The sequence below is a fragment of the Anabas testudineus genome, chromosome 1 (genome assembly GCF_900324465.2).
Source record: "Anabas testudineus chromosome 1, fAnaTes1.2, whole genome shotgun sequence".
Taxonomy (NCBI): domain Eukaryota; kingdom Metazoa; phylum Chordata; class Actinopteri; order Anabantiformes; family Anabantidae; genus Anabas; species Anabas testudineus.
The window spans coordinates 8,878,120-9,022,298 of NC_046610.1; the positions used below are offsets into that span (position 1 = coordinate 8,878,120).

At 40.9% G+C, this 144,179-nt stretch overlaps 4 protein-coding genes across 11 annotated transcripts; 1 reads left to right on the plus strand and 3 right to left on the minus strand.

Moving 5' to 3' along the window:
• Positions 1–182: 182 nt before the first annotated feature.
• Positions 183–2,330, minus strand: lsm6 (LSM6 homolog, U6 small nuclear RNA and mRNA degradation associated). Its single transcript, XM_026358985.1, has 4 exons — positions 2,209–2,330; positions 1,669–1,774; positions 1,434–1,547; positions 183–379 (listed from the first exon to the last, which is right to left on the minus strand). Exons 2-4 carry the CDS (start codon positions 1,760–1,762, stop codon positions 345–347), a joined length of 243 nt encoding a protein of 80 aa, XP_026214770.1. The 5' UTR covers positions 1,763–1,774; positions 2,209–2,330; the 3' UTR covers positions 183–344.
• A 12,681-nt stretch (positions 2,331–15,011) lies between these two features.
• On the plus strand, positions 15,012–81,351 carry znf827 (zinc finger protein 827). Of its 6 annotated transcripts, none has more exons than XM_033326171.1 (15): positions 15,012–15,326; positions 38,729–39,988; positions 42,126–42,298; positions 42,591–43,086; positions 51,404–51,679; positions 60,752–60,994; positions 63,599–63,653; positions 63,829–63,929; positions 68,566–68,703; positions 69,955–70,126; positions 70,940–71,106; positions 73,958–74,167; positions 74,442–74,619; positions 76,808–76,858; positions 77,200–77,331. In XM_033326171.1, exons 1-14 carry the CDS (start codon positions 15,284–15,286, stop codon positions 76,854–76,856), a joined length of 3,561 nt encoding a protein of 1,186 aa, XP_033182062.1. In that variant the 5' UTR covers positions 15,012–15,283; the 3' UTR covers positions 76,857–76,858; positions 77,200–77,331. The 6 variants fall into 6 exon arrangements, 5 of the variants coding, with proteins under 5 accessions (XP_033182062.1, XP_033182060.1, XP_033182067.1 ...); XR_004463395.1 differs by having other exon boundaries at positions 15,013–15,326; positions 51,401–51,679; positions 74,442–74,628; positions 77,200–77,234; XM_033326169.1 differs by having other exon boundaries at positions 15,013–15,326; positions 51,401–51,679.
• Positions 81,352–94,136: 12,785 nt separating this feature from the next.
• On the minus strand, positions 94,137–100,905 carry mmaa (metabolism of cobalamin associated A). Of its 2 annotated transcripts, none has more exons than XM_026358798.1 (7): positions 100,867–100,905; positions 100,011–100,419; positions 99,782–99,904; positions 99,384–99,554; positions 98,923–99,008; positions 97,588–97,737; positions 94,137–95,080 (listed from the first exon to the last, which is right to left on the minus strand). In XM_026358798.1, exons 2-7 carry the CDS (start codon positions 100,417–100,419, stop codon positions 94,784–94,786), a joined length of 1,236 nt encoding a protein of 411 aa, XP_026214583.1. In that variant the 5' UTR covers positions 100,867–100,905; the 3' UTR covers positions 94,137–94,783. The 2 variants fall into 2 exon arrangements, with proteins under 2 accessions (XP_026214583.1, XP_026214584.1); XM_026358799.1 differs by lacking the exon at positions 100,867–100,905 and adding an exon at positions 100,718–100,855.
• Positions 100,906–102,672: 1,767 nt separating this feature from the next.
• smad1 (SMAD family member 1) lies at positions 102,673–117,682 on the minus strand. Of its 2 annotated transcripts, none has more exons than XM_026360043.1 (7): positions 117,583–117,682; positions 110,324–110,890; positions 107,062–107,301; positions 106,850–106,966; positions 105,017–105,238; positions 104,524–104,780; positions 102,673–104,282 (listed from the first exon to the last, which is right to left on the minus strand). In XM_026360043.1, the coding sequence occupies exons 2-7, from the start codon at positions 110,721–110,723 to the stop codon at positions 104,139–104,141; spliced, it is 1,380 nt and encodes a 459-aa protein (XP_026215828.1). In that variant the 5' UTR covers positions 110,724–110,890; positions 117,583–117,682; the 3' UTR covers positions 102,673–104,138. The 2 variants fall into 2 exon arrangements, with proteins under 2 accessions (XP_026215828.1, XP_026215827.1); XM_026360042.1 differs by having other exon boundaries at positions 110,306–110,890.
• Between the last annotated feature and the right edge of the window lie 26,497 nt (positions 117,683–144,179).

A 144,179-nucleotide genomic window follows, 5' to 3' on the forward strand; every position in this document is an offset into this window, starting at 1 on the left:
AGATATTCCAATATGAACCGCAACTCCTTATAGGAATGAAAATCATTTAAATATTTAAGTGATAGCAACTGTGAAAAACTTTTACAGTTTTCCAAAATAATTGAGATTACAAAAATGGGCTTTTACAGTTTCTTGTTGATATTAACACAAAGATGTGCAAATACTATTCACCAAATCACACATAAGTCAAAACCTTCAATTTATTAACTTATTCCACTTTTACAAAAACAAACATTCTTCAGGACTTCAGATTTAACAAAACCAAAAATACATGACAGTTGTCCACTGGCACATCTATACTTGAAAATAAAAATGAAAAAACAAAAATAAAAGAAGGATCTTCACTACACTTTCCTCTTCTGGGTGCTGATGTAAAGGACTGAGGAGAGAAGAAGAAGAAACATTACATTTTACTGAACAACAGAATGGCACCTCAGACCAATTTAAATTATTTTAGGTCACTGGATATGATCACGTGTGAAAAGATTCCCAGAGGTAAAGAAATACATCTATGTGGTAGATAATCCCACTAATACAGTTCTGTCAATATTAAAAAATGTAAGTTATGAAATACTGAGGGAGGACTCCAAAATAGTTGACCCCAGCAAACAACTAGTAGTTATATATAGGTTGCTTAAAAAAAGCACAGATTTACTGAAAAATATTGTGTAATGGTGCGTTCATATGGAACTGATAGTTCACCTATGAGCACAATGTTCTTTACAATTGACTTGTGATGCTCTATATTCAAGAAATTGTTAACCATAAGTAAATTCCCTGTGAGAAAGAGACACTGAAACTGATCTCATTATACAAAAAACACCTGACATTTCAGGCATGTTTTTTGTATTGCTTAGTCTTTTTAGGTTAGATTATATTAACCTGTAGTCAGTTGCATTACTTTCAAGAAAGCTATATCCTTTTTTTCCAGCACATTTTAACATGGCAAAAATTGAATTATGTTGTATTTTAGTGTCAGAGTCCTGGTACTCTGTGTGCTAGCTCACTGTCAGTGTCTTGGCTTACTTGGACTAAAAATCCTTCCCTTCTGTTTAATGAGTGAATACATTCCTAGAAATGCCTTTTTTCAGTAAGCTATAATTGGTCGATGCTGTACTTGGACCTAAATGCATTTTTCTAGTACAAACAGGTTTTTGTTACCGACTATATTAGTGATAATTAAGAAATGTGTAAAGACAAAATAAATGAAAACAATTACAAATGTTATAGCCCTGGTAAAGTCATTTTAGCACACTATTAAATAATAATGGGGTGTGTTTTTGTGAGAGGGTACAGTACTGTTTACTTATGAAGAGGAGTAAAAATATATATAGGACTATGGGCATAATACAGTAATTGTGCATATATGTAAATGTAAACGTATACAGATGTATTTCTGCTCAGGATGACCACCTCTTTGCCTCTAGTCTTACCATTATTTCCTCTTAGAAAAGCATCTCCATACTTGTTCTTGAGCTGCCCGTTGACATACTCCTCTGTCTGCTCTATGGCAATGTTCATATATCCATCCAGACAGGCCAGGACACCTGCAGATATGCCAGATATGGTGGGGGGGGGTTGGGCATTTTGGTTAACATAAACTTCACCACTTTTACCATTAGGGAAACTTTTAAAGTTACATAGGCTGTGACATGCCAGCTGAATTACCTCTGTAATCCACACCAGAGTTCAGTTTCACCACCACAGGTCTTCCAATGATCTGCTTTAGGAAGTCACTCGGGGTCTGCTTTCTTAGACTCATTTTGAATGTGATCTGAAAGTGCACAAGATAAACAACATGTTATGGTCGCAGTTTGCTAATGTCACAACAATGTTAGCATTACACCAGCTAGCTAGCATCATATACGGTAAACCTCAACTGATCGATGGCGCTCGTTCTTTCAGCCAAACACCAGTGTTTTCTTTACGATAAATATGTCTGTGTAGTTTTGTTTCTACTTGAAAACACAGTAACTATTTCCGAACCTCAGTTAACAAATCTGTACGGACAGTTAGCATTAGCTGTAAGCTAATTATTGTTGCTAACCTACTAACTAGCAACTCTTTAATTAATATGCTTGCAGAGAATGAATTATTATAAGTAAGCCGATAGGAGTTTGTAAAATAGAGGCAGACTGACTTCTACATGTGAAATATTTGCTGTTAATGGCAGCTAAGTTGCTACAAATGTGTTAGCATTTGTCTTACCCGACGGACGTTCTCAAAACGACTGAGTCTGGCATGGGTCGTCTATTGACCAATCAGGAACGTGTATGCTACGGCGGCTGAGTGAGGTCAAAAATCCAAAAGGCGCGGTGGTGAAGACTGAGCAAGTACAGCAACAGCAGCAGAGATTGACACTGAAGGTTTGTTGTAGTGACATGTTGTATAAGTGACATTAGTATAAGACATATTTTTCAGTCAATAATAGATTAGAAACATAATGACACTGTATTACTGCAGATTTCCCCTTAACTTTTGCAAACACAGGCTGATGGTTAAGACAATAAGATTATTTGATTCCTAAATGATAAATATGGTGGCATTGTCTGTGTTTTTTGTTGTAATTTATTCTTCTTTGTCATAGAGCTTACTTTTGCACTGGGTGGTAGTTTAACAAACCTTGTCCTGTCAAGTTACTGTAAATACTCACTTGTGCGCCAAATTTGTGCTCTAGGAAAGAAATATAAAATTTTGTCATGATCTTTGGCTTATAAGATCAACGTGTGATAGTGTTATATTTTTCAACAGTTAAATTTGTATCTGCTTAATACATTTATGCAGTATCATAACAATAGACTTTGTTTCTTTTTGTTTTTTACTTAACTCTCAAGGTAATGTAAATGTCAGTCAATTCATTCAAAATGATAAAATTAATAATATCTGATCATGAGGGAACGCCATTAACAGCATCAAATGGACAAATCTGTTGGGTAGCTACATCTACCACAGATTTTAACAGATTTTTTATTTGTTTCTTGTAGTTCATATTTTATATTCACAACTCTTGATCTTGTCACCACAGCAAGATATTTTCAGAAGCCTATTTTTAAGGAATTACTCCAAAACTACCTGAGAAATATGTAATGGTAGTTAAGACAGTGTTTAGCTTAAAATAGCCAATAAAATATGATAACCAAAATAAAATACAAGGCTACAAATGAACATGGATACAGAATGTCTTGGTATGAATAACATATACCTAAACACAAATGTTTTATCTTTAATCTTTTAAAGTCCTATAAACAAATAACTTAAGGTATAATGTGACAGAGTTCTGGTAAATTTAACTTGTAGTTTACCATTGATATTATACAAATGAACCATGTATAATCTGAATATGATTAAAGTCATCATTGGAATGTAGATCTACACACGAGCCACAGGATCTGAGAAAGTGTTTTGTCTGACTTCCACTATTATGCAGAGTTTTTACAGTACAGTTAAGACCAAAATCTTACACAATCGTAATGGAAATTGGCTGCTGGACAGTAGCTGGTCACCAGATGTACAGTACTGGGTTGAGTTATGATTTGCCTTCAGGAAGAAAAGCAATGTTGAGATCTTAACACACACTTTAAGTTCAGTAAAGCTGCAACTGTTAGTTTGTTGATTAGTTGATTGATAGAAAATTAATCTGCAACTTATCAAATGGGACAATCTGACACTTTCTCATATGCATAAACTTGTTATTTTCAGGCTTTGAGTTGTTTGTTGAATAAAAAAAATAAATGAATGGGTTTGAGGAATGATGACAAGGATTTTCACTCTATTTAGTACAATAAAACTATGCGCAAAACCTCAATATTTGTCTTCTTGATTGATCTGCTGTGACATGAGAAGGACATTGTATTTTAATTTCTTTAATAGGTCCCATTTTATTTGACAAAGGTATATGTCATGTGTAAATTTGTCTGCTAATTTGTAAAGCATGAACCATTAGAGTAATAGTATAACAACATACGTATGCAGTATGTATTTGACCAAAGCATTAGTGCAGTGACCTTGTTGCACTTCAGATTACTTTTATTCATCATCTAAAATTCCTATGATCTTATAAAATTCTTAAAGGGACATCTGCTTGAAATGTGTATTGTATATTTTTTGATGCATTACAGATTTGCTGTGGTTATTATTTTTTGTAAGTGCAACAGAAATGACACATCCTAGAGGTTTTAGATCTGTTCTTTATTTTGCTATGGCGATGCTGTGTTGTGAAGGATAAGAAAAAGTCTAGCATCTGATAAAACTCTGGTGGTTGGGTGCATGACCCAAACACTGCACGGCTTGGGAAGTACATGAAAAATATTGTTGGGGGGAAATAGGGATGAAATGGTGAGGTGAAAGATAGAGGAGGATCGAAGGAGGGAGAATGGCCAGTATGTGTTAACAGGGACAGAGAGGTTGAGAAAAGAGAGAGAGGGGGATTGTGAGAGGTGGAATCATAAAGTACTTCTTGGGTGTCTAGACAGGTTGCTTGTTAGCAGGGCATGGCTAGCCCTGTGGAGGCTAGAGGTTAATTTGGTATCTGCTGCTGTGTTAAACTAAGGTCAGTACTACAAGTCCTTAAGTCATAAACAAGAGTGGTTAAGAGCCATGTATACACCTAGGCACCGGTTAATGAATATTCAATGAAGGTTTTTTTTTTCCCTTTGTCCCCTGTTCCCTTCGTTGTTGCTTTCTTTGAAGGAAATTTTTTGAAATAATAAATAAAAAAAACAGTTTGGATGTGGCTTTCAAAAATGACCTCTGTGCACTTACGTTTGCTTGTCCTTTGTTATCATAATACGTGGCCTTAGTTGTAATAGAAAGTGGCTTTTTGCTTTTTTAAATGTGGCTCAGTCATTATGCAGCTCTGTCCCTGAGTGCACCAAATGTAACTACCCATAATCTAATTGCTTAATACCATAAAAAAACAATAGTGTACTAATAATGTGGTCATTTTCCACACATCATAAAATTGGTGGTTAAAATTGAACTTAAGCTTAACGATCAAGGCTATGTCCTCGCTGGCATTTGATGTGGATGCTTTAATATTCAGCTTGGTAACCAGGCATGCAACAAGAAAATATGCTTGAATTCAGCTCTCACAGACGTGGTATTATGGTATCCAGGGGCCCTGAGATAAGTGTGTTTTGCTTGTAACCTGTAGAAAATTCACTACTGGCAGATAATAATTCAGCTGAAATGGGGTTAATTGTGAACATTGACACTGTGCTCGGAAATCATTGTCAACAGAACATCTCATTTTATGATTTTACTGGATTATATGTCAATGATGGAAACAGTCTTCTGCCTATTTATTATCTAGTACTAAAGTGCGTATAGGTGTACATCTCTAAAATGCCAAGCCAATTTTTTTTATAGTCCCTGTAATAACAGTTAAATACTTAAACATTACTTCAACTTATTTTTGCTATTAGTTTATCAATCTGTCAGTCCACTTCTGTGAATGAATATTACTATTATTAAATTATCTCTGGTAATCAAGCTGATTTTCTTATTTTAACTAAAAGTTTAAAAGTTCATTCAGTTTGAATTAAGTGACCGATTAATGAACCAATCACTGCAGTTGTAATTTTGGTAAGTATTTATCTACATGTGATTTTCTTTATTGGACATTTGTAGTATCTATAGTGAGTTAGCTGGTAACTCTTCATCTTCAGTCTGACACAGCTATGTAAAGGCCAAATTTCTTAAACTCACAAAAAAAAACATCTAAAACATCACATGTTTGGGCAGTGTGTGATTTTTCCTCAGAAATGCTCTGACCATCGAATGTAACAATGGTCAGCCAGAATGCACAACTGCAGTGCTGTCAATTGAGAGACAAATCCTGTCTCCATCTCCAGACCCTTTAACCCCGAGGGGCGGGCTAGTGAAATAGAAGATTATGGTGACAGGGGATGCTATTGTAGGTGGGAAATGGGGGACTGGACCAAAGGAGACAGGGGCTTGAGGTGAGAGGGAATAAAAAGGAGGGGGAGCATCCCTCTTGTATCCTAAAGCAATATGCAGGATGGGGCTGGAGGTGGGTGCAATGGTGCAGGATGGGGAGAAAGTCTAGACTGCACTGACCCTTCTGAAGCCAGGTTTTCTCTTCAGGTCAAGCTTGATATGGAGAAGATAATGGAAAAGCTTGAAGGGGGAAGGGGTATTGGTAGGCAGAGAGTCCATGTACTTGAGTCTATGTAATCCCTAACTATATGGAGGTAATAACTTGGAAGTGATGGGAATCCTTTCTTCTATCTAAAAGGGGCCAGGAAACTCAGCTGCAAGGCTTGATGCCTGGGTTTGTTTCCTTTGTAGCATCAAAGGTTGTTTTAAATGACTGCCTTGTTCAAAGCTCTTGTGACTCTTTCCATGTCTGCCCTCTGTTCATTTAACTGTACAGAGCCGCAAAACCACTCACCAAAACGGGTGGTCAGACCTTCATATTCAACACATCCACTGTTAGAGCTCTGCATGCCTTTGCCATAGCCTGAACAGTAAAGAATGAAAATGTATAACCTGTGGTGAATTACCCACAATGTGCGGTTGTCTCTGAGCTTTGGGTTTTGCTCCTTATTATTTCTGTGCCAATGACACATCGCTCAACTTCCACTTAATGACTCAGCTGTGAGCACTGACAGTTGACAGTGGTTGCCTGGCCTGGGGGCTCCATGCTGAGAAAAGGGGGTGGCACAAGGCAGGTGAGGTGGGATGTAATCACTCCCAGTAATTTGGAGGAAATCCACTGAGCTACTGACAGTCAAGATGAAAGCCTTCTGCTTGTTTCCTCTCTCCACAGTCACCAAGCTCCACTGCTTGCAAAAGCCTGAAAAGAGAGGTTCAGAGAACCAATTCTGCCTGGCTGGTGTCCCCCAGGGGTTAGTCCTGGGACCATCTCAAATCAGCTACAGCCCTGGAGCCATGTTCTTTTCCCCAAGGAGTGGTACTGCAGACAGACAGTCAGACTGTCCATCCTGTGCTGCATGGCCCGAGCACAGCCAGACAGCATACAACTCTCCTGAGATCCTTAGTAGAAAGAGAGCTCAGCGGAGCTTAAGCTGAAGACTCTGCTTGTATGTGGCTGTCTAGCTGTCTGTCTTTCTGTCTGACACTCTCCCATGCCACCTTATCCAACTTCCCTTTTATATCTCAATCTGAGGCAAGGAGGTAATGTATTACAAAGCTCCACAACCAGATTCCACATCTTTTATAGCATTAGGGAAGAAAAATAGGCTTTATAAAATATGTTAAATAAACTATCATGAACAATATGGTAAATAGAATTATGTTTACAGCAGCTAATAATTACACTTTCTTAACCTCAGCATGTTTCTAAATGACAGTTTCACAAAAAAATTTGGCTCAGGCCTGGAACAGATCGCCCAGTTTGATCACTTTGTCACTTAACTGCATCCTACCAAGTTGTCAAAGAGACACTGTAGTGGCTTTGCTTGATAGATGGCGAATGGTGCTTATACAAGGAGCCACTCCAGTGCGCCCATAAATATGCATCGTGACATTTGGAACAAAGCCGCTCGTCCTCTCTTTCCTGATGAGCTCTGCCTGCATACTATAACATATTGCCATACTGTCACACCTTGTGTTTCATAGCCAATCTCTCTGTTCATCAACTTGGCAGATAACCTCTAGACGCTGACAGATGATATGGGGGCAAGCATTAGGACTCTATTGTATGCAAAACCAGGGAGCAGTTTTCCAGCAGGGATGCCTATACACGTAATTAATAATGAATCCCTATAATTTTATGATGCATGTGATGTATAGTTGAAGGAATATTTAAAAAGATGCTTTTTTTTGTTGTTTCCCAGACAGTTTGGAAAAAGTCTATCATATTTTTCTATTGATCAACAACAGGTCATGGGTGAGGACATGTTCTCACATCCGCAGACCATAGTAAGGCAAGTGCAGAAGAATGCTCCCTGTTCTCACTGTAGCATTAAGAACATAGCTGGCCTCTTTCTCCAAACACCTCATTGCTTTAGAAAGGAATAAATATCCAAGACAGCCAGGAGCAGTTCCTTTCAAATCCCACACACACGCATATCTCTCTCTCTCTCTCTCTGTCTTCCATGTATCTCTCTCGCTCTCTCTCTCTGTCATTTGACCAGCAGTGCTTCCTGCCACTGAGGACCTGTGACTCAACAGCCAGAATACAGCAACAATCTCTTGCCCACCCTCTTGAATATTCATAGAAATAAGAGGAGTGAAGCTCAGACCCATCCATCTTGTATCCATCCACATTTATATGAAAAACAAGCGCGTGTTGGGCAGGGGGGGGGGGGGCTAGTACTCTAAACGAGTGCTCTGGGAGAGGGGGACGTGTGGGGCTGTTTTACACTAATTTCTTTATCCCTTTCACAGGAGTGCCATGTTACAAGAGAATTCCTGAGGCGAGCCAATGGCCCGATAAATCTGCCGGAGCCTCTCTCTCAATTTGTCTCCGTGGAATGTCAGCTGGCAAGCGCCCAGACACTGAGAACCTCTTTTCACAATGCGCCAATCTAACAGACGAGATCCCATGTTGGAGCTACAGTACAAGGACTGGCATGGATAAATTGCCACGTGCGTTATCTAGGTCTCTTTATGTCTAGCTGTCTAAGGTCCTGCTCCTCACACGGCCTCTGAAGGCCACTTCCTTCCAGATGTGGAGGTTAACCTAAATGGCTGAGTGGGTGACATTGACAAAATGCAGGTGTCACCGAGGAGGAACCTGTGATATGACACAGATGCTGTGTCAACCCATCTTACTCCATATGACCCGCAGTGTGAACAGAAATCGTCCTGTTTGGTGTCGTTCATCACTGTGTGGCGCAGTCTCCCACATAGCTCGGTCCAGGTGGTGGAATGGCAGAGTGGGAGAACAGACCATGTTTGTGTGAAGATGCAACAACTATCTCTCTCTTTTTCTTTCGCTCTCATTCCCTCCCTCCCTCCCTCCCTCCACCCTTCCCTCCCCCTTCAAACAGACTGCTGTAGCACTCTTTATACTCTATTTAAAGCTTGTAGGTTAGCAAACAACAAGATGCCTTCCCACCTGTACCCCTAAATGAGTCATGAGACATGAATGAATTCATCCATTTATTTATACACGATATTTCCAGAAAACTACATATACATCTACAAAGATGAATATTTTCAGTAAATATGCTATTATTATAATCTTATTAGCCTACAGAACAGCAGCACATTCTTGCAAAATAAAACAAATTAAGTTTGAGTTATTTATAATATAGTAATGACTCAGAAAAAGGCATACAGATACAAATAATATTATCCTCAAGTTACATTGCTGTACCATTAAATAATGATAATGTCTATTGAATCACAATATGGTAATCTGGGCTTCTTAAAAGAATTTTTATTTTATAAAACAGAAAAATTATGCAGGAATAAATAAAGAAAGAATGCCACTTTATCCTCTACAACTGAAATTTCAACACAGCCAACCACACAAGCGTATTTAAGGGGGTTCATGTTACTGCATGACAGTTGGCATGACTGCAAAAAAAAGACATGTGCCAAGTGAAGCTGCCAATGCTCAGCATGGCTGGTTTTAATATTTTAATGTGTTTCATTACAACAGTATGGGCCAGATAGCCTTTCTGACGTCCAGACAATTGTCTGCAAATGAACAAGATTACATGACAAGCCCTGAATGACAGAGCTACCCACTGCTGCCTACCCCAGCCACTTATCTGATGGTAGCCTAGCAACAGATCCCTGACCTGGCTTTGACCTCCACCTGATAAGGTCAACACCTGAAGGCTCTCCCATTGGAGGGAGAGCTGAGAGAGAGGAGGAGCTTGGGGGATATTGTGAGACAAAAGACTCACGGAGCAAGGGCAGCCTCCTCTGCATATAGTTCCCTGCTCCCTGCTGACGAAAAATGTTCATACAAAAGCCTGCCAGACCTGTTTACATGCATCTGTTTTACCTGTGTGTGTGTTTTAGCTGTGTATGCTTGTGTTTTGTGTGTCAGTGGCAAGCCAGTCGTATAAGACTGGTCAGAAAATGAAAGCACTTGCTGGGACAGTATCCCCCTTAGCAAAAACAGACAGCAGTGCAGGGTCAAAAATGTTTTCGCCCCACAACATGGCATCAGTGAGAGGAAAAGCAGCAGCCGTAACTGTTCATAATGAAAACTATTGTGGTGACAAATAGAAGAGACAGATTTTGAAGGAGGTGAAATTAATCGACCAGAGCAGCCCACCCTGATAGACATCCCCACTTCTCTGTCATTTGCCTGCGCACACACACACACACACACACACACACACACACACACACACACACAAACCTCACTTGGTTTAACAGCAGTAATATGGAAGTTAATCCAAATTGTGATAGTTGCAATATCCTATTAGACCATGGCAATAAAATCAAGCTGAGACTGGCAACACATTACAGATATCAGAACATGTTCAGCACGCTCCATTACAATATGAAGTGACATTAATCAGCAGGGGTCCTCTTACACACACATAGAGGCATAAAACAAACATGTAAATCATACACACAGACATGTGCAAGCCTAAAGTACAGCTCAAAAGAACACATATTGGAGCACTGAAGTGCTCTCTCAATTGATATCATTTTAAATGACAAAAATAATTTATCTCATGCCTTTTGCTAGAGAAATTCAGACATATTGTAAAGATAAAAGATAGTTAAGCAGCCAAGGGCAGTGAGGTGGACACATGAATAGCTGTTCATAACACTTTTTGTAATTATTTTTGCTCACCCAGCTTCTGAAATAAAAAAGTGATTTAGAGGCAGGTGGCAGACACAGTGTTACTGTCCTAGTGCTTGTGGCGTTCTGTGAAAAATGTTCTGTAATTCGGTATGCAAACTGCTAGAAATGATAAAAGAACACATTGTTTTTAGAACTGTGTTTTCGATTGGTGTGTCACTGCTCACTTATTCCTTTCAGTTTTTAGTACGCTTTTAGTTAGACAGGGCCGTGGTTTATATCGTACATCTCCAGTTTTTTTCTGATATGCATATTCACTGAGCTCTTGGCACCACTGGGATGATCATTCAGCCTGTCAGGTTTGGCAGTACAAGCTAAAATAACTCTTGTCCCTGAGTCGAAGGACCTTCACTTCCCTCAAGGGCCTTTTGCAAGACCTCTGCCCCAGTTCACCCAGGGCAACCTAGGCTCCTCCTCTGTGTGTGTGTGTGTGTGTGTGTGTGCATGTTTGCTCTGTCTCGTTACTGCGGGCAAACTGTTGAAGGTCAAAGGGCAGGAAGTTGGCCACCTGCCTCTGTCACACCAGTGAAAGTAGTAGAGCACAGAGAGGAAGTGGTAGCAGGGGAGTAAGACATGACAGAAAGTACTCAGTAAATATGTGACAGTTGCCTTTAGAAGAGGTTCAGATAATTACTTACAGTAAAAGTAAAGTAAAAATCATTGTCATTTAGGGCACATCCACTAAAATCTACTGCTCTTTCTGATGTTTTTTCATTTTGTTGACCTTTGTAAAACTTAGTTTATCTGATCTCCAGACTTAATGCCTGATTAAAGGAAATGACTGCTATAAGCTTTTGAGTTCCCTAGGACCTGGTACAGGGATATCTCCATTGGTATTTGCTAGAGGCGACAACCCTACTCGCTCCTTGCATAAATGTGCCAACTGAGGACGAGAGCATAGAAGGCCAGAGGGCAAAAAGGGAGTGAACCACCTGCTTCTGTCACACTGTCAGGATGAAGGCAGACGAGTGCAAATAGGGTGAAGTACGTGTAGGGGATGGGTTGGGTATATTGTGTAGGAGGGGGACAGGTGGCACGCTGGACAGCGCTGGCACTAGCCACCCCAGGATTTATCACTCAGCGACAGTCACGGCTGGGCAGGGGACAGATGTTTCTGTTTACCCCAGGGCAACATCTGACTGGCCGAGCCCAACGTTAGCCCAACCAGCCTAGCCCACACAGGACGGGGCCTGAGAGGAGAGAGGAAGAAGGAGAAAAGGAGACAGAGAAAAGCCAAAGAAACTGGAGGATACCGAGTTCGCCCCCAAGGCATATAAGAAAGTTAGCTCATTTCTCTCCAGTCTGCTCTATCCTCCACTGAAGCACCTGAAACTAATTTAGCCCCCACTAACTGTTGTGCCGCTATAGGGAACCATTTTAATAAGTAGTAATAATGCCAACTGACAATATGAGCTGTTTTCAAAGCAGAGAAGCTGCTCCATTTATTGTAAAGTGAAACAAAACAATTCTAATTGATCGAGCATATATTGTACATCTTCACTATAGTTAGGAAAGCAGACAGAACTGATTCGCACTTATTGTGGTGGTATTTAAGAGCTATTCAGAGAGGCTTTTTTGCCTAAGTGTATGTATATATAAGGCTAAAGTGTGTCTTCTAGCTGGGAAATCTGAGAGCTGTCACTGGTAATAAAGCTGAAGCACTCATCCCTGGAGCAATGAGGAATGACCTTTAGGTTCAACCCTGAGTGAGGTCATGTCAGTGTTGCCATGGCTACTATCTGCAGACTGTGCTGTTGCCAGCATTACCTCAGCTGCCTGGCATTGTCGGGGTCAGAGAACAGGCTTTGACCTCCCCATGGTGACCAAACTCAGCGGGGATCATAAACAGCACTGACAAACACTAGTATTCTATTATTGCTTATTTACTGGATTTTTAGTGGAAATGACGGCACTGGATGCTTTAAATTCCTAGTGATTTATGTCTGAATAAGTTGGTCTGTTAGTCTGTTAAATTGAATTGGAAATTACATGGAGTTTGCTGTCATTAATTACTGCTAATGTGGTGTAATAAGCAAAGGGTGGATACGCTGAGCAAGATTTAGCACTGATTAAGCCATCCACCATAAAAAAAAAGCTCAAAGGAGAATTTCAGCTGCACAGGGGGTTGCTGATTCAAAATTTGAAAGCCTAAACATCTGTCTACAAATCTAGAAGGAACAAAAAACACGCGCATGATCATTTGATCAAGATGTTCAAACAGTTTTCACTGTGCCGCATGTTACGGACATGGTGACTGACCAGAACGAGACAATGCCCATGTATGCTCTTTAAGTTACCGTTTCCATTTATTCTCAACACATTTCTGTGTATGTGCATGAAATCTCAAACTTACAGTGTGTAAGATAAAATCCTTAATTTATAACTCTGCCAGAGTCGAATGTTCTGCAAGCAGAACTTCTGTATATTCCGAGGAACATATGAGTGCTTGGTATATTGAGAACTTCTTTCCCTGAGGTAGTTCGAGAAACCATCTAGAGGTCTTGCCATATATATATATATATAGTCTCTTTTGTACTGTAAAAAACATACACAATCTGCAAGAAACAAATAAACCTAAAGGAGTTTAACCTTTATTCTTGCCACAGCTCTTCTACTCTCTGGTCAGAGCACCTGTCAGACTGTCCACCTGCAGGTGAGAAACACAGCCTTCTGCACACAAAGAATCACACAAGTCTATTAAAACTGTGATGTAAACCACAGCAATATTCACAAGACAACATTATCCTCTCCTCAAATGAGAAACCTAATGGGATGTCTTAATCATTTCATGCAGGAGATGCAATAATATATAACTCTTTTCTATTTGTAGAACATGTTAGTCCACTCTCCTCCTGATAGGCCCCATTTAATCATGTTGTTCTGTTTCCTAATTAGCAGAAATGCAAAGTGTCTTTGTCACCTGTGGACAGCCAAGAGGGCTAATTTGGGCTTTTCACTAATTGCCACGGTAACGAGCCTCCTGCGCCTCCACTGGGGGTGGGTGGAAGGCATGGCAGGAGGAGGACTGGAGGATGGAAGGATGAAGACACAGCTCTCCTCACACACGGCCGAGGTGTGAAAGAACGCGGCAGGCCAACAGAACGCAGCCTGGAGGAGTCCAACAGCAGGGAGTGGGGGACAGCCTGCGCTGTGAAAAAGCCCCAACACCCAGCTGAGAGGGAGGAGGATTCAGCTCTGGCCAGTTTTGGTCTCTCAACTTTGATGAGGAGATGACTACATTGGGTTGGATAATTGTTGGACATTTTTCTGACACCTGTTATTACCCCCACCTGATTCAATACCGGTTCCCACACAGTGTACCTTTTTTTTTTTTTTTTTTTTTTTTAAACTGTTCTTTTAATAGAAAAATTCTAGTTATAACTCAGCAGGCAGTTTTTCAATTAGTGGCTTGACATGTATGAAGCCTGTGTGTGAGACAAGGGATAGGAGGAGGTGATGACAAAAATAAACCAAAATGAAATGTCGGCCTATAATGTTTGATAATGTGATTATGATTATGATGATGATTATAATTATGAATTCCTTTGGACTAGTTAAACTAAACTAGTTTTTTACTTGGTGGAACTTTCAGACAAAACCATGATGAATCTAAATTGGTACTAATACTTGAATGTCTGTTCCATACAGTAGATTTTAATATGATTATTAGAATTAACCTAAATAGTCCAAAGTGCTAGCAGCATTAAAATTAATCCAAGTGCATAAAACCATATATTGAATGTAAAAAATGGCTAAATCTAGTCAATATTAACCGATTAATATGGATTTTTTAGCATTTTCATTCTACAGTGCTGTTGCGAGGGACACTTTACTGTCATTATAATAAAGATGTGGTTAGTGTGGATACTAAAGAAGCTAAAATAATGTGTAACAGTCGTGTGCTTTATGGATTTCGCCTCGATTAAAACTGAGATGTACATATAATGTTCGCATCATTCGCATAAATTCCTATCGTCACCCACTATTGCATTTATTTATTATTTTCTGAACGCAATTCGACTGCATCACTTTGGTCTCTCCGCCTAATCATCCCTCCTTTGCTTCTTTCAATTCATTTGCTTTTATCAACAATACACCCCGAAAGCTTTGGGGGGCACCTTGTCCGTACGCTGCTCTCGGGGGCGAGCTCCTCGAGTGTGTGTGTGTGTGTGTGTGTGTGTGTGCGCGCGCGCGCAGGAGCGTGTCCGAGTATGTGTGTGCGTGCGTGCGCGCGCGTGCCTGCCTGCTCTGCTGTTGCTGCCCTTTGATCCCTGCATTAGTGTTAGTTAGGGGCTCGGAGACACACTTGCACCGAGAGCAGCCATAGTCAAGACACGGCAACAACAACAGCGGCACCTCCTCCGCCTGTGCTCCCACTGCCCAACAATACACTTTAAACCGAGCAAAGCCAGGTGCACGACCAAGTCCCTGCCATCACTGGCGCCTCCAGTCTCAATGGGAAAAACCTTTTTTCTTCTTATCCCTAAACAAGGACGAGAATGTGATTAAAAACGGGGGAAAATGCCAAGGAGGAAGCAGGAGCAACCCAAGCGCCTGCCTTCACGTAAGTCTGTCGCTCGATTTGTGCATTTCTAACGGCTCTCGGTGCCTTTTGCGCAGTAGTTTAGGGTTAAAGAGGTGAAACAGACAAAAGACTCGGCGTAGGTTATTTCTCCCTTTTTAGGTCCGAGCGAGGCAGCCATGTTGTTGGCGATGGGTAACGTTAGCTAGGCGCAGAGTGGATGAACGATACGTGGCTTTATTAAGAGAGTACAATCGATAAAGGTCCGGTTCCGCTAAAGGTTGCGGTCAGTTGGCATATGTGTCGGTTATGTATGTGTGTGTGTGTCTGTGTCTGTGTAAGTGTGTGTGTGTGTGTGTGTGTGTGTGAGGAATAACGGCCGAGCGTTTTCGGTTCTGTGTTCGCCTCCGCTAGGTCGCTTTTCGGGGTAGAAAGGGGAGGATCTGGGAGTCTGGCCGCAATAAAATGAAGGGTCAGTCGGATCAGACAAGCCAGAGTCTGGCTCCACATACCCGAGCGTTCCTAGTTAGCAGTGGCGCTATCTAGCAACGCTCGCTAAACTTCATTTCCTCGGCTATAAACGCCTAACTTTCGCCTGGTAGTTTGGCTGCTCCAAAATCGCGGAACCGAATTTGTTCGCGCTTGTTCGTCGTCGACTTTAAAAAGTGTGGAGATTTATTTATTTTATTTTTTTTTTCCTCTTTTCTCTAAAGCCACTGTGCTTTTTCTTTCTACCCCTCCCAGTCTGCATGCAGGCTATGTCAGAGCCATGGTCGGTCACCTGAAGTTCAGGGTTTTTCCCCCCCCCATCCCTTTGCAGCCATTCATTGCAGACAGACTACGATCAATAACGCGGTTAGAAAGGGGAAACGACAGTTTTGCTTTGCTGCGTTGCTTAAAATAACACAGTGCCGCATCAGAAACCTAACATGATTCCCATAGAGCTGATTTTGGAAGCAGGTTGGTTTACTTTTGTGTATTTGACCCTCCGTATCTTGGATGTTCGTATTGTACCTTTATCAGTCTTGATAATAAAAAAAAGCTGCAGTAACACTCTCCAGCCACTAGAGGATTGTTAAGACGTAGTGGGCACTGACCAGGATTATTATAAGAATTAACGGAGAGAGGCATGTTATGCTGTTGATCATTAATGTTCAATACATGCGTAAGCAAACAGCTCAGTTACTCATACTGGTATGCAAATGCAATGAATAATTGAGTGATTCATCTTTAAATCAACGATGGCTCGATACAGTTGTCTTATGACACTGTCTTCATTTCTTAAATGTCAGACCATGCCAGCTGTTGAGAGACAGCAGCCATGATCAAAACATACTTTAAAGTGGTTTCTTTTACTCAGTTTACTGACGTGTAGTTTTCTTTTTTAACGGGCTGCAGGAGTGAAGGAGCTCCAGGATCTGCCACATTTCCGAGTCTGATGCATTAAATCAAATCAAAGAGTGTTTTTACCCCTCATCTTCACATAATATGCACAAACTGTGTTTTATTTTTTAACTTCAATATTCACTAATCGACTGCCTAGGTGTTTGACCTAGGGTTGAACTTGGGAAATTGCAGCAGTTGGCTGGGAGGCATAGAGGTGGAGGCTAGATGACAGTGGGTGCAGCGAGCAACTGTGAGTGTATCTCTGTGTGTGTGTGTTTGTGTGTGTGTGTGACTGAGTGACAAGGGGATATTTGGACAGTGAGCCCCTCACTGATGTGCTGCCTAAGGAATATGTAAGCCACATGGTTAGACTGCACAGAGCAGGGTCATGATAGTACCTGAAACAAAGTGCCTTCCTTAGTGACGTTTATGTACTGTATTTTAGATCCACTCTTTAGACTGTTCGTGGCATTTATACAATTAGATTAGGATGCAGTATGCTTTATTGCTACTTAATTTGTCCTTGAAATGAGAGAAAACATTTTATTTTGGTCACTTGCAGTGATTCATAGTGTAGGATTTTATGACAGATCACCTCGTTCAATGAGACACATGTATAATAATAGTTTTTGAATATTCCTGTTATGAGGTAGTGAACTCAAAATGTAGTAAAATTGAACTAAATTGTATGTATTTGTGTGGCAGACACAAAATATGTTTTAGCACCTAGTTGCCCAACTACAACAGTAGTTGATTGCCTGTTACAATATCCAGATGTTCCAAAGTGTTCCCTATTTTTTTTAATGACTAAAAGGGCAGATGTTTGACAGTTGTGAGACAGGATGGTTTTACTCTGCTGATGATGTGTTGTTGCAATAGTAATGACAGTACAAATGAAGTTGTGTTTGTTAAAGCTTCCTGTTTTTGAACAACTTGGGTTTCAAAAGCTGCACACTTTAGGAGTGAAAACTGTATTTGGCACAGCATCATTATTGTACAGTCTCAAACAGTAAAACACGAAGTTCAGTATTTTCTTTGTTTTAGACATGAAAATCAAAGTAAGCCCATGTCAACCTTTCAATTAAGCTGCTTTGTAATTGGTCTGCAACAAAAATACTCTTCACCCACGTATCTGAAATCATGTTCTCCTGTGTAGGCACTGTACTGGAGCACTGCTGTGCCTGTGTTCTTGGGTTTAAATGAAAGCCTTTCTGATTTAGGAGTTGTTTCCCTCCTCAGTCAACAAACTGTCACCGAAAAGTATGAATTTGTCAGAAGCTTTTTGCGCTTTGTTTTGGATCTTCCCACTCCAGAATGGAAGTGTCACCTCATGCCATTCGCTGTCAGTCTGTGTGTTTTCATTATTCAGCCAACAACACCCTGGTAGTGTGCCAGCCAACAAGCACAATATCGAGCTTCAAATCTCTTCATCTGTGGTGAAAAAGGGCAAGCTAATACACTGGCTTTAATGCTGGAGGTGCTTTATCTTAGCACAGGCCCAGATATATGGGTTGTGTAGCCCGGCGTTCACTGTCCTATTGTTTGTGGCACAGCTTGTGAGGGGAGACTATTCTTTAAGTGTGTGTGCACAGCACGCACATGAAAAAGTGAACAAGCAACTCTTATGTGTGTGTGTTTGTGTGCGTCTGTGGGTACATAAGCCAGCTATGGAGGTCACAGTACAGTATGGCGCCTTCACTCTGACAAGTAAACATGACCTTTGGTGCCACAATGAAAACTGCCATTCTTTATGACCTTGCAGTGTGTTATTGTTTGTGTAATTTTGCTCCCTTATTAGTCACTCAAGTTTACGGTATAATATCTCACATATGTGGCTTTTTGATTTCAGAAAAAGCACATTGAGTTAATGACAAAATGTTTATAGTGTAGTATGTGCTGTGCTTCAGTCAATTCAAACAAATCCCCTTAACATTTGGAAATGAGTCGTCATCCTTGTCTCAGACACTTTTTATTTGAGTAGGTGAGCATGTTAAACAAAGGCTGAATGAGAGTCCATATCATGAAGAGCACAAACCTAAGTGTATTGGGAGGGACACTTGTATGCTGCTCCCTCCTCCTTTGATTATCTACATTTGAAACAGAGAGATTTTAAACATTTCTAGATACAGTTTTGCTCTTCTTTAAAAGCCAATAGCCGACTGACTGGGTGGCTCTCTACCTTACTGTAATGGCGGGTCACTGGCTCCCTTCCACTTGCTATGATTATAATGACCTTGGTGGGGCTGGGGCTTGAAAACATTGGATTAAGGGGAAAGGAAAATTAGAGGAGGTTTCCTTTTCACTCTTGGCATAAAATTTTGAGGGGAATTTCGGCCAACAATCCCCCACATCACCACCACCGCCACGTCCTCCCTACACCCCCACCCACCCGCCTCAAGTTGCTGGGGCTTGGGTGCTCTGGCAGTGCTGAGTGTATGAAGCTCAAGCGAATAATGATACACAGGTTTTGGCTAAGAAACAAATTAAAGGGCAGGGAAAGGTGGTGGATGCCTCACTCACCATGCAGTGTCAAACAGAAACCTGCTTTGAGTGAACATTCGTATTTGCTGGGAAAACCAGGGAAACATTTGTGTTTTACTTAAAAGAAAACACTGAGACTGATAAACAGTAGTTGAGTATGATTTAATGGGCCTGGTTTCAAAGAAGTAGCTGAGCCTTGGGGTGTGGATCAATACTTATACACAAATGTTAACCTTATTTGCTGCTTTAGACAGCTGGCAAGACACATAGACAGCAGAGTGGTTTATTATCATGTAAGCGATAAATTTCAGGGTTTATACAACTTAAGAATAAATCTTTCTTAAGAATCAAAGCCCTATGTGGGTCTGTAAGTTACTTAAGAATAGCATGTGACATAAAGAAAACATCTTTAACCTTGGCATTGAATTATTCATTTAAGCTTGTGTGTCCATGTTTCACACAGCACATTATAGTGTCTTTGCAGATCTAGGCTAAAAACTGATATTAACGGTCTAGTGACAAGTTTCACTGGGTGTCACATGTGCTTCTAGGAGGAATGTTTAAATTTATCACCCTGCACCTGGTGAATATACACCACGAGGCACAGTATTGTTAAATTGTAAAAGTTCCTAGTTCAGCTACACAGTTGCTGGTGGAAATTACTTTACTCAAATTCTTTCACTCTGCCCAGATTCACCGCCAATCCAGAAATTAATTTTATGCTCACAGGATTACTTCAATACTGCTTAAAGTGGCCCCTAGAATATGGCACTGACGTAGGAAATTCTGTTCACTGTCAAACTTTGTGTGTTATACTGTAGTTTTCATATGCTTCATACAATTGTCTAACCTTTACAAACTCTGAACTCAGATTTTCACACAAGCCACAGACTCAGTAAAATAAGATTCTCACAAGGCCTTCTCTTCATGGTGTTCAGGCAAGATGTAGCTGCAAACAGGCAGCACCGAAACTATAGTAAATTTCACAGGAGTTTTTATTGATGTCAATATGGCAACAGAACATAGGACTCAGGTATATAATCAATTATCCTATTGTATAATGGTTTGGAGTAATACTGCCTCATTGTCTTCTAAGTACATATTGACCATCATGTAAATGTTTGTGTGACTTATTTCTGACAGAATAGATGTTATTTCTTTTTTAATATACTTCACTGACACATGCCTAAACCTTTAGCCATTTCTCAGTTCTACATATACATACATAAAAGAAACCCATAAATATATGAATGAATTCCACTTTGTGAAGACGTTTTTGTTTTCCTTCTGTACAGAAAACATGCATAACCTTGACTGTGGTATACTGTTGAGTTTCGCACACTGTTGCACCCCTAAATTGTTGCTGTTATCTTGTCTTTATTAGAAAATGTTTGAGATCACTGAAAGGGGACCTGAGTGTTTAATAATTTAGCAGCACAAATACTGTGTTCTGCAGAAGAGCTGATAATGTGTTTATGTGTGCATGTAGGAGCCTAGTTGTCAAGTTTGAAAAACCACTCACCCATTTAATGGCAAATTATCAACAAAAAGTGATAAACTTACTTATTAAGGGGAAAAAAAGGTTTAAGCCACAACAGTTTTTAATGTTTTTTTATTATTGTTAAATATAAACATATAACGTTGGAGTTTGACATTCGGATACTGTCATTTACTTGTGTATTGAACCTGAACACTTTGAATCAAATGTTGCTTCTTTTTTTTTTTTTGTACACTAATCTTATAAATTTATAGTGTTTTTACTTGGACTAACAACTGGCAACACTAAACCAGGGAGGCCCAAATAGTTTTCCAAGCAGGCCATATTCTGTGCCTGTTTGTACACAGCAGACACTTTACTTTATTTCCTGTATTATTCATTACTTTAATGAATAATAAAGAAACAAGTGGATTTCTGCTTTACCTCAGGTATAGTCAGTGCCAGCAGCTAAACCTTCTGATTTACCAGTGATAGTAAAAACATCCAGGTTGTGGTTTGTCAGTTGTCTGCTGGGATCTTTAGAAATAAATTCTAGTGCTCTACACCTCAGTTAAACTCAAAATTGTAACACAAATACAAATGTGAAATGGCCTACTTTAACAATGTTGACTCACAGATGAAAACATGATTCATCTTGTTGAACATCTAATTTACAAATTGGTTAATTAAATATCAATAACTTCAGTTGAAATTCCCTGAGGGAATTCATTTTTTGAGGCAGTTATCTAATCATTTCAAAGGGCCTTCTGCAAGCAGAGAATCCTCTGCAGCACAAAATCAGGTAGAAGTAGTCACCCTAAAGCCTCCAGTACAGTACCTGCCTGTCTGCCTGGTCTCAATCAGAGCCCCCTCTGTGTGGAATGGAAGTGCCTCAGCCTCGGTAACGATTTTTCCCGTGTTGACAAGTCACAACATGGAGATCTACAGCTCGGAGAGCAGCCCTTTGGCTACACAGAGCCCTGCTTGCACTGAGTAATAGCAATCTCACAGGAGTAGCAGGCTTTCGGCTGGCAGCAGTTCATACGGAACAGCTCGCCGGTGCAGCTGGGAAAGACAGAGCAGAGTGGAGAGGGAGAGAGGAGCTGGTGTTGGTGGTAGCATGGAGATGGAGGGAGGGACGAAGTGGAGAGGAAGAGCTGTTAAGAGCTTTGGGCGGTTTCTCTGTTGTTGTACCACACAAGTGCATCCAGGCCCTGCAGGACAAGCCTTTAACAGGCATGAGGGATGGAGAGCATGAGAGGAGAGGAGGAGGAGGAGGAGGCGGCAGCAGTGGTGGAGGTGGTGGTCTGGGGAGCTGAAGCCGGCCAGTCGTGCCAGACGCCTGCTCTAAACAGGGATGTGATTTATTGTTGGACTCAGTCTCACGTTTCACTCCTAGAAAGACACTAAAATTACATTGTAGAGAGATAAAGAAGTTTCTCAATTGTCTTAGAATGAAGACAGTTGCCTGCAGGCTGTAAGAAATCTTGCAGTATGTGGTACATCTTTAACTAGTGCAGGAAATTGGGAAGATTTTGGCATAATGTGACATCAGATTTTTCTGTTTGACTATGGATTCTGCTTTGGTTATTTTAGACTGTCCCTACAAACCTACTGCTTTACTGTGTTATACAGTGACTTCTTTTTGAAGCATGGTAATTAGGTGTAGGCCATAAGTTTATTTCTATTTTGCTAGGGGGGGTTTGAAATGGCCCCTGGCCAACATGTTGATCTTTGTCGCCCTCGCTCAATGCACTCTGCACGGCGCAATGCTTTGAGATGACCTCACTTCCTGTGTGGGTAGAGGAGGGCAGGAGGCCTCTTACACACATATGCACACAGCCATTCTCTCTCAAGCACAGCCTGGCTCTAGTTAGCCTTTAGTGCACTAGCCAGGCTAACCCCTCTATCCTCTTGGTGTGGAAGTGTTTCCACAACGCACATTTAGGCAGTCAAGAGCAAGACACAGGCGAATGTATTTAACTAGCCAGACTAACAGCTGTGTGTCTGCAGCTTTTTGAGACCTGGATCAGTTTTATAGGGAGATTAAAAGTACAGAGAAGGAGGGGGGCTGTTACAGACACAGGATAGTAGGACCATAAGGCAGTGACAGCTATCTTGGGAAACAATATATCACCTTTAAAAGGAGAGTGGAAGTAATTGGCTCTGGGACAAAAAATCCTGAGAAGTTAAAATCATTGATGTGATGTCATCTCAGAGAAAGCCATTGTCAGTACACTGTGAGGTTATTTATGATGCTGAAAATGCAGGTGAGCATCTTGACTAATTCTGTGTTGTAGAGGAGTCTTCCCTATTTGTACTGTGTAGTCGTAGAATCTCCTAGTGCATTAATAAAACAATGTGAGTCAGGTCTCCTCCTTTCATCGTTTACCAAGAGCATTTGGTCACTTGATGTTGTCCTTGAGCTGCTAATGAGATAAGCTAATCACTGGATATTTCATTCTGAATGAGGATCCCGTATCGTATGGTACCTGTAACAACCACAGGCAGCAAGAAATTAAGCTGTACAAATTCTCTGGGTAGAATAATGAATGAATGGTAGTGGCGAGATATTATTAAATGAACCGAATCAGGCTTAGCTCATGATTGCCTATATGTTCCCACTCTCTGCAAGTGTTTTGAATGGGGGCCATGTTGGTTCAGATTGCCCTGTCATTAATCCCTCGTACTCTACAGGGGAGTGGTCAAAGGCAGATGTATTTGCACTTCCTCCAGAAGGTTTTCTAGATTAGCACAAATCCTCCCAGAAAAACCGTTTAAAAACCTCATTTGGCACGCACAGCCAGACTTTGTGCTCATAGCTGGCCAAAGACAGTCATCCCTCCCTCTACGTGTCATTCTTTCTGACTCCCCTGATGTTTTTTTTTTTTTTTTATCCCCCACCTTGTGGTTCTCAGAGCTTAGCCCTATGTCGATTTGGACAGGATGCTGTAATTGTTAGGAAACTCGATTCTGTCATTTGCATGTTGCAAGCAGCCACTTTTCCAGTTTCAGTGGTTTGACCTTCTTGTACCGGCCAGCCAGAAATGAGATCATCAGAAGAGTAGACGAGAAGCTGACATCTCTCCTCCACCTACCCGTGGCTTTAAGTGATGGTTGTCATAGCAATCATTATGCCACAGAACAGACTCAGTGGGTGAAGGATGGCTTTGAATGCGGCAGCCTCAGGTCACAACCTGGTTATGACAGAACAGATAGACCTATGAGGATTGGTTGTAGTACACAGTTAGCTCAAAGTAAACAACTACATACATTAAATGTCTGGTTCATATAGATTTCATCCTGAAATTGAAATTACTGAGACACTGACTCTTTATTTTTTTTTTTAAACCTTGAATAGAGCTAGGCAGGTATTGGTGTAACAGAGAGGAATAGACCAGCACAGGGCGAACAATGCCTCTCATTCCCATCAGCTGCCCTGGCCAGCATTTAACATGGAGATTGGAAACGGAATAAGCTCCCCCCCATTCTCCCTGGACCTGCATGTAAATGAGGTTAGCGGTTAGTATTTCCTGCTGTGCCACAGCAATTCTTCTCCTTCTTTTTCCTTTTTTTTTAAATAATGGCCTGAAAGTGCTCCCCCTTTCCTGGGGTAGGGACCGGGACCAATCCTGATTAGTGTCCCTGTCCTAAGTGACAGGCTAAAATCCAAGCAGCCACTGCCTTGGGAGCTTCTGCCAAACAGCCGTCATACCAATACCACCATAAAAAAGCCATCCCCCCAGTTCTTAAGATTCCCTCCCTCTTTCGTCTTCCTCGCTCTTCTGCTAATTCTCCCCTGCTGTCCTTTCTGTCTCTAATAGACTCCATGGCTGTAACACACTGTCCCCTTACATACATACATGCACATATAAAATCTCTCACTCTATCCCCACCTCCAACCAGACCTTGTTTTCAATCCCTTGGTGGACTGGCTGCTATCGAGCCGAGTGTCCCTTTTGCCAGTAGAGTGATTTACAAACAATACATGGACGCTGTACACACTCCCACCTTCCACCCTCCTACTCTCTCTCACTTTTCTTCCACAGATACACAGTCACCTCTGTGAGTAGCTTCAGTATGCCAGAAAAACTACGCAGCAGGGTGATGGCCTGTTCTTTTCGCACTTGTTCCAAAGAATGCACCCTGTCTTCTAGAGAATGCTAGCGCGACATCCACATCTTGGTTCAATGACGCTATTTTGTCGATAAGAAGAAAAATTTAAGCAATTTAACTGGTTTATAATTAGTAGTTTTCTACTAATTATGCTATTAGTACTAATTGTACTAAAGTTGGCAGTTTTCAGATCCTCTTGTAATATTATTAGTTTTTACATGTAACCACATAAAACTATAGTGGGAGTGGGAGCAATTTTGCCTGATTTGAAGCAGATACACATGAAAGTTATATTAGATGAAGACTTGAGGGCATGTGCTAATTACTGAATATAATGTGAAAAGTTAAAAAGAGCCAATAAGTGTTACTGTTATGTCTCCTTAATAACTAAAATAAACTACTGAAGATTGTGCTGTGTTTTGGATTTGATACTATGTCAGTGTGTAAGAATCCCTGTGTAGGTGATTCTTTGTAACACAAGTATTTCAACACATATTGATCTAGTTATATTAATAAAGATGTATTACTATCAAGTACATGTTGAGCAAGCAAAGTAACAAACTCAAAAACATGCTGTGTGACCAAAAATCTTTCATAAGCACAATGTCTTCTGTTTTTTCGCACATGTGCAAGAACATGTTTGATGGATGGATGCATACAAGCTTTTTTTCTACCACATGTGGTCTTTAAAGGTTGCTGCATGTGTTTGTCTGATTTCAGTACAACAAAGAAAGATGCCACCCACGTATGCCTAATCATATGAGACAAAAAGGCTGAAGTCTTATGAATATGGACAGCTCTTTCTCTCTGAATCAAGAGATTTGTCTATGACATACAGTTTTAATAACACTGTATTGGCAATGAGCTCCATTTATCAAGAAAAAGTGTGAATGAGTTTTTCCGCTAATCTTTTAATACATTTACTCTGAATTGACAAAAGTGAATTATGTTTTTAACTTCACAGTTCTTTTTTTAAAGAGGAACTTTTCACATTTACTCATTAAATAGTTTGCTCTATGCATAAATATTGATAGTGGCAGTTAAACATGGATTTACAAGTCTGCGGTGTAAATCCAAAGTACCACTGGAAAGCAATATTGTATAGTATAGCTGTCCAGTACTACATACTTGAAATACTGAAAACAGTGCACTTAGGTGAGTTAGTCTTAATTTGTTTGAGGGTTACATGCCATCTTAACAGCATCCTTCTGAATAGCCTACTGCTTCTTGAAAAATGAGAGGATTGTGTTTTGGCTGGTCGCAGACTGACTTGGCATCTGGCTCCACAATAAATGGAGTGTTATGCTATGATTCATGACTACAATGAAATTTTGGATAGACTGTGTTTTCACTAAAATTAAAGCAAGACTGTGTTGTGTCTTTAGTCTGCAGGATATTGTACTAATAAAATAAAATAAACTAATAAAAACCTAAAACGCCCAACTCTGAGGAGAACTTTAAGTACATCAAAGCAGTGGGAATTACAATAGATAAAATGGCATAATGATACATGAAAATATTTAAATAAATGTGGCTCTTTTCATTATGTGACAAAGTGACCATTCTTTTGGCTGGTCAGCTATTTTAAATGCTGGGATTATATTTTTTGCAGCTGGAATAATGCCCCTTGCTAACACCTTGCTAAAAAGGCTCCTAGTTTTCAGTTTGAGGGCTTTTTCCTTAAACTGGATAACTGGATGGAAACCTGTTTCCTCCAATCATTTTTTAATACACTAGCATTTGTCATTTCATAACACTATACCAAGGAATATAACCACACAACAACAAACCATTATTTCAAATAAGAGATAGTCTAACCTTGTAAGGGAACTACCTTGACATTTAATATTTTTTAAAATATCTTATTTTAATTTGAATTTGGTAGTAGTACGATTTACTACAGTACTGTAGTCTGATGGTTTACAGACAGTTATTTCAGCTTCCAAATTAACTTGGTTTTTGTTATTCATTCAATAGAGAGCTTAAAATTGAATTGCTTTCAAAGATGAGAGCAGGTGTGTACAACCTTGTTGGACCTTATTCTAATGGATGCTTAGATTATTTACCAGAGCTTATAAAACATATTTAATAAAAAAAAAATGACTCATCATTAGCAAAATTACTGCAAGCAGTGGATAAGTCATTCATAATAGTAAAAAACAGAGTTTGACAGTACAAATTATTCAGTGGTCCAGGGCCTGAATGAAGTTGACTCAGGCCAGTTTTTTGGCCTTAGGAATACCAGTGTGCTGGATTTAGTATTTCTGGTATTTTTGTAATTAGCCACCTAATTCTTGCCTCTTTGCTGTGGCACTGTCCCATTGTCTTCTATGTTGTGTTTTTGATTATTTGTTATATTTAAGAATCTGTGGCACCAGTTTGTCAGGAATCGTTAGATTTAAAAGCTGTTTAGAGTGGTTAATGTCTTGAAAACATCAACATGCTTGGGATGTTTATCATACATATCATATGTTTGTCAGTGATGTAAGTGGATTTAAACTTATTGATTGTAAAAAGCATCTCTACTTCTGGCCAAGGCTCAAAAGACGAGGAGAGTGTTTTAAAGAAGAGTCAGAGAAATGCTGTATTATGGAGTTACTTTGGCTTTTCAAAGTCTGAAAGATGCAGAGTAGCATGCACAGTAAATTGCGTAAAGACATAGTGTGTGTTAGAGCATACACAACACAACACAAGACTTTACAGTTGCAGACCTGAGCCAGTATTGGTGGTGCCCCTGAGGGAGAGAAAAAAAAAAAAAAGCGACAAAGTGACATCACAAATAGTCGAAATTATCAGCTTCAAGTGGCTGAATTAATCTTACGACATCTTTACATCTCACCAAGGAGTAAAAAGGAATCTTTAAGCTGGACTATCGAAATTGACTGATGTGAAAAAATTATTTAAATATAATTTTATTTCCATTTTCTTTCCATATTGCCCCAATCCAACAATACGGTACAATCAATGTAAACCAAAGAGGATTACTATATAATGTAAAATAATATAATATTAAATATAAAACACAAAGTAATAAAATATTAAAATATATTTTAATTTTGTATCATTGTGATGAAATACTTCTGGCTGGGCCAAAAACAAACATAAGTGTCTGTGGTGGTGATTTTATGCATGAATAATGTTGCTCAACTGACACTGCCATTGACCATTTTGATAACAGTTGACTAGGTTTGTGTCTAATTATTATGAAGAGGACGTTCTTGATGTCACTGTAGAGAGATTGCCCCAGTCATCCCATGTGATTGGAAGCCAGAAAAGAAGAAGAAGAGATGCAAGGTGTAGTGTTGCTTTTGTTTAATTTAGCTAAGCAGTTATGTTTCTGAATCAAACATGTAGCAACAGAAAATATTTTTCACAGAGCTGACACAGACAACCAGAACATCTGTTGAATTCCTTTTAAATTTGATCAGCCAACATGTCTTAAGACATGTGAGTGTCTTCTGACCCATGACTGCATTGTGCATTGTACAGATCATTGCCTTCAGTTTTTTTATATCTTGTTTTTCTTTGGTGTTGCAGTTTTCCCCAGGTTTGCTGCGATAGGTGGTTTTGGTTACACTTGGGAAGCATGTGACAAATTTCTGTTTACACATACACCGATCAGCCACAACACCACAACATAACAATAACATGGTTTATTGTTGTTTCTGGTAAGTACTACTGTTGCCTAACAGCAAAAAGGACCCAGTTTCAAATCCACTGGTGCCTGTCTGTTTAGAGTCTGCATGCTCTCTCCGCACCTGCTTGGTTTTTCTTCAGCTACTCAGACTTTCTCCTGCCATCCAAAGACATGTGGTTAGGTTAGGATTAACTGGTGACTCTAAATTGCCCGTAATTGCCCCTGTGAACATGTGGTTTATGGTTGTCTGTCTCTATATCTTGCCCGTGTGATACACTGATGACCTGTCCAGGGTGTGCCCCGCCTCTGGTCCAATGACAGCTGCGATTGGCTCTAGCGCTCCTGGGCCCCTTAAGAGGAAAATCCGAAACATAATAGAGGGATGGTTTTAATGTTATGGTGAACAGCGGTTGGCATAGAGACTCTGTCTGGTCTGTGGTTACACAACAAGTTGTGCAACATTAAAACCCTCAGGGTGTTTTAATGTTGTCGTTGGTTGGTGTATCGTCTATATATTGTTTAGGAAAACTCAGTAAACAGTTTGCCACAAGCTGAATTTGTAAAAGCAGCATTATCCATTGAGTACATTTTTTTTTATTCATAAACTAATTGGTGAGTCACTTTATTTACTCTGTATGCATATTGTGGTGAACTTCATCATTATGCATTTTTTGTTGCGTTGTAGACAAAGATAGATAAAAAAAAAAAATGTACAAATAGAACACTGAAAGTTCCTGATAGTATAGTGCATTGGTTAGAAATGCTCTATTTTAACCATTTCATTGCAATTTATTTTAACGGACCACTCAGTTGAAAAGGAATTTGGTAGATAGTAGTAGAGATGGGATTTGACAGTCTCATGTAATAGATGTTTCAAACATTCTGATGTGGTTTTTGGGACAGTGATGGTGAACATTGGCCTGTTTTCACTCAGGAATTAGTGTCATTACCTGGGTAATGCAGTTTGCTTTCAAGCCTGGACTGCAAACGATTGCTGGAATGATAACCCCAAACGTTTAGTGAGAGGTCCTTTATGCAGATGGTATTGTTAAGTGAGTTGCCATATGGACGCTAATTTTAAGTGGCATAATATGTAACATATTTTACATGATACAAATATTACTGTCATACATGTAAAGCCTAATGTGGTCTGTCCAACGCATGTAGCAAAGTTCAAGTCCAGGTTGTTTGACTTCACTGAACGGCTAGAAAGTGACTACCATTTAGCTATTTTCTCAAAGTTTATTCTGCAAAGATGCAATAGACACAACACTTCTCTCCATCCAGCAGTTTAGATCCATAGCTTTGATGACACATCTGAGGTTATGAGCAAGAATCTTTTTTAACATGAGATGCTAAAAATGGAAGGGAAAAATAAACTAGGGGGTAAAGTGCACTTCATCTGCAATAAGGAATTTCAGAGGTCTGGGGCTCTCAGTTGTCTCATTCTCTTCCAAGAACACTTCTCCTTCCTGTTTCACCTCTGGCATGCCGCCCAAAGTACCCACAAACCACGGAGGCCAAGGCCAAAAATACACAGATGGTAATTTGCACTACATTTCAATACGACAACCACCATTATATATAGCTGTGCTGCCTGAACCCTGATCCTCACTGAGAGTATTGCCTCACCTCAGGTTGCAACAAAAAGATGGGCACTTTATGTCTTTGTCATAGAATATGTGTTTGACAGTATAACAAAGATAACTGGCACTGAAATTGAGCATTTGAGTTTTCATAATGTTTGATTGTTTCAAATGAACCTTGATCTATGCAGATTTATTTCTTCAAGACATCGTATCAACATGATTAATTGCTAGAGGAATGTTTAATCATTTAGCTTACTCTTCCATGTAAGAAAAATATGTGTCAGTTTTTCAAATAACTGAAAGTAAAGGGCTTGTCCACTGTAGACCCTGGCAAGAATTCGATTGTGAGCCCCTTGGAATTACTTGGTAATCTGCATTAATTTGTCATTAACACTGATCTGATTATAGCTACTGTATAGACAGACACAATGCACTCAAGCTAATGACAAAAAAACATCACAATCTCTAGTGTCTTTTTTGAACACACTCATGAAACATTCACAGTTCTGGTGGGAAAAGTAGGTGGACTGAATAACTGGTTGAACATCCTTTGGCAAAATAAACTCAAACAAGAGCTTTTGGTAGCTGCACAATGTGGAGGAATCAGTCAGGAAACAGTCTTCCTCAGAGAATTACTTTGTTTTGTGTGAACTCATCTTTTCATGTCATTCTACAGCATCTGTAGTGGCTTAAGGGACGGACTCTCCAAAAGGTGGATTTTTTTTTTTCATTTTGTAGTTAGTTTACCTCTATTTTTAGGGTTATTATCCTGATACATCATCCAATTTTTACTAAATGTCAGCTGGTGGACAGCCATTGTGACAATATCATGTAAGGTGCCTTAATAATTTTCATATTCATTATCCCCTTTGATGATGGCAAGGTATTTAGCCTAGAGACAGCAATGCAACCCAAATTTGTGTTCACACAGTTGTTTCATTCTGTGTGAAAAATGCAGCCTGGGGAAATGCGTTTTTGCCACCAGAATCAGCACCATAGGGTTGGGATTTTTACATGAAATCATTCAGCAAGATGCTGTTGATCAATCACGGGCATGGATCTGTGCATTCCTTGTGTATTTTATTATAAAGTGAACATTGTTATTCTTCTGTTTGCCTAAGGTTGTCACGACAAAAGATATAGCAGTTGCTGCCAGGATAAATTTCCATAGTTGAAAAATCCCGTCTGTGGGTATTAGATGCTATGCTCTGTTTTGGTGTCTAATAAGCTTTAAATGCATAATAAACACACAAAATTCATCCCTCCAGTTGCACCTGTCAGATCATACATGTATCTCATTGTCTCAAAGGTACATGAAACAACATAACCCCACCAGTGCTTGCAGCATATTTGTTTGTCTGTCTTCACACCTCTTTCAGCAGCCATCAGCAGATGTTTCTTGTGAATAGCAAGCTCAAAATGTTTGTTTTTTTATATGTCAAACCACACCTTTAATATGGTTTCATTGGTTGGACTTCTACTTTACTAACTCCCTCCCTAATAACCCTGTTTGTTGTCATGTTTCATCAACTTTCTAATGGGAAAAACATGATGGGAAAACTTTTATCATGTTGGAGAAGAACAACAGCATTTAACAGACTGATTCTGCATAAGTTAATGTTTCGGGATAGAGCCAATGTACAAGAGTAAGTATGTTAACCTTTTGGAATTTCATGGTTTTCTGCATTAATTTGTCATAAAATGTGATCTGATCTTCATATAGGTCAAGAGTATTAACAAATATAATGTGCCTAAAATAATAGCACAAAAGAAATTCTGATCTTTCATGTCTTAATTGAGAACAACCATAAAAACCTCATAGTGCTAGTGGGAAAAAAGTGTGTGAACCAGTTGTATAATAATCTTGAAAAAGCTAATTGGAGTAAGGAGTTAGCATACCTGGAAGAAAATAATTTTGAGGGTGTGAACTAGAGCTACTATGACTGACAAGAACCGTACAAGAACAATACACTTATGTCAGCCATGCCTTGCGAAAAAGAGCTTTCAGAGGATCTACTACTGCTTGTTGAAAAGAACATTGCTGCACGCCTGAAGTTTGCCCAAGAGCACCCTGACACTCCATAGCAGTATTAGCAAAATGATTTGTGGACTTAAGAAAAACTAAGAACTATTTGGAAAGAACACACAACTACACAGCTGGTTTCTAAAATGGCACTGCATATCATCATGAAAACATCATCCCTATTATAAAGTATGGTAGAGGAAATTTCATGTTATGGGCCTGCATCAGGGTCTGGCCAGCTTGCAGTTGTTGAGGGAAAGATAAATTCCCAAGTGTATCAAAAAATTCTTCTGTCAGCTGAAACTGGAACTGGTGATGCAACAAGACAATAAACAAAAAGTCCACAACAGAATGGCTGCAGAAAAACAAAATCCACCTTTTGGAGTGGCCAAGTCGGAGCCCAGACCTAAAGCCAATGGAGATGCTATGGAACGACTTGAAAAGAGCCACACACATGAGACGTCCAAAGAATATGACAGAGCTAAAGCAGTTCTGCATGAAGAATGGGCTAAAAATTCTCCTGAACAATGTGCAGGTCGGATCCACAGCTACAGGAAGCGCCTGGTTGAAGTTATTGCTGCCATGGGGGGGTCAACCAGTGATTAATTCCAAGGGTTCACATAGTTTTTACACTAGCACTAACTAAGATGTTTTTATGGTTGTTCTCAATTAAGAAATATTAGATTTTTTTGTGTTATTATTTTATGCACATTATATTTGTTAGTACTTCTTAACTTGGATGAAGATCAGGTCACATTTTATGACAAATTAATGCAGAAAACCATGAAATTCCAAAGGGTTCACATACTTTTTTTTGCCACTGTATGTCTCCTAGCTCCCACATGTCCAGCTGGATTTATTTATAGAGCATCTGTGTTTTATTTATTTATTTTAAAAGACTGTGTAAAGTAAAATCAGTGATTTGGTTATAAACAAATAGTACATGTAAAAAAAAGTTATTGCTGAAAATGTGTGAACATGTTTTTGGGTGAGTCAGAAAAGAAGGTTCATAATATCCTGGAGCCACTGAGCTGAAGTGAACCTGCAACTACCAAAAATATCATTTAAAATATCACTGGAATTTCAACATTGGTAATAACTAAAACTTGAGATTTTAAAAATAGCTTCTTTTTTTTTTAAGTACGTTGTATAACTTTCCTGGTTTTTAAAAAACAATCCCATATGGTTATTTATACAAAATTTAGTTTTATCGTGGCCTTTTCCCATGAGCCCTAGCCCAAAGTGTTTACTTTGGGGCTTGATAGAAGAGGCGAGCCCATGTGTGAGTAGACAGGTGGCAGAGAGTTCAGACATGTCTGGAATAACAGCAGGGCAGAGAGGACTGCAGATGTTTTTAGACAGCAGAGATTACAGTTAGAAAGTTAGAAATAATGACTTAACAAGAGAAGAAACTATGTTATGAAGTCACTATAATATCCTTAATTTAGCGTTTATATTTTTATTCTGCAGCTCAATTGATACAAAATTATATGATTTTCAAGTTTTTAAAGTACCAGTACCTGTTACAGTGCCTCTTTATGAAACAGAACCTCTGGCCTAGAACTTCTGACCTTCAGACTAAAAATAGCTCGTTTGACCTCTTGTGTCTTTAATACTCCCTGTTCTGATTGGCCAGCTAGTGAAAATCTTCGGCTTCTTTGTCGGCACCACCCATCCAGCTCTAGATGCTGTCTCTATAAACTGTGGCTGTACAACACAAATATATTGGTTTTCATTTGAAGTACCTCTTTTCTGAAATCCAGCTGTACATTTGCGCCAGAATCTGAATCAGAGTATGACAGTAGAGAAGATGGACAATGTCAGCATTAGTTCAAATAATACCTACCTAATTCCTTTAATTTACTGGTCCCACTGCTGATTTCTCCACCTGCCCATGTACATTTGGAGCAACACTGTCCTTCAGAAACAACCTAGGTGAAAATAAGCTTGTGAAAACTGTTGTCTGGGAAGTGCTGTGAACAGACCAAACCATTGCTTCCAATCTGATGCTGGCCCGTTGTTTTATCATTTTGTCTTTGGGAAAAGTAAGCAAAGTTATTTTAGCATTTAGAAAAAACACTTGAGAACAAAGTGAATTTGCCAGACTGGGTGTTTAACTACCAGGCGGCTTCAAACACACATTCACCTCAAGCTTTAAGTCTCTGACTGTGCCAAATATGGGCACCAACTAAAGTGTATGTGTAACATCAGAACACATACATCATAATGTGACCCATTTAAAGACCCAGTCTTCTGCTCTCAGCAGCGTCACCGGACACGCCTTCAGCATTTCAGAGCAGAGAACACTGCTTATTTTATCATGAGTTTTATTTAATCATTCAAATTTGGCTGAATGGTTAATTTCTGTAACAAACTCAGAACATATATTTATAACTGCTTTACCTGGACTTTCTTATTTATAGTCCTGATTAAAGAAAGAGGGGATGAGTTGGAAAGAAACATGTACAATAATAAAAGACAGCATGTATATATGAAAGAGATCAAGCAAGTGAGAGATTATGGAAAAAGGAGCTGAAGTGATCCTGATACAGTCCGTCCCAATTAATGGAATTACCTTCCTCCTTGGGAGAAGTGTTAGTCATTTGCAGAGACCTGAGCCTGCCAGTAGAGCATCTCTCTCACCATATTGTCCAGCAAGCACTAATAAGGCAGCCCTGACCGCCGGGCGTGCTCATTAGCATAGCCCGCGGCCGTGGCAACCCCCGCCAGGGCACAGCCGGACACTTAATTACTGCTGCGGCTCCTTCTTCACTACATCCATACTCACCGCCTTCCTTCCTATGTCCTCACCTCCTGCCCTACCTCCTTAACCCACCCTAAACACACTACCCCTCTCAGAGATAGGAAAGCTGCGAGGCTAATCATTTTGGTGATGTAAATGTGATGACTGTAGTCTTGGTATGTTGAGGCAGGCTTTTTTATGGTATTTAGTTTTTTATGGCTTTGCGGTCAACATCCTTTCGATTTAGTGACTTCCAGAATTGCACTACCTCTCTCTCTGTCTGCTGCTTCCTCTCTCTCATTGCTGTATTAGCTCCTGGGCATGACTCTCCTTCTGACATCGGCACAGTATTAATGCACCTCAGTCCAGCCTTAATCGGCTAATGGCCTCCTCTTCATTCCTTCCTAGCCAAATCAACCCCTCCTTTAACCACCCTTCTATCTGTCCCTTCCTTCCCGACTCCTCTTCCTCTACCCTGTTCAGGCCTGAGGTCAGTGAGGCCAATTTCCATGCCTGGCTAAGTCACAGAGTAGCTTTGTGTGTGTGTGTGTGTGTGTGTGTGTGTGTGTGTGTGAGAAGGAAAGAGGGAGAATATGTTAGTCAGCAGCCTTACACAAGTCATGTGGTGTGCGACCTCCTGACCTACCTTTACTCCAGTCCCTTGCTCTTCTCTCCCTTCTCTAAATCACACTCTTCCCTTTACCAGCAATCTTTGTGTGACAAGGTTAGCTGATGACTGGCTGGCTCCTATACTGAACTTGCACATACTTGGACATACATTCACACACACATATACATGCACCCTTTTCTGGCCTAGAAAAGCTGTGGCCAAAGTAATTCTGCCAAGTTCACAAATGGAGATTGCTGACGGCACCACGTGGTGAAACAACGAGAGACAAGTCCACTAACTGAGCTCTCCAAATGTTTTTCGCTGCAGTTACAACCTGGGAGCTCTGCAGCTCTTTTTGTGACAGGTTACCACAACAAACAGATTGCCCAACACACAAACAACTGAAGTTCTAAATAGCTGCTTACTGTACGTATGTGTTCCAGCTAAAGACAGTTCATTGTGGACAGTCTTCATCCTTTTGGCCTTTTTCTTTTTGAAGCCTTTGTCCGAACTTTGAGTTGTTATAGCTCCCTCTTTGTCTATAATGTGGTGGTGCTATACATCTGTGTGGCCCAGAGAGAAAATCCCCCGTCGCTACACCACTGATTCAGCCGTGTGTGAGTGATAACAGATCCAGACTGCTGAGCACCCCGCAGCTGTTTGTCTCAACATGCAAGTCATCCCCGCCATTACACCACTAAATGGTTCCCTTTCAGTGGCAGACGCTTGCCGCCTCGGCCCGTATCTCCATGCCTCCATCACTGGGGGGTGGGGGTTGCAGTTACTGTCACTGAGCCAGCCACCGGACCGGAGGCCAAGCAGTTGAATGTGTGTCAGAAAAAAAAATGCAGTGGGGGAGGACATCAGCATTAAACCATGTTCATGGCTATGTTTCATAGTTTAAATGTGTATGCATGTGCATATGGTTGTGCCTGTGCATGTGGTCAGCATACAGCAGCAGTCACAATTACAGAAGCAAGACGAAGCCCCCTTAGAGCATGGGCCAGAGACCGTGACCTTGGGAAATGTCATTCCGCCCACGGGGGTGGCTCAGCTCGACACAAAACCATGATATTGGAGTGCATCAGAGCACTGTAACACTCTGGCAAAAAGCGTAGTGGTGTAGTATTTCGTTCAGATGCGCCTAACCCTGAGGTTTAAGAATGAACCTTGGAAGCAAGAGAGTTGAGCATCAAAACTGAGACCCTGGGTCAGCAATCAAGCGATTTCCCTGTAACCACATTACAGCCATTAGTGGCTCTTGCTGCTTTTTGCATGTCACATGGAAATGGGTCAAGCCCTGCCCTGCATGACTCACTGGTGCTTTCTCCCTTTTTCTCTCCCCATTCCTGTTAACACTACCCAGGTGGCAAAATGTCTTCAAGAAGCATGGAAAATTGGGTTCACAATCTTCACATTTTCATTCACCTTTAGAACAGTGTGAAGAAATGAGATGGCTCATCAGGCTCTGGCATCTTTTATTCTTTGTTTAGTGATTTTATTGGCCTATTGTTTATTAAGGGTCAAACATGCTTCATGCAGTAGACCACACACCAACTTCTCTGCAGATGTGTGTGTATTATGTGTGTGAGTGTGTTCAAATTCACCAACTATACTCTCACCTTCATTGTTGCCATTTTGCATGGAGCGTGCACTGTGGCCCAGTGTACAGCATCACACAGGAAGGCTGCTAAAGTGTTAGTGTGTTAGAACTGTCACATATATAAATACGTATATATAAATCATACATAAAACCTTGAAGCTTGGTTCTGTTATCTTTTATGTCCTTTTCTTGTCTTCAAATATTTGTTATCCTAATATGAGGTGTTTGGGACGTAGGAGGAAAAGGAAGTGGGTGGGTCAGGGTTTCTCACCAATGAGCTAGTCATTAACAAGGAGCTGTGCAGGGCTGGCGTGTCTGTGAACTGTAAAGTTAAAAATTGGGGGGGCACACACCAGGTCCATGGACCAGCATCAGTTACATCACTGTGGAGATTTGTGGTGCACTTGAAGGTTTAGGCCATTTGGAAAGCCGAAATATAAACATAATCTATTGCATTGTATTATTGTGACTTCCATTTTCTGAGTGTGTTTGGTTTTGTGTTTCTGTAAAATATAATCTGTGTTTAAGATGAGATAACATTGGGAAGTGTGTCTTTGATATCTGTTGCAGCAGGAGAGTATTGGTCATAGTGGGTTGTGATTGTGGACACCTTTGTGGACCAGGGTGATCCACACTGGCCAGATGTCAGCAAACTAATGATCCCAACAGGTTGCTGGGTTGGGTTGCCTGGCAACTGTTTTGCCTTTGCCTATAAACAGAGAGGAGACCCATCAGGTCTCTGTTGGGGTCACAAGGGTGAAGAAAGCTTTGGTGTATGTGTATATATGTATATTGGAGTGTGAATAATTCTTTTGTAGACTCATGTTTTTGCAACTGTATGAGAGCCCAGTTTTCTCAGAAATCCCAGCCAGCTCCTTTTTATCAGATGTTTTGTGAGGTTGTGTACAGTAACCCAAGGAGGAGGGAAAAAAAGTCAGTTTTGACATTTTGTTTTGCCCAGGCTTGGTGCTTTTGACATATTCTTATGGAGGTTTGTTAATATGTATCAGGAATATTCACTTTTCTTTGTTCGCCCTTGTCTGGCAAGCTGTAATGTTTTGCTTATGAATATTGATACATGAAGTGTATATTAATGACCCTTGGTGACCTTAACCCTATCCTTATTGGCTCCCTGGTGGTATCTGCAGGCTCATGAATATTAATCTAGTTCTGTAACCTCCATTACCCTAATCTTTGCTGTCTAGCCTCCCAGAAGGACCCGTTGTCATGGTAACCCCTTTACTAGGCTCTTCCAGACCAAGGGTGGGAAAAATATGGTTAAAAAAACGACAGAAAAATCTAAATTACTTAAACGTTTTGAATGCACCTTATGGAAAGCTGCTATTATATAAGAAAGGGGTTGAATTTGTGCTGGAAGTCATATTAGTTGTCTCCTTGCTAAGCCCTTAAGTGTATTATTGCAGTTTTTAATATAAAATTCACTTGGATCTAGGCAGGTAACTGCATTACTAATATTCGACCATATCTAACTATCTGCTATAAAATATTAGACAAGGAAATATGGGAAATAATACATGTGAATAGTAAATACTTCTGAAAATACGAATTTCCAGTATTAAAAGTGTTCTGCAATCAGCAAATTACTATGCCCTCTACTTAACTCTGAGTAGTGTTTGATGTGTTCAATTCTTGCTCAGGAAACTTACTTTTGTAGCTGAAATATAATTCATACTCTTAACTGCTCACTATAGCAACATGATGATATCTTACAATATCTGCATAGCATTTATATTGTGTGTTTTTTTCTTACTCTTCCAGATGTGGACAGCAATGAGGAAGGAGGGCCTGATGGCAGTCCTGTGGAAGAGGAAGGCTGGTTTGGGAATGCTTCTGACACACGTTCAGAATCCTCATCCTATGGAGACACCCAGGATGAGCTCCTCCTGGGAAGGGGCTCCTCTCCTGATGACCAGCCTGGAGCTGGCAGTGGGTCAGGGGACCACGATACCTGTGGAGGTGAGAGTTCGTTTGTCCATCGTGCCTCTTTGGAACTTCTTGGACTGGATGGAGGTTCATTCTCGGCCCAGGACACCCTCTCTTCTGTGGTGACGTCACTGTATGGTGAGGCAGCATCTCGTGCGCTGGGAAAACCCCTTAGCAGTAACCTACGACGCCTCCTTGAGGCAGGCTCATTGAAACTTGACACTGGGGACCTCCTGGGTCGGTCATCCAGGGGAGGTGCTGGAGGGGAGTCTCCTCCAATCGGCCTAGCCCCACCTTTGACCCTCTCACCTTCTTCCCACCATGCCCAGCAGTTAAGTGCTCTTGCCCGAAAACTGGCCAATAACAATAACAGTGGCTCAGCCTCACCTGCCTCCTTGGCACCCTCAGTCACTAACATTAAACAAGAGCCCCTTGACCCCTTTAACTCTGTCACTCCTAGCAATGGCAGTGGCTTTGTATGGGCAGGTGTTGCAGATAAATGGCCACCGGCCAGCTGCTCCACGCCCTGTGGCTCTAGCCTCTCCCCGGACTCTGCAATCCAGAAGTTAAAAGCAGCAGCAAATGCTGTACTTCAAGACAAGAATGCTGTGGCCTCGTCTTCAACGACATCTTCCTCCTCCTCCACCTCTGCCTCCTCTGCAGTGCCCACCTTGGGAGGGGGTGGTCGAGGAGATGACATGGTGCGCTTTGATGCCTTTAACTCTCCGTTTAGCCCACAGTCAGCTAGCTCCACCCTTGCTGCGCTTTCCAAGAAAGTCAGTGAGCGAACCCAAGCCTCATCAACGGCCAGTGCTGCTACTGACCACCAAGCCCCAGCAAGTTCCTTTCTCTCACTTGTGTCAATGACTTCCTCTGCTGCTTTGCTCAAAGAGGTGGCAGCCAGGGCAGCAGGAAACCTGCTGGCAGAGAAGAAGGAGGGTTCCCCCTTGGCAACTACTGGGGTCCTCCAAGAGGATGTGAAGCCGCTGTTGGACAAGAACCAGAAGGCCCCCACACCCTCTACACCCACTCAGAGCCTAGACTTGTTGTTGCCCTCTACTCCAAAGGCAAGAGGCAAACCTAACAGCCAAGCAGGTAATCTAAATAGATAATAAAGTAATACAATATGTGGGTTACTACAATGCATTGATTGTGTGTGTATTTGTGTGTATATATATTGAGTAGAGCTCAAACAAGGTTAGGAACATTTTTTGATATTTTCCAGTGAAAAGATGTTTTTGCAAATACTAAATATTTTGTTACTGAAACACTAAGTTGGCTACTTTAACTCAAATAAGGTTGTTACGGTGATAAAAATGACCTTTTGTTGGCTTAGAAGAAAAACAACAAAGTTTTAAGCCGTACTTCATCCCCTATTCAGTATGCCCTTTTCTTTTGAAGAATAATTGTACAAATTTACCTGAAGTTCAAGAGAAATATTTCCCCTATCATCATACTTCTAGCCATGAATTATACACCAAGAAAGGAACACTACTGACACCGTAGAATATAAATTAAAACGGAACTGTCTTAAAATTAATGTTGCAACAGGAGTGCAGCTGCGAACACATAAAATGTTATATCTGTCGCTGTATCTGAGAATTACAGATTCAGTCGTCAAAATAATGTCAGAAAAATCACCAATCTGAACTTTCATGACATGTTTTCTCTAGTTTTTTAATGGTTTTGTTCTCACCTCACTGGCGCTGAAGTAGCGAGTAGTGTAGCCTCAGCTTAACTGTCAGCCGAGCAGAAAGCATAGCCAAGAGAAAACGGCCCTGGCTGGCCTTGTAGTCTGGGAAATGGTACAAGTCTGTGGGCTCGACGGGGGGTTCCGACTGAGACCTCACTGCCTTCCCAGACCAACTCGTTTGTGCTAGGATGTGTGTGCTGCCAAAAGGGGGCTGTCAGTGTGTGCTCCGCACAGTGGGGAGCCCTGGAGTCCATATCCATCTCGGCAGCCTCCTCCTGGCTTCAAACCCCACTAACCAGAGCCCTCTGCACTGATCAGCACAGCAGACTTAAGGCCAAACACATCATACTTTCCACTGACTGGATACAGATGTGTGCACACACTCTCTGTCTTTCCCTCTTCCATTTCTGCTCTCTCTTTTATTCACAAATGGTCATGCAACATGTTCTGTGTACTCCTATGTAGACGTATAACCCAAACAAGGGTGCTCACAAAGATCTCACTCTTACACGGGGAGAAAGAAAGCTTCTAAGTGCAGGCTATAGCTAAGTAGCCTTTAGGGAGAACAGAATGTTTTCAGGGAGATGGATGGGCACTTTTGAGGGATTGTGTCGCAACCCCGCCAAATCTAAAATGGCTGGATCAAATTGACTTCAGACAGATGAGGCAGTTGATGTAATATTCTGTGATCTGCATGCTAAAAAGGAGGTCTGCTCTAACCCATGAGCCGTCAAGGTCGAGCGGCGCTGTAAAAATGCAGGTAGTTGTTTGGTCGCCAGACTGAAATATGTGACCTTGATTATTGACTGTCATGTCTTGTTTTATTGTCGTCCCTTTCCAGTTCTACTATAAAATGTATAGCACTGGTATATTCTGCACTTTGTATATATACCCTATATATTGTTGTGATTACATATGAAGCAGACATGTTAAGTTAGAAAAAGCCACAAACACACACAGATTTCCTCTCTCCTGTTTTATTTCTGCTTCACTCGCCTCAACTTAGAGTAAGCAGAAGTCATTTCTGCGTTGTGATCTCTGCTGTGCTTGGAGAGGCTGGGCCGCAGATGGCAGTTTATTGTTGCAAATAGGCAGTCTCGAGGTTTTACACCTCAGGTCAATGAATGGCTGAGCACAGTAATTTCACCAAACACTGATTACCAGATGTTTTTCAAGGAACGGCACTGGAATACTTATGAAGCCATCCTGACAGGCCCTTGTAGAATTTGTAATGCAATCATGCCTCTTTCTAATAAGACCAATTAAACAGTAATGGATGCCAGATATGAAGCCAACAACAATAATCGAGATACTAAAACATGCTTGAGTTTTTACTTCCATTGTTCCATTGCTTTCAGCTAGCATTTCCCTTGATAGTTTTCACAATTAGGTGTGAAGACGCTGTCTGTTGCAGACCTGTAGATGCGTCTGTCTGCATTTGGATAGGCATGATTTTTATTTCCTAAGTAATAATACTTAGCTTCTGAAACTCCTTGAATGTTCTGTGTACTGTAAAAACAATAACGTGTTCCCCTCAAGGCTCTCCTGAGGATGGTGGGAAACCATTCCAATGTCCTGTGTGTGGACTGGTCATCAAACGCAAGAGCTACTGGAAGAGACACATGGTCATCCACACAGGCTTGAAAAGCCACCAGTGTCCCCTGTGTCCCTTCCGCTGTGCTCGCAAAGACAATCTCAAGTCCCACATGAAGGTGAGATCATATGGATTCATCCTGTGACCCTGAACTCCCTGTCGGCCCCACCATATCATCTTTAATCAGCATTTATTATGACTCGTGTAATGTAATTAACATGAAAGAACGTGCATGTTTTTGTTAAACTTCAAATGTACCCTCTACATATAATGAATCACTAGTGTTTGTAGAAGAACTTTGTTGGTGAATATAATGTAACTGAAACAAAGAGTTTGGTTTATCCTCTTGGCATCTTGTAGTGCTACAGAGAAGAGGTGGTTTGGCACGTAAACCTGTCCTCTTTTCCCAGGTACATCAGCACCAGGACCGGGGTGAGACGTTTCAGTGTGAACTTTGCCCCTTCACCTCCTCCCGTCACTTCAGCCTGAAGCTTCACATGCGCTGCCACCAGCACTTCCCTCGCACAGACGTTAAGGTGAAAGAGGAGCTCACCACCGACACGGAGGGCGAGGGCTCCCTGATGGGTGATAGTGGCTCCACAGACATGAGAGGGACGGAGGTGTCTCCACTGCACTCAGACACTCAGCAGCAGACTTCCCCTCCAGTCGAAGCTTCCTCCAATCATGTCCACATCAAGGAAGAGCCGCAGGAGAGAGACCTGTCCGTGCTTTCCCCCTTTAGCATCTGCAGGGACCGTCCCAGCAGCAGTGCCAACTCTCTGGACCTACCTGGACTTGGGATAGGAGTTGGGGTCAGATCCAGTCCTAGTGGTCCAACCACAGCCTCCCTCTTTAGCCCCGACATCACAACCAAGACGGCTACTGACCTGCTTATGAAGCTATCAGGTTAGCATCATTTTATATAACTGTTACCATTTCTAATAACTATAAAGTACAGGAACAGGGATTTTTATGATTGAGTAGTCTGTATTTTTAAATAGTAATTTAATCACTGCTCTATAGAATGCAAACAAAATAGAACCATCATAGTGTCTGAAAATGATCTTTTTTGTCAAATCAGCAGTTTAAAATAAAGAATACAGTGGAAAGAAAAAGTATGTGAACCTTTTGGAATTTCTTGGTTATCTGCATTAATTCATCATAAAACATGATCTGATCTTCATCTAAGTAAAGAATATTAACAAATACAATGTGCCTAAAATAATAACACAAAGAAATTCAGGTCTTTCATGTTTTTATTGAGATCAACCATAAAAACCTCACAATGCAAATGGAAAAAGTATGTGAATCCTTTGAATAATGACCTCAAACAAGCTTAAAGTCTGGTGTTCGCATAAGTTAAGAAAATTAGTTTCGAGGTGTGGACTAGAGCAACTTCGACTGACAAAAAGCACTCTAACTTTTTGAGTTTGCTCCGCTCAAGAATAACACACTTATGTGAGCCATGCCTCACCAAAAGGAGCTTTCAGAGGATATAATCAAGAATCGTTGATTTACAAAAAGCTGGAAAGGGTTACACAGTAATGTCAAAGAGGTCAACCAGTAATTAAATCCAAGGGTTCACATACTTTTTCCATTACTACTATGATGTTTTTGTTCTCAAAAAAGACATGAAAGATCAGATTTTATTTTATTTTTTTATTTTAGGCACGTCATTTTTGTTAATACTCTTGACTTTTTTCACATACCTATTCAAGGACCAAAAAAAACAGAAAATACTCACATTTGGAAAAACTAGAAATGGTAGATATATTACATTTTTGCAGCATTTACAGGCGGACTACTAGCTTGATTAATTTAATCCATAATTGTTTTGTTTATTGTACTGTTTTCCAACTTGACTTTATAATTTTAGTCACTGTTGTTGCACTTTTATCCAAAGCATTTTACTTCTTCCAGATTGAACATGAAGGCATCCTTTCTGATCTCCACTTAGATGTTATCTCCCATTTGCTTTAAGTTCTTGTTTTGATCCTTCACTGTCACCAGAAATAACATTTATAAGAAGTGTAAACAGTTTTATGTTTATAATTTTAGGTCAAGGCCACAGTTTGTCTCTGTGAGCTGTTTTTAATGGATTTTAAAAACAATGGGAGCATAAAATGTTAGAAGTTAGATCAACCCTGGAGTGTTTTAGCTCTTGACAGCTGCAAAGACATTCATGTGTTTAGACTTTTCATAGGTATTAACGTAGGAGAAGGGTAAAATCTCACTGGTGTTATTCCTAAAACTTTAAATGGTGAGTTGAATAGGTTTTGTTTTGTATTACTGTGCATGTTGGCGATATCGGGCATGCCTTCACTTGTGCACAGGTTTATTCACAACCCATATTTCCCATGAGAATGATAGAAAAGTAGGCCAGGGACTTTTAGCCTTTTCACAACTTTCTGTACCTCACAGAGTAGTAACAGTGGTTAGGACAGCACCCAAAGAATTCAAAACGTAATCTCAGGAATCTGGTTTGAGAAAATCAAAATATTGTACGACTAAATAGATGTAGGTTATTTTCTTTTTACCTGCAAATAGTTTGACATGTTTTTTAACAGCACTGAAAAGTTGCACATGGGGATGTTGCATTTTTATATATACAGACATTGAGTATTACTTTTTATTTTTGAAATATTTTATTAACATCTCTGAAAATCTGCCTAGTTGATGTAGCACCGGATAAAGATGTCATCCATTAGATCAACATGACACAATCTGTGTACAAATTTGTAGAGACTGATTTATTTGCACCCTTCTTGTTTCAGTGTGTGTTGAAATAAGCAAAAGAGAGTAGACATTCTTAGCATAACAACAGATTACAATCATATTGTGAAGGAGAAAGAAGACTGAGACTATTGAGGGTTTTTCCCCTGTGTTTTAGGTGTCAGTGCCTTTGTGTGTCTAAAAAAAAATGTTGTTTGTGTGTATTCGTCAAAGTGCATCTCAGGCAGAAATAGTGTATCATTGTATGCATCACCGGGATTTGGAGAATTAGACCAGAACATGCACATAAAAAAACAACTTAAGTACCACTGCGCAGCGCTAAAGTCATGACCTAAATCAGAGCATGTACAGTGTGTTGGTCTCTAATCTTGTGAATAAACGGTCTGTTTTGAATTATATTTTATATGCTAGGCTTCACAATACCCAACTGATATTATATTTTCTAGTTGTTTTAAATCCAGGGTGTTAGGTTATAAAATTACTCTTGATGGCAGCCCAGGAGTGTACCCTCAGTTCTCTCCTGTTGGCCACCGATTAGCTCCACTGGAGCAATTTGCTCAAGGGCACCTCGACAATGGTTGTTCAGGGATTAATTTTCTTTACCCAAATTTTGTTTGAGGCTCTGCAATCTTTAGGCATCTTCTTCCTGCTAGCATTTCTCTTCTTAAGTGTTTGAGCATGATGTCTTACACAATGGTGATAAATATTGTTCTAAAGGTGTTGGGAACATGAAAGTAGAAGTAAGCATTGATAATCACCGAGCTACTTCACTCCATGTGCCTCTACATATGAAAACAGTTTGCCCATGCCTTTTGCTGTGCTGTGTCCGCTTGTCTGTGTCCGCATCTCAAAATATGTCTTGATAATCTGTCATTTCTAACTTTGGTGAATTTGCAGTGTGACATGGAATTGCCACACTTGCAATTGCAAAATAATGATAAAGCATTATTTTAAACAAACTTGACAAACATGCTGCTCTAAGGTATAATAGGTCCAGGCTGTGTTTAGATGCATTTCACCATGTTGCAAAATATCAAAAGATGAGCTTTGAGACTGTGGCAAGATTGATGGAAAAAGGTTGACCGAGGTTCAGCTCTGGGGTCGAGGCTACGGCTGCCACTCTTCTACTTAATGCTGTGTAATTAGATTGAGATCTTGAGTGAGGATGGGAGGAAAAAACCCTGGGAACATTAGATTAATTAAAAATTTATGCATAATTCATAATTAAAAAGGAATTCATAATTTGAAATGATTAGCGCCCTCAGCACCATCCTGTGACCCTGCCAAGATGCACAGGGACTGGGCCGGCTTAGTTAACTCCCTCTCGATCTTGCGCGGCCCAGCTCCACATGGATGCCCCCTGGGTGCCAGTTGCACGCCACTCCCAGACTGCACAATCAAGCCCAGGCAACTCCCAGAGGAGCCAAGATGGCTCCTTGCAATGTCAGTCCAGTGTCAAGTGACGGACATCTTAGTCAGGGCATCATTCAGGAGCATGAGAGAGGATATAAAAAGGCAGGAAGAGAGGATGTTGAACTTGAATGCATGATGATGGGTTTTAATGAATACTGCTTCTTTGATCACAAAATTCTCCCTTTGTTGGGGGGCGGAGTTAAAGATAGAGGGTTATGAAAGCGAGAAGAACCGGTCTCAGATCTTTGTGAGACTTACCCATGCCATGGAGCAGCCAGGGAGGAAGAGGTGAGGAAGTTCCTCCTGGGACCTCTAGACTCTATTTCTTTTGACCTCTCTGCCAACCCAGATTGAGTGTGTACATGAGCAGCTCATCCCTCCTGCTTTTACACTGCTGTCTCAGTGCCTCAATCCCACAAGGCCTATGGGGGGTGGTGTATAAAAAGCTGGAGAGGGAAAGTAAAAAAAAAAAAAGACAGATAAAGTGACAGCAAGTGAGGGAGAAGCAGAAAAGGGAAAAGAGGGAGTTGCATTCAGTTCCCTAGGCATGAAAAGCCAGTGAACTCATCCTGACCTCTGACATAATAAGCATATCATTTTTGGGCTGCCCTGCTTTCCATTGAGTGTTAGACTGATAGCCTTTGATTTTTATCCTCGCACGCTGACACTACCGTTAGCTATCCAGTGTGATCCACATTTTGATTCAAAGATGAAAGCCACCAAGGCACTTTGAAATGCACAGCCCCTACCCTGTGCCCAGTGGACCCCGAGTTAATAATGACAGTAGGCACTGCACACCCTCCAAACACCACCCCCACCTCCCGCTGTGGTGACACAGGCACAACGAGCTTGACCCTGGCTGGGTGTGAATAATTGGCATGCAGGGGGTTGTGGGAGGTGTTGCATCTGTCATGATGCTTCTGCAGTTGTCTTATTTATCTTTGTCCTGGGAGAGTAACTTGCATGCAGTGCTTTGCTAGAGTGTGATGGAGGACAGGCAGAATTTTAACACTGTACATGGAAGACCTGGAGTCCTTTTTAAGGGTTTTTAGAGAACATAGATTTTTTCCCCCTGCATTATAATGTACGTATTTTAGTCATGAGGTGCTTTCAGACATACACTGCATGTCTGAAATTATCTATACATCACCTGGAGGAGCTGTATATGAGAATGCAAATATCCAAATGAATTGGACTGAACATTAAAGGGACTTTACCATGTGAGCTACCTAGTGCAAAGTCGGTGTAATGTTCAATTGAATCCATATGTTAATAGAGCAGGTAAGGGCTGAGTTTGTATCTTGTGAATGGTGCTTCCACAATTGAGTTTTTGTGTCCAGTTGTGCCTCCTGCATGCTCCGCGTGCATCACCACAGGTACTGTGTTTGGACACACCATAGATCTGTGTTCAAGTGTAGACATACTTGGGCTGTGCTGCATCATTTCTTAGTTGACACAGAATGTTTTAAATTCTGAAATGTCTTGTTTTTACTTTTGTCCCTCTGAACATCTCCATGTCACTTGCTTTGCAGCTCTGCATGAACAGATACAGGCAGGCCTTTTGTGTGTGACCTCTGGTCCATACATCCCCACTGCAGCCATCAGTATCACTGTCCAGTGTCTAGCACACTGTCAGCTATTGTTGGGTTCTCAACCTGCCCCACGTAGCCCTGTGCTTTTTTTTTCTCTGGGAGAAAACAGCAGCCAATTGTCAGAGGGGGAGCAGGCCGGCGTGACAGAGGTGGAAAGCTAATGAAGTTATTTGACGGCAGCTCTGGCCACGGAGCGAGAGGTGAGGCCAGAGTGGACAAGCACCTGGCAGCGAGACGGATGAGGCGCGAGAGAGAAGCGTGGCGAAGGGGAGAGAAACAGGGAAGACAACAGCGATGGAAGTAGCGTTGGTGGCAGGTGTCAGAAGGGTGTGATAACATGGAGACAAACTGATAGTATCGTCAACCCTGAGCTACAAGTAGCCTTACAGTATCATGCACAGGGACTGACACTGGCCTGAGTATGTACTCTCACAGGCAGGAAGCTCACAGACGAGAAGACCAGTCACCCACAGATGCCCATCTTATCCTCAGATCTGTGCTCACTTCACAAGATGATCTGCCAGAGCCTGAATGTTCATGATGCCATTGTGATTGTGAAATTTTGACAGACAAAAGGCTGAAGTGTAAGCTTGGCACTGTAAGCTGAATTGTTCCTGTTGGTACTGTGTTCTGGCTTTTTGTTATTGAGCCATCAGCTTGGAAGAATAAAAAAGTTGCCATTGGATTGGGCTACTAAATAATTCATTGGGCTCTGTAACATAGATTCTGAGTGAAAATACACTCTATTTATAGCGACAATCCAAAAAGATACTGGCATGGTATGACTTTGTGTGTGAGTGCACGTCCTGGGGTTGTTTTTTATTCTTGTAAGGCCACAATGGAGAGGAATTTGAGAATCCGAGTTTTTATTGAGTCTGTATTTATCAGTGGCTTCTTATGTGATCTGAATGTAGCATGACAATACTTGCATACCGCTGTATGTGTGAACAAAATGTAAGGACTTCCGCTAAAATATCGATAACTATGTGTCTGCGTAGGTAAATGTGATAGTGTATTTTTATGTGTATTTGTAAGGCGGTGACCAACTGTTCTGTCCCTGTCTGATCCGACATGGCCCAACACGCTTCTAATTAGAGGACGTCCTTCCAGGTGCTGACCAGGTTATACTTAGCTTGCCCGCTGACATCTGACGATGTGACATTTCCAGCTGGTGCTGTGTGTGACTGTGCGCCACTGCCCCTGAACTTTAAGGTCACTGCCCCCACCTCTTCTCCCCACCCCTCAAACTCTTCCTTCTCCCCCTCTTGAACTGCAGCCCTGGTCCTCTTTGGTTTGGCACTGTAGCACCACATGGGTGGTCAAAACACCACAACCTGTCCCCTTTTCCTGCCCTGTATCCTGTGTCCCTGAGCCCTCCATCCCTCTGGCAGAGATCATCATTAATCAGAAGGGCTGGAGTCGGCACAGATTGATGATGCAGGCAGGGGGCGGCAGGTCTGTGGCGTTAGAGATGTTAGGTGAGATGGTAGGGTGAGGAGCAGAGCAGATCTCTGCTGGGGCCAGAGGAGACTGGACAGCAGTCTGGACAAGAGTGATAGCCCCAGTTATATCCATGGCCTGTGTGTGTCTGTGTGTCTCTGTGTGTCTGTGTTAGACAGCCAGACTGTACAGATTGTCTGTCTGTAACTGTGCAAAAGTGTCAAAGGTTGCATCAAACGGTATAAAAATGGTGGCACACCTTGTCACAGTCAACATTCTTCTTATATTATTTGGGGATTTTAAATATAGAGATGAAACAAGCTGACATCCTTAACTGCTCCTCAGCTGTGGTGCCTGTTGGAACGTGAGGAAATTAATTAGCTTATTTTACATTCATTGTCAATGCTTTAGGTGTAAATGTTACACACATATTCTGCTGTGATACCAAATGTCCGAGGTGCAGATATTTTACATTCAACAAAGATAATTATAAAAATATAGATAGCAACCTCTGTTGCATTTTGTTATTATTATCATATTGTCTCTTTAAAGCTTCAACAAAGCAACAAGGTTCTGATTCTTGACTCTCATGTGAAACATTACAAATCACAATACCAAAGTTGCTGATACTTTTTATTCTAGTTGGCTTCACAAAAAAGGCTTTTTAGTATTTTGTGAATATACAGTATATGTTGTGTGAGAAACACAAAAACATCTTTAATGGCACACCTTGTACATGCATTCATGTGACATTTTCAAGTTTCATGTATTCAAACTGTTCTGCCAACAGGCAGTCCATTTAGTAAAGTGCTTAGTATTGTAATTGGTTTTGAAAATGGCATGAAACTCCTGACAAAACAGTGGACAATATTATCCTTTAACTTCACCCATAGTTCCCCTGAATAAAATCAGGATATCAATTGACAGTGCACAGACAACTAGATTATATTTAAAAGATATTTCTACACCTTCTTCCTACGTTTTATAGTCCTTTCAAATTTCAACAGTGTGGAAAGCTAAGGCCTGGGTAAAGCATCATTTTTGCAGGGTGTAGTGGAACGTGCTAAAAGACACAAAGAGACACGCTTGCCCTGCTGTTCTTTTCTTGGCGGCTATCGGAAGTTGCTCCATGTCTAATTATTAATTATTCATCTAAGGCGGATTAGATGTGGCCCAGTTTCTCTTGAAGATGACTTTAGAGCAGAAGGATCCATGTGACAGTTCACTCCCTAACCTAGGCTACACACTGCAGTGATGGCAGATAAGGCTCCAGCCGATTGCTATCGCCCTACACAGAAGTACAGGAATTAATTCATGTCGTTATGTCTGAAGAGGATTCAGACGATGTCGGAGGGATGTAGGGATGAGAAAACCGGACTTAAAAGTAGAATGGTGCTAAGAATAAAGTGCACAAAAATTAATGGGATAGGGAGGGGGGGCAGCGTGAAGGAGAAAAGAAGGAGAAGAACTGGGAATTTGTTGCAGATGCCCTAAAGGCTTAGAGGAAAGGACAGTTATGAGGTTGCACCCTCTGTGTTGGCCCGCAGCATGCCAACTGTGGTGTCTGTTGCAGCAGTAGGGCTGTGAAAATCCACTATGGAGCATTTTATTGTTCCCATTAATTTGGATTTTCATGTATCATACATTATGTTGTGCGCTTTGACTACTGGTCATTCATATCAAGCTTGAAAGAAAAATTTACTTATAGCTTATTAGTAAACATCAGGTGTTTTCTCTGCTTTTTGACTTCGCACCATAATAATTTTAAGATGGATGCTCTCAAAATTTGAAGGAACAGTATTATAAGTTTTAAATATGCCTCACACTACCTTTGGCCTAAGGCAGAGGCTGTGATACGATGCAAAGCTTCCATATGGACTTCAGTACAGGGTTACACTCAATATACACCATTCAGCATAACATACAGCGTTCAAAATTCTGGCCAAAACTAATATTTGGCCTCCTGCTCTCCTTCCTCACACCTTTTATTTTGTGTCAATTTCTTCTGAGTCCTTCTATCTTTTCTGTCTTTCTGCCTGCAGCAGCCAACCAGAGAGAAAATCTCAAGTCTCCATTCCATCTGAAGGAAGAACCCAAAGTGGAGGAAGCACTGAGCCCCAGACCATCCTCCCAGTCCCAGAGCCAAGTCCAGACAAGCTTCCCTGCAACTTTCTGCCAGGACGGTCCAACTAAGATCACAGCAGCCACGGAGCGCCCAGGGCCACTGAAACCACGGGAAGGGAGCCCCATGGCTAAGAACAACTTGCTGAGCCAGGACATCAATGTAAAAGTGGCCTCTGAGCTGTTAATGAAGCTTTCAGGTAGGGTGTGTATTTAATTATGGATGTGTGCTTTAACGTTTATTGAAATAACAATATAATAATCCTCACAATGTGTGTGTGTGTGTGTGTGTATATATATATATATATATATATATATATGTGTGTGTGTGTGTGTGTGTTGTGCTGCCAATTTGAATCTATTAGATACATATCATAGTGTATTTTCTAAGTTTGTTTTAGCAGTTTATGCAAAATGTGCAAAAAAAAGTCACCATATACAGAAATCTTTCTAGTAAAGAAGAAGCCATGCTTGCACTTTGTGTTATTGATATTTGTTGTGCTGGTCAGCTGCTTGAGTTTCACATCAGCCAATAGCAGCTCAAGAGGTTAGCCGTAGGCCAAAGGTTATGACACTGACTGCCATAAAAGGCTTCTGTTGTCTTCTAGCATGGCACACCAAACCAAGCTAAAATTGGGGGCTTCTCAAAGGTGAGCAAAGTGTACCTGTGGGGAAAACTATGTATGGTGAAATAGACTTTGTTTCTCTGAGGCCTCTGCTCTATTTTATATCCTATGTGATCCTAAGGTCTCTTGTCTTGACCCTTTATCTTGTTTCTACTCTTCTCTGCATCAGGTTTTTCCAGTTTTTGTTATTTTGTGTAGCTGTAGTTTTCTCTTATTTAGTGCGACTATAAAACAAGGCCAACAAATGACAGATGATATACAGTATCTGCTTACATTATTGAACTTAAACCTCATTCCTGACTTGCCCTTTGTTCCATTACAGACAGTAGAACAGTATGAGATTTGACACCCACCATGTCTCAACCTGTGTGAACCACTCTGACATCATCCAGTGCAGCATGATTTAGCCTTTACAACTTTTTTTTTTTTCAAGTTTTAGCTCTGCGAGAGCCCTCTGTCAGGGACTGCAGTACATGAATGCCAGCTTTAGTACAAATCTGTTATGGACAGGTGTTTGTCTGTTGTGGGCTGCGTGTTTCAGGCTATCAGATTGATGCTGAAGTAGATAACAGCATGTCCCATCAGACCTGTTTTTTCTAGCTATATCACATGCAGAAAAAATGGTTTGTCCCGATTAAACAATTAATTGAAAAACAGGCATATTGTGTGCATTCTTTAAATTAGTAAAGGCATCATGAACTATCCCATGAACCACCCGATTACACACTGGAGTGATTAGTACACTAGAATAGTGCATCCATTAAAATTACTATGTGACACACTTGTGAAAATATGCATCCATACTGCTAAAAATCACAAAACAAATGGCAGTGTGCTGGTGGTGCAGTGGGGTGTTACTTCATCCGTGCTCTTCATCCTGTGCCAGTGTGTGTGCTTGACAGACACCTCACACACCGGTTGCCATTGTTCTCTTTGGACTGACTGGTGTTCAGTGTGACTCATGCTGGCTGGGAGCTTGGTGGTACTACATGTGTGCTGCTCCACTGTCTGCCCCTGGGTCACGTTTCCCTGTGTGTGCGCATGTGCTTTTATGTGTGCGTTTTGAGGAGGACAAACATGACATGATTACTAATTTAAAATAACAGAAAATACAGATGTAATACATTGGCTTTTGTGTGTAAATGATGTGGGCCGTTTACAATTCCTCTACTGTACTGCCTCAACCTATGTTCTTTGTTTCATCACTTCTGTTTCCTATCTTTTTTGCCATTTCCGATCCCTGCACTGATGTTATTCTGCCAGTTTATTTGGTCCTTAAGCAGCAGGGCCAGCATTTATCCCCTCCCATCACTTACACTAGCTCTGCAAGGTTGACCTAGGTTAGGGAAAGATGCTGCAGCGTTCATCCGTCCGCTGGCTCCCTCTGCCCCCTCACACAGTCCTTGGAGCGCAGTGCCGTCCATTGCCATGGCAACAGCGGGGGCGGTAGATGGAGAGGGCTGTCTAGAGTGACAGCCTTGACAAGAGTCTGGACCCTCAAATGACCCTGGGGGGAAGGGAACGAGAAAAGGATGGTGAGGAGGAAAGGAGAAAGCCAGAGAAAGGTCAATGCCGTTACAGTCACGTGTGATTACGGTCGCAAGGTTCAAGGGCAATCTACACTGTAACCTCTCTCTGTCCCCTGTTAAAGGCCAGCTCCAGAACACAGTAACGCAGTAAGGATACTTAAATAGCGACATTACAATGGAGTGTGTAGGCTAAGCATTTTCTTTGTTCAGAACATCACTATTTGTCTGTTGAAAAGTGCTTATTTCCTCATTCTTGCTTGTCAGAACAGCAAGTGGACACAGCCTAATTAAATTCTGCTGCTCTTCCTTCCTCGACCGTGGCATCGGACAGTCAGAGCAAGTGGGGTTGTCATCATTACTGCCCATTGTGCTGTAACATGAGTTGCATCATCCCTTTAACTAGGTCACTTCTACTTCTCTCCCTCCTTCCCCCCCTCTCCTTTCTTTCTTATCAAACACTGCTTGGTCGTGTTGAGTCGCCTTGCTAACGCTACCTCCCCCACATCTGTTTAAAACCAGGCTGCTGGTGTCTGGGGGCTAATTACGCCAGGCTAAATAGTCCCTGGCGCCAGCGGCTAACGTGTCCTACCAGATGGGCACTGGTGTTGCAGGGCAAGGCGAACATGGCGTCACAGGAAGAGAGGGGGAAGGGGGGGATGCAGGGCCCTAGGTGGTGCCCTAGCAGACTGGCATCGTGTGGGTAACAGCCGTGCCACCCACTCACCATCCAGCCACCCTCACTATAGGTGTGAAATCACACTTTGTACTCGCTTAACTCATTCCTCATTCCTTGGGAACAGGCCTTCCATCTCTCAGGACATTTTACAGGCCCTCTCCCCACTATAGTGCTCGTTACCTAGCTAATAAAAATTGCATTAAGCAATTTTGACCTCTAAGGAGCAGAAAGACCTCGAACCAAACTGACAACACATTTTAGGTCTTATGGGCGTTAAAATTACAGAAGATAACGAACCACATACTGTAACAACCAATATCCAATATTAACTGGTGTTTTATCCTTATTCCTTTTGTGGATGCCCATAGTTTCATGTGAAGCAGTATTGTTCTAGTTTTGTCTGTGTATCGAAGCAATTAGCTGAATGTGACAAGAAGCTGGAAAGTGGGTGCTGATTTTCCAGGGGCACTGGCACTTCTTTCTGCAGTGTCCAAATCTGAAGAGTTGATAATTAACAGTTTTTGTAATAAAATATGCCAACCCCACCTGGCTTCCCCATACAGTAGAAATTATAATGTCAAACAAAAGACTTGACATGTTTGCTCCTACTTTAGAAGGGACAACTAGTTGACATGTTGTAGTCCTACAGTGTTGTCAAATTGATAAATAATTAAGTTTACATGATGCTCTAGAGAGTTGTGTGATTGGTTTTCTATCAAAATGCTACCACCGACTTACCACTTTTAATTTTAACCAGAACATTTCTTGTCTGTCTGCTGTACCACACCATATTGATGTTAATATGCATTAACTAAAATTCAGATAAAGCGACAGAATACACAGCTACAGTGTGCAGCTGGGATTTTTGTGAGTTCATCTTTTTTGCAACAGCCTGGTTGGCTATGCTTGGTTTCCTCAACAGTAGTAAACACAGCAGATCATTGTGCATAATGGCTTTGAGCTTGCTTGCCACAGATAGATCACACATTGTGCATCTCCTGATGCCTTTAGGTAGCTGAGACGATTTTGTCAAGGGAAGTGGAAGACTCTCCTAAAGTATAACAGCAGTTTAGACTGACAACATGTGTCCTCAATGGTTGTACAATACGTTTATTTACATTATTTTTTATTATTATGTAATTATTGCATATTTTCTTCACACATTTGGTCTGCATTAAAAGCAAATCTGGTTGTTTTACAGCTGTTGCTACTACTATTGTACAATTTCAATTCACAAAAACGCCGGCACCTTGCCTTACACTGACCTGACCTGAGGAGCTTATATGTCCTCAGACTTTCCTCCAGCCTTTGCACCGTGGATAGTAAAGCAGTGTAGAAAACATATCATATCACTGGTTGCAGTGGACAGTAACTGTTATTTGACAAAGAGAATGATTTAATCCTTTTTTTTTTTTTTTTTATGACTGGTATTTGTGTAATTTTAATTATAAGGAACGTATTGGTTTCTTTTTCTTCCAGGAGACTAGGAATTAATCAAAATCTAGGCAAAGGGAACTCTGAAATAATAATATTCATTACATTAAAAAAATATAAAAAATACATGCAGTGTTTCCCCTTTAAGCCAGAATGTAATGCTTATTATTTCTTTACCCTCACATGAAAGGAATCATGATTAACTCAGTATGGCTTATCACAGCACACTGTCGAAGCAGTTCACCAATTTAATTCACACACTAGCATTACTGTACAGTATTACTTAATGTTAAGCTCCACACTGCTCTGACGGTGTCCTCACGATGCCCCCTCAGCGTGGCCGCTTGCTGACCTCTCTTGCTCCCACCCTCCCTATCTCCATATTCTGTCTCACTGGCTCCTCATCACTGCCTATAGTTCTGTTTATGGAAATATAGCGTTGATTCCTTTTGCCCCCTACTATATATGTTTTTTTTTATGTAGACATCATTGACTGAATCACAGAGCCAATGACTTAATCATCTTTTGTCTTTTTTGACCTTATATGATAAAGTTTGGTAGCCATGGATCAGCTCTGGCTTGTGCCCAATGTTTTTGTTTGTTGCCGGTTTGTAAGGGCCATATCTGGCTCCTCATGGGCTGTTTATCAAGCACACAGCTCTAGAGTCAGATGTAGCTGCAGTTTGTGACCGTTGGAAGGCTGAACTACTGAGAGCTAGCTGGTTGAGGATCAATTGTAGCAGCAGCTGTCTGTGAAGTCTGCAGGCAAGGCTGCTGTGGCTCCCACATGACATGCAGTCTCCACACTGCAGCCTTTGAAGCGCCTGAACTCTTCACCCCTGTCTGAGCAGGTCGGGTAGAGAGCAGGAGAAGAGAGAGAGAGAGAGAGAAAGAGGGATGGGGGCAGGGATAGAGAGATGTGGAATAACAGAGCAGGGAGAAGGGTAGACTACAATAATGGGAGGGAGAGAGGTGGAGAGGTTGTCATTTAGGCTCTAGCAATTCCTTATCCTTCCGTCCTCCCCCAGCTCTTCTCTTTCTCATCCCGCTTTCTTCTATTCTTTCTGACCCTCAGGTGTTCTTTTTCTGGCAGTGTTTGACAGTTTTTCCCCTTTCTTTACCCTTTCCTTTTTGCCTCTTCAACTGTCTGTCTAACTCGTTGCCTGTATGTCAGAGTTCTTCTTCCTATGCTTTCAATGCATGAAAGAAGTGCAATAAATTGAGTTTGCATGCATCAAATTGCTAATGGTATGTGACTTTTTTGGACCAAATGTAGTCTAGCCTGTGTATATACCTTCTTGCTGTATATTTTCAGTGAAACAGACTGTCACGTCCACACAGATTCAAGTAGACACCTGAGGTCAAAGTTGATCACTAAAAACAGAACATTGCACAAACCCTAGTCACTTTCATTTTGACTCAAAACTTGAGTAACGCTGCGTCAGAGGGAACAAGGTATGTACAGTGCATTAATAGCTTGGCATGAAGCTCACACGGACACACATCATAAAAAATGCATTTACAAAAGTTGCCATTACATATCTACGTAATGGAGCTCAAAGAGGCTTTCATTTGCAGCCACTTACTTGGTTAAGGTTCACATTTGGACAAAATTTTAACCCACTTAATCCAGACAGATGTAACCGTTTCTAATTTTCCCAAATCCCATGCTGTGCTTTAGAAATAGAATCCACGTGTCTTTGTTTAAGCAGAAACATCTATCCAAGCAATAAAGTAAGTTGTGTAAAACACAGCGAAAACTACTTATTTTAAATTTATTGTTACAACGTTTAAGCTATTCACAGCTGTAGGCTTTGAGAAAACAATAAAAACTCAGAGGAATATTGCACTAACTGTTTAAAATAAACAAATTCCAATAGAGCTACAAACCTCAAATGTGACTGAAAAGTAGCATTGAGATGGCTTTCTCTAATGTTTAAATGTTGGCCCTGAAATTGAAAATAACATGAGTGCATTTAATAATAATAATAATAAATAATTCCTATCTAATGTGCAGAAAAGACTCAGGGGAGGACATTGCACATTTTGTCACAGGTTATATATATTTTTCTAAATATAGCCCGAGTAGCAAAATAGTATTTTAGAAGTGTGTTTCTTTTTATTTTCACAAATTTTTAACAAACAAATACCTCCTTTGTAGACTACTGATAGTACATCCGCAATTAGTGGAATATCTAGGAAGGAATGTTAAGAGGAATTGTAGCAACACTGGCAAGGTATGATATTTATTAGGAGAGGTGACAGGTACTTTTGTACGCACACACACACACACATTCCTCCAGGCGTGATTCTGTGGCCTAATGGCAGCTGGTGTATCACAGAGGAGGCTTCTGCACCAGGGGGGATGACACATTCGTGCACGGGCACACACAGACACAAACACTCTTACACAGAGACGCACACATGCTGGATTCAGGCAGACCGAGGGCTGCTTTTTATGGCTTCAGAACATTAGGTCATGACCTCGACCAAAAAGCCACATCTATGATCAGTGTAGGAGTGAAGCCATATTTTCATTTTTTGTTTAGTGACAGGTAAACTTTTGATCTGGACTGGGATGTGATGGTTTCAATAGGGTGTGTTTACCACTAAATATATTCTGTGTGTCATGTAATCTCTCCATTTTGTTTGTTTGTTTGTTTTTGGTAGTTTTTTTGTTTTTGCTGTTAATCCCAGCAGTGGGAGTTCAAGTACATATAGTATGTTTTGGTATGTCCGTGTATTTTTGTGTGTGTTTATGCAGCATTGCAGCTCACTCAGCCTCTGTCCCTTGGTTGACCCTTACAGTGCTGTGCCCCGTACTCCTCCACCCTCTTCTCAGTCTCCTCCTCTGCTCCACCCCTCCATCAGCCTCTCCTAGGTTACTCTTGGCCAACTCTGGCAACCTGATTAAGGGATTAGTGGGGCTGATGGTTGTCAGTGTCCCCCACATGCTGGCTACTACCAATAAACCGGACACCTGGACCTAGGGAGGGAGACTGTGGGGCGTTTACACTTTAGTGCATCCACATGAACACGACAGTGTTTAAACTCTTTGAGCTTGCAGTAGATACTCTAACTTCAGTGTACTGTAAGTCCAGTCTTCACACTGGCCTTGCTCAGCAGCGAGTGGAGAATGTAAGGGGAGGGGTGGCAGGGTCAGAGCAGGGTTTCTGTCTTGTATCTCACTCCCTCCCTCGCCTTTCTCCAGCTCTCCTAACCTCCTACTGCCCCTCCCACTGCTCCTGATGCCCTGCCAACTTCATATATCCCATAATCGTGCTGAGTTGCCATGTCAGCAGCGCTGTATCAACCCCACTCCTTTGTCTTGCTCCTGCTTGTCACCACACTGACACACTGCCTCCTGCCATCGCTCCGGCCAAAGACCAGACACCTTGGATATGCAGATGCTAGAGGAGGTCCTGTCAAGTTTTTCTCCCTCCAAGATGATGTCTTTATTAATTTTCCACATCCTGCAGTGGCACAGTGCACCACTGTATCATAAAACATTTAATCTTCTAAATATAGGCATTAGAGATCATTAGAGAACCATTATTTGACAGCTCAGTAGCTCTGCACTAAAAAATAAAAATAAAACCTGCATCACAGTTTTGTGTTTTGTTTAAAAACAGATGCATAGAGAGAGAGAAGAGTCAGTGTTTGGATCTGTAGATCAGCTTGGGAGATTCCTAACAGAGTCCATCGCTCTCTGGCAACTATTTTTTGCCTGCTCATTTTGCCCTCACCTTTTGAACTTTTGTGAGAAGTGAATCACCCTTTCAGGCTGTTATGTGCTTAAAATACTTCCTGAAATCTGACACTCTCACATACACCACCTCTAGTTGTTATTTACTTAGATTTATGGCTACATATTTAAACTTTTAAGTGTTTTATTTAGCATCTTTCCTGTTTACTTCAGTGATACTACATAAGATGCTGGAAACCAGTGTGAACTCCCGTTGCCCTCTTGCCCTAGTAATCACACGGCTAAATTCTGTCGGCTCAGCTCGGCTTTAGAGGCAATGCTCATGTTTTGTCTGTTTTTTTGGATTTCCCTGTTTTGGATGGAATTCCAGTCCGACAACATATTTAACATGTATGCTGAATGTTTATTCCACTTGTACATTTCAGTGATGGAGTGTTTGTTTTTTTGTTGTTGTTTTTTTTCTTAGAATATTCAACAAGACAAAGAAAGTATATTAGTTATTTGGAAACGGCAGTAGAAGGAAAGGAATCATTTATCCTCTGAGTATGTATGACATCTATTGCATGTCTGTCCCGCTGTCGTTTTTTCTTCTTCGTCCAAATCATGTGTTTAAGGAATCGAGGGTCAAGTATGTTTTTACAGATTTTAAATCCCTTTGAGGCAAATGTGTGATTTTTGAATTTGGGCTGTATGAATAAAATTGACTTGTTGACTTGTGCAGGATTAGCACATCTGGCAGGCAAAAACACATCAAATTAAGCCTGTATTTGTTATGCAGGTTCAGTGCAGTCATCTGTGTTCAAACCATCCAGCGGTCAGGGTTACTGGGGATGCTGAGATGAGATGAACCATGGGTTTACAGGCAAAAGATTATTTAAAATATGCCATAAACATGCTTACAGTCTCTGTACTTAGTTTAGTTATTTAAAAAAAGTAAATTGAACAACAAATGAACAGAACATTTTAACACACATTCTGTTAAATTCTGTCTCAGGATCGCATTCTGCTTCCTTTTTTGTGCATTTCTAATTTTACATATTTTAACTACGTTAGCAAGTAGTTGGAACCTACATGCCCCAAGAATATAAACAAATAAATATGAACAAATACAAATTTTCAGTATTTACAGAGCTGTTGCATTGCAGCAGATACTAAATAATTTCCATGTTTCTGATCACCTAATGCTCACAGTAACATCTGTGCACAAACCTAAACCCCTACCTTTGATACTATATATTGGTTGAATCTCTTTCGTTGTAGTCTAACCGGTGATTGTCCTCTTGTTCAATCACCCTCTGCAGAGAACAACAAAGATGCCCAGTACCAGAAGGTGAAAGTAAAGGCAGAGCCCATGGAGGTGGACCCGCCCCCTGCAGATCTTACGCCACCTGCCTCTCACCTGCTGGCCTTCAGCACTTTAGGGGCGAGTGAGAAAAACGAGCCAATGAGTAACCTCTCGGAGACATTAGCCCGCCCCCAGAAGGACCTCTTCTCCCAGGACATATCTGTCAAAATGGCCTCAGAACTACTGTTCAAATTGTCAGGTATGTTCCTTCACATCAACACGCACACTGTTCTCTGAGCAACAGCCGATCCACTGCACACACACATTCATTCACAGCAACGTGTCATCCTTTTCCCTGCAGCACAGCAGTGTAAACCTTGGACAGTTTGTGATGCTCGACTATAAAACCTACATGTTTCCATTTCCATGCCCTAGTGGCTCTATAGTAAAGTCAAGGATATATGACATGTAATGACATCCGGATTTTTACCTGTGTGGCCATGAAAGTGACATTGAAGCAGCAGACAGCTGTTTGTGTTTCTAGATTAAGACAGAGCTTTGAGGTGTATCCATCAACCCCCAGAGAAAAGGTGCAGGTGTGTGTGTGTGAGAGAGAGGGAGGGAGAGGGAGAGATCAGACTTATAGTTCTGAGCTGTGACCCCAGCTCTATCCAGCCTCTGATTGCTTCACTTAAATGCCATATAGAGAAACAAGCTTGTGTAAAATCTTTTTTTTTCCTCTCTTCTTGCTTTCACACATATTCACAAATTCACACATTGACAGTCTTTCTTTCACACAGTCTTGCATGCGCACCTTTACACACTCACACAAGGCCCCATGGGTAGTGGTGTCTGCACAAATGCCCCCTCTTCCCTCCTCCCTTCACTCCTTTCTCTCATTCTCTCTCTCTCCTTCCCTTGACTCGTTTTCAGACATGCCGGCTCAAGCACACTTGGCTGCACACGCTCTCCCCCTGCACTTCCCCTACCTCCCTCCTCCCTTTACATTTCTCCCGTGCGGCATCTCCATGGCAACGTGGAAAGAGACCTCTGTCCTTGGCGAGAAATGTGACGGAGTGGGGTGTTTCGGGTGGTGGTGGTGCTGGTGGTGGGGGGGCCAGAGGATAAGGAGGGTAGAAAGGGCAGCAGGGGTATACAGTATGCCCACCCAGGGAGGCCAGGGCATCGCTAGCCTGGCAACAGCGACAACCGCCCCCTTAGAGCTGGGTTTGAATGTGAGGGGGACGGGAACAGAGTAGGCTGCTGTCACACAATGAGCAATCAATATGAATTACCCAGAGCAGTAGGACCTCAGAGACACATCAGTAGCAAGGTCGCTCTGAACACTGAGATGGTTGCAGCTTTGAAATTCACTTCAGTGCATCGCCTTGAAACTCACACATATGGCTCCATTCTCAGGCAGTTTGTATAGTTCTCTTTATAGGTGTCTACTGAAAACCGATGGTATGGGCTAACAGAAGCTGGAGAAGTAGTCACATTAGTAGATTTTTACTTCTCACTATGCTTACCACTTGCAAATCAATTTCAGAGGTTTTATTTAAGATCCAACTCTAGAGAACGACTATGGTTTAAACGGAGCGAGTGAACTGTTTTTGTTGAGCTTGGGATACTCGGTGGACTCTGGGTTTGTCACAGCTCTGTTTACATGTTGGTTATTACAGATACATGCATTTCATTTCCACACTTATGGCTTAAAGTGTGATCTAGGGTGCTAGATAAACAGGTGTGAACATTGCCCATAGTGTAAGTTTTCAAAAAGGTTTCTTGGAAAACCTTTTTTGAAAAAATGTAAGTTTTGTTAAGCAGATGATTGATCGATTAATCACATTCTACGTTCACTTCTCTGTAATTAATCTGCACAGAACAGCACATTGCACTGCAAAAAAACACCTTTACCACCTCTTTTTACACCATGGAAAAAAGTAATAATAGGAACTCCGGACAGTTAAAATCAGGTGCTGATTGGCAAGCAGAAAACAGGTCAGACCTTAGACAGAAGTGAGTTTATTCATCACCTTGTGGGTGTAACTTTTCTGCAGTAAGTAGTACCATGAGGCTCAAACCTCAAATCTCTGCTTTTTGTTGACGTATCAGAGACAGTGATTAAACTCAATAGCATCTAAGGCCCGTAATCAGCACTGATGGCGTTTCTGTAATGTTGTTTTATAGTAGAGCCATGCTGATTTTCTTTTTTTTTTTTTTTTTTTATATATATATATATATATATTTTATATTTTTGTGTTATTGTTGTTGGGCTAACTTTCAGCTCACAGGTCGGCAGACCCACTGTAGAGAGACTCCCACTACTCCAGATGGCCAGTGAACCCCTGCTGACGTGACAACCCTGTGCTTTACAAGCTTAGCTTAACTTAAAAGGACGCAGCAATCGGGCACATATAGCACATAGTCTTGGCTTCTGTGTCATATAATGGAAGTTACCAAGTGACACTGAAGTTAAATTGGCAGCTGGTCACAGTGAAATATCTTCTCTTAACAACAGACAGTACTTTTAGACTCAACAAGAAAGTTATTTTAGAACTTGGAAACAGTAATTTTGACAAAACAAATCTTTACACAAGGTCCTATTGTGTTTTTTAGAGGCTCCAAAACCAATCTGAAACTCATCAGCAGCAAGTGGAGGTTACTCAGTTGTCTCACTAATCGGTGTGTAACTGTATGATCATTTGGAGGATGCCGTTTCTTTATTGCATTGTACAGTGAGATGTTTCTGAAATGCTTAACACTGAGTATTATCACCCCCAGGATTAAGACTGCAGGACTGTTTTGTATTGTTTTGAGTGGATTGATGATGAAATATATATAATTTTTTTTTTTTCCCCAGAAAAAGTCAGCAAGGCCAACAACCACAAAGACAGTAACATGGTGGGAATAAACAGGTGAGTTGATAATACCTCCTGCATTTGCTTTGAAGCTTTGAGACGTCTTTCTTTTTGATTTTACATATTTCATAATCGGTAATACTGCATTTTAAAACACAGTATAGCTTAAATATCTGTTTGATCTAGTGGCTATTTAAGTGTTTGTACTATTCATCGCATTTCTGTGTTTCAGTCCATTCCTGAATGACTGCTTCAGACAATCACCCTTCAACTCGCGCTCCAAGAGCTCTTCCCCCGCAGAGGCCAGCTCCTCTACCAGGGCAGCATTCCATGGTACGATACATGTAAAACACACACACAGAGTAGGGAAACATGATCTGAGTAGTAGCTGAGGAGTGTTGACTTATCAGTAACAGTTGCATGCAGGCAAGAGATGGATAGATGAGGATACTTTGAAAAGCAATGCCGTGGATGGATTTAATTTTAAAATTAGCATCATCCAAATACAATAATGACCAAAAACCTAAATCAGCATTGGTGCAACAATATTTTGCCTTCATTACGGCACCAGTTCACCTACTGTAGGCACATGTGCACACAGTTTTTTCAAGGTACTTGACAGGTACAGGAGGTTGTTTCAAGCAACAGTTCTTCTGTGGATTGTAAGCTCTTTACATAGGACATTAACACGTATGAAAAGGAAACATTAGAAAATATAAAACGACACATTTAGAGTGAAATACAGACTAAATGGAAAATCGTAAAAAAATACAATCAGTTAAAATAATGGTTAATGCAGCTCCAGTGTCTTGAATTTACTGAACCTCCTGCACCGACATGCACACACACTAATTCATTCTGTCACTCATACAGTCTAACTACTCATAAATACCACAATTAACCACTAACGGCTTTAGGTGGTCTCACCCTACTCTCTGGTAAACCCGCTCTCCCCATTTCATTTTTAGAGCTCCTCACACATTTCCCCAACCTGAAGGCCTCTGCCCAGGGTATCCCCCATCTCCCTCTCCTCCTCTCTTCCCTGACATTCCAGAACTTCCCTCCATGTTCCTTTGGCAGTGAGAGATCCAGAGGTTAATTAGCTTGTGCCAGCTTTGCCTGTCCCTCTGCCAGTTAATGAAAATCTGATTGGCTTCTGGGTGTCAAGAGTGTCCTGAAAGTTAATTCGCCCAGACTGCCTCCCCTTTCCCTTGTGTGTTTAAGCTTCCGGTCGAGCCTCTGCTGCCTGCTCTTTTGCTGCTGTGCTGTTTTACTCTTTTCTTTCACTGTCTACACCTGCTCATTTTCCTTACTGCGTCTCTGTTGTCTTTTTATCCCCCTTTTTAACAATAACATGTTCCCATCATCATATAATCATGGTAAGCATTTCTTGTTGCAGCTGTAGTTAGGGAGACCTGCAATTAAACAGATTTTCTGGCAGTCGTAGTTTACTACTTTATACCAAATCACAACAGAAGTAATCTCAGTGTTAAGGTTTAAGACCTTACAAAATATAACTGTATACAGAATTATATAGAAAACCCAACAATCCCACTTGCAAGCTTTGCCAGGTTTGTGAATAATGACACTTGCTGTGTATTTAAAAGAAGTGCTTGCATCATTACTGCAGATATTTTATTGTACACTGACTTCAGATTGCACAGTACACATTTTTTTACATTGTTGTTTCTTTTTAAATTGATAAAGTTTCCATTTTAGCTGTCTGCACTGAATAATCCATAATTATATGCTTTTTTTCTGAAATAGTTGAAAATCAAAACAAAGCAGTTTGATATCTTCTCCATTCACCCGGTGTTTAGTACAATACTTCAGTTCTTATGTGTCCCTCCTTCTCCTGCAGTAATAGCAGTAATTAAACCATTAACCACTTAAATGACACCACATCCTAATTGGCTTAACTATCACTCTGTTTGCCAGGTTGTGGCCTCAAGCCTCTGCTGTCTATCTCATCGTCACCTTGTGTGACCAGGCCATCCCCTAGTCTCACTTGCGCGAGTCAGGATAAGTTAATTCTCTTGTGTACTAAGCTTTTGCTACAAACTCCATAAGAAGGTCTTGGATTCTAAGAATAAATCTTGTGCTGACAATGAGTTTGGAGAAAAGCAGCATGAATAGCCGGTCACAGGTGCATATCAGGGCCACAGGCATCATGAGAGGCAGATTTCAGCTAATGCAGGAGGCCAGGAAGTTCACAATCTGCAGGCCGAGGTCACAGTAACTCAAGTATCTGGACATGTCTCCTGTTTTTACAACATGACCACATGTGTGAAGCCATGAAATATACACTTATTTTGATGATTACTTACTTTATGGGCCACATATGCCTTCGCTAACTTTGTCACAGTGGTGAATCACAGAATTCCAACACTAGAGACTACAAAGGTTAACGCTTATTATTATAGAAGTACCTGCTTAATCTTTTCTTGATTTATCAGTTTCATCAGTTGTTTCGTCACTGTATTGCAGAGCTTAGTGTGACATCTTAGTGTGACCGTATTTTGTTCAATCCAGGGTCCAAAACTGTGTATACTATATAATAAAATAACCAATTCTTAGACTGAAGAAATTCCGACCATTTTTTGCTTAGTAAAGTAGTAGAAGTAAATTTAAACAAATAATAATAAAATAACAATAATAAATTTCCTTTTCATTATTCAGATAGTTCTTTCCTTTAATCTAAACTGATCTACGTGTCACCGCTCATTTAAGATTTCATAGTCTGTGTCTTTGAACTACTGTATAATAATTTCCAATGCAGTTTAAACTTGGTGCATCTCCTCAAAGTCGAGTTCATAAAAATATTATCAGCGCTCCAAGTTATGATAGCTGTGCTATTTCCCCAAGAACATAAATTATTTAGTATTTCTTAGACGTTATTGTATTTATGCTTGAATTAAACAGAATGGGTTGTATTTTGCTTTGACAGTTTCAGTGCAGCTCTCACACCACCTTCCTCAGCCAGAGAACATCTGTTCTTTAACATTTGCTGTAAAATCTGCTTCTAAATGCCAGCAAACGTTTTGCTTTCCTATATTCTGGTATTCAGACCCATAAAAAAGTCTCATCAACTCAACACTGTTCGTTTAAAAAGTGACTTTTTCTGCTGACTGAAAATTAGTTGTTGAATGTAAACTGTTGCCTGCCTAAAGACTATTTTTCTGATTGTGTTGTAAAGAGCTGTCAAGTTTACATGTCCTGATTTCCATCTGCAAAGAATCAAAACTTTGAGGCAGAGGAAGAAACTGAGCAGCGTTTTTCCATCCATTATAAAGACTGAAAATAAATCTCCGACTGACTTAAATAACTCTTTTCCTTTTTTTAATGTCTTACATATACAAAAGTTTTGGCCAAGGTCAGTCCGTGCAAAATGTTCTATAAGCAATGCAGACAATAAGAAACAATTCTGCCTCTGTCAGAGGAAACTGTAGAGTGAGAAAAGTTGTTATTTTTCTCCCTCTATACTCTGTTAATATAGGGAGGTTTAATTCGAAACCACAACTTATCAAAGCACCTAAAAATACATTGTTTGGATTTCTTTGATTAAAGACTGGAGGAGGGAAGGGGGTAACATATATTGAGGAGAGCTGCAGTGTTGTACATATGCTGCAGGCTTTACAGCCAAGGCCTGGTGCTTGCCGTTGACATTAAGACTGCATTTGCACTGCATCCCACCCGCAGGCTTGACAAGAAGCATCTGTCAAATGGTAGCAGGCAGGTTTCAGTGGGTTAGCAAATTAGCCCACAGTACATCAATCCTTGGCCTTTTCTGTATTTTACATGTATATGTTACAAAATGAAATGTGAAAGTTAAGGAAAGGATTTAGGGTCCCTCTTTAAAGATAGAGAGTTACTATGCTAAACGTAGACACAAAGACAGTGGTCTGTCATGACTTATTATAGTCATATTGAAGCCAACCGAACGCAATTATTTTAAAATGTTCTATAGACTGGTTTGGCTCTCTCCATCTCCCAACCCATATATATTTTTTGTCATCTCTTTTATTCTCGTCTGTGTCATTTGTACAATTGCCAGTCTCTCTCCAGCCTATCTGGGAGAGTGTGGAGTGGGGTGGAGGCCAGACGCAGAGCATGCCTGCATGGAAACAACCACACAGCTTCCATAAGAGACTTCAGTACTGATGGGTGGTGGGAGGCCACATGGGAACCATCACAGAAACATAATATTGTATTAGATTATAAAAACCAAGTAGGACATATTTTATTATGACATTAATGTATTATTTTCCTATTCTAAATTAATAGTTTGGCATTAGCGCAAATACTGAAGCAGAGGAAAACGGCTCTCCAAAGACCAAAAATGCACCTTTAAGTTACAGATATGAAAACTAAAGAGACTAAACACATGAATTTGTGGTTTTAAGGGAAGTGTATGTGCTATTTGTTTTTTTTTAGATTATATAATGTATGTCTAAATAGTATTATTCTTTTCATTTACTGTAACTCTCAGCAAGAGTGAGCTTACACCCACTGCTGCAAAGTCACACACTTTATGATTCATGTGATCATAACTTTCCCCAATTCACGTCTGACCTTCATTTATTCTCCTGCCCTCATCCATCAACTCTTAACGACCTATTAATTAAATTCAAAATGTCCAACAGATAGTCAAATAAAATGTATAAAACTAAAGGTACACAACCATTCAGAAAACATTGTCAATCAATACGTGAGCACATACCACAGCAGTGTGTTATGATTTGGGACTGGTTTCAACATCAGTACATATTGATCTTAGTTACTTTGTTTGATTTATAGCAGCTTGACTTCACAGCCTTCAGTCCACTTGCAGATCCATTTGTGGATGACTGCGTCAGTGAGTGATGAGTGTGGTTTTCTGTGCCTGTTTGTCTGACTGTGTGTGTATGTGTGTGTGTGTGTGTGTGTGTGTGTGTGTGTGTGTGTGTGTGTGTGTGTGTTTGTCATCCAGACTCAGAAAAGGATGATGGGGAGCCGGGAAACGGGATTGCCCAGTGGAGGCTAAATGAACAGCTCTTCCCCTGTCCCGTCTGTGGCAAGGTGTTTGGTAGACAGCAGACTCTTTCTAGACATCTGTCTCTACACACAGGTAAATAATCACACATACACTATGAAATCGTTGGCGTATGCCCCACCACCACACTGTCTTTATTACTGTAAAGATGTTAGCTGTTGTTGTTGCCTGTGTGTGTGTGTGTGTGTGTGTTTCTATTTGTGCTTCCCACAATAAGTAAATAAGGTTGACTAGACTAGATTACCCTTCCTTTAAAGAGATTACTACCATGATTAGTCTCACTGGGAAAACTGCCCGTCTAATTACCCAGCTAGAAGGATGCCTCACAGAGTATCTACACACACACACACACACACACCAGTAATTCTGATGCAGCTACGACTGGTTCACTTTCACTTTCTCTCTCATACTTAGACACTGGAGACTTCCACAGGATGAAGCTGTACCCTCCCCAGTGTCCTGATTACACTGTGTTTTCAAACTTGCCCCTTGTTTGGTCCCAATTGATCCATTCTACCCAGTCACTGTCTCCTCCAATCTCTCTCTTGATTCTGATTATGAGGAAAATCTTTCATGAATATCCTGCGTGTACAGTTTTATTTAAACCAGTTAACGCTGGACCTGAAATTAATGCAACCTACTATAGGGCTAGCAGACTAAATCACTAAGTGCACAAATGGAGACTCGTGTAAGAAATGCCCCCACACAATTGGACATGCTCTCACATTTTGTGTGCACACAACACGACACACACACACACCATCTGAGAGTGTTGGCTGTGAACAGCTTGGCCACACCACAGAGAGCAGAAGCAGGGGCATATGTCAGTGTGATGGTCTTTTTGGTTTCCCCGGCGACATAAAGGTTGCCTGGCTTCATGTCCTTGGGGCAAATGGTGTGTGTGTGTGTGTGTGTGTTTGTGTTAGGGGGAGCTACTGCGAGAAGATGTGTTGTTAAGCTGATTTGTTTGGATCTAAGAGGGAAATTAGTGTTTTTTGTTTCGTTTTTTTATTGTTTTACATCTTTGCTTTTTTTTTATATGGCTCGAAAATAAGGTGAAATTAATTTTATACATGTCTCGAGTTATTCCAGTCATGTGGGAACATCCAGATCCTACGCAGAAAATTTGATTTTGTTGACATTTTTTCCCCTTTTCAGGACCAGAGTTACAGCTGGGGTCAGGTAAAGCTTGAGCAGGGTTAACATTAAGTAATTAGGTTTAAGCTTGTTTTTAAGGCTCAAAGGCAGAGTGCAACTTAATGAAATAACAGCTCAGGTAATGTTTACAGAAACTGTGTGTGTGTGTGTATGTGTATTTTGTTGCAGAAGAGAGAAAGTATAAGTGTCACCTGTGTCCTTACGCAGCCAAGTGCAGGGCTAACCTCAATCAGCACCTGACTATCCACTCTGTCAAGCTGGTCAACACAGACGCCGAGCAGATCGTCAGTGCTGTTACAGCCGACTCTGCCGAGCGCAAGAACTGCCCCTACTACTACAGGTAGTAATAACAGGCCAAAACACAGCACCACTGTTAAAGCGCATACATTGACTAGAACTGGGCCTTATCTTTTTTGATTGTTCGACACATGCTGATATAGTTTTCAATTTGATTTCTCCATAACTGTACTGTTTGTTTCATTGATCAGTTTGCTTTCATGACAGTTTTCGTCTTAAAGCAACAGTTTGACATTTTGGGAACTGTATGTATTTGTGTTGTTTTCCTGAGTTACATGATAAAATCTATACTCTATTAATTTTCATCACATTATAGTTATATATAGTTATCTTAGCCTATCATGAATAGTGATACTGGGGAAACAGCTTGCCTGGCGCTCACTCTTGAGCGTAAATGAAGCGGCTACCAGCTCCTTGCAAATTCACAAATTAGCACATTTGTTTTGGCTTTATGAGCAGGTTACATGCTGAACTATGTCTTGGTTAGGCATATAGTCCCTTTTGAGTTTTAGACATGTTGCTTGATAGATTTTTTATATTTTAATGTGAATTATTTTTCCAGCTACAGTAAATTGTAGCTTAATTTTGACATGATGTGTGGACCTTCTGATCTATCTCTGGATTAAAAAAATAAAAATAATGCAAATAAGCATATTTCCCAAAATGTCACGTTGAAATTAGTTATGAGTTAATTTCCAAACTTACAAACTACAATATTTTCAGAACTATTTATCAGATTGACAGAAATCTTTCCACACTGTACCAATTTATGCAGGCATAATATAACACTAAAGTTGACGGTTGTCCATCTCGTTCTCGCCATCTTCATTCCTTTTCCTCTCTGTTCTCTGTCCAGCTGCCATGTGTGTGGTTTCCAGACGGAGCTGAACGCCCAGTTTGTCAGCCACATGTCGCTCCATGTGGACAAGGAGCAGTGGATGTTCTCGCTCTGCTGCAGCATCTGTGATTATGTCTGCATGGAAGAGAACGACATGAAGAACCACATTAGTACCGGACATGCAGGTATAGATTCTTTGATACTGATGGAGTGTCAGGATTAATAAGGTCATTTATCATTTAGTCTTCCTTTTTTCAGTTTTTTTATTTTTTCCCCAGTTAATTAGTCCACATTTCGTCCATTAAATATCAAAAAATAGTAAGAAGAAGCCATTGCAATTTCTTAAATCCTAAGTGAAATCTTTACTTTGCTAATTTTTTCCACTTAACTGTCAAACTAAAAGCATAAATATATCATCAACACATAAAAAAGCTTTGTATCCTTACAGCTGAGAAGCCTACACTCCAACATGCCAACGTTTCTTATTAATTAATTATCAATATAATTGCTGATTTCTTTTAGAGACTTTTCTGTAAATTGTTATGAATAGACTAATAATTTCTCCTTTAGTGTTCTTTCTGCTGCTCTTGATGGGGTTCTCAATCATGCATTGGGTAGTAACGAAATACATGATTAAACCTCTAGAAAAATGATTTATGGAGTTATTTTCAAAATTACTCTCACATGTTAGAGTGGGTGGTAGCTTACACATTGTGGCTCTTGTTCACAGCTTAGAATAGAAACACAGTGCAGTATTTGGACAGTGACACATTTTCTATTGTTTGGGCTCTATGCGCCAACACTTGGGATTTAAATTTAAACAATGACTGAGGTTAAAGAGCTGACTTTCAGCTATAGGAGTGTAGCTGTTTTTATTACTATTTGGCCCAACTTTTTTTAACAGCACAGTAGCACACCATCAGTTTTCACACTGATCAATGAATCTCTATGTTAACAGTCGGACAACTAACGGTTATTTTCATCATCAAATAATCAACTAATGAATACAATTCTAACTCAGTTGATTAAACATACACCAATTCGCTTTTTAAATCACACATAAAATGAAAGAACCTAGAAAAAAATGCCCCTGACAGTTTTTAAGTCCAGAGATTGACCATTGAACTCAGCTTATGGTGTCCTGGTTCCACGTGCACTGATGTACATCCTTACGTTTGAACATGGTGTTTGTTATGGACCAACGGTGACTAGCACACAAGTCCATAACAAAACTGTCGTTGCCCTCTTGTTTCACTTCTAGTAATAACAGAAGTGTTACTGTCCTTAAATATTGTGTCTTTCTGTCTTTCAGATAGATGTAATATAATAGTAATTTACACTTCATAAACACACAGTTCAGTATCAGTTCAGAGGACACAGGGAAAGACGAACAGCACAATTGAGTTACACAAACAAGCCTCCTCCAGTTGACCTTCTTTGGACTTTTTAAAGCTCCTGGTCTGAACCCCTGGTGGTCGATATGTGTTTTTGTCTAAAACAGCTTTGTCCAGTTTATTGCTGATGCTTTGCTCTTCCACTGTTCCTCAATAAGTGTGTGTGTGTGTGTATGTGAGCCTCTTGTGTGTGTGTGTGAGCCTCTTGTGTGTGTATGTGTGTGTGGGTGGGTGGGATTGTCCGGCCTAGACAGCTGAGGGGTCTTTCAGAGGCCACAGTGGCCTTGTTTATCTGAGAAGGTTGGCCCTTATCGTGCCTGAGGGGAAAAAATCAATAGGCCTTGGGTCCTTTAGAGACAAGCTGGGTTTACGATGCCACTGTGGCCATCTTTTAAGTCTCTCAGCCGGACTTGGCATTTATCTCAGTCTTTCACAAGATGGACACACCGTGAACACACAACTGTACAGGAACGTGGCTCATAATCGCCTTTACAAACACACATCCTGCCATCAGCATGTGGAGATTTTAATAATTAGTTAAGATCCAGGACTGTTGGGTAAAGTATCTAAACTTCACAGGCTCGGGCAGATAGAGCATGATCTGTGTGGACACGCCCATGTAGGATATGGCAGAGCACAGCAGGTGTCACAGTTCAGGCTTGACCCCCTGTGAGGTCTCGGCATAGAGAAAATTATTTGTTGGGCGCCCTTCTTAGTAGGAGGGAAGGTGCTGAATGATGTGACAGTATTGCTTGCTATCTGCCCCTCAGTACTCCAACACATACTTTGCTTCTTTATTTCCATTCCTATATCATGAGTGAAGCTTTGCGGTCACAGATGAAGCTATTCAGTAAGAGAGAAAATGGAATGTTTTTCAGCTAAGGTGCATTTCAAGGTCAAGGCCCACTGGCTCAGAGCAGCATCTTTTTCCTTTCACTGATTTTCTGTGGCATGAACCTTTAGGATATTGTGATATAAATTAGGTAGGTGTTATACACTATAGCAGGGGAGATAAAATCTTTATAAAGCTGATTCAAAGCAGTTTTCAAAGAGAAGCTAAAACTAAGTAACTAACTGTATATTTAGATTTTTATTTTAATAAGTTGAAATTCTTTGCATAAACAAAGATGTGTGCTGCACACAGACATTCCAGTGTGTGTATGTGTGCCTGTATTAAAAAGATAGGTCAACCATTCTAGTATCCGTGCAGCCTTTTCTTCTTCCTTTCACTCCCTCCTGAGTGAATGCCCTTTGTTGAGCTGTGCTGTGCCCTGAGATGCTCCCGCCATCTTAGCTCCTTCGGCCATGACCTGCGCTCCTCACCCCTCCCTCTCGCCCCCTCCTCGTCTAATTCCCTCTCTCTTCCCAGTGAATTGCAGACTTAGAGACGAGGATCAATAAAAGCACACTGCATCTTGATTGGACTGGCAGCAAGGCCTCAGTCAGAGCACAGGACTTTTAAGGCTGACTGCTTGTATTATGTTTGTGTGCACGTCAGTGTGTGTATGCATGTACATACCAAGGTTCTTGAAACTGATTTTTCAGCCTGAAGCATAAAGCACAATTTCTAAATACCTCTGTCTGTCCTTCTGGATATGGAGCTGCTACATTTTTTTCTTCAGTTCTGTTATGTTGTGTCCAGGTCTAAACTCAAGAAGTCCCCTCAGTGAGACCAAGAGTACCTCCTCTTCCCTCTCGGCCCTCAGTGATTCACTCAACAGCTCAGAGAGTGGAGACCTCACCCACGGTAATGAAGAACTCAAGAGTCTGCTTGCTCCACCTTCCTCTGCAGGCAGCCAGTCCAGCTCCGGAAGCCACTCTGGATCAGGACCAGAGGATAAGTCTGACAAAGGCAAGGAGCTGTTGTTGCTGTAGCCAACACATATATTGGTCATGTTAATTATCCCCAGTGTGGAGGATTCAGAACAGTTCAGAATAGTGATGAGAACAAGTGGAAAAAACAAACAAACAAAAAACATTAAGGCAGTTTTTAATTACTGAAAACTATGAGATCAGCTCTGTGATCTTTTTTTCAGCCCTTTAAGCTACATTAATCGCACTTGAATTCAATTTTTTTAACACAGACTTAACTCACCCCGTCCTCCTCCTCAATCTATCCTCTACAGGCTTCGAGTGTGTCTTCTGCAATTTTGTGTGCAAGACGCGTAGCATGTACGAGCGGCACCTCCAGATCCACCTCATCACGCGAATGTTTGAGTGTGACGTCTGCCACAAGTTCCTCAAGACGCCCGAGCAGCTGCTGGAGCACAAGAAGTGCCACACCGTCCCCTCCGGAGGGCTCAAGTAAGGAAAGCAAGTACAGACAGAGGTTCCTAACTCCGCCCGTCCTCCCCCCTCCACCCCTCACCCCTTCAGCTCACTACACATAAAACATACACACAGTCCGATGCTGGGGGTGCGTTAGTCACAGACTATTTTAAAAATTACAACCTAAAGCTTTGAGCTTGAAACGCAGAACCGTGTCCCGCTTTCAGACTTTGTAAAGTGGTTTCACTTATAATTTTACAGGCACAATTTAAATAACTTAAATACAAAAAGCAATGGTACAGATGAGCCCTGTAAACTTTAATAAGACAGGCAAACACAGATACATAAGTGGCCTGTTCTAGCTGTGTCCTGAATCTGTTAACGTCACTTTAATGTTCATTATCTGCAGCCAGTACATGAAACGATACAAGCTGTGGTTTTGCTCGACAGCCTCTCTTGGCAAGTATAACTTATTAGACAGTGGTGTGTGGGTCTGCAGTGGCTGTTGTGAACAGAAGGGAGAGTGAAAAGATGGAAATGGGCTTCCCCTCAGGGTCTGTTGTTCCACTGCCCACAGCTAACAGCCATGCCAAAGAAAAATATCTGATGAAACCTGCATTCCAGAAACCTGCTTCCCCCCAACACAGACACTTTGTAAACTGCGCTGTGTGTTACATAAAATCTGTTGGCATACGCCTAGAAGATCATCACTTAGAAGCAACTGCACACACTCTGCAGGCACAAATGTCAGCTGTTTACATCTGTAACATTATAGACCGGACCCTGACACTCAATCCAAAGTTGTTTGTATAACAAAACTAATGGATGCTTTTAAGCATATACATCCACACATCTAATGCACAGCATGTTTTTTTTTTTGGAAATAATGACCCAAATGAAAAGCTTTATAATACAATGCCTAAGTCGCTTTTGTAGTTCAACCACTTCAGTCCTGTACATATACATGAGATACCGCTACCTATTGGATGTAGTTATATACACTAATGAACTAATGAAGCAGCCTTATCTTTCTAATATTGACTCTGTTTGTAGCTGTAGTCTTTTCACATGCTTCCCTCTCCATCTCCATACTCGAGTCCCACAGGAGCCCTGGTTGTACTGTGACACGTTTATGTCCCATTTCAGGCTTGTCAAGTTAACGTAAAGCCCATCTGTTTACCTTGAAATTCACAACACAGACGATGTTTAGCCTCAGTAAAGGATTCTCTCACACTTTCAGGTTGGAATTTGGGAAAAATAAGTTTCTACACATGAAAACATGTAGGAAAGAGTGTAATGTCAAATGTAGGGCATCTGTTAAGGCTCACTTCAACCATTTTTATTTGTTTTTGAATTCTCATAACTGCAGTCTGTGCATGTGCAGATTCATTGAGTATCATTATGATTATCGCCTCATCTTGTCATAAACAAAGATCCATATTCTACATCTTTTTTTCTGTGCAGCTGTCAGTGGAGTTAGGATATTTTCAAAGTTGCCAAATGGTAGCATATCACTGAATGTAAACCAGGAAGCTGCCAACAAAGTTACACTGACGTATGTTTTGTACAAATCCTGTGGATAACAGAACACAAACACAGAAGAAGCCCCTTCATAGCTCAAAGGATTTCACACTGCATCTTTTAATCACTATCTCGAGGACATGTTGCTAGTTGTAGCATGTGCGTGAATACATGTAAGAGAGTTTCTGTGACAGTTTTAAATGTCTCTTCTGTCTGGTTGAAATGTTTTCAAAACCAGATTGACTTATTTATGCCAGCATTCAAAAGAAAACAGTGCATATGTCCGATTCTTTTTGTTCAATTTAGGAAAATAAGATTATTTTGATATTTTTATTTACATTTTCCAGTAAACCTGCTTTAACGTAACCCCTTTGCTGTATTGTGCACATATGATCAATTATTTCAGGTTTACACAATGTCTTAATTTATGTAAACCACTTTAACATTCACTAACAAGCGCAGGCAGGATTTAGCCAAACAACTAGAGAAAAAAAGTAAATGGATTTTAAGGGCAAATTGGTTTTTGATTGCCTACATCTTCTGATCCTGAAGTCCAGATGATTTTTTCTTTCTTCCTAGTTCAGCGTGTACATGTGTATGCACTTGAGCAATATGAAGTGTTTCTATATATGTAGGAGTGTTTAGAAAGGGAGAGAGGGCCTTGACCATTTCGAGGTTTTTCTGAGGTGATTCTGTTCTGCAGGGTTTGTGAAGCGCTTTGGGGCCCAGAGCAGATGAAAGGTGCTATTTAAATGTAAGTGCCACTCCATTCCTTCATTTCCCTTCATGTCCTACTGCTCCAATCTTTTCTCCAGCCTGTCACCCCTTCCCTTCCCTCCCACACACGCACATACCTGATCACCTCAATTCTCTCATCATTAAACTGCCACACATACCACCATGAGAACACAGAATTGTTCATGATGCACACTTTTTCCTTTACCTGTCTCCCTCCTCTTTATCATTTTGTGCTGTTGTATTTCAAGGTGTGTTCTGTGGCTTTGAATGTTCACTTTCCCTTCAACTGTCTTTTGCTTTTTGTGTGTTGTGTCCTCCCTCCCTCCCTCCTTGCCTCCCTTTTGCTGCATTACCCAGGTGCCCTTTCTGCATCTACTCCACCAATCGTCCAGCGGCCATGGAGTGCCACCTTAAGACGCACTGTAAGATGGAGTACCGCTGCCGCATCTGCCAGGGACTGTGGCCCGACCAGGCCTCACTGGAGGCCCACATGCGCGGGCACCGCCTGGGCAACCACTACAAGTGTGAGCAATGTGGCTACTTGTCCAAGACGGCCAATAAGCTGATCGAGCATGTGCGCGTGCACACGGGTGAGCGGCCCTTCCACTGCGACCGCTGCTCTTACAGCTGCAAGCGCAAGGACAACCTCAACCTGCACAAGAAGCTGAAACATGCGCCGCGCCAGACTTTCGGCTGCCAAGAGTGCCCTTTCACAACCACACACCCCTTTGTCTTCAGCCGCCACCTCAAGAAACATCAGAGTGGAGGAGTGGGGGGACTGGACGGAGGTTTAGGAGGAGGAGAAGAAGAGGAGGAAGATGAGGAGGCAGGAGAGGAGGAGCTGCCTCTAGAAGGAACATCACCAGGGAGTTCATCGTTGCAGAAGAGCCAGGAGAGCTTCCTGTTCGGTGGAGGGGGGAGCAGTGGGGGGAGTGGCAGTAACAGCCCCCTCATGAGCCTCACGGCCTCCCAAGCGCTCCAGTCCGTCGCCCTGTCACTCACACTGGGAAAGTCCAATCAGCTGGAGCCCACCGGCCCTCTGCACTGTTTGGTCAGCACTAATGGCAACGATGCCATCAGAAACCACGGCGGGTCGAGCAGCGGCAGCCCCTCCCTCTTCCTCCCCTCCTCCCGCCACGTGTTCGAGCAGTACAGGAACGGCGAGCAGGCGCACCTGATCCCCCTCACCACCCTGTTCACCCACAACAGCCGCTTCACATTCCACTCGCACCTCCACTCCAGATGGTGGCCCGCTACGTCTCCTCTCCTCTTCTCCTCCAACTCGGCCTCCCCGTCCCGCTCTCCCCCCTCACCCGCCTCCCACAAACACTCCTTCCTGGCCTACCTGGGACTGATGGAGAGGGCCAAGACTGTTTGACCTCACCCTCCTCTGCCTCCTCCTCTCCTCGCTCTTTTCCTCACTCCTTGGACGGTGGTGTGAATGACACTTGACCGCTGCAGTGGGAGCAACATCTTTTCCAATCAGACCAGCAGCATAAGCTGGACCAGACAAACATATTGAAGAAAAGGAAAAAAAACATTTATAAGAGAAAAAGGCTGTACATGCTAAAATGCATTTATATCAAAAAGCTGCTTTTTCTTATCAGTTCTATCGACTGAATTATTACTACTTCAACTACTACTCTATTACCTTTTGTTTTCCGTTTTTAAACGTCTGAATGACCTGGACCCAGTTGCATTATTTGAGGAAACTAACGTATCTCAGTTTTATAGATATTTTTATTTTAGTTGTTTGATGAGATAAAAAGTTGGAAAAGATGAAACAAACTTACAAGTGCTATATTTTAGTGCATTTTTGTCTATTGCTATTATGCATCAAAATAGCATGCCTGTTTCTGTGTTTCAATTAGCTTCGACGTCATTAGGAAACAAAATTCGAGATATCGAGAAGTGTTAGCGGTGCAACGTGGACACAACCAATGAAACGGAATGCTTTTCATTGAAAAAGGCACGTTTCCAAAGCAACGCCTCAAACCACGCACTTACTTATTTATCAATCTTGTACATAGTTTTGTAGCCCTTGCCCTTCCCATCTTTATGATTTTCGTTGTTTTGTTTTTTTTGTATAATGGTGGAACCATATTATGCATAGCTGCTGCCTGATATCACATCTGTCTCAGAATGTTACTTAAAGCGGTTACTAGCTAACTTTTATTTTTTTGTAAGCTCACAAAACAGAAGATAAGCTGTGCTAATGTAAATATAGAAAAATATCAAATCTGACCTATTAGAAACATTATACATTTATTATTAATAATTACATTTAAATGTAAATGTAGAATGTTGACAATGCACTTCCGATCACAGGGAATAAGCAGTGAAATCCCACAGATTAACAAATGCATGACGAGGCGGAAACATTCATTATTTCTGAGACCAGGAGGATATCAGTGCAGCATTATATGCACAACTATGTATCATGCACCTATACTTAGAAGAGATATATGAGAAAACTGTTTTGTGGAGGTGACCAGCTCTGGGTTAGCGAGCTACCCACAGCCAGGGTCACCACAGGCCGATTCAATGGTGCTTTTTGGAGCTTTTTGTAATTTTTGTGTACAAAAAAGAAAAAAAAACTGTTCCAAAATGACTTGAATGAATGTATTTTTGTTTATGTACATGGAAAAAGAAGAGATACAGAAGTGGGCACAGGGACGTCCTCTGTACTGGTAAGACGGGAAAGTTAGTGTGTTTGGTGGCCTTCTGTGTCTATTTCTTTTGTTTTATTTTGTCTTTGATTTTTTTTTTTTTTTTACTTTTTTACTGAGCCTTTTACATCATAAATATTTTCTACTAACATTCACAGAGAACACATTGTGAGAAAAAGCTCCTGTAGGTGCAATGATGAAGCAAAGCCATTCACTTGTACAGCATTGTGTTCAGTGGCACTGGCTTCTGTTAGGCTGGCAGGCGTGGTACTGCTTTTTACCCCCTCCTCTCTCTCCTGTCAACATTTTAATTGCACTTAATGTAGTTACACTTCAAGCCGACCGCACTTGATTTAGTTTTCTTTTTTAAAGTGCAAACTTAGATCCACCGTGTCACCATAATGTGAAGTAGAAAGTAGTTACTGGGAATAACTGAACCCTTTCTTTCACATGTAGACATCTCTAGCAGCACAAAAAGGGTCTGCCTCTGAAATCCAAGAAAGTAAATTAATACAAATTGCATGAATTAGACAGTAGAGGTCAAGCTCTCCCTGGGAACTGAAGGTCTCAGGCTAAATTGTGATAGCCAATTTTGCACAGAGCTGCACTTTTTGATTATGAGAATACCGTTTGTATTTATCCATAAAATGCTCAAAAACAAGTATGTTTTGCGAGATAGGGGCCGCAATTTAACAAGCGTTTTATTTTGAAAAGCTTTATCCATTATTGATCGAGCTTGTGTTCCTAAGTGGTCTTCAAGCCAAAATCCCTTATTTGTAAAGGGATTGTTTTGTTTTTGTTTCCTTTTGTCTGCATTTTCTTATGATTAATTATTGTTGCTTTTTTTATTTTTCTACATAACTCATGTCAAAAAAGAAAAACAAATGTTGATTAGACAGAGTACATAAATTGTCAAGACCAAAATGTAACTCGCTGCAGGATGTGATGTTAGGATTGAATCCGTCACGTCCTGCTTTGGAGTGATTGTCTCCTCGATTGTTTTTCCCCTTTTACACTCCCGTTTGTTCCTTTTTGCTCTGTCGATGTCTGGCATGCTGTCTCTGGAGTGAATGGAGCATCCCTCCAACACACACACACACACACACACGCTCTCTCCTTGTACTATCTACGTTATCTTTTATACTCTAGTGCCACTTGGTGGAAGGAAACCACCTGAGACTTCTGAGAATGAGTCAAACTTAATTGTCAGGGTCCAAAAAAAGAGATAAAAAGAGAATGTGTCCACGTTTGACACAAACGTCTGCCTTTTAACACAGAGTAATCACGAATGGCTGCACTTCTTTATGTCCCCTCTAGTTTGAGTGTAATAGGCAACAGGGCTCTCTATCTTTTTGGAAACCAATATTCTTAAGCACTTATTCTGTTTATTTTGCCCAATTGTCCGCAGCACAGTGACTTTCTTTTGTTTGTTTTGTTTTAAATCTTGACTTTCAGCACTTCAGAGTATGCACGGCATTGCCCTTGCTCTAGTTCTTTAGCACTTAATTGTGTTTAAAACTAACTCCCTTGGTTGCGTTTAGTTTGCATCACACTGCACTGTCTACAATCAGTTCATTTTGAGTTCGGCTGCATTTTATGATTAGAAAAGGCTCAACTATCTTATCTTTTGGCACTTGGTAAAAATTGGTATGTGCTGTACAAAGCTTTTTTTTTATTACTCCATTGTTAAGGCTGTACAGGGTTGTGATGATAACTGGTAAATAGATAATTTGTACTTTTTGGGTTTTGTATTTGTTTTCTTTGTTTGGCATTATTTTATGTTCAACTTGCCAGATCTAAATGTAACAGGATTTGAAAGTAAAGCTTACATCAGATATTACATCAGCTGTCTGTCTCTTCTCTGTTCATGTTATTTTTACCATTTAAACTCCTCTGTGTTGCTAAATGTTATAAAACAAGTCCCATAATGTATTTGGTTGAAAGAAAACTATAAGTAGTTGGTTAAAAATGGCAAAATATGAACATCATTATATACTATATATTATTTTGTTCCATTATTTAGCACAAATGTCTTTTATGTTATTTTTTTTCAACCGGAAAAAGGTGGCTTTCCCTCACGAGTGAGGGAAGAATGGAGCGTGAGTTCGACAGACGGATCGGTGCATCAGCAGCAGCGATGCAGTCGATGTACAGGTCTGGTCTTGGCTCAGTTTACTGGACAATCTACGTTCCTACTCTCACCTATGGTTAAGAGCTCTGGGTCATGACCGAAAGGATGAGGTTCCAGATGCAAGCGGCCAAAATGAGTTTTGGCCGGAGACAGGGTGATAGGGTGAGGAACTCGAAGTAGGTTAATCTCTGATGAAGACGCTGTGATGCAGTTAAAAACTAGTAAGTGGACTGTATATAATAAATAATTATAAAATTATTAAAATAATATTAAATTCTGATGTAATATAATAGTAGTGGAATATAGTAGACAGTAAGGTAAAGTTATGTGGATTACTACTACTTATTATACATTGTGCGGATTTACTCAAGGTGAGGAAAAAATACTATATTGAAAATTACAAATTGCTTATGATATTATAAAAATGATCACATCATCACACTGAAAGTCCCGATAAGATCCACATTTTTAAAAAGATCAGCATTTAGCAAACACTCAGTCAAACTTACAGCTGTGCCACCATAAAGGTGATGAGGTTGTTTTCTCATCTGCTGTTTTCACAGGTAAAAATTAACTTTAAAGCTCGATCAGTAAATGTTCTTGTCAGATACGACGGCAAGGAAAGACAAAAATAAGGGCAGAGAAATGATCAAACAGATGTTTTAAACCACTAAGAGAAGAAGAAAGAGCCGAAGACGGTGATTTGAGTTAAGGAAAAGCACTGATCAGCTTTGAGGGACATCGCATTCTCTAATATGTAACAGTGGAGTGCCATCATAATAATAAGGAATAGAATCTGTCATGGTGTCTAGCTGGTGTTTTTATTAGACCGATGGGAGGTCTCTCTTCCTCTCCTTTCTGTGTTGTAGTAATGAAAGTTACAGCACGTTCTCGCCCAGCCAAAGGTTGGCCCTGCCTAATGAAAACAGATGAAGCAGAGATAAAGTGTTTGCCGACATTAAGGGACTCATTTATCACCGTTAGCCCTCGAGCTATAGAACACCTTGGTCTGGAGCTCTCCTTTAACAGGCCCTGCCTCACAGCACCCTGGTGGCACGCTGCAGCCTTCCAGGCACATGAACACCTCCATCTTTACCTCTCTTTACCGCTCTCTTTGATATGGTTCAGTTTTTGCACCGAGTTCACAGATAATTTAGCTGTTTACATCACTATATATACATTTCTCACACGCAGGCTTTATTTAAGTTAATGTGAACTTTTAACAGCATGAATTTTAGAGGAACCTTTATTAAATCTTGAGGATTTCGCGTTCCTTGTGGGACCTCCATCACTGCGCCCTCGATGTTGACCTATGTGGGTTCAACAACCATCCGAAGCTGAATCTCTTCTGTTGAGGGGCCACATTCTCATCTAGCTGCTCATCTTGCCTGTGTATTAATGAATCTTTTCGGCTGTGTTTAAAGCTGCTTAATTAAGTTCAAAGCAGCGCTCGGGGCACTGTGCGCCTGCTCGGCTGACCTCCCTATGAGTGGAAGTGTTGATTAGGAAGTGAAGAGACATGCAGGCACTGCAGGGGATGGCTATTGATTGAAAGGATAGAAAACCTCATTTGGATTTTGTGATTGGAATATCACACAGGACATGGGGGCTGTTTTTCTTCATTTGCTGAATAACAATAACTCCGTTCGTGTACTGATAGTTTGGTGAAACTGTCAACTAAGTGAGGACTTTCTGTGATAAGACCAAACGCTGGAGTTTTCCCTCTTCCCAATAATAGCCCTTCACCCCGGCCCGAGCTGTCTGCACAATGTCGACCTTTCGACACCACCTCGTGAAAGTTGGCTGCTGTCGATCGATAGCGTGTTAGCTTTTTGTTTGTAGGTTCAGGCTGCCTTGGCTTTATTACAGCTGCTGAGAGTCATGGGGGAGTCGTGCACGGCTTTGTGAGAGAGGAGCTCCCTCTTGTTTGCCAAAAGTGTAATCCCGCCGTGACCTGCCGTGACCCTGCCCTGAGAGGAAAGCTGCTTAGACAGAAGTGCGTGTCTGTGGGAGCTCCCAGCTGCCTGGCCTCTCTCTGTCTCTTTTTCTCTGTATTTTGCTCTCCACATACCTTACTCTTAGCTTTTCCCTTTATAGCTTCATATACATTTCTCTCTCCTTCCACCTCTCGCTCAGTGCTCTGGTTTTCTCTTCACCCGTTTACCTCCTCGTTCCTTTCTGCCCTTTCATTTCTCCCTCTGTTACAATAAACTCTATACGCGCTTCAATCAGCATCAGTACTTCCAAGCACTCCCCCTCCCTAACCCCTCCTGCATTCACCATCGAGGTTTTTAGTCTGTGAAGGAGTAGAGGCTTTGCTAAGTGGAGACAGATCTCCTGTTTTTGCTCCAACAGAGAAAATAAACACACCAAGTCCTGCCATAGACAGCCTTCAGTGCAGGCAGCAGAGCAGGACCAGTGGTGCACGGGAAAAGGAAAATGAAGGAAGAATATGACCTCTGGAATCGATTTGGCATGGGTTGAAGCCAAGGCTCAAACTGCACAGAACTAGACTCCGCTGAGGTTTCTTGTTGATTTGTAAATCTATTCATCTTTGAAAAATTAGGCACCAAGATGAACTGGTAAAATATAAAAAATGCCAGGTTTATTTAGTCTTAACAGTCTGAGTGTGTAGCACCAGCCTGCACAAGCTGCTTTATGCAAAGTGCACCCAAAAAATAAAGATGTCACGTTCAACTGTGTGCAGAAAAGCAGGAAAAAGACAATCCACACCTCGAGCACACCTGGGAGAGCAGCAGTGAGAAACGATGTGCAGGCCCGTGTGCCGTGTCACTCATTCTGAGCCCGGAGTTGGGTTGGACACGCATGGTGAGATGTGTATTTACATGCATGTTTGGTGCCCAGCCCGGGGGCATAGCTTCACTGCCTGCCCGCTCCCCTGCTGTGCCTGTTCCCCGTTCTCTAGGGTAAGACATCACTCGGTGGGGGTCAGCAGCAATCTGATTCAAAAAGAACCGCAGGGGGTGTTTGGAGGGAGAGGAAGGGGAGGAATTACCCGCAAGTCTCTGTGCCTGGCATATCCAGACTTAGGGCAGCCTGAATCAGCAGGGGGGAACAGATCATACCCCCGTATTGGCTGCTGCCTCAAATATAAAGCTTGGCCACTCCAACTGGATGACAAACATTATAGAAAGGCGGCGGGGGGAGGCGACGGCAATGGGCAGAGGGAGAGCAGCACTACTTAAGTATGATCATGTCTTTGAAATAGATAGGACACAAGCCAGCCAACTCCCCTGTTGTTAGGCTCTGCTGTTACCATGGCATTTTATGACAGTCACCAGCCATAGGTTACTTGGTTTCTATGGGTAACAGTCGCCACTGCACTTCATTCACATCTCCTGTGACACTGAGCCTAAAGATATCACCCACCGATTCACAACAGAGTCTCAGTAAAAACTGCCTGCTCAAACACAACACGTGATAATTCTGAAATAGAAATGCACGCGTTTTTTTTTTTGTTTTTTTTTTAACAACAATGATTTCAACGATTCGAGTCTGCATAGATCTGAAGTGGGGAAATTTAGCAGAACAGCCCAAGGTCAAGCCCAAACTAATCAGGCTCCTTATTTCAATGGATGGAGTAATGAAGTAGAACACTGACCCCCGGCTGACCCTGGAAATATGTAGCAGGAAAAACTGGCCTGGAGACCAATTAGCCAAAAGTAAACGGAAATATTAAAACCGAGCAGTCATTTATTAATATATATGATCCGAGTCACACACAAAAAGCTGCTTCAAAGCACTTGAATGTGCCTTTAAAAGGATGGTTTGATGTTTTACACCAACTGTCCAGAAACCTTAAGTCTTGCAGGATAATAAACTCCTTTTAGTCCCAAATCTAAACGATGATTTGTACGGAGTTGATTACAACCTGGTTAGCTCTCCTAATTATCTCATGCACTTGAGCTTTTAATGATTTCCATGATTCAATTATCCCTAACTGAATTCCTGTCTTCAATCAATTAAAGCCATAGTTGCACGCTCATCCATCTTCCAATCAGGACATCAGGAATCCCTCCATCCATTCTCATTTCTGAAGAGAGTGGGTCAAACAAATTAACAGCGATTGCATCCATCCATGTCTTCTCATCTTTTTTCACATTTTCTAACCTTTCCTGTTACTTTTACTTTTATTCTCGACTGTAGAGAAGGTTTTTTTTCGAAGCGGAGACAAATTGTTGTCTTGTGTCCTGTCACATAATTGATGGAAGTTAAAATATTTCTCTTCTTCTTCATCTGCACAAATGAATGACAAGCCTGTGATCGTAATGCATTCGGCTGAAACCTTGAGTAAATATAGTATAATCTTTTATCTAAAACCCTTTTGTCCTGCTCTTCTCCGCTGGTTATTGTGTTACCTGATGTGAAGGCGAGTGACAGGGGCTCTCTTCATCTCTCAAGAATGCTCTGGCACAAAGACACACACACACACACTTTTGTACACAAGCGCACACAGTTTGGCACCATCTGCTGGAATCTTAAGAAACATGTAGGAGGAATGTTTAAGATGAGAGCGTGCTTATCATAAACAATGACAAAAGGAGCTATGAAAAACCGTCTAAGCCCAGAAACAAGAAAACACTAATTGTTCCTGTGAGATCAAGTGTGCACAAACACATTTCCCTGACAGCTGATTGACTGTTTCTGATAGAAAACCAAAAAACATTTGACTGATGAATGCAACCTGTTCAGTCTAACCACAGCTGAATTAGAGGCAGATGAACCACAGAAATGGTTGCCAAGGTGCCTAGATAGTCATTTAACCCTCATTGGTTGAGAGGTACGCCGAGGGCAGCGCAGCATTTTCACATGCTGCTTTCCATCCCCATTATCTCCTCTGTCTCCATCCTGCTACCACCAATATGGTTTCCTTGAAAGGGTTTCGCCTTCTTTTAAATGTAAATACCAAACTGTGCTCTTTCTGCGCAGACACACGGGATGGTGCTGAAGATTGCATTTGATGTTTTATCACTGCAGTGGCTTTTTCTTCAGCAAAATCGTTTAACTCCAGCACCAACTGCAGAGCAGAGTATTTAGGGGTGTTTTGGCCGCATTTAACATTGGGGAAGATCAAACACAAAGACAAGCCTACTAGACTGCAGCGGCCTTGTCCGAGCTTCCCACTATGACCGACTATGTGGCAACAACATTGCTGCAACTTCAATCTCATCACTCACAGCAGTGTTCATCATGTAACTGGGAAGCTTCAGATGTCTTTATCTCAGAGGGCAGCCTCAGCTATATCTCTTCTCAGAGCTCTTGCATTTTTTGGATTGTGGCGAGTGTGCATTCCCTGGCACAATTTTCAATAGAGCTCCCCCTGGAGTAGCCGGGGAATGGCTATCACAACAATTACACTGACAGCTCTTTTCTAAAGTGCACTTGATTTATTTGATTTAGCTAAGATTAATGGCCCTCCTGCCTAGCAGGCCTGCCTGAGATGTGCAGCACAACATAGGTTTACCTCTACAGAAGCACAGGTGTAGCACAGATAATGAAATTGTATCAGACGTATGCACACGTAAAGACATATATGCACAGATACTCACAAATCATCCTTCACTGAAGCCCGTTTTTGTTTTCTAGTTACTTGTGAAGCAGAGGATCCATCCCTCTAACTTAAACATTAGCTTTGGCCACAATAACCCTGGACATAACTAAATAATAAGACACTATAGAAGGTTTATGATGTCAATATTAAGATATAATTTTAAAAAAACAATATTGAAGATTTGTTTTCCATGTGTACAGACGTGGACGTGGTGCCCTTCCTTTAAAGAAAGAAAAACCCACAAAGGTCACTGAACTAACTGATAAAAGTAATAATAAATAAACATTTACTAAAAATTAACTCATGAAAATCAGAAATAGCTTTTTAATTGTGGTTCAACAAAAGCTTTTTAAAAAACAAACTAATGAAACTGGCCTGGACAAAAATGATGGCACCCCTAGAAAAGATTATTTCTAAAAATTATTTGACCATAGGCACATGTTACACTAACGTGTGTCCTGTAATGAGCATCACAGGTGTCTTCAAACTTCATCAGCCATCAGTCCGTCTGCCTATTTTACCTGCTGTTTGGTGAGTACCACACTCAACATGGACCACAGGAAGCTAAGGAGTGACTGGCCTGGACAAACATCCTGAAGGTAAAGGCTGTAAGACCATCTCCAAGCAGCTTGATGTTTCTGTGACTACAGTTTAACATATTAATCAAAGGTTTGAGGTCACCAGGACTGTAGCCAACCTCCCTGGACGTGGCCACAAGAGGACAGTCAATGACAAAGAGACAGATAATACGAATGGTAATCAAAGAGCTAGAACAACTTCCTAAGACATTAAAGGTGAAATCCAAGTTCGAGCTACATCAGCATCAGGTCACACCATCAGTCACTGTTTGAGCCAAAGTGGACTTAATGGAAGACGACCGAGGAGGACTCCACTGTTGAAAACAAATCGGTTTCAGTTATTTCAGGGATCTTTGTGGGTTTTTCTTTCTTTAAGTGAAGGGTGCCAATCTTTTCTGTATGAGCCATGCGTATTTTAAGGTTATGATTTAATTTTTGAAAATGCATAATTCCTGCAAAAATGTATTTACATCTACACATCAGTTCTTCAAGACACTTTGCTTCAGAGCCTCAGACACCTGAAGATGGCAGATCACATACACGAATCTGATGGAGCTTAAAGTCCTGACTGATGGTGTTTGTCCTTCTGCCCGGATGCGTCATCTTCACAGAATCTCAGTTAGAGTAAACGTTGGCACCTCACTGAGCAAGAGCTGCCTGAAGAGGAAGTAGCAGTAGATTATTTTTTAATCAATGACTGCATTTAATTTTAATGTTGGCAGCCACAGATTGCTTTAAAAGAAACGTGCAGATGTTTGATTTCAGTTTGGATTTTACCAATTTTTATTCGTTTAATTTGCTTTTTACTTTTCCACTGTTGAGTTTGATGAAAATAATAAATGCAATGTCCCCCTGTCACTCAGTATTTCTTCTTCTTCTGTTTTTGTCCTTCTACTTATGTAATAAATTAGATTGTTGGATCTCGTTTAAGGTCTCATGTCTTGTGTATTTAGACACACGTTCCTGCAGTTCACTACTAAAAGAACACACCTGCCCCTCCACTATGTGCCAGGAAGCATGACGTCTGTCTGGCTGACTGACAGTTGCCAGGCCAGCGGTCCTGTATGGTCCAGTGCCATTGGCACTAATGCCTGCCCATCTGCCTGAGTTGACATGTTCGCTCCCACACCACTTGTCCAGGAGGACGAAATGTGCTGTGGTGTCCTGGCAAAATTCCCTGAAATGTCAACCTGGCGTGACAAACCCATGCCGGCCCTTGGCCCTCACAAGGCTGGTAGTGTGGGGCTCTGCCCTGGATCAGATAGGGAGCCAGGAGCATGCCACGGTAACAACAACTGCTGATCGACTACTGGGGCGCTACCATCTTGTCCAGGGTGGATAGAGCTTGTTCGGTCAGGTAGAGGATGACTGTTCTCATTACTGGTCCTGAACCTTTCAAAAGTTAGGCAATTCACTACTTGAGAGAGGGCAGCTGGACAGAAATGAGAGAGCACAAGCGGGAAATCCATTACAATACGCTTGTACCCACTCCTATCCCATTAAAAAGAGATATAAATAAAACAAATTGTAACTTAACACCTCCTCTTACAAGCCAAAACCAATGGACGCAGAAGACAAATAACACGCAGAACATATTTTGTTTTGTTTGAGCAGATGGTCTTGGAGGTGCTGTGAGGGTCTGATGTTGGCTGACTCTGTCCTGCAGGCCCCTCGGGGCAGCAACTGAGAGCGGTCATTAAAAAGGGGAGCAGGCCATGCCAGGAGAGAGAAGAGTCTAGCGGTAGTTAACAGCCACTATCCAGTTAAATCCTCCTCCTGTGTGCTAAACAGACACAACTACAGCATTCCTACTGATTGTGCAGGTTGTGGCAGCAGCACATCATTTAAGACCTCTGGAAAAAGACACAAGCACAAAAGGAAGACAATGGGGAAAAGTGTATTTCTGCTCCACTGCGCTTCATTGCTCACTTTTTGCTGAATCTAAGGTTATGGCCAGGACTGTCTGGCAGTTTTTCATACACCGCATATCATGGCATTTGTCTGTGTGAGCATGTGCGCATGTGTGTGTGCACAGTGGAACTGTGGACAGGTATGACAGGCTGACCTCCACATGTTACCAGAGAGAGTGTGCAGCCCAGTGTTACCTGTCATAACACGGCTGCCTGGAGCCCCGGAGCACCAGCCTGACCAGGCCACTGGGCAGCCAGAAATAATAGAGACTGGCAAGAGGGCAATGAGGGGTCACACGAAGGGAGAGAGAAGCGGGATGAGGAGCAGGGGAGGGAGGGACAGGGACATATGACAGGAGAAATGGTGGAAGGATGAAGGCAGAGAGAAGGAAGAGGGATAGAGAGTGATGTGGGAGCAAGTGGGTCAATCAAGAAGCGAAGATGATAAAAGAAAGGGGAGTGAGCAAGGGGGCAGCTCCCTGTGTATTACCTCCTAATGTCTCAGAGACCTAGAAAAATGCATAAAGGCAGTGAGAGAAGAGAAATTACTGACTTTCCGAGTTCTCAATGGATGTCTGAAACCCTCAAAGCAGAAAAATAAGCATCAGTTGTAACAGACAGCTCGTATCACTTCCCATTTGTACTGAAGCCCAGTTTATCTTTGCATGCTGGAGCGTTCCTGAGGTGTAGCCACTCGCCTGCAGAGACAGAACAGCTGAATTCACTTAGGCAGGCTTGGCCAGCAATTAAAGTGCTGGATTAAGAGTGATTGCATTTTGTGTCCTGAGGAGGCGCTGCCTGCCATCTTGAGAGGTCTCATTAACATGGCTGCCGTGGGCTGTGCTGAGCAATGCCACAGGCAGTTAAAAAATAATGGAGACATTATCAACCCTAATGTCTTGTACCTGGAGTGAAGAAGATTTTCTAATCACTATTGTGATGGGCCACAGGCTGCCAGTTGTGCAAAAGGGAAAGGTTGGATGAAGATAACCCTTTTTCTGACCAGACCCCTGTGTTTTTTTTTTTTTTTTGATCAGCCACTACACGTGGGGAGTCTGAGCAGCTGGATTTCATTAATTGAGTGCTGGCAGCGTTCTGCTCTGGCGGCAGGGGTGAGTCACACTGGTGGGATTGGTCTCTCTCTCCCTGATATCATCTTCCAACCATAACTACAAATAATTATTCACTAAAATCCATTACCGGGGGTCAATCAAGTTCCCCAATCAGTTCTAAAGTCCAATTACTGGCGCCAAGACTCTATTCGCGCCTTCCTGCAGATGAAGGCCTGGCCCACAGGCTGTCCAGTAAATTACACATAGCAAACAGTGGACCGTGCTTGTGTAGGAGAGCGAGCTTCGTCAGGTGGGTAATAAAGCAGAGGTACATACCGGTCTCCCTGGGGCATTCTGACCACACCATCTAGCAGGCATCACCAGGTTAAACAGAATTAGCCCATGCAATGAAACACACTTCGAATACCAACCACCGATCACTCTACAGGCTAGAGAGCACGAGGCATGCACAGCAAAGCCTGGTATTAACATCCATCACAGCAGTTGATATAATAAGACATGTCGCCATAAGGGTCTTCTTAAAGAGGCTGCACAGTGACCCATCAGAGCAACATAATGAGGGGGGTGTTACATGTACACTCGCTCAGGGTTTCGATGCAGCTCTCCAACCCCATTAGCGTGTGGCTCCGTGTATCACTTTGCAGCCGCCTTGAAAGTGAGCCCCAAGCTTGGAGGAAATGCTTCTCACACACTCATCTGTCTCTGCAGAGAAACAGCCAGCGCAGCCAGCCGAGTCAGAGCAGCCGGGAGGGCAATAAGGCAGGAAGTGCGTGTGCGAGTGTATGTGACAATGGATGGATGGCTTGTATGTACGTAGGTACAAGATGTGTAGGAGGTGAGGAGGACGGGCGTTCATGTGTGTGTAAAAAAAGAGGGGAGGAGGATGGGCGAGTGTGGCGGCATGCGCTTGTGAGAAGCAGAGCAAACATAGCAGGGACGGGGTGAAGCTTTGTGGATCAGCAGCCCATGACCGGTTGTCATACTACACACACACACAGCTCCCAAATCAGCCTGGTAGGAGGGCAAGTCTGACATTTCCCTCAGTGTCAGGCTTCCCTCATACTCTGATCTGACCAGAAAACAACCAAACTGTAACACAGACATAATCAACAAGAAGAAAAACAAACATCTGTTCTTTCTACAATATGCTTGTGTTGTTTACTGACATTCATACAGCCCCATTGTTCAGGACTCGTTCCAGACTTTGAGGTTTTTCTAGGGGAAAAGCTGGGTTTTTCCTCTTCGAACTGAAATTACAACAGTATGAGGGTACCATTTTGTTTTGTCCCGAGCCAGGAAAGCATTTCGAGTTCAAACTGCTGACACAAAGAAAGGCTGTCAATGTGAGCCCCTCTATTAAACATGAAAAAACCTCATCAAAGAGCCTGTGTCTGTCCTCTGCTTACATTCAAGAGATCCAGCAAAATGCTAAACACATGTGGATGGGCCTTGTGTTTAGGCTAAAATGGTCGAACACGATCCGGCAGCATTTGAGTTAATCTTCCCTAGTGAAACCGCATGGTGTTGTTTACACTGGAGACAACTGTGTGTGTACGTATATGCATGCCTGTGTGTGGAGAACGTCCAGTGCTGCAGGACTCACTGTTCCCTTTTGCTAAGCCAGACCAGTTACAGTGTGTATGTGTTTGTGTCAGCATGATGGAGGAGAAGGGTGTTACTCAGACCTAATGAATCCATCTGCATTCAAGGGGCATTCTTTGTCTCGTACGCAGGCAAAGCAAACGAGCAGCAACCTAGGAGCCTCTCCAGCAGCTGGGGGACTCAGGATCAGTTTTTCCAAAGCAGTCCAGCAAGGACGAGCGCAGATTAGTATTGAATTCATCCTATTTTTCCCTTGAAATATAGTCTTTTCAAAGAAAAGGTTGTTGAGGTTGAAAGCTTTACACCCGACCCTCCTTTCGTTTACTGAACTAAGCATTGCTCTCTTTGGTTTTTCAGCGACGATTGACAACAGTTGAGGAGAGTTTGGCACCAGGAGTGAAGTCTACAGTACAGCCTGTGCTCCAGGAGAGTGGCAGCTGCTGATGTCCTCACCTCTGAGTGACCTGGCACCCTTGGCAACCTCAATGAAGAATGGATGGAGGGCAGGAGGTGGGGGCGTTATGAAGAGGAGGGAGGTTGGCACTGAGGGCTCCGTCATTAGGATAATGAATCCGAGGCTGAGTGGAATTAGGCAGCCCTCTAGTGGCTGAAGGTAGTAAAGACTGGCCTCTACAGGCGTGCATCTGCGTATCATGAACAATATACATACTTAACATTAAATCCAATTACTGGTGTCTGCTGCCAGTTGGGAGAATCATTTACCCCTTATATTCGTCCCATGTTATTTTTTTTTGTAACACAGCCATTCAATAAAACTGCACTTCAATAAAGTGTTTTACAGATGCCATTAGTGTCTAGTGATGCATTGCATGTTTTTTTTTTTTTTTTTATTCCTAATTGACAAAAAGTTGTAATCGATTGCTTCAGATCATTTTACTTAGCCAACACATTTTTAGAGAAAGCTCTCTTTCCTTTTTCTGTATATTCAGCTAAATGCTGACAAAACCCTTTGGATGTAGCCTGAATATTATTGTTCCTCAATTTATTTGACTACCTTCTTTTTTTGTCTAAGCACTTTCATAATACATAAAAAAAATTAATGGGTGCTTCTGGTAGTGTTTTATGGTTATTCTACTTGCACAAACCTTTGTTGGTATTCAATTATATAACACTTTTGAACTGTTTATTTGCATAAACTACAGTAAAAACCCTCAGATATACTGCTCTTCTTCATTTTATATCAGTGTCAACTGAATATCTTCAGATCATCATATCAACCAAACGTCTAATTTCTATCATCATTTTCTAAATTGCTAAAGATAAATGATAGATAATCTGAAAATAGTAGTGTTCACTGGCTTTTTAGGTAGGATACTGTTGGAATGAACGTCACAGCGTTGCCTACATTATAGAGTACAGCCGTACGCTACAGACACTAGAGTCTACCACTTTACCCTTAATAAAGCAGCAGGTCTGCTTAAAATTAATAAAGTAGTTGCAGTGGAGGTCTGAGTGTGTGACTTCTCTTTGTCTTTTAATCTCTGGTGGTGCCGAGAAGTGCAGTGCATTATGAAGGTAATTCTGAAAATATTAAAGTGTGTTTTGCCTGAATTAGAAGCTACTGTGCAGCTGACTCATTCAGGGGATACCTAGCACTGACATTTCTGGCTCCAGAGTGCAGAATAAATTTCATTACATCTTTGACAAATCCCAGGACTAATAATCGTCGAGGTTACATTAATCACTCCCATTTTTCATATCAAGAGCAAACACAAAGACAGAGAAAGGCTTGGCCAGCTACACCAACAGATTTAATGCTATTAACATATGCACTTAAGATCCACATTATTCTTTTAAAATACTGTTCCACGGAGAAACAAAAGTAGTGAATAAAAGACATTTTAATAGTATGGTTGTCCTTGAAAATTAGTGTTCGTTATTAGATCAACGTCCACAGCAGAAACATCTGACGATACAAATCCTACTCAAGATCTTATGCACAAACGCTTTTCCTTTCAGGTTATAAAATGTGGGTCCTAATCAATCTATGGGCAGGAACCTCAGTGAAAATAGCTCATCAGAGACGATGCTGTCGCTACAGTATTTGTCACATCAGTGTGAAAGGCATGAACAACACATCACAGTTCCTCCTTCTGTTCTTGAAAGTGATCAGTATTGTGCAAACTGTTCAAAGGGGCTGTAGTAACGTCAAAGACCACAAGCCCAATATCGTGTTTAAATTAAATAGTGGCAGAAACATGTGCCATCCAACTCTTAAACACCGTCTCTCATAAATTCAGTTTTGAATTTATATGAATATATCTCCATGGCCTTGTAACAGTGGAATTGGAACATTGGAACTGTCCACTCTGTCTCTGTCCACAGAGTCAAGGCCACATATTCAGTGGCATCAGTCTTCTTTCAAGAGCACACTGCCACTGATATCTATGATGATGATGAGGGTGAGGAGAAGGCTTTAAGAAGCAGGTCAGCAGCCAAGCCTGGAGAGACAGCCCCTTTGGTGACCCTGTCCTCAAGGTGGGGTAGAGCATCTCTGACTCCGGGGTGATTTTGGAAATGGTACAAAACATTCTCCTGGATCAAATTCCACATCCAAACTTTCTGCTGGGCCCTCCGCCGGCCCTGCAGTTCACCGTTGGCCAGCATGGCGTCCCGGTATAACTCCATCTTGGCCCAGACCTCTGGGATGCCCTCACCGCTGTGTGAGGAGGCGCGCACCACCTGAAGAGGGAGTTGGGGGGGGATTGCATGTGTGAGTTTAAACTTTTTCAAGAACAGGTGGTAGTTAGGAAAACTTTACTGTTCAGCCTGAGGATATGACCAAAGGCACAGTAAATCACCATCCATACTTAATTCAGCACAGAAAGTTATAAATGCTCCACAGACCTGCTCCTCATTTACTCATTACAGCATAACATGTCCTCGTTTGAGCCACTTTATGAAAGAGATGACAGGCAACTGTATTGTCCAACTTATCTGAAGCAAATTAACAAAATTAGACAACCAGGACTTTCCTTAAGAGACGCAAACCTCTGGAACACTAAAACACTGTCTTAGTGTAAATAAAATGACCATAATGTCTCGTTTGTTTACAGCTGAGGACCTTTGCATGTCATTCCCTCTCTCTTGTTGCTGGATAAATGTTCTGAATAACGTGGTGTTTTGTAGTTAACGTAATAGTGTTTTATTTACTTTATATTAAAATAAAGTGCTGTGATATTTTATCTCTAGTTTAACTGTATTACTGTTTGGGTGTGGACTATGAACTATTGAGCTAAATGTCACATTTACAGTGAATAATTTTAAATATCAATGTTGATTAATGTGCATTATCACTTATATATAGCCCAATAAACTTATTAGTAACTAGTAATATGCAGTAAGTAATACAAACATACCAAAACCACTTTTTTAAGTACTATTCTTTCAAAGATGACATATAAACTGCATTTGATTTTGTCAAAATGTCTACAAAAAATCTTTCTGTCAAAGCTTTAGGCTTTTCACAGAGACATGGCTTCAGTTCTGTCTGGGGAGATGCTGCTGTTTTGGTTCTGAGTGTCTTTTATGTTTAAGATTTTTTTTCGGCACCTCTGTCTTGGAAGAAAGTGGCCGTTTCACTTGTTCATACAACCTATTGGTGGATAAATGTCACTTTGGTCTTCAGTTCTTCAACAAGTGACTTCATGTCTCTCTTCAGAGGTCCAAGAGCACATGATGAAATTGAGGGTAACTTTCAAATTCAAAGTGGACCCAAGTGAAAAATGCCTCAGATTTATGGGAATTCTAAATAGGCCAGAGTGTTTAGGCCTGTGATCAATGGCCTTCATTAGGTTAATCTTTCATCTGCGTCTAATGAATAAAAAGGAAATTAAACCTGTGTTAATTTTGACAGGAATTTATAATTTGGTTTAGCGCCATTTCAAGAAAACTATAGTTTAGTTCATCTACAGCACCTGGATGTGAACAGATGATCGTAAAACAAAATTATTATTTTCCTTTACTATAAACTTGCTTCTATCAGAAATGTGACGATAAACAAGTTTGAACTCAATTTTGAAGCTACAACAGAAGTAAGAAAACTACAGTACTACACAGGGGGACTCACAAGAAAAGAACAGAAAACACTGAAGCAACTTTAGAAACAAGGTATTTACGGAGTACGAGGAAATCAGATAGATTTCAGTTGAGTAAAAGTCAACCGAGTAATATCTTCAGACTTGATAAAACTCTTTCAGCATCACTCAAGAAATTTCACAGATGCATTCCCTAAGACTAGTAACATTTCTTCGAGCAGCAAAAATGGTGGAGTGACATTAACGGACAATACTATTAACACTTAATTAAATTAAAACATTAAATTTGTTGGGAATTCGAAGTTACAGAAATCATTGAAATAACATTTATTAAGCAAAACTGTGCAAATATACCGCAGCTTATCAAATGTGTGCATTTTGCAGCTTTTGTTAGTTATGTAAAACGCCCAACAATTAAAATAAACATTTGCAGCCCTATAATTATTAGTAGAATTAAGCTTAAAAAGAAATATGGAAAATATAGAATTCACGCATTGAGCTTTGCATGTTCTATGTTTTCATGCTGAGCAAGGCAGACAATAAAGGCCAGACTAATGAAGACAGAGCCAGACTAAATCATTGATTATGCTACTGTAGGCTACACATGCAGACACAAAAGGAGGCAAACAGCAGAGTTAAGAACAAATAGAGAGACTATAAGACCAGCCTGTCAGCTTTTATGCAAGTGTGCAGGCGTCTAATCAGCAAAAAGCATTACACAGCAGAGGAGTATTCAGAGCAGCACGAGCTGGGGGTGGGGGTGTTACCTGGCAGCTTGCCCAGTGGGCAGATGCTGCATTGGGCTGGGAAAACAAAGGGACAAGGCCAGGCAGGCATGCGGGTGAGCTGGGACATACAGGGAGGGGTGAGACACTGCAGTACTGAAACCATGACGCTATGACATCATCATCATCACCACCACCACCATTATCATCATCACTATTCTCCCCCCTCCCTGACCTCTCAGTGGGACAGCTTGTTGGGTCCACTGAGCAGCAGTTCTTGTGCTGCAGCTGCTCAGTAGGTCAAATGTTCAACACTTGTCAATTTAATCTGTTATTTTTTTTAATGTCTAATCATTCTGTTGTTGCCCCCCCCCCCGTTTGACACTGTCAACAAACATACTGACGTCGTTCTTTCTCACAAACACACCTTGGGGTTCCAGGACTTGGACTGTCTCCTGAGCAGCTTGAGAGCGCTGGTGTATTCAGTCTGGATCCTCCTGGCCGGCACCACCAGGTCTCCATCAGACTTTGTCACCACCACCAAGTCAGCCCTCTCAATGATGCCCCTCTTGATACCCTACACACAGATTTTGGGAGGGGGGTGAGGGAGTCATTAACTTCTGAAAACACTAAATAAATCTGATGTCTAGACACATAATCTGTTGGAAAAAAACACAATCTGATTTTTTCCACTAACACATATTCAGACTGATCCAGAACAAAAGGAACTCGTTGTGCTTATTTAATTACTCTAAAAAATGTCTCACTTGAAATGTGTTTTCACTTTTGTGGTTTTTGTATCCAGCTGGTGAATAGAGGCAGCAACTGTCAATGCGGTTTGTTGTCAATGTGCTTTTATTAAAGAAAGGTCTGCTTTTGCTCTTCTTGAGTCATGTAATAAGTCATGTCTCAGTGCAAAAGAGCATCTATTTGTGCCATATTTTAAAGTAGTTTCATTGTTTGTGGCGCTACTGTATTCACCATCTGAATAACATACGTTTATGTCCTTAGTTAATATAGTATAGATGAACAGATGAAGACATGGGCGGCCAATTCCAGTCCTCGAAGGCCACTGCCCTGCTTGTTTTCCATCCATGCTCTATTCACTGTTGATTACCTGGCTCAGGTGTTCTAAGTCAACCAGTAGCTAGAAGACATCAGTTCAGTTTGTCTTCCCCCACACAACCCTTATCTAAGATGGTATCCAGCTGGTAGCTTTCTACTCACTCCTGGTTTACTGTAAGAAGTAATTAAAACAAATACCACCTGATCTGTCTAATGTCCTGCCATATTTACCATACTATTAATCTTAATGAGTAAACCCAATTAGGTAACTAATTAAGCTGATTAATAAATGGATCTGCATTTATCTTGTATATGAAATTTATGTAGGTAACACAAATTTATTTTCACTCCATAAACAACATTTTTATTTAAACTTAAACTTATTCTACAGACTTTTTGTATAGGAGTAACTAAACCTTCATTATCTTCACATGACCTGAATTTATCAGATATTCACAAACCTGCAGCAAAGTAACATTGAATGTTCCTAAGTAAACTGCAATAACTGATGTATGTTGTTACTTGAGCCACCCATTGATATTAGGATAATAATAAAATGTGAGTTTTTCCATACTTGTGTGATGAAACAATCAGGAAGCCAAAGGAACAACATTTTAACATTACTCATTTAGTAACGATTGAAGGACAGGGTCCTGTACCATCACTTATGTGTCTGTTGCTGTTCATGTGCACTGACCTGTAATTCATCGCCACCTGCTGGTGGAATCAGCAACACAAACATGTCAACCATGTCAGCCACCGCAAACTCTGACTGGCCCACACCTGGAAACAGAACAGTTTTACTCAGTGACACCAAGCTGAAGTAACACAAAAAAACCCCCCAAAAAAACAAGAGGTTTAACCTATTCCGTCAAATACACACAAATCGGTTGTATCATATTCAATACATTTAGGAACAACTGGAGCCACTCATGAGCATTTAGAAAATGAGCCACAGTGCTGAGCTGCCACCTTTCTTTTATCTGTCCTATGTTTACTATGATACCTAGGTAAGATATTTTGTATATAGCCTAGTATTTTGCATTAAATAGGTGTAGAAGTGACATCAGATAAAGGGTTAGATCAAATCCGATTTAGCCTGCAGTGTAAATATAACTTTAAGAAGAAATTTCAAATACACAGTGACTCATGTCTTACCTACAGTTTCTACGAGGACAATGTCGTATCCTGCTCCCTCACAGAGAACAATGGCTTCATTGGTTGTTCTTGTGACTCCACCAAGTGTTCCTGAGGTCGGTGACGGTCTGATGAAAGCGTTCATGTCTCTGGAGAGTTCAGTCATTCGAGTCTTATCACCCATCAGAGACCCTGCAACAAGTAAGGTGGCTTAGTTTCTAGTACAAATTGAGAATTTTCCTGTAACAATGCTGTTGTACGTTGTGCAGTGATTACAGTGTCATGATGGTTAATTTATCAAAACACCGAAATTATTTTTATTCCTCAGAATTTGTCACATAAACCTGTAGTGTGTTGTAAATCACCATAATAACAACTGTTCATCAGTATTGTATTTACAGTGGATGATCTGTCTTTACCTCCTGTAGTGCAGGACGATGGGTCAACAGCCAACACAGACACCTTATGTCCACGTCCAGTCAACATCTTCCCCACCACCTCAATAAAGGATGACTTCCCTGCTCCTGGAGGCCCAGACAATCCTGAGAAATCAACGAATAGATAAAATCAGTGACAATAGAATACAAGTTTCTAAAAGGAATACAAGAGTCAACCCTAACCCTGAATTCAAAAACCAAGACCACACACCTACTCTAAAGGCCACCGGTTTCCCTCCATTATGACTCTCCTGCTCTCTTCTATAGGCCAACACCTTTTGCAGCAGCACCTGGGCCAGCTCTTTCTTCCTGGGATGTTGGGTTTCCACCAGAGTTATGGACTCTGCCAGAGACGCACGCTGTCCTGAAATCAGCCCTTCGTACAGTTTATCCAACAGTCTTTGCTCAGGCCCACTCAGGTCCTGCATTTGATGTCTGAGGGCTGTGCTCACACCTCTCCGCTGCTGACAGGTGTGAACAGGGATGGTGCTCTTGTAACAGGATTGAAAACCAGGGAAGACCCTTTGGTGGAGACAGCATGTCCTGGAGGAAGGGAAGGAAGAGATGTGGCGTAGGAGGGAAAGGCCAAACCGACCCATTTTGTAGTACACATGGGGCATCTGGGGTGGGAAACATGATTAAAAACAATTAGAGATAGCAGAAAATAATAGAAGGAATAGAAAGATCTCTATCAAATTAATTTGAAATGGAGCCACTAAGTGTTTGCTCTAAAATCTACCAAGACTCCACTTCCATTCATAAATTTAAAGGAACATAAAAAATGAAAGGAACATAAAATTATGGAGACGTTTGCTATATCTGAGACGGTATGTTGCCAACTTCAGCTACAGGATGAAGTAACGCTAGAAGCTAACTCAGCTGTGACATTGCTAGTTAGCGTCAAACAACAAAACCTACCGTTAACTGAATTAATTAGCGTTAACACCACTAAAGGTTAGGCTAACACTAACTAAACTCGTCCTGTTACTGTAAATACAGTTGCCAAAACATATCAAACGAATCATTTCACACAGAATATTGATAAAGTTGTGTAAATTCACGCTGACCTCGAACCAGCTGAATAAAGTTGGTTGATTACATATCAGCGGGTGTTTCATTCATTCTCTTCCGTTTCCGGTGACGTCGACCACCGCCCCCTCTAAACAGTTCCGGTGTAACATTTAACATTTTAAATGTTTTTAAAACTCCGTAAATAAACACGTCTAAAATTTGTATTGGAAACTAACATTGATTAAAATGTATGGAACGTAACGGGGGAATTGAAAGTATTAAAATATTAGCCTTTGTCTCAGAGTGAGCGTGTTTAGCCACCAGATGTCAGCAGATGTTAACATTTTTTAATTCCCTGCTGAACCCAACGTGGTCAGTGCCTCAATACAGACTTAGAAAATACTCCATCACAAAACATGTATTAAAGTACAGAAGCAATAGTATTATTGTCTGTCGGTGTATTGTATAGTATTCTTTATTTGTATTTGAATCATTTGCTCTAGTATAGTTTATAGTAATACGTGATACTATTCTTTTGCTATTAAAGATAACCTTGTATTTTATCATTGTTCCCTCCTCAGGGACCTCAGATGTAGATAGGCTTTGGCTTTTTTCTGTAATGTAGGTATTAATAAGCCTTTTTGTTATTGTTAATACAAAAACAGCGAACAGCATGTTGTTCCTGTTGCTGAGAACTAGTTTTAATTGCTTCATACAAACATGGTTAGGTAGGTTAGATTAGTTAGGTTAGTGTTGCACCTCACTGAAACAATATTTAATACTTTAAACTTACATCTCTTTGCCTTGTCACACATTAAAACAATAAAAGAAGCCTGTTCCAGCTGATTATACTGTCTTCAATTACTTTCACTTTCAGGGAATCTTCAACATTACAATCAATATTTCAGCCTATTTTAATGGAGAAAAATACTCCATGTGCTGTTTGGTGTTTGCACTACACTGAACATGTCCAAGAAAAAGTCAGAGCTGCCAAAGAGGATGATAAAGAAAGATAAGGGGAAAACTGACCCCAGTTCAAATGGTGAAAAAAAGGAAATCTTAAAATAAAGATATGAGCTCAAGAAACAACAAATTTATTCTATTATTTTAAATAATAGGTTACATTAAAAGTCAAAAGCAACTTGTCACTCTATTAAGCCATTTAATCCCTACATAAAGTATATTAATTTACTCTCTCAGCCCGCTAACATTAGCAAAATAAGCCTGCCTCACTCGAAGAGGCCCCCTGGGGGATTCTTAGTACATCACAAGCCTGTGACATGAAGGGTAGATAAATATCTTTTATAGTTTTAGTCATACACATTCAAAGTCTCCACTCCACCTGATGTGCTTGTCTGTGAGAAACATGCAAACTCTTGGGAGGTAGCAGCACTAACCACTGTGCAACCATACCACCCACATCATTTATCGTGGAGTGAAACTGCTGCACGCACAAACACAGGCACACATCAGCCAGTGATTTCCTGACTGGGAGTTTCCTGGAAGATCGTTGCAACTGTTCCAGCACTGTCACAACGTGTCCCGTAAAACAAAAGGAAAACATACGATTTTGTGCGTTTTCATGCAATTTACTGGAAAATGCAATTATGCTTAACATTAGTGGAGTTGCCATTCAGATGCACATGGAATTGTTGTGCCTCCCTAATTGAAGGTCTCCTCCCATACACACACACACACACACACACACACACACACACACACACAGCGGTTGACGTTTTTGAAAGTCCCTGACAATATCATGGAACATATTTTCTAAGCATGGGTGGCCTGTAATTAAACAGACAGGCACACAAACATACTCGTGCCTTGACAAAGTGTTCATAAAAGACACAGACATTTTCTAAGTAATGAAACAAATTTATTGAATCTTCCAGTCGAGACTTGATATTCATGGAATAAAACTGCTTTTCTGGGAGCTTTACTGGGCAAAAATAGAAGAAGGAGGGAAAAAAAACTACACGAAACAAAACAAAAACCCAGGGCAACATGTGAAAGTGCAGACAAATAAAACATATTCAAAAATACAAAAAGAATGTAAAGAGTACAACAGTTTAATAGCAAAGAGGATGTCTCAAAGCATAAAACAACTGAAAGGCAAAATCTGCATTTTATATAAAAAAAAAAAAAAATCATGGTGGGACATCAGTAAAAGACACCCTTTTTCAGTCAACAATTATAATTTGAATGCTTAACAAGTTTTGCACAATGTAATAAGAGAATGAAGCACAGCCACTGACATATTTGTGTCCTCAACGTGACTCCATTTTTGACACAATTCGATTTCGCTGAGAAAACAGCAAGAAACAAACTAAACTGCCGTTATATTTGCCTCTGCTTCATGTGAAGTTTAGCTACCAGTTTTAAATGTGTAACACTACACTAACCAAACTATGCTTTGCAAAACCAGACTGCACAGCACATATTCTAATAGTGAATATATCTAAACACTATTCTTTTTTTTTCCTCAAAATTAATTTGAAACACGAGTGTAACACAAGATAAGCAACATTTAAGCATTAGTCTTTTATGTCTGAAATGCCCTTTTAGTGCCATGCCCCACACTAAACCCCACTCTGAGCTCTCAAAACTCCCCCTAGTTTTGTCCTCCTATTATATTCATGATCTGTGATATTTAAATTTTTCAATAACTTTGCAATGCTTTAATTTATTAACCTAAAAACACTTTGAGGAAATGGCATATTTGCTAAAGTATCTGGAGAGGATTTTTTTTTTTTCATCAGTCACACTGGTCATCCTCCAAGTTCCTGCTATCTTTATACATATCGTAAGTACATTTCATGCCGCCCTCGCTACAGTCAGACAGAAAACAGCAGCCAACTGCGATTTCGGTGACCTGGAATGTCCCATAATTATTGTAACTACACACGTATATCTGGATTTTTGAGGGAATATTTAGATGCAAAGTTATGAGTCAGAATAAAAGAACAATGAAAAAGAGACGCTGTGTGAGCAAGTTCTGGGAGGATACTTGTGTTACGATGAGTAAGATGGTCTAATTATTACAGTTGGTCACAAAGATCAAGTATCTTCCAGTTGCATCATGTTCACTTTGCTTACTCCTCTCCCTGTCTGTAAATGTGCCCAATTCAGACGTCCTTCAAGTAGAGAACAAACCAACCCCTTTAACAGCCTACCCAACCCTACAAGTCCCAGATCAGCTTGTGTTTTAGTCAAAACCACTTACTGACTGAACCACAAACCACTCTGGGACCTGTTAGCCCCTATTCTTGCTACTTAAACCATAATGCTGGGGTATGGACAGCCACGGGGCTAAGGACAGTGAGGCCTAGGAGACGGAGGATATAGGGTTGTGGGGAGAGCCCATCTGGGTTAGCACCTTATCCAACCACTGGAGGGGACCATGCAAGTGAATCTCAATCCAGCAGGGTGTGCTGGTCACATCCTGGCGGTGGTACTCTGCTCCCCAGCCCTGGAATAAACAGAAACACAAGGTTTAGGATAAGGATGGAGGCACAACTGTTTTCCCTTACGCTCATTTGTATTACTTATTCATTTTATATTATTTGGACTGTACAGCAAAAAACAGTGAATTTAGAGGTTTTTGCTGCATAAATATTAAGATAGAAGAGTCAGTTGACATCAGTCTTATTATAATGAATATATTGGATATATTGAATAAATATATTACTTATTTTGTTTGACCAAGTTACCTTAACAAAGCTCATGCGGATCGTACACATTTTAGTGAGCTCATAAACAGCCTCGAAGCCATGGTTGACGGACTGGGCCAGCAACTCAGCAAACTCCTGGTTGTTAAAAATCTTCAGGCTGCAGCCGCTGGGAATCTTACACACAGTTGTGGGATGGAAGCCATGGTGGTAGTTACAGTTACGACTCTGGACGAAGATACTGCTATCACTCAGGCATTCTGCGTACACCTCCCCACCAACATAATACAGATGGACACCTGAGAAGAAAAAAGGAAAGAATAAAGTGTTGGTGACTTGGAGAAGCAGAGCTGTTAAAAAACAAAATCACCAAAACATAAGTGTGGTCAATCTCAGATCAATACACTAAAATCAACTCAATTAGTTGGTACTATTCAGTCCTTCTCAAAATTTCAATCCTATTGATGTAATGAATTGATTTAGTCTTGTCTGCAAACAGTTGATCACAGTCATCGATGTGGTTTGTATACTGCACCTTTGCCGATGTGCCGTCGGGTGTTCTCAATGGTAGAGTTGCGGTTGACGTTGGAGAGCAGTCCGAGACAGAATCGGTTGCGGTTGTTGGAGGGATCTGTGAAGCCATCGACGAGCACACTGGTTGAGGAAGCCTGGAATGCCTCCCCAACACGATTGTTGAGCTCGTAGTAAACAATAGAGCACCAGTGCTTAGGTTCTTCATAGGCCACGGGCTGCACATCTGTGCAGGAAACACATCAACAGGTCAAAGGAGTTAGCTGAGTTCACTGTGTATGCTGTGAGAGACACATTTAAGGCACATTTAAGACTTTACTAAGCAGACAAGCTGCCAGGAGCCACTGATGCCAGCAGAGGCTCAGCTGTAAATCTTACTCATCTGCACAATTATTTCTTCCAAATTGTCCCATGTAGATCATAACAATAATATTAATAACTGTACAGGGCCCACTGGCTACATCTGTGTACATTTACGCTGACCAAAATCAATGCAGACGTATCCTAAAGCATGCAGACTGTCTGTGGTCTGTGTGCCACCCTTTACTGAGCAAGCAGTCAATAGAAGGGGCCTGGCCATGCTCTCTGTGCCTGGTGTCTCTGACAAGGCAGTGCCAGTCGGCCTCACCCTCTCTAAGGAATATCTAAGGCACATGCTACTCCCAAACTTCCTCTGTAATGTGGCACTGGATAGCAGGTCTGTGTCTGTCCACTTCCCAGAGTTACAATAGCGATCCAGTCCTACGTAGTAGATGCAGCTTGTGGAAAAGACCTTATAAACTCCCCAAACTCCCACTTCCATTATTTACCAGCTCTTCCCACTATTGCTGTCTTCATGGGTAGGCAGAATATCTGAGTCTTGAGTGCATAATGATAAAAAAGTAAAATGGTGGTTTACATGTGGAAACAACAACTACTACTAGTGTAGCCAACTACAAGACCTTGAGTTATGGCTTTGTCACTGGATTCCAACAAGAGATCCAAGATGTGAGGTGAATTAATATCTCAATTCTGTTACACACAATGTTCTTTTTATTAATTTCTTATGGATTAATATATACTTTACTTCTTTAGGCCTCTAATCAATAGCCTGAGATTGGAAAATCACATCTCGTCATTTGCTCATATAACTTTTGTTATGATGATGGGTTTCAAGCAAGAAAATGCAACTGTGTTTGTTTTCTTTTTCGGGTTTGGCTAATGTTTCCTCCAGACTTCCTTTATGTCATGGCACCATATTTGGCAATTAACATGCCTCTAATTAATACTGACAGAGCTTATGTCCAACACTCCAATCAAAACAGACTTTTCCTCTAATTCAGATGGCTGTTAGGGCCATATTCATCCATAGTGTGGTCGGTTACTGATTCATAAATGCAGTGCTCAGATGTGTCTATCCAGCCAACCACAAAGTCGAGATAGCAGCACTTATTGCACCACATTTTAGATCTAAAAGTTGAGGGTAATTAGTGAATCTTATCATTAACGGGTTTCAAGTCATTACCACCAGCCGAGATGACATAAGCCCTGGCTTTTATTGGCCTCATAAAACTACACTGAGACCTGGCTTAATTTGCTAAGGCTTTGAGGCTTCCCTTGGGCTTGCACCCACAGACAAAGGCTCTCTGTAAAGTAGGAGATTCTTTTCCACACTGTTCAGGTTTCATCTGACAGGATATGGCATAACACCACCCCTGAACAAGAAACTTCCCAGAAATCTCTGCACCTGTAGATCAAGGCAACACGTGCAGACAGCTTTACGTAGATGATGTCACCACAAACACGAGGACGGAGATGTGTGTATGTGTGTGACAGGGATAGTAACTACGATGTTTACCTGCCCGGTTGTTACTCTCTAGAGGCAAAGGTGGAGCCAAGAGGTTGGTGTCCATTGGTTGGGGGCAATCCTGAGTCATCTGCTCCTCTGGGGGCATGTAGGCAGGAGGTGGAGTCTCTAATCAGGAAGAATGAAAAACAAAGAGCAGCAAAGTGAGTTTTGTTGTTCAGAATGGATGGAAAAATTAAAGATAATTTACTGCTGGATCTCACCTGGCATCTGGAATGGACTCCCAGGGTCAGAGCTGGATGGTGAATGAGGAAAAGTGCCACTGCTGCCACTTCCTGGCGAATGCGGAAAAGGCATTGTGTTGGCCTGAGGAAATGATTCTGGAAAGGTGGCGTTCTGGGGCATGTGCGGCTCATTCTGCTGCAGAGGATTGCGAAAGCGAGGCAGCATTGTATGCTTGGCATTGAACTCGCTGTTTCTCGGTACCAACACAGGTGGCAGCACTGTAGAGCAGGAAAAATAAAAATGTTTACAACAGGAAATGCTCTGATGAAACAGCAACATTTCAAGAGTTTGGATAAATGTATCTAAAAACAACTAAATTAAAACGCTTATGTTGTGGTCCAATTACACATTTATTAATCGAATTAATAAAACTCTTGTTATCTTTCTGATAAGGTTATGTGTTCTATCACCATCATCCATCCCACGTAACACTAATGCATTTCAACTTTTACTTCTACTAGTTTCAGATCTAACCAAATTAGGGCAGTAATTTAATATATTTTCAGTACTAACTGTTCCATGTTTCTTTAATGCACCTGATTAAAGACGTGTCATAAATTCCCAGAGTACACCAGCAGTAGACTAGCACTTATGTCCAAGTCTGTATTAACATTACACATTTAAGTTTTTGTTCTGTTAGTTTTAGTGTAAAATTGGAATAGAAAAGTGACAGCAATCCCACAGTCTCATTGTTTTATTAATTGTTCGTTCTATTGATTTAGGGCGGCAGTTAGCACAGTTGGTAGAGCATTCGTCTGTAAGCCCCAGGGTCCTTGGACGAGACACTGAAACCTAGTAGTGCCGTCATCTACTGCAGCTGTCCAAACAATAATTTCCCCATGGGGATCAATAAAGTATGTCATTCTCATTATTATTAATCTCTTTATTAATCTTTGTCTGTCTAATAATTAATCAACTATCACATCAGTACTGTAGACATTGTATACAATCAAAATGTAGAATCCTGTAAAACATTTACATGCAGTATAAATGCAGTGAGAACTGAGCATAATAAAGAAATCTCTTTCTGGCACTCATTATGCTTAAATGTTCTGGTGTCGCTGCATTTTTCAAATGTCAGTTTCTAGTCTGTTGGTCTTAGCCAGCACTATTTGGGCCAGACTCTCAGGTTTCTGCACTGAAAAGACATTTTGAGGCAAGCTATTCTTGAGGAATTCATCACTTGGGGTAAATATCCTGGCTGATGTGAGGCCTATTCAGGTGCAGAACATACAAACCACTGAGATACGCTCCACTTGTATCTATAAATACCTGCGCAGATAAATAAAGCTGGTGCTGAAATATAAGACGGGGCTGTGCTGCTGTCAGTATTCTTGCAGGTAGACAATGAGCGCTGCAGTGGGCCACTGCGTCAATGTAGAGTTTGTTTCAAAGGTTATAAGCGGCACAGGCGGACAGCTGTGGTGTTTGGTAGAATAGTGAAGGGAGATTGACAGGATGTGTGTGTCGGCGGGTGGTGTTAGGGGTGGAAGGCTGGGGAGTAGTGTGGATAGACAGGTGCTCTGGGGTTAAATCACCTTAGTCCTCCATCTCCCACCCACTGCTTAAACAAAAAGTGTGCAAGGCAGGCAACAACTCTTTCCTCCTATTGTGTGCGGGTGACCGGTTTCCTGTTCCAACCGTCCTTAGAAAAGCTGTGCGTGCAGTCGTGTGTGTGTGTGTGTGTGTGTATCCTTGCTTTTGTAACACATGCACACACTCTTGCATGCAAGTGTGAGAGCGTGTGCTTCTCCGTGTGTCTACATGTGTGCATAAAAGTGGAAAAAAAACTGGCCTGAAGTACATAGCATGCCCAAAACAAAGCCTTCATTCTCCCCAGGATGGAATTTCCTGCTCCACACACACATGAACGAACACACACACGCACCCTGAACACAGCTGTTTCTATCTTGTCAGTTGACCCTCATTTTCACATAGTATTGATTTATCTTGTTTCTCTACTTTATGTACAGTCACAGCCCACACGATCTACAATGACCTGCTCACAGAACAAGGCAGACTAGGTTAGTTTTTCCATTTTATTTTACCTGGAATTAGTTTTATCATTTTGATTTGTGTTTTGAAATGTATTTTAATTTGCTGTGTGTAGGTGAAAAAGTTATTATTGTAAAGGAGTCGACATAGTCAAAAATCAGTAAGACACCAACCCAACCCAACCCAACCTTACTATTATTACATGGATTCAGTGTTGCTCGTTATAAACAGTTTAGTTAGAGCTGCATGCTTTGTTAAATGTCTATGTTGTGGAAATCAAGTTATTTCACAAAAGTGCAACTTAAAAAGTACATCATTGATACCAGGCAATATCAGCCACCTTGACTAAAACAATTCTGTTTATGTAAACCTCATGCAGTTTATGGGAATGTTGTGACTTGAAGTGGTTAGTTCACTGGCTATCTATGCACCTAATACTCTTAAATAAGACTCTGCACACTGATATGAATTTTTGTTTGTGTATGTTGATATTATCGCTCTCTCTTTGAGATATGAGGCCTTCAGTTTCTATTTTATCTATACTAAAAATAAAAATAATGAAAGTGTATATTTGTACCTACTTCAAATATTTGTTAGTGACAGGCAACGTGTAGCTGTATCATTTCTAAAAACTGCATTATAATGATGCCTTTGTGAGTCTTGCATGTTTAAATGCACATGTTGGTCTGCAAAATACTGATGTAAATAATGTTTCAATCATTTGGTCAATGTTAATTCATTTAATAAGGAAATCAATCTTTTTCCTTTTATAAATTGAAAATGTCTTAGTTTAGTCTATAGTGTGCAGTTCATGCATCATAGGCTTAAAAGAAACTATAGTGCTATAGTTCGCTTTTTGAATGTAGAGGAAATTTAAGTTCCTAACAAAAATTATGAGAAGCATGTAATCATAAAGTATTGAATATAACTGATTCAAACTGTAGGGAATTAGTGGTGACCTCTAGTAATAACCACAAGGCTACGGCATCCCTAAAATTCAATTTGAACATTTTCTCGACAGAGTTATATATAATACAACAACAACTAAGCATCTGTGTTACAATTTCTACACAGGCACTAAATCCTACTTTTGCAAGTTCTCTGTTTCCTTAAATTTAACCTAATGTGTGATGAAATAATTTAGAAAAAGGGTAGCATGAGATCATAGATTAATTCTTGCATTAATGACACTGTCAAAGAATCTCATGTAATGGCCGATATGCTTACATGCAGTAAGGTGAGTACCTGGACTGTCCACTCGCTTGTAGTGGTAGGGGTTGATACAGACATCCTTCTGTTTGGAGCCAAATGGGTACTCGCAGCACTCCAGGGCCTTCAGCTCATGGTGGGACTGCAGGTCGGGCCAGCGCCACACACGACAATAAATGACATGCGGCAGACCTTTCCTGTGAGACACCTGCAGCCGTCCATCCAGGGAGCGGGGGATTGTCACACAGTTACTGGGTTGACCTGGGCAGCTGAGAGCCCTCTCCAGCTCCTCCATGGCTCCCTTCTTCTTTTTTAGTTTCTTAACCAGAGCATCCACAGCCTTTTCTGCCCATTTCTCTTCCTCATCTCCCTGCTTCCAACCCAGCAGTCGTTTGACTGCCGGGCTGGTGAAAGAGAAAAGCGAGGTGACGTTCATGGTGGATAAGCCGCCCTCCTCCCCTCTCCTTTCTGTCCAAAAGGAATTGTGAACAGTGTTCAGGGACAGTCCAGTCTCAGAAGACAAATTGTGAAATAGAAATAAATTTTTTCTGAGTTTCAAATAATCCTCTTCTTTGAAGATGTCAGATCATGTCCTCTTGACCTCTAGAAGAAAAGGAGAGTTCAGTTACAACAAAGATTTGAAACACACAGAGCAAATCAGCTGCTCTAACAAAGCTGCTGCCTCTTCCCATTTTACTTCACTAGCACTGATGTCTCACTAGAAAAACCTTTGATGAAGTGAATAGTGTCACAGTTATAGTTCTCTCTTAGTCACTTCTCAGTCACTTCTCAGAAACTGGCAGCAGTGCCATAACGGATGCGCTCCTGTACATCAGCCCCAACCAGACATTCTCCAGATAGCTTCCTGTCCAAATGGCTTGTCACGTTACCACCACTGAAGAATATCATTTACAGCAAAGGACTTCACAGACTGTATGCAGCCTATCCAACCTATAAGGCTTTTGACACCTGTATCACTTCACAGAAATTAATACTTTTTCCCACAATAAATGCTCCACCCTGTCCATTTCTTCAACATCTAATTTCATTTATGTTTGGCATTTTTGATGTGCTTAATGCTTAATGCTTAATGGTTAACTAGATGAATAAATTGAAAAGATCAATCCATATTTAAATGTATATATCCGCCAATGATACGTTAAGGATTTTACAATCTTTTCTGTTGCTCTCTCTAACTCACAAACACCAGTCTGGGTAAAAGCCAGAGCAAAAACAGTGTTTTCCTGATAGCTCAACACATATGTGAGATTTGAAAAGGTCTTTCAGGTTTTAGAGGAAGGAGACTTTCAATAAGTGACCTGCTGAGGCAAATGTTGTATAAAGCTTCGACACTACCAACCAGCAAACACTGAATATGTGTGGGACAATAAAAAGGAAGTGCATGTGGACCCCAGGAAAAATGTGCCCATTCACTTGGGTCCCACAGGAGCAATTCTGTAGCCAGGAGGCGCTTGCATTCTAGCTTTTAAAAGGGAAAACAAGAGAACATTGAGCTCTCCCAGTTCTACCTTCTTCTCGAGTTTTTCTGAATGCAATTAGAGAGATAAAAACATAGTTATGGTCGAGGTTTGACTGTGCACAAATGTTCAGATGCAATCCCAGTATCAAATAAACAGCTTGTCAGAAATCCACCAACCTTTTATCCATATTAACTCATGCATCACTCTCTGACAGTAAAACCTGCAGTATATTGGATTTCCTGCAAGCAGGAACAAATACATCATTAAGCCCGCTCTGCAGTTATTCTTGGCCCTTCAGATTATGGGATGAATAGCAATTTCTATCTTTGTCAGCTAGTGCATGTGTAGGCGACATCCTGACAAATGGGGAGGGAAGTTTGATGAGAACAGGTGCTGTTTACAACGTGTGTATGTGTGTGTTGTGGAGGCTCTGGACACTTACTATCGCTAACCACACTGACTGGAAAGCAGAAAGTTGCAACTATACTTAGCCTTGCCACCCGAATCAGATTGGCTGATCATAAGTGACGCTGAACTACGACTTTGAGGGAGGGAACATGAGTGGACTAGGGTGTGTCTGTGTGTGTGTATTACATTAGGGGAAAACATAGCTCAACACTGATATCGCTTGTGTCTCAAGATCCCAGTATGATATCACACCCTCTCTCCAGCATCAGAGGAACAGGAAACGGGCTGTGTAGTTATATCTTCATATCTGTCATCACCAGCACGGCAGCAACATCACTTCCTCTTACTGAGACCTGAAAGTTTTTTCATAGGTGCAGGTCATCGCTGACCATCTTTCTTTTCTTGCTCTCTCTCTCTCCCCTGGGAGGTCAGGAATGCAATGGGCATTAAGTCATAAATTTTGCAAATGTTACATTTGTTGCTTAAACAAAAACACAAACACGAAACACTAAAATGTTTTATTTAAAATCAGGAATTGTTTGATCAAAGGCCAAGTAAACAAGATTACTAATCTGACCATACTTTGGTTACCAACTTTTTGAGCTTTACATTTTTCGCTGTGACACACATATCTGTCAGTGCCAACAAAGTACACTGAGTCCTATGCATTATTAGTACTGTCTTGCTTCTGTGGTCATAATATAAATTAATCAGTTCACTTGACTTCACAATGACTTTAAAACACTGTGGCCTTGCCAGTGTCTGATGGAAAACTCTCAACACGTCTTAACACAAAACAAAACAAGCACTTCAGAGCTGAGTGCTGAACATAACAATAAAACATAAAAGTTCAAAAGGCAAAAACAGCAACATCACTTTGCACCAGGGTCGCCACCCAGACATACACAGAGTCTTTTTGATCCACTTCCAGCCACACAGCTGCTTTGATGGCCTCTCAGTGACAACCAGCACTATCAGCACAAGTTTAGGACTAGCTGCACAAAGACAACCCTTAATCCATTTCAAATGGAAGATTCCAGAAACGTCTGTACTGTAACATCTGGAGCAGGCTTCACAATCCTCTATTGTCGTTCAGCTGCAGCTGGAGACCATATCTCTTGGATATTTCCAACCCTGACAGTCAGTAATATCTGACTGGTGACCTGACCACATGCTTATTTAAAGGGCCTGATATGGCTTTGTGTTGCTTCTTTGGACAATGCTAGTTTAGAGTTGTCTGTGAGGCAGTCAAAATATAAAGGCACCAATGTGCCTGTCTGTTCCTATACGTACAGTATGTATAGACTGAGATGTTTACTTAACATAAAGAGACTTCAATTACACACAATACAATACAATTCACGAAACTTTTCACTCTGCATAGAAATGGTGTCCACATGAAGGCAGTTTTACAGCTTGTCTATTAAAACTAATTAAGATACAATAAATGTTATCAAAATGTAAAAACATAGATGCATAGTTTAAATGCCATTTATTTTCAATCCCTGATCCGGTGTGTGAGATAATGTCTGATTTAGTAGTTAAGTTAATGCAGCACTGTGATAAAAGAAAAATGCAGATGTAAACGTTATTCCTATGAAATGACAAACCGTACAGCTGTGTTAATCTCATCCATTCTTTTTGCAATTTTGTGGTGCTATTTTTTCTGGACAGCATTATTTTTCTGGCACTGGCCCAGAGCGAGCCCCATTCTTAATCCCACCTAAAAAGCTGTAATTGGCTCAGTTGTTTTCCAACTAGAGAAATATCTGTCAACAGCATACAAACCTGTGGTCAATGATTAAGACTCCCCTTTACAATTCTCTTCGGGGGGGGAATTATTGTTCATTTTCATTGTTGGTTAACTTAACTATCTTTTTTATCAGCTTTATTGGGTAACTGTGAAAAATGTCCTAAGAACTTCCCAGAGCCTAAAGTGATGTCTTCAAATGGGCTGTTTTGTTATTTATTGAATAAACCTCATATAATAATTACCTTTGTTTTTCTCTGATTGTTTGGTCAATAAAAAGTCAGAAAACTGCAAAACATACTAGGCTGACAATTTACTTTTTAAGTTACTTAATTTAAGTCCAACATGAGACTGATTGAGTAATTGATTATCTGAGTATAAATGTTCTAAAAATCAACTAATGAGTAAAACGTGATTAAAAAATTTAGTATTTGTTAATTTTTTGAAGGCTCTTAATCTTTCAAGTTCAAATTGCCCTTTTCTATACTGATTTAACATTTTAGTGCAAATTCTATTCCTTAATTACACTGTACACATAATAAACATGGATCTAAAGCTTGTATGTATATGTAGTCATCGTCCTTATCTCACAGTCAATAAGGAATAACACAGATGCCTGCAATGGCCTTGGTTGCTGCTATCCTTCCTATAAAACCTGAAAACCATACCATCAATGACACAACAGCTACATAAAAACCACTTCGACCTTCCGTACGGCCAAGTCCAACAGATTCTCTCTCAGCATTGTGTTAGTGGCACCTTGTTATGGACATCAGTTAGCCCACTGGACAGAACACCAGGCTAATGGGAGCACAGAATAGGATCATGCGACACTGATAGGCGGAGGCTTTGACCCACCTGGTGCGAGCTGTTAGCCACTACACTAGCCCCATGGATCATTTTGCACCGTTCCAGTGTCTGGTAATCAATTTAGGCCTAGGCTGTGTAGGATGAGGAGGCAGTAATGATGCTCTTTGGACCCTCCCTGGGGATGGAGCATTATAAAGAAGCTACATTATTTATGAGCAGGGTCCTGGATGGGGCCTCCATTAGCCCCCACTCAGTAGAGTCACAGGCTATAAACAGAGGAGTGCAGGAAGAGAATGAGCGATAGATAAAGAGAAAGAGAGAGGAAGAGAGGGGGAATGATAAAGAGAGAGAAAGAGAGGAAAAAAGTGAGAGTGACGGCAAAGCCAGAGATCTAAGACAGAGTGAGTGTTCTGGGGAGAGAGACACTCACATATCTGGTCTCTTCAAAGAGCACTTCTGGATTAAGTGCCTTCAAGGGTCATTACTGAGTAAATAGTGACACTACAAGGATGCAATATTTGCTTTTTCACAAATTCAAATCATAGCAATGCATCCATTAAGTAAGAAAACATCTCTGGAGAAGCATCCACAGTAAAATTCAATATCCCTTTTTGGTCCATGAAAAACGATGACGAGAGTTTATGAGCTAGTAAGTTAGGGATGAGTAACTAATATAATAATGACACCGAATTCCAATGTAAATAACAAAACATCTTTTAATACCTTAGTCAATGATAAGTTGATTAAACCGGTTAGTTTACAGACAGAATAAACGTTTTTTTAAACTTAAGTTGGTCATTTATTTAAGTTATGTACCAAGCTAAATTACATGAATCCAGCTTCTTCAGCATCAGGAATGCCTACTCTGTCTATTACATCTGTTTTATACCTATGTAAACTGTGTTGTGTTGTACATTTGGTAGTCTGATTTTGATTCATCACTTATTATCAGCATATTAACTGTTATACAGTGTATCCCTAATATCTTTATGTAATAAATCTGTAATAAACTAATACTGGCTGACACATTCCAAAAGCTTGAAATAACCACAGTCAGACACAAGGTGCAGCCCTTAGTAACAAGACATGGCATTGACCTGAGAGACTTCTTAAACCCACTGGGGTCACTTTTCCTCATAAACACCCACACATACACAGTTCTGACCTGGTCAAGATTAGAGTTGAAATACAAGTGAGTGAAATCCAGATATCACATCACTTTTATAACAACACAGATAACACTAGAAAACCTTAATCAAATTGTGGTCAGGTCCGTCCAGATTTTGAAAGGCTGTAGTGGGATCAGATTCTTTATGTCCCACACACACCAGTCCACATATGACTGCAGACATAAGTAGCAAACACTTGGGGTTTCAAGCAGCTATCTCAACCATGCTTGGCACTCAGTGCTGGGTTTGTTTGTGTTAGGGTGGACACCTCACCCTGACACATGGCAGGCTATGTTGTCCTGACCGTACAGACCCATAGGAGGGTTCTGACATTGGTCACTAGTATTATGACACTCTGGGTATCTGAAGGCTGCTGACATATATGTATACCTTGTAGTTTAGAGTAGTTTAGATAGATAGATAGATAGATAGATAGATAGATAGATTTTCCAAAAGCCTTCACCCTAATCACCTCAATACTATAAAAACACCATTTGTTCAATTTTCAAACAGAATTAAAGCCGCTTACCCCGACTATGCTGGACAATAAAACAATTGGAAGTAAAGCACAGACAAGGACAAATTCCTGTCCTTTGGGTAATCTGATATGTCATCTTCAATAATGTCAGGAGATCGAGCCTAAGCTGCTGTAGGTCTCTTACTTTCTCTCTCCCTCTCTCACACAAACACACATATTTCCATAAACACATTGACATAAATGAAACCACACACAAAGGAGCTGTGAAAGCCTTGTTAAGTCCCCAGCAACCAGACCACTATACAATAATGAAAACGTGAAAAAGATGCACATGTGTAAGTGGCTTCTGTAGGGGGACTACAAATATATTTACTTCCTTATTCATTTGTACTATTTTCCTGCTAAAATATCCTAATCCTGTTGTTTGATAAACCAAAAGGCCTTCACATCACCTGCTTATACAGTGTGTGGCTGAACAGATCAGTGATTTAACAGATTAGCTGAATGTCAAAAATGATCATAATCAGTTTTTATAACTGTTTAACCACCTAAGTCAAATGTCAGGCACTTGCTGCGTATTTGATGTTTTATATGACAGTCAATCTAATATCTTTTGGTGCTGGTCATACAAATTCAGCAGTCACTTATCAGTCTACATCCTGTAGCTTAACGCTAGTAAACCAAAACTTCCTCGACCATGTGTTTCATAACAGTAGAATAACCTATATTCCCTGCAGAAAAGTCACCTTATACTTTATATATATATCATGTACTGATGCATGATTTAGAGTCATTTAAACATTATCTATGCCATTTTAGTATCTTAAAGCAGCACTTGTACAACATTTCTGATTGGAGCTTTTGCGTTAGTTTAGCTAAAATAAACAGTAACGTTAAGATACACTGCTACACTATGGCTCTAGTTTTGACGTTTTCATCAAAACACAGTTGTTTTTAACACTTAGCTTAAGGAATTGAGTTTACAGCTTGATAAAAAACGTGTCTTTTTTATCAAGTCTGAGTCAGAAACTGAGAGTAAAAAAGGAAAGAAAAAAGTTTGTAGCTGCCAACTGACACCCTGCTGGAGCTGATAACCGTTGGGCTCTACTTCCTTACAAACACAGCTACAACGAGTGAATATACTGATAAAGAAACTTTTCATTTAGCGTGTTAAAAGAGGAAATAAAACTTTACAGTACCTTTTCTTGCCCTGCAGCCCACCTCTCTCTCTCTCTCTCTCTCTCTCCTCCGGTGTGCTCTCTCTGGCTCTGCTCGGCCTGGCGTCAGTGAGTCGCGGAGCCGTCTCACCCTCCGCCGAGCGCCAGTATCACGCCGCGGGATGCGGCCCCCGACAATAACAAGACCTACTTTTCGCACATCTCCCATCCTCGCTGCGTGTGTGCACATGGATTATGTAACGCTGTTACTGTGGAGGAGGTTTTCGCCACATGAGGGTTTCTGTTCGTTTGTCTGAGGTTGTTGCTTGTTTCTGGTGCATTTATGCGGCATGCATTGCTACAGCAGCCCTGCAAATGTGTGGGATAGTTGTTGGTAGACTGTCACTTCTGCATTGCCACAACTTGCACAATGAGGGAATTTAAAGCCTTTATTTCTAATCTGGGCTCAAATAAAACTTATCTAATTGAGGGCTACATGTCAAGATCTTAATTACTGAACTTAAAACACATTTTCAAACACACACTACTACTATATTTTAACTTGTGATCTCCAAACTTGGTCTGCAATCTCTCTCTTGCAGTAGTTTTAGCTGATAGACAGGCAACTTTATCTGTAATGAACTCCTGAACTGCACTGTGTTAAGCCTTCCTCTCAGTCGCACTCTTGCTTTGATTGTGATATGATAAGCAGTATTTATGTTGTCAAGACTACAAAAGTGTCCAAGAGCAGGGTAAGCACAGAAGCATGCTTACACATGCCATCATCTCAACTTCTCACCTCAAGACAATAATGTGTACACAACCAGTTCAGGCCTGATTCAGGTTTTTAACTCTGGTGGGTAGGCTGTAAAGAGGACATGATTTTCCTGTGTCAAGAGTGAAATTTCCAACAGGTCTCTCAAACCCTCATTAATATTTCAAGATAATGCATTAAATAGCATTCAGGCAGGGCAGCAGCAGATATGAAGTGTCATTTTCTCAGAAGTTATCTCTAAGTTTAGACTGCGATTCACAAGAATTAGAATAGTATGTTTTCTAATAGGTTATATTTTATCTGATCAAAATGTAAACAAAGAGGTAAGTTCCCTTTGGCAAAAAAGATAAGGTACAAGAGAAACTAAATAACTAAATTTAAAAAAATCATGCATACTAACAACTGGGTGCAACTTGCATTTCAATTAATCCACTGATTATTTTCTCAATGAATCAATTAGTTGTTCGTTTATAAATGTCAGAAAATAGATCTGTGGTTAGAATTTCTCTCAGACTAAAGTGATGTCTTCATGTCTTGGTTTAATATTGAAGATATTATTATGTAAGTAATCAAATCTCCACATTTAAAAGTTGGAAACCAATCATCTTTACACGTACATGTAAGTACAAATAGAATCTACAATATAGCATCTAGAATACCCTAAAGTCTTTATCAGGTACAAGTACAGGTACTTCTAATAGTGACCAATTGGTTCAGACGCAACAGTTCATCTTAACATTAACAGGTGGTCAAATAATAGAAATCCTGTTCAAATCCTTCACTCATGTGACACACAACACACAGAAACCCCTCTCCTCTGTTTATCAGAGTTCATCAGTCAAGTTCAGGGCTGCCGCTGGGATGGGGACTAGATTATCTCGAGGACCGGCGGAGGGAAATCGCTCAGAGCGGAGGAGGCTCCTGCCGCAGGTGACGTCACGGCGCTGGCGACAGAATGTCTGAGTGAGGCGGGATCGGAGTGCACGTGCATAAATCTGGGGAAAGGGGAAAACAGCGCGAGGACGGGGGGGATGATGATGATGATGAAGAAGAAGATGATGGTGATGAAGAGGAGGAATTAGAAGAAGGCTCCCCTAACTCCTTTTAGCCTAAGGATTCCCCTCCAGCACACACATGCGCACAACAGACAGCTCTGCTCACCGCTATAAGGGGAAATCAGACTTTATGGCATTTTATTGCATTAACAGATATAACACGAATTATTCCCACAAACAGACGGTAGTTTTACTGTATCTGGTTCTTGTACAGTAACAGTTTTTTTTTAATCATGTATGCACAAGTTTAGTAATAAAAATGGGATATTTATCTTGAGGTAATGGGTGGATGGATGGATTTTACCCCAGAATATCTCCAGTCCTCCATCTCAGTATGGTCACATACCCCGACATTTCTGAGGGAAATATTTCCACTACACTACTTTTATCTGACACATCACTTTGGATCTGATCATCATTCATCCCTGATTTACTTTATACTTCTGTTTATCTCCACCTCCAACAATAAGTAGACGTTAACTGTTTCATTACAAGCAAAACCATTTTTTTATTTACTTTTTGGCCTATATTTTTGTCCACTGAACTGGAATAAACCTAAAGAAATCACTATCTGAACTCCTGCCAGGTTACTATATCAATCCATTTTCCAAAGAAAATCAGACGGTATGTCGTCTTCATACTCAGTGGTACATTACTGCTTATAATTTAACATTTTGCTGAAGTGTAATAGTCAGATGAAGCTGAAACGTTGACTCTTTAGACTCGTTTAAAAACTGCTACAAGAAAAAAAACCTTACAGATGCTCACAAGATCTGATAGCAAATTTGATTACTTGGCAAGAGAGTGTTGGCCTTGCCTCTGTACCTCCCCTAAAGCTGGCATGTAATATTTACATTTTTCAAGTGGATAACACAAAGCAAATTGAATTTTATATTGCACAAATTCACTAATGCAGTTGCTTTGGTCTGGATCGTACGGAGCACTAAAATGAAAATCAATTGCCTTTGCTTGTGTACGTGGCTGTGCACTAGTTATGGTGATATTAGTAGCAAAGACGCTGTCCAAATAGTCACAAAGAGAGACCTTGTCCTTCATAGCAGTAATGGCTATGACAGCTGATACTGTAGTGGCTCTATATCGCCCTGATTATTACACACTGAAAAATGCATGCTGCCTTGGTACAGCAGCAGCAACATACAAATAATGTGCTCCACCTACCCAGCAGAGACTCCTGTGATTTATCTTTAGACTGGCCTGCATTAAAAATGTGGATGGAAATTAGATGACAATCCCCTTTGTTGAGCCATCAAACAGCAAGACACCAAACACTGAAGGAGAAAAGGACTACAGAGGGATCAGGAGCTTCCCACCTCTCTGTCTGACACTCTCACTTGCAGCACATCTAACTTCATGAGGTCTCCTGCAGCCATAAGAGATAAGCATCCTGTGATTGTAAAGCCCTGAACCTACAAGAATCTAGCAGACGTTAGCCTCCTGTTCAACTCATCTAGTCTGAAATGTGTGGGTGTGCAGTGTGGTCCAGCTGCTGTTCTATTAAGAGAAAAATGAGTTATACTGGCACAAGTTAAAACACAAAATCGACTTCAGTGGACCCCTTGTTGATTATTTATGATGGGATGGTATATTCAGTGGAGAAGGCTGATTACAACCATCCTGTAGGAGTCTCAACAAAACCTCATAGTCAGTAATATTGAAATGTTAGCCTTGGACAGTCTGAGGCCTTACCCAGGTTAACAAGCTTAAAGAGTGGACAATAGCTAATGATCTGAAGACACATTCTTTGGGGAACTCCTCCCTTTGATGAAGGGATGGTTGCATTGGGAAATGTGGCTGCATATGAAAGGAATCATACTGTATGGTCACAAATGTATGAAAGTGTTTGCACAATTACTCTACTTGAGAAAGACTTGTAAAAGAATGTGTTGCTGGATTTCCTTGGATGGGTGGTTGGTGTTAGGGTTCATGTTTTGCTTGTTCTGAGGATCTGTGTTTTGTACTGATCCTGCAGAGTTTTAAGTACTGTACATTTCTTTGGGCGCACAAGTGCAGCCATATACTACTCAAGAGGAAGGAGCCATGTCACTAACATTTCATTTGTTTTCTCATGCTGTCAACCTGATTGTTTTTTATTTTTCAGTATATCCTGAATACTGAATAGTGAATTCACAAGAGCAAATTCCTTTATTTAAAAGAGAAGTTCCAGCTATTGACATACTCAAACCAGTCTCTGCTCCAACATGTTGCCTGTAAAATGTGTAGACAGGACATTAGCATCTGAACCACTTAGTAGTAGGCTGTATTAGGTCAGGGTTCACGCAGACCGGGAGCAATTTAGAAACCTTGGAGCACTGCCTGTCTCTAACCAGGCAGAGGAAGAGTGGACTCACGGGTTAGGATTGATTACAACATTAACTCCATAGACTCCCATGAATTAGCACGAGGTTGAAATGCCTAATGATGACTGACACACATGTTTAGATGACACTCCTTCACACATGCAATTCATTTTGCCATCCCGGGGCTCTTGGCAGGTCTATCCGTTTTTTTGCAGCAATGTGAAACATGGCAGCAGTACATCAGGCTAGCTCACATTTCAAACGGGTGGTTCATTTGGCATGGCTTTTCGGCAAGTCCTTCTAGAAATAATGCCTGGGGTGGTAATATTTGAATGCTGTCTCCAGGGGCTCTTGGTTTACCTCTTCTACCTTCATCGCACAGAGACAGAGGATGCACCAATCAGAGAGTGCAGAGAGTGACGCTACCTTAAGTTCGAGCAGCTCACTACTTTGTCATTTTATGGTCAAGATATGTCCGTTTAGGTGCAGAGAGAGGAGCTGGGCAGACCAAGTTTTATCTGACACTCTCATTGTATCTACTTGATTGGTGTACTCACAGGTCTCTTAGAGATTTGATCAGTGTCCTCTCACCAGACAGTGCTTTTTCTTTTTTATCTAATCCCACTGTGTAAAATGATACTCCCTCGAGAACAGTGCCTGCAACCCCCCCTTACGCTCACATACACAGTTTTCCTCACGTACAGCAAAGTAACTCCCCTGAGCTCAGTTCGGAGGGAGGTCTGCCCTACTGCCTGCGCTCGGTTTAGTGAGAAGACATGTTCTAATCGTGGGGAGGGGAAGCATCTGACAGCAGCTGTCACAGTCACTTGTTAGATGGGACCCTAGATGGCACAACTGTCAGTCAAAGCAGTCGCTGCACATTTTTCACAAGTGGGTGGTGACACGTTGAACTTCAGCCAACTGCTGATACTTATTTCTGGGTGGACACATGGTGATGCACCTGCATCCTGACCAGCTGCCCCTCAGTTACAGGTGCACCTACCCACCAAAGAAGTGTCATTTCGTCCCAAGAATACACATACTGTGTTTCATAGTACTACCTGTGTTTCTGTAAATTTCCTTACATTTTTCAAAGTCAAAAGGCTAAAGGAATCTGAGGCTGTAAATTGCCCACAGGTATTCTGACTTGGAATGGATTAGCATCCGGTCCGGGGTGTCTCCTTTTAAAAAAATGCATTTGTGCTTGACATGTTATACCTTTGAAGAACCTTCTGAGCTTGGCTCAGCAAAGGCCTGCAGATACATGCTAATCAGTTTTTTGTATAATTGAAAGACAGTCAGTTTTATGTTCATGAAACAAAGAAATAAAAAGGTTAAATGGCCGCTTGCTATGACATACATATGGAAGGAAACTACCACAATAGGCACTGGCCTGACCATGAGAAGTAATGTAAGAGTCTCTAATACACTTTTAAAAGTAAAAGTGTTTATCGATTAGAGTAATACTGTACAGGCATCATGTAATAACCACAACTGTTTCAACAGATTAAGTTTTCTTCATATCAGCTGAAGTATGAGAACAATGTGCAGTTTTTCACAAAAATAGGGTTATTTTAACTCCTAAACCTGCCTTTCTCTGAGCTTTTCACTGACAGAAAAACAAATGGCAAATAGCAAGGTCAAGAAAAAGCTTTTATACCTAATAAATTTCACAGTTTTCTTTTACGTTCAATGAAATACATTGTATTGCATTGTGGTAGATCATAATTGGAGTGCTGCAGCTATAAAGAGTCATCTGATACATCACTGATGAATGCCAGGGTCACAGCTTCAAGCAGTATGTATAGTGTTTTAGTGGATTTTCATGCCAAAGATTTTTCCATGTTGACTAGGGCGAAATATTGGCTTATAGCCTTCAAAATTTCCTATGAGCATAAATTACCACACAATACAAACTAGTCTCCATGTTTCTAACCTATTTGGTCACAAATATTTTCCCCCTAAACATACAAGAAATCTCTCTCTGCTGTAATGTGCTGCATCAGATCAAACCTGCATCCTGCTAACCAGATCATCAAGCAGATGTTCCCTGTGTACACGCAGGCTGAGGTCATACCTCAGGAGGGAAGGGGGTCTGTACATCTGGAGCTGGCAGGAGCGTTGTAAGCGATAGCCATCATGACATCACCTATTCCTGGTGTGGCCTCCAAAGACAGATCTGCAGGGCAAAAATAGACCGCTCCTCAAACAAAGATGATGACTGATTGTTTGCAGCAAAAATGATTGCGCTTGTGGATAAACCACAAGGGCAATAAAGTCAAATGTCAAAGAGTGAAGGGAAGAGCTGTACATGTACAGTACGATTTTATATATCTCTGCTAAATCAATTAAATGCCAATATTCCAGATCACTGTATCAAATGTGGGACACAGAAAAGCCCATTATCTAATTGTCCGTGGTACTGCTCAATTATTCGAGGTGTCTGGACAGAATTTGGGGATATTTTATCTAATTTTACACAGTTAGCTGTTGCATGGCCTAGTTTTTATTTCCTTGAAACCATTCCAGTAGAATGAATTACACAACAATAAAAGCTTCTCTTCTGTTTATTGTAAGTGAAACTTTCTGTAGCCAAACATCGACAATCTACACATGCTTTTTCAAATTTATGCTTCTTCTTTATAGTTCTATCATTGAACAGCTGCAGGTGATTCAGATAGAGAAGAAACAGCAATATTACTGTTACTAGTGATGATATAAGTTGTTAAAATTCAATGAATGAATATGTTTACAAAACCTTTGTAGGCTGTAATACCACTTGTTTGAATATATCTGTTGATGTGTTTTCACAAATGTCCAGCAGCCGTTGAAGCCAGATGTTTTCGGGCATTATGGATTATACTGACACTGTCACAGTGACACAGCTTAGGTGACTCAACCTGCAGCCATTGTTCACTTGTTATAAACATGGTTGTGCTCACTTGCCTGGCAGGAAAAGCAGTCCAAACAACCTCTTCACAAACTATCAAATTAGTAGTTAATCGTTAACTGTTTCTCTAGTGTCACGTTTGTGGTTTTGAGTGAAATGTCCCTCCCTCCTGGTATTACAATTTGTCTAGTATCTTAGTTTATAACCAAAATCAGACAAATCCTAACAAGCTAACACACCAACCTAAAATGGTGCATGTGGTATAACATCCACAGCTCTAAGTTTAGATATAAAGAGGCTTCAGCTGTCGGAAATAAGTTAGTAATTTCTAAACTTCACTGTGTCTACACAGGACAGAATGGATCCTTAAAGCACTTGTGTGCTCTAATACAACCTCATAGAGCTCACTGAAGTCATATTTCTTTTTGAAGTATTCCATGTTTTCAGTGTTTTCTCCTGGTTTGATTACGTTTGCAGTTTTGCATTATTATTAACAGGCTAATTGGAACCGTTTAGAAAAATCAAACAAACTTTGTTGAACCAGAGAGCATTAGAGCATTAGAACCGGACATTAAGCTTCTCGACCTCAGTGGGTAGTGAGCTGACATTTGCACTCCTGCTGCATCATGAATGTTGACATTATGTGGCAAATGTGGCTGCAAATCACTTGCTAAAAATGTAGTCGGGTAAGATTTTAAGCTGTTTTTTTAAGCCAGTGCTTACTTGAAACCAAACCAACAGCAGGTCAGAGAGCAGTGCGTGAAATAAAGCACACACACGGCCAACCTGGGAAATCCCTCCTCGCTTTCACTTGGGACAGAAACTGTACCCAGACACTATGATGATATCACAGATCGTTAATTGATCCCTGTGGTTACAGCTGTCATGTGACCAGGACAGATGTGTGCATTTAACGGGCAGAGGAGGGGGTTGATCACTTTAATAGGGACCTGAACAGGATCAGACATCGACAGAACAAGCTCACTTAACTGCAGAGCCTTATTAGACGACCTCCCTTCTCAACTCCCATTTGGTTCATTCCTGAGTAAACTAACAAGGCTTTGCTCATGTGTGAGCGCGGTGTCATGTGTTGCTTTCAGCTGGCTAAGTGCACCACCCTCCATTCTCAGTTTAAAGACTGTGGCCTTTGGGGGTGGAAGACCCATCGATCATGACCATGTACAGCAGTCCCTCCTCCCAGGACATCTCAGCGACAGTTCCTCTCTGCCCACATAGCTGATTTGCCTTCTTTTCACCTGCTTTTTATGATTTCTGATGGTTCAATTTGTTTTTTTTTTGTCAATTGTGTTGGATTTTACCTTCTCTTCACAATAAAAGTGGTTGTCTTGCTAAACAAAAGCCTACACTTATACATTTAATATGATACAGGGCAATAAATATAGGGCATCATTGAAGACACTAAACTACTGACCAAGTATAGTAATTGTAAACAAGAAATGATCGTGTGAATAAAGAGTAGTGTTCACCAGCTGATCTAAAAGTAGAGTCTGAACGCCACCTAGTGGTTAAACATGGACAGTACAATATTGTTAACTCTTTCCCTTGCAAGTACTGTAGCACTGTAGTTTGTGGTCTGTAATCCGTTTTAACAAAGTCATGACTAAAACTCCACTTAACATATTCATCTTGTTCTAAAAAACTACTACCGACTACTTCACTTGTATAGTGATACAGTGGTGTAATGCAGCTTTAGATTTGTTTTCAGCTGACTAGAGTCCAGATGAGGGTACTGCATCAAGAAAGATTAACAGGTTAGCCAAGTAACTTGCAACAACTCTGCTCTGAGAATTTGTTAATAATCAATAACTTATACTTATAACTAATTGACTTCTAATAAATTCAGGTTTAGTTTTACAATTTCAGATTCAAAACATTAAAAACATAAGCAGAACATTTTTCCCAGGTGAGGTAAAGATTCACCTCCCGGGAATGCGTGTAAATAATTCCTTCTCTGCTTATAGTTTTCGTAGTTCCCTACTCAAACCATAAAAATGGTTTGACCACATACGCTACTACAATATGTACTACTAGTTTAATTGCATGTGGTTTACTGCTCCTCGCACTGTGCATAAGTTTAAACTTCCCTGTGTGAAATGTTCCTGCTCATCTCATGCGACAATGCGTTTTTATTTAATTGCTAATTTACTAAAAGAAACTTAAACTGTGCTGGAATAGATATTTCCAGTTTGGGTTTCTTATTTTGGGACTTTCTGGTTAAATTTACAAATTCATACAAACTCCACCTTTTCTTTTTTACCTCTCTTTTCAAGGATGTGCACTGTTGCTCGGCACTTTCCCCCCCTTCTGCTAAATTTTTGGAATAAAGTAATTGTAAACATTTGTATTTCTCAGTTTTAATGGTTCACAAAACACACGTAGGACCTTTTCTTTTTGCATGCACATCTTCTAGTCTCCCAGAAGATGTCAGTGTTGCACTGTAAACAGTTGCTGCCACAAGCAGTTCGGTCAAACACTGGTACATCTGGATGGAAAAATCTCTCTTCAACTCTTCTAAAAACATTTGATGTCACAGTTTGAACTATGTGAACCAGAGTACATGCTTATGAGAAATGTTTTAATCTGAAATGATTCATAAGTAATTAATAGAGTAAACATGGGAACTCAGTGTTGATTTCTGCGGTGCCAAAATAGACGGAGTAAAGCCTAAAGTAAAACAGTATCCGAACCAGTGATTCATAACATCTTCACGATGGATGGAGGTAGCTCTGTGGTCAGGTTGAGGTGAGGGTTTGGGGTTGTCAGTTCCTTCTGACGTTTAGCTTAAGTGGAACTTGAGCTTCGGTTTGGCCTGACTGGTGTGGGTTTAGAAATGGAGCGGGAAATGGTGAAACATCTTGAGCAACACATTGTTTCTTTTGCACTGTCAAAAGATCGACAACAGCAATTAACAGAACATCAAAATATGTCTGTGCCTAAACACTGTAATATATAAATCATCTTGTGCAATGCCCCTGTCAGAACAGTTAAACCGGACATCAAATCAAGTACACGAACATGCAATTTGAATGCTACAATAATAAAACGATTTCCACCCAATGAAGCTTTTAGCATAACACACTGTTTTGATTTCTCATTTCCACTCTGAACATTTAGAGTGTGTCCCCACAGGCAGGGTGTGGTGGCGTCTAGGCTGAGTGAATGGGAAGGTATTACACGGCATGACTAAGTCCATCTCTGTGTCTACATCCATGTTCCCCAAATACTGCCCTTGTGAGATCACCGGCCACTGACAGGGAATTGGCTGCAGTCTGCTCTCACTGAGTGATTCCCCAGCGGGACAACCTGCCAAGCAACACGCTTGCCAGCAACCATCTCATACATTCCTCAACATGGTGAGCGCTGCCAGCTCGGCGAGTCTGGGTGGGTGCCACCCAGCACTTCCTTAGCTGCTCCAGACACCTGAACCAGCAAAGGAGTGAAGAAGAAAGAGAGAGAAACAGGGATATCTGGACGGGTGCGAGGTGGGAGTGAGGGCTCTGTAAAATAGCCAGCACACAGCCACTGCAGCTGTTGTGGCCTTTTCCACAACGATTCCTCTGTTCAGGCTTCCAGTAGAACACTAATTAAAACGGTGTCCATCTCTCTCTGTCTTTCCACAGCTCTCCTTAAAGACTTGGACACCTGCATTCAGACACTCGCTGTCCCAGCCCAGCAACCAAATGCAGTATATTTGAATTAAAACCTGACCTTGATTTTCTGTGAACAAAATCGTACGACTCCTGCCCTTTTCTGTCTCTGATTCAAAAGTGCACTGATTAATTAGCTTGAGGCAGCAGAGCAATCTTTACGTTTCATTACAAATTAGCCTTGTGCAGCTGTTAAAGCAAACATGTTAGCAGACATTTTCTAATTTACACATTAGCAGATAGAAAGCAACATTAATATCTGAACTTATGTTGGTGACCATCTTTCAACTCTAAGTCTGACATTCAGCCTCTTTTAGCTCTGTTTTGGTTTCCACAACCTGCAGTCACCGACTTCATCTGTCTGCTGTTTGGTGCTAAGCAGGTGATGTACAATGGATTTATCTGAACTTTCTTGATGAATACAGTCTGAAAATAGAACAGTGACCAAAATAGTAAACCTGTGAATTTCATCTCCATAAACAGCTGCGGTTACATGGGCAATATTTCTTGAGTCAGATTGAAATTATTCTGATTAGAGACCTTTTTACACAGACCCTCGTTGATAAGATGTATATGTAAGATGGGTTTGGAGAAAGGTTAGAGGGGCGCTACAGAGAGACATAAAACACATGCATACTAGCAGGAAGGGTAAGCTTCATGGCTACTGGGTTAACAACCTTCACAATAGGACCAACAAACTTGGGAACCAACTTTCTATTCTTCACCTCAATTGTAAGTGTTAAGTTGACAACCAAACCTGGTCTTCCACCTTATATCGAGGCACTGGGGATCTCCTCTTATTGGTGTAGCAGGCTGCTCTCCGCTGACCCATCAGTAGATGATTCCTGACCCGGGGCCAGGTAGCCCGGCAGAGTCGGATGAGAGTATCCATCGAGGAAACTGAGACCTGGGTGTGTTGGTCTGGGAAAAGAGGCGGGTTGACATGAGTAGCTCATCAGCACCTCCCATACCAGGGTTAGGCACTTTGTGCTTCCCCCAAGTAAAGAAAGGATGTAAGCCACCTTGCTTTGCCCACTGGCGTATGTTTGCAGCTAAGCTGGTACATGAGCCTGAAACCAGCAACGAAAGAGCAACACTTGGTGTCATTGCCATAAAAATGTTCTGGCAGAGCCAATTTACACTCAGGGGTGGCTGCAAAATTAGCAGTGGCACAAACATTTTTGCAAGACCCTAGTGTTTTTTTCAGCTTGTTGTTGTGTGAAGCCCAACATGACATCTTGTGATTAAATCGCAGCCTGAATCCTTTGGGCCTTCTATTGGGTCCATGTTTGACGAGTGTGTTCTGTTACAAGTTAGCAAAAGAGGGGAACCCAGATGTGGAAGCACAAGGAGACACACTATGAGTAAAGTGCAAGGAAGTTTATGCCGAACACGAACTGGAACAAATACAAGATGAGGTGAGGCTGAGGCGGGAACCTGGAAGAGAAACAAACAGGTAAGAACACAATGAAAGATGCTGCCCCAACTGGACGGAGGAGGAACTGTAACATTTAATAACTCTATAGTTAAAATAACTGAAGTGGCGACTAATTACATGTGTGAAATGTTAGAAAACAACCCATCACATTTTCCTTAGTCCCATGGCCAACAGCCCAAATCCTAAATAAACTCAGCGGACTTTAGTTGTTGCCTGTTTATTTTCTTTACTAATAAATTGATCGACTAGCACAAAGAAAGCTCTTTAGAAGTCTCTTTATCTGCGAGGACACAAATGTTGGAAAAGCTGGGCCCTAATTGTTGCACAAAAGAGTAAAAAATCTCTGGTTCCCGCCACTTCCCTTCACTTTCTCCGGAGTGGGCATTCCAGTATAGATTAGCTGGAAATCTTTCCTGTTCTATTGAGGATAATCCCTCGAACAAGGTTGCCCGGCTCTCATATTAAGAGTATTTTAGGCACAGTGGATTCCGGTAAGGTGAAATCTCCACTTTCATGTTATGATGTGGCTGTTCCAGTTGTTATATGTAGCTTGTGGAGAGAATAATGGCAGACAGAAGAAAGGAGAGCGAAAGAGGGCAACTTTTTTTTTGACCGTTCAAACAGAGTTCAAAGTCATCGTGTGGATTTGAAACATGAATTAAGGTCACTGATACACTGCAGCTCAGTCTCAATGAAAGTGTGTGTGTGTGTGTGTAGGTTGAACAAGGGGTTTCTGGGAGTTCACTTTTAAAGATGTTTGAGGTTTTAGGGATATTTCCACATCAGGTTTTCCTTCAGCCTCACACACACACACACACACACACACACACTACCCACCACATAGCAGAGCATTAATCAGGACTGTATTAGTATGAATGAGAATTAAAAGAAAGCGCGGGTGAACAGGGTTTTTTCTTCTCCTTCTTCTTCTTGGGGTCACACAGAAGAGAGTGACTCACATGTATTTACTCCACATAATGCGATTTAAAAGTGACTGAGAGGACAGCGCTGCCTTTAAGATAACAGGGAGCTTTAAACATCTCCATGGCAAAATTGAGTATAGTGGGTTCGTTAAGCTCCTGTGATGTGATTCTAATTTTATTTCTCAACTGAAACAAATGAGCCCAGTTCATTTCATTTTGTCTTTTTTTTTTTTGTTTTTGGCACAGATTCATCAATAAGAGGAATTATATGCCGACAAAACCAATGAGCTCAGCTTTATTTAGTTCAGCTCATTTTAGTCACATTCAGTTGTGAATAAAAGAAATCTGGGAGGATTGCTGTAGGCAGTGAGCTGTCACACTCTCTACTCTACTGCAGATTTTGTAGGCAGAGGCAAGCAGAAAATGGCTCTCTAACAAGATTTATAATTTTACGCCAGGGGTTCTAGCTTTGGCTCATTCCCCTGAGTGGGATTGGTCAGCATTTATAATTTTAATTTATTCATGGAAACACTGCGCTGTGTTCTTCCTTATAGTGACTTTGTGTTCGAGGAGATGTGGGTCCAGCAGGAACATAAAACCAGAATTAGCTGTGGAAACGCCTCCTCTGATGGAGCAAGAGGAGAAAACACTGGCTTATTTCAAGCTAAAGTGAAAAGGACAGTATGGGCAAGACAGGGGTTTTAGTGGTTTTACAGTTCAGTGGTGGTGTTTGAAAGCACAGTGTTTCGGCAATGTGGGTGGCACGGTTGTTACTAGCATCTCCGCTATTGTATTGTCATTGGCTCTGTGCACTTGTCAGCGACATTGCTCACTTTCTCAGGATAAATGTTGATTTTGCTTTATGCGAGGAAAGCCGAGGCAGCAGCGCTTTGATTCGTGAAACGGCCTCGGCCTCGGTATGAGAGCTTGTGTCACTGCAGATGTCCAAATTCCTCTGACATGTTTATTGTTTTCTTTTACTTCTCAGAGCCCATTCTGCACGGCTCTAGTGCCACTGTTCCCCTGGCTACTCCTCCATGCGAAATCTCCTGTGTCATGTAAACAGAGAACCAGAAAATAACAAGCACAAGAAAAGGGAAAATTTCCACTCTGGAGTTGTCCTCTTTTTTTTTTTTTCCCCTCACCCTCTTCAGCGTACCCACCACTTGTTGTTCTTTATTTGTAGCCTAAGTGCTTTGGCATTAAATCTTATTATTTTTTGGTAAATAAACCAGTTTCTGGTAGGAATTACACACAACTTGGTGTGAGGTCCTTTTCAGAAAGGGGCCTGGATCCTTTTATCCAAAATGTTTTCTATTTCTGCTTTTGTAAGACACTTTTGACTGCTTTGAAAGAGAGAAACCAGGTTTTTCTTGCGTATCTAGGGGTGAGGTTGGGGATTTTTCTCAGCATTGTGGTGAGATTTATTCGAAGAGGCTGCATTTTTTCCTGATTTCCCTCTTTGTTCTCTGTAAGTAGTTCCAGGTCCCCTCACACACACAGAGACACACACACACACACACACACACACAAACGTGCACAAGGCTCACTGATTTTGCATGAGCATGTGTGTGCATGAGGAGCACATGTGTGAATGTGTGTGTGAGGGTGAGGCGGGGACTTGATGTGACACCTGCTGTTGGGATGAATAGGGTCAGTGGCAGGGCCCTTCAGCAGGCAGCAGCTGCTTGTTCTCACTGCAAGCTCGAATCTGTAAGTGCTCCAAAGCCTGCAGGTCCACAACTGAGACCCTGACACAATACATAATGTGCCCTACCACCATCTCCTATCATTACAGTTATTATCTTCAAGTATTGCAGTTCCCCCCCTCCCAGGGTCACGATCCTAATCGTTCGGAAGGAAATGTGAAATTGACCTGAGGAAAACATCAAAAACCAACTTCAATTTCCATTCGTGCACTCTCTGAATACAGGAAGAAGTTTCCAGACAGCTGCTGACAGACAAAGATTCTTGGTATTTGGTTGGTCTGACCCGTCTATGCTCTCTTGCTGTGTGGTAGTCAGCCCCGCGTGTGACTTAGTAGGACTGAAAACATTCCCTGTGGCATAACAGAGGAAGAGGGCAGAAGACAAACAGTGAGGTATGAAAACATCGGGCTGTATTTTAGCATAGTTTTAAATGTCTCCACATTGTCTTTTATGATATATTTTAATTTGAAATTAATGCAAATCACATCATAACAACCACATTACACGGTTCACTTACAAACCACAGTTGATATCCTTTCACAGCCTTTTGTATCTTTCCTTATCTATCCAGCAGAGGTCAGCCTTTTATTAACAAATTTTGATGCAGCATACAAACCTGCATTTTACAAGAAGAAAATATGAGAGAATATTTAATAAATTATTAATGATGCACAGGCAATACATGCATATTTGCACAGAGGTTTCTTGGATATACCACATCCCATATGCAATAACAGGGCCGGTGTTTTTCTGACACTTAGCGCAAGGAAAACCCCTCTGTCATCACAGGTTCTCATTTGAGCACACAAGCAAAGTACAGAGTGTGGTCCTGTTGCAGTGCATTTGCCAAATTAAGGGTTTCTTCAACAGACATCAGACATGTAACCAGTAGTGCTGGGGATATTCCAGGCTTAGCCTTGCTGACTAAGGAGAGGTTTAATGGCCACATATTTTCCGGTTAGAATTTTTTTGTGTGATTCTTTTCTCTTTTTGTGAGTGTCTAATATTTAAAGGTTGCAGAGGTTCAAACACAATTGAAAGCAACCTGAGCAATCCCAAAATACAAGTTTTAAGTCATAATTGCATTCCTGAAGCAAAAAAGGTGATGTAATACCAACTGGACATATGGAGAAATGTCTGGGAAAAGTTACAAAGCTATTGGTAAAACTACATACATAAAGAACCTTAAATAGTGAACCTTCCTAGACATGGTTCCCCTCAAAACTTAGTCCAAGATGCAAGGAACTACATGCGCCTTTCACCTCAATAAAGATGCTTTAACTAACTATCCACTGTTCAGTAGACACTTGGTAGAAATGGCGTCATGGGAAGGCGACTACTGCTGCTAACCCAGAAGACTGTGGAGTGATGAGTCTTGTTGAATTTCATGTAAATCAAACACCAAACTTAATTTAAGAAGAACATCAAACCTACGGTCTAGCATGCTGGTGGCAGTGTAATGTTGTAGGGAGGCTTTGCTCCTTCAGGGTCACTTGGTCAAAATTTAGAGAAACGTGAACTGAGTTCTTTACCAGAGAATGAAAAGAGAACGTCAGGTTATCTGTCACATGCAGCGAGACATAGATCCCAACATTAAGAGAAAGTCGACCTTAGAATGGCTCAAAAGAAATAAAATTAGAGTTCTTAAGCAACCTAATCAAAGAACCTGAACCTGAGCACGAGACACACACAAACAGAACAGAAATCAGGAGCAAGTCAGACATTTTTTCAAAGCAATGTAGCATAATATTTTTACAGTATATGTATGGTTCTTGACACCTTCTCCAACTTTTCTCAGGTATTTTAAACCTGAATACAATAAAATATTCTCTAATGTCATGAGTCACTTTTTCTTGAGCCATGTCAGAATGCACATATATAAGAAGTAGCTTTAAGAGGACGGTTGTATTTGCTTGGTCCTTTTAGAGAGTTTGTATTTAAAGTACATGGCAGCCTTGGACTTTGGGGCTCTCCTGGGCCAGCAGGTGCGTCCATTGCCGAAGTAGTCGTCCAAACACTGACAGGTGTAGGAACCATCTGTGTTGACACACTGAGCGTGTCGGCTGCACTGGTGAGACCCGGTTAAACATTCATCCTTATCTGTAGAAGAGGAGATTTGAAATGTTTACCACTGACTAGTGCCTGTTGCATTCAATAATTTCTCTTCATAAAGCTAAGTTAAAGACGAATTATATCAGGATGAAGGGGACTAAGGGTTTGTTTCAAACCTGCTGAGGAGATAATATTGCAATGTTCATCACATGGATGAAAACAAAAACAGCTCGTGGGTGAGCCCACAGCTGAGTGGGTGAGCTATGAGTGCTCATCAAATAAACATGGTTTCTGGATCCTCTGCTGCCAAAGCACATCTTCACATGATCCCTCTCTCTCTGCCAATTAACACAGATGAGGAGAACATGTGGAGCTGCGCCGTGATCCATTTAGCCATTTACAAGAGCTGACATGGAACAGAACTGCATGTGGCTTAAACAAATCTGACACATGGGGGTCCCTGTGACCTAGCAGTCCCCAACATGTCGCCTTAACGTGGTTGGATACTGTTGGGGAACTTCTGCTGCATGAGATCCTGTTTGTTGTCTCCCCCATGTTACCTGTTTATGACATCTGCCAAGTTGTGCAAAATGCTAATGGAAAGCCTCACACACGTCTGAGCACTGAAGCACATAAACACACAGCTTCACAATCAGTTCTTCACAGTTTGTAATGAGAAACATATGGTCATCTGTTTAGCAAAAATGAAGATCTACTGAACACTTAAATGCTCCAAAATACACATTAAATCATCAACTTTTAAATGTTGGAGAAGAGGCCAGTTCACCAACACTACTGTGGTGCACAACTGCTCCGGTGGAGATATGGTGGTATTGGGCTCTCAGGTGTACGTGTGTGTGTAAAAGTGCGACTGTGATCAGGGCGTTCCTGAAAAGCAGATGTGGCCACGTTCACCTCGACAGCTCACTGTGCCCCGGAGTGTCCCCATCACAAAACCGTCCTGACATATGCAGATAAAACTGCCAAAAGTGTTCCTGCACATCCGCCGCGGTGGACACACATCAGCGTCCTGCTGACACTCATCAACATCTGAAAATAAAGCACAAAGTTCAAACATTTGGTCTTTTCGTCACCTTTTTAAAACAAGCACACATGTACAAACCTAACCTCTCGAGGACAGGGGTTCCTAAATATCTCAAAACAGTAATTACCTTCAAAAAGACACAAAAGGCACAAATAAGTACTTTGACCTTGCAACCACCTCTTTGTACTGAAGCTTTGAAGGATTCACTGCTGCTCACCACCAAGAGAAACAGTAAAGAATCCAGTATTACAAGATGAGATTTTAAGTGATGATGTTTCTAAGTTGAACTGTTGTCTCAGTCAAGTCTAAATAAATTTATTATTATGTAGAAAAATACAAACGTTACGGCTCCACATGCTCCTTTAAAAACCTGATAACACAGAGCTACGACACTCGATGTGTCTACGATGTGCTTTGGAGGCTGCCGCTGTCCTACAGCGTGAGAACGTCTCTCTAACAGCTGTGAGAGAGGCTGGGGGAGACTCGCTTCATTACAGGACAGAAGGTGTCTGGTGCTGAGTTATCAAGTGGGACAAAAAGTTGGACACTCAGCCAGTTTGTGTTTTTCTTTACATCATGTAATTAAAGGCTTTTACCGCTGGCCGCTCAGACCCAGTGCTGATGTGTCATTGCTAAGTCTGTTGCAGTGACGTATCATGATAGGAACGTGAGAATGTGTGTACTTTATTTATGTTATGTATTCAACATGCAGAAAAATATGTTCAGATCATCATGTTGATGTGATCAGTATGAACAATATGAAACTTTCAATATCTATTAACGTCGTATCAAGTTAATATGATTCTAATAAAGCTGTTATGCTTTATATATGATGTTATATACAGTATATTTGTCAGACCCAGTGCAGTCCATCTTATACGTCTTATGTCTCAGCATGTGAGGCACGTCACTATGCTCAGTCACCACAGTAATGAGCTGAGAGGTGATTTTAAAGAGGAGTTACCTTCACAGGTCCTGTTGTCTGCAGCCAGGTGGAGGCCGGGGGGACACAGACAGTGCACCTCTCCCTCTCTCTCCTTCTGGCAACCAAACTGGCAGCGAAGGGAGAAACATGTGGCCTCTTCTGGAAAACAGACAGGAGAACACTGGTTAAAGAACGATTGGAGAAATAGGCCACTGGGTCACGGCTGAAAGAGCACGCTGTCGAACAGAACCACTGCATACAGGACACGAGCACGGTGTCCACAGCACTGGGATCCGTCACCGAAACACTACATTAAAAACACAAAAAATCTTACTAATTTCACATATTTAGATTTATTACGATGTCACTTTCTCTAATAAAAACAGCGAATTTCTATCATACACATTTTTTCCAGCCTAAAAAGGTGTGTTAACTGAGTATTAAGTCCTCTGGCAGTGTAATATCTTATCATGGCATAAAAAAGACAGATCAGAAATGTAATCCGTCAGTACACAGGTTGTGTTCTTTTGCCTTTTAAGATATCGTTTCAGATGTGATTTAAAAGAGGAAATTACTCACTGGTGCAGGTGTATCCATCTGCACTGAGCGTGTATCCAGGTTCACAGTAACAGCGGTAGCTACCGTGTGTATTCATGCAGCGCTGGGAACATGGCCTCTCCAGCAAACCGCACTCATTCACATCTGGAGTCAATATGAAACATTATTTAAGCTGTAGATAGAAATCCTTGTGGGTAAATCGTGCAGAAAAACACAGGTAGTGGTTAAGAAAGTAAAAACAAAGGCCTGACTATGATTTTGTGCGTTATACTCTACCGTCATTACACTGCGGTCCTTTGTACCCTCTAGAGCACAAACACTTGTCTGGTGCCACACATTTTCCATTCACACATGACTTGCACAGTGCTGTGGAAGACAATGGAGACAATACAAACCAAAATACTGTGACATCCAGAACTACACTGATACATGAATATAAAGAGTTGACTTTAACATTAAAGCAGCATTAACACGTTTGGTCCAGTTCATGGCACTGGAGGAAGCTCTAAACACAACACTGTCTACTTTCACATCCAGCAAATACAGAGAAAATAATTCAAATTGTGTTCTGTCCCTACATCTCATTTTACCTTTGTCATGAACTAAATGAAGACGTTCCAAAATGTTCAGTTGTTTGCTATTTGGTGCTGGGCTGATAGTGTACCGCACTGTTATTGCAGAACTCAGTTGCATGTTGCAGCTGGAAACAATGTTGATGAGAGTGATGAGAGTGAAAGAGATAATAAAGTTGTGTGCCATAAAACCAAAACAGTACAACTGCTGAGTTGAATGATGATTTTATGTGGGTTACTTATATGAGAAACATCTTTTGCATCTTTTACATATAGTTGTTTGATCTATTGTCAATATACAAATATTTGCTGGTGCAGTGTTGTACTTAGGAAGGTGGTAGAAGTACACAAACTCAACAGGCAGCAGCCTCACAGTTGTACTTAAGTACAGTACTTGCTCAAATGTACTTTACCACATTACAGCAAATTGTACTTAGCTAAGTAATATCAGGAAAATGTACTTCGGTAAAGTACAGTAAATACAAGTTTTATAAAATGTTAAGTAAAAGAAAACCTCAAAAACCTAGAAAGAGTGTTTGAGAGTATTTATTAGTACTTACTCTCCACCACTGATGATGATAATTAATATGTTAGTATAAGAGATGAACTAGATATTATTATAGAGATTCAATAATCAAAGGTTAAGTCATATTTTCTACTGTTTGTTGTTTTGTTGACATGATGGACTGATAACCTACGAACTCTGCATAGTGTGTCATTGTAGTTGTGCTGTCACTAAATCACAGAGTGACCTACGTTGACAAATGCCGTTAACATTCCTCCATCCTAAACAACAGGAAGTAGTTTGACCATAGTTGCAGAATCCTGGCCGTGTGCGACCCCCGGTGAGCTTCAACGCATCCTCCACTGACCTGTGGAGGCTGGGACAAAAGGTTAATAGATCATTAAGCATCGTCAAGCCTTCAAAGCTTCGCTGTCACCACAAAAACCACTCAGAGTTATGCCCAGGAGGGGGGCAACACACCTCACTTCTAGTGTTAAGTGTTAAGTAGTTTGTCTTTGAAGTGTTTGCTGGTGATAATATGTGTATATATGTAAAAGACTCTGACAAGAACATTTGGTTGATTGTTTCAAGATTTCTGTCAAAGTTTGATTGGATGTAACAGTGTCTGTTAAAAGTACACCACACACAGAAATGCAGTTTTTAGTGTAGGGTTGCCAATGCACATGCATATGGTGACAGTAACTTATAGAACAATCCAGGAAGCACAGCACAATTTTCCAGACACTGGACTGTGAACTTTTTGTGGCACTATATGGCAGTAACACTGCTGCATTTTTTTATTTGTCCTTAAGAGATGTAGTAAGTACTATGACTAGCTTAAGAGGGCAAATCACCCATTAATATGCCTTAAGAAAGGAGAAGGCCTGCATAGACCAACATAAAGGTAGTGTTATATCAACCTGGCACCTATGGAGAGCTGTGATTGGTCAGGTATTGACATGTCAGTCTTAATTAGTCATATAGGTCAGTCACATCATGGAAAGAACATGACAAGAATACTGTGTACTCTGTAGTACTGGACATTATTGCACATTCTGTCAGCACTTTCATTTCACATACAATTTATATCCAGTGTTTGTATCGTGACAACAGAAATTCATCATTTTCAAATGTTTCACTTTTACTTATTTATCCACAATCAAATGCAAATTTCCTTCTGTGAATAGTTTTACCCATGTGATTCATTTTAACTTTGACTTTCTTCCATCTCTTTGGAAAGATTATAACCACGTCCATATAACAGTTTGTTACTAGATCTGTAGAGCACAGTGGAACCCATTTCATGCAGCTGTATATTATACGTGCTCATGAAACACTTTCCTCTGCCCCCTTGCATTCACAAGAAAAATCCTTATAGTCTACGCAGCAATAATTTCTCCACCATTAAAACGTGATGTCTTAAACAAAAGTGCAATAAACTACATGGCATGCAGAACTACTGAACAAGCTTCATTCATAGCTGCTGCTAAATCTCCTCACACCCACATTGCAAGAGGCTATTAAATGATTAGACACAGGCCAAGTACGTTCATTTCACATGCTCACACATGGAGTGGAGGAGGCCACCAACAGTTCATAGTGTGAAAGATCCAGAGTCTTTCTTTCTGGTTTGTTCTCAGTTGAGTTTAAGGTGCTGCCTAAAGTGTTCAGATTCTTGTTGTAGTGACAATATTCAGATTTTCTATGCTGTCTTACAAAAACAAAAAAAAATACCAACAATCAGTTTCTATAAATATCAAAAAACACTCATACCTTTTCTGATGATACGCCATGGAGAAAGTCACTAAATGCACCATCACCACAAAGACCCATCGGCTTGTTTCAATCATTTTCTTCCACCACGATTTGTATTATAACCCTTTAAGTGCATATTATCTGCCTCTAACGTCAGAAACCTTATCTCTGTCTAACAGGACACTTGTTTTGTTGTGTGTGTTTGAAAGGCAAATCCAGTATTTAAGTGTGTGTGTGAGTGTTTTAGGAGTGGAGGGCGTATATGTGTGTGTGTGTGTGTGTGTGTGTGTGTGTGTGTGTGTGTGTGTGTGGTGGGTCACGTGGTGTAATTATAGAGTGCATAGAGGTGTGTGTGATGCTCACCTGTGAGCAAAAACAGAGATAGGGGCACACAAAGAAGCCTTTCTTTGTGTGGACCATAAAAAGAGGACAACAGCAGAAGAACGACGTGTGAAAATGAACGTATAAGTTGACAAACAATGAAACTAATGACAATATATGAAAGGTGCTTACTTGCTCGTTTTCAACCATAAAACATCGTAAGGTCACAAAGTCTCGTCTTCACCTACAGGACAAAGTTAACTGTAGATTGTCCAACACATCTGTCAAGTTGGAACAGGGTTCTGGAGGATTACAGATGTAATATATCAAATTTATCATGGTTTTCACAGTAGTATAACTTCTTGCATTTAAAATATTACTTCATTTTGTTGGGTTTGGAACTTCTTTCAGTAGGTGATCCAAAGAAAAAAAAGTTGTTGTTGTTTTGTACTATTTGGCCTGGAAAACAGGTCAGAGCCTTGATCCAACACGGTGGCATGTCAGACATATTTCACAAGCCCCAATCTGGCATCTACTGTCTCAAGATATATCTTTCTAGCATTCAAATCCATGATGTCACTAATAAAATGTAATAATAACCATAAAAGTTTATGCTGTGTGTTACAGACCTGCAGATACAAGTTTTTAACACAGTTCCCAGCTCACAGTTGTTTAATTTTAAATACTTCTCCTGTTGTTTTCTCCAGAAAGACATATGAAAAAACTGAATAAGACATTAAATTATATTCCACTTGCATGTTTGCACAATAAATATGCAGACGTTTAAGGGAGTTTAATATGTGTTGCTGCATAACAAGGATCGCTGTGTGAACCTGTTTCTAGGCTTTATGCTAAGCTAGGCTAATTTCTCCTGATTCTAGCTTCACAGGCAAGTGTATGATAACAATCTTCCAAACCTAATAAAATCATTGTTATTGTTGTATTACATTACATTTTATTATTACTAGCTTTTGTTTGTGTTGAGTTTTTTTCAAATTTTACACCCCTCATATGTACAGTTTGTGTTTTACGCGAGACTTAATTTTAAAATCATTATTCATAAAAAAGGAAAGACAGCAGAGAAGAGGGCAGAGAGAATATATTCTGAAGGCTGGGGCCATGATCTCAGGATCGGAAATAACTGCTGGCAGCCACAGAGGTACTGCCTTTGAAGCCTAAACTATTCCCAGCACTGATCAGAGCGCAATCAGTTGTATTAAGCTCAAAGGTGGAGTCCGCGTCTGGACGCCTGGTGGTCTGCTCACACAGCAAAATCTCACGACACACACACACATCTTACAATCTTACAGGTCTTTTATAAGCTGATGTCATGTGTTAACGTCCCTACAGCTTCACCGAACGCCCGGATGAAACGGATTAGACCTCTATGCAGGGAGGGCAATATAATTTAACTAGTTCCGCCAGTTTACAACAAACTTAACATTTCTGGTCCAAATTGTCACCTCAGTTTGTCTGGGCCCAAAACCACAAATGACACAACAACAAATGATAGTTAGCAGGTTCTTCTAAACATATGCAGCTAATTATGAGATCGCTGTGGGTAGGTGGGCACAGGGTACCACTACTGCAGCAGAGCATTTAAAATTACATTTAGTCATTTGGCAGAAGAACTTAAACTGTAAACTACACAGTTTAACATTGAACCAGTTGTTGAAAAACGAGGTACTGGATGTTAGAGAAGGAGATGTAGTCAAGGCTGAGTAAAAAAATGAAAACTGGTGTGAATAAAAGTTTTGTCTTAGTTCATTTTCAACTACGTCTCTCTATGAACCCACATATATACACCCTTTGTCTTGTATGGTTTTTGTCAAATGTGTCACCACCACACATCAGCAAGTGAGGTGGAAAGAAACCATAAAATGGCAGTGCACGGTCTGCCTCGAATTAGTGCCAAACCTCACTCCATATCTGTCAAATACAATACAATTAAACTTAATCCTGCCTGCCAAAGAGGAAAGTAGTGGGGGGAAAGGAGAAAAACGAAAGTGGCCGTCAACAGTAAAACAGAATGATAAATGCTGTCGGTGCTAGCGAAGTGTGTGGCAAGTGCAGGAGTTGATCAGAGAGTTGTGCTGTGCTGTCTTCCATCTGCCAGCATGGACTGGGTGGGAGCGGATCAAGAATTCAAGTTTGTGTCTGCACCAGATCTGCAGATCCTCCTCCTCGTCCTTCTCTTCTGACCACATTAGAGGTGTAGCACATTGGTGGTCTTTGTTTCCTCAGCTTGAAAACGGATGCCCCACAAAGAGATCAGATGTTGTTCCCCACCCCCACCTGCTCAAAAAATATAACATATCCGTCATAACTGATGAGGTTGGAGTGAATCCCCTCATGTGAAAATGAGATTCCTGGAACAATGACGGTGGTCAGTCTCACTGAGGATATGGACAGCCCTTCTGCTCTTATTAAATTGTTCTTATTCTTGTGTAATAGTGACATGTGGGTGAACTGTGAAGTCAATTCAGACACATTTTTACATTTTCTTAATGGATAATTGAAATAAAAAGACCACCAGCATATTGGAAAGTCAAATTTAACTTAATCTTATAAAGTCTGACAATGATTTTGGCATTTAGTATTACCTAATATATCCCTACTTATTATAACAAGCTTTTAGGCTGGAAAGATACCGATCTGCAGAAATAAGAGACAAGTTGTGAAAATATATCAGACATTAAGACCATATACTGTGAAATAGACACATTTTTTTCAGTCTTAGTTATTAAGACATTCATTTATTAAGAGGTTACCAAAAGGTTTAGATTAAGTGTAAGGGTTAAACTTTTTTTTTTTTTTCTATTTCTCCCCCATTCTCCAGCATAACAAAGCTTTTAGTTACTCTGAGTTATCTGAACAGACAAAAGCAAGAAACACTGCACAAACATCATAGGAAATTGTGTGCAGCTGCTCAGTGCACACAGAGCTAAAACAGACCAGAGGTAAACTATTAGTGCAGCTTTTCACAGCAGGAAGTGCTCAGGACAGTATCTCTCATGGTATGCATGATAAGCACACTGTAGCATATGTACTAAATCCTTCTTCTTCGTCTATATTAATGCATTCATATTTATGCATATGCCCAAGTGCACATGGAAACTTGTAAAAGTACATCTGGTTCTAATACACATCCAAGTGAATAAATGTATGAGTGTATATTTAAAGCAGACAGTGATTTCCCCCCCTCTATTTCTTTATCATGTGTAATGCATGAAAGTTATGTTATTGAACATATTTTTATTTGGTCTTTAAGTTCTGAAGAACATGTGTGGAGCACTGTCAACAAAATAGTCATCAGCATATATATGATCATATTTACAGTCTTTGATGTAATTATCAGAGGCTACGGCGATACACAAACTCAATAGAGAAGTAAAAGTGCAATTACTTAACTAAAAAGTACTCCACTGCAAATAGTATTAAACATTTGCTTGAAAAATACAAAAGAAATAAATGTTTATTTGAGGTCTAGCTCAAAGGTGTTGTAAATGTAGATGATGTTTCTGCAGATAGTGAACATCTTTAAATGTAATTAATTCAGTTACAGAGAGAGAACTTCTTTTAATGTTAATTTAGTCTCTTCTATCTAGACTAGACCAGTTCCTCCTGGCTACGTGTCGAGATGTCCTTGGACCAGACACTGAAACCCAGTAGTAGTACTGACATCTGCTGTCTGGCCGCTGTCCAACAACAGTTTCCCTGAGGGGATCAATGAAGTATGTCATTATTATTATTTAGTTGGTAGCAACACAAAAGCAAATGTTGGGATACACACCAGTAAAACTAAATGTTTTAAATGGAGAATGTTTATTGTGAAATTTAAACTGAAAATAAACAATGGTGAGAAATGAAAACTGGTAAAAACTGATGTTCTGACATAATAATATATAATAAACAATATTATTACTAGTTATATTATGTATTATGTATCAAGAATCTGCACCTGCAATATACCTAGTAACTAAAGCAAATGCATGTATCTAAAAGTAAAAGTAAAAAAGTTTTTTTAAAAAGTTGAAATTAAAATGTATCCATTATTTATTATTCATTTTAATAATTTTGTACAGTACTTCAGTGCATGTAGATACTTTCTATCTCTGTAAATTACATCT

Bases quoted from the DNA above. Each gene is read 5' to 3' on its own strand.
- mmaa (XM_026358798.1), bottom strand. From the start codon at position 100,419: ATGCCCCATGTGTACTACAAAATGGGTCGGTTTGGCCTTTCCCTCCTA. The intron at 99,555-99,781 runs GTAAAGACAGAT...TACTTGTTGCAG, and splicing joins ATCGTCCTGCACTACAGGAG to GGTCTCTGATGGGTGATAAG. The intron at 95,081-97,587 runs GTGTGTTTGTGA...CTCCCTCTTCAG, and splicing joins CCAAGTCCTGGAACCCCAAG to GTGGTGCGCGCCTCCTCACA.
- smad1 (XM_026360042.1), bottom strand. From the start codon at position 110,723: ATGAACGTCACCTCGCTTTTCTCTTTCACCAGCCCGGCAGTCAAACGA. The intron at 107,302-110,305 runs GTAAGCATATCG...CCTGCTCTACAG, and splicing joins AGGTACTCACCTTACTGCAT to TGCTGCCACCTGTGTTGGTA. The intron at 104,781-105,016 runs GTGCAGTATACA...TTTTCTTCTCAG, and splicing joins CCGACGGCACATCGGCAAAG to GTGTCCATCTGTATTATGTT.
- znf827 (XM_026358902.1), top strand. From the start codon at position 15,284: ATGCCAAGGAGGAAGCAGGAGCAACCCAAGCGCCTGCCTTCAC. The intron at 63,930-68,565 runs GTACGATACATG...TTTGTCATCCAG, and splicing joins TACCAGGGCAGCATTCCATG to ACTCAGAAAAGGATGATGGG. The intron at 70,127-70,939 runs GTAGTAATAACA...TTCTCTGTCCAG, and splicing joins AACTGCCCCTACTACTACAG to CTGCCATGTGTGTGGTTTCC.
- lsm6 (XM_026358985.1), bottom strand. From the start codon at position 1,762: ATGAGTCTAAGAAAGCAGACCCCGAGTGACTTCCTAAAGCAGATCATT. The intron at 1,548-1,668 runs GTAATTCAGCTG...GCATATCTGCAG, and splicing joins CTCTGGTGTGGATTACAGAG to GTGTCCTGGCCTGTCTGGAT. The intron at 380-1,433 runs GTAAGACTAGAG...TTCTCTCCTCAG, and splicing joins TTTTCTAAGAGGAAATAATG to TCCTTTACATCAGCACCCAG.